Consider the following 121896-nt stretch of genomic DNA (forward strand, 5'->3'; position numbering starts at 1 on the left):
TCTCAGACCCATATCTTGCAAACAGTTCGGAATTTTGATTTACTCTCTGAGACAAACTTGTAATCTTTATCATAAAGAACAAAAATTGTGAACATATAAAATCAAAAAAACTTAATTTTCAAGATCAAAATCACAAAAAACTATAAAAAATTCGAAATAATTTTTTTAAGCTGCCTAAAATCATGCTTTAGTTTATAATAATTTAATAATTTATAGCCCAAAACACTTAATTCCTTTAGTTTACTTTACTAAACGATGTTAAGAATTATTCCTAGTAAGTTCATATGTTCTAGAAAGTTATTTATTGAGATCTTAGGCACATTTTTGTAGTTGATTGTTTCCTTGAATTTTCAACGGTTTGCTGTCTATGGACCTGAACAGGGGAAAAAAAGTAAAAAAATCGATTTTTTAAAGTTTTTTGCGTTGTTGTTCTTTATGACAAGGGCTACTACTTCAGAGAATAGTAGAGGGTAAATCAAAATTCCGAACTGTTTGCAAGATATGAGCCCGAGGCCCCAAATCTTTTGGGGGTAGAACAGGGAGATACGGGTCTTTTTTATTTTTATCACGTAGTGGTGTCCATATATGGCTATTTTTTCCGTTTTGTACTGTGTAAATAATTGAAAATAGGAAACTTTTGTTGAAATAACATGAACTAATCCTTATTACAAAAGTGACAGATATGTTGCATTACAAATGGCGCGTGCTAAATCATACTAAATCTCCACATTACAACTTTCAACAGAAATCCACATTATTCTATTTTAGTTTCTATATGCAGTTGAAAACGAGTTCTATCTTTTGCACTAAGTAAAATGCTATCGCTAAATGAAAACAAGAAAAAATATTAAGATTTCTTTATTTTTTTCAATTAAAAGGCTTAAGTCGAGTTATTAAGCATGGAAATATCGCATAGTAGATTTGGCATCAATAATTACGTTTCAAAAACATAATTGAAATAATTCAAAATGGCTTTCAATTTACTTCATGATATTCTTAATAAACACAAAATACAGCAAAATCTTATAATATTGCAATTATTTTTTTACTTCACTTTTAATATTTTCTTCCCCCAAATAATATTGCAAGAAACCACAAATATTATTCTTTTGTTTTCTTTTTTTTCACATTACAAAATGTTGCTTTAGCATTTTTTAATAAAACTCTTTGTTATGCCGCTAACGAATTGCCTTTTACCAAATTGTAATTTTTAATTAGTGTTCTTTTGTTTTTATATACAAACTAAGAAATCATTTTACTACGATGGAAATTTTTAAAAATTTCATGTATCTGTATCCATTTTCCAAGCATCATACGTTCTTATTACATACTACAAATTTAGTGTGTGGCTCCCTCACTAATTTTACTATATCTTGTATATTTGTCTGTTTATCTTTAATTATGCCTTAAACTTTTTACATTAATATCATTGACATAAATGTCAAAAAGTTGAGTTTTATATCAAATAAAAGATACGAGTAACTGTCTGCTAGTAATCCTAAGATTCGTGACATTATTATGAATTGCTGCGTTTTTTTCATAGAGCAAATTTTCTGGAGAATATAAATGAAATATTAAAAAAATAGGTTATGATATGAAGATGTAACATACCTACGTATGTAGTTCTAAATGGAATTTAACACAATAATTGGATATTTCTGCATAATAGTAATAAACTGTTTAAATATATGTATTAGAGTGACAGCCGATTTTTTTTTTTTAGATTTCAAAGAGTGCCGGGTGGAATATTGTGACACTAGGCCTAAATGTTAAGTGCTGAAAATTTGAGCCAAATCGGGCAACGATTTCTGGACGCGCATCGAGGTCAAAGTTCAGATATATGCAAAATTTTACTGTTAATATGGAATAAATAGGTGAAACTCGTTAACTTTCTGCATTGTTTTCTAGAAATATGTAGATTTATTTATATTAATGAATATTACATTAAAAAAAAGTTTTGGAAATTAACCCTGTATCTCCTTTGGTTCAAAATGACCCAAAAACTGTATTATCGCCAAAATTAGAGAAAAATGCAAATTTTTCAGTTTTTGAAAAAATTTTGCTACTAAATAAATATTTTTGCAATTGAATGCAAAAGAATCGAAATATGTACGTAATTATCGTTGTAATGAGATATAAATGACAAAATTTGATTAAAAAATTTTAAAGTTATTACAAATTCGCCAGACCATTAACGTGTTTCAGGCCACTTGAACAAAAAATTTAGAAAAAAATTAAGAAATTTCGAGAAAAATTAAAATAAAAGCTCATTTTTACTTAAAATATGTCCATATTTACTAGTATACGTGTTTTTGTTTTCGTGGGATACCGTTAACCTATTCGCAGGTATGGCCAAAAAAAATTATTTTTTTAACGCTGTTTCAAAACTCCATTTTCAAATTTTTAAAAATTTTGTTAAACAAATTTCAGATTTTTTCGATCATCACATTGGAGTTTATTGAGATCAAAATAGGGAATAAAAATATGAAAAAATTATGTCAATACCTCTTACAGTTTTTCCGTACCTGCGGTTTAAATTTTGCGTTTTTCAAGAAAAAATAATTTGTTGTCCATATTTAGGCGAATGAGTCCAATTTCCTTACTGTTATAAATTTTAAGTAAAACCTATTCATAATATTATAGTCCTTGTAATTTTAAATATGTTCTGAAAGTTTTACTAAAATCGGAAAACGATAACCTTTGAATCGCGAGGTCAAAGGTCAAATTTTTCAATATTTGGAATTTCTAATGAAAAGATAGCGAAATGTTATATATTTTTGGGTCGATTTTCATGAAACTTGAGGAAAATATATATTGGGGTCTAGCATTTACAACAACAGTGCAAAAATGAATTTTAACCTTTAAGAGGACTTGGGGTCAAAATGGTTGTGTTTTTCGTGATTTTAAAAGTTGAGGGTAATTTGGACCCCAAGTGCTGCTAAGGGTTAATTTCCATTTTTGTGCTGTTATTTTAAATTCTGGACTTTATGTTATATTTTCCTTAAGTTGCGTTAAAATATATAACATTTCGCTATCTTTTCATTAGAAATTCCAAATATTGAAAAATTTGACCTTTGACCTTCACGATTTAAAGGTTAACATTTTCCGATTTTAGTAAAACTTTCAGAACATATTTAGAATTACAAGGACTATAATATTATGAATAGGTTTTACTTAAAATTTGTAACAGTAAGGAAATTGGACTCATTCGCCTAAATATGGACAAAAAATTATTTTTTCTTGAAAAACGCAAAATTTAAACCGCTGGTACGGAAAAACTGTAAGAGGTATTGACATAGTTTTTTCATATTTTTATTCCCTATTTTGATCTCAATAAACCCCAATGTGATGATCGAAAAAATATGAAATTTGTGTAACAAAATTTTTAAAAATTTGAAAATGGAGTTTTGAAACAGCGGTTAAAAAAAATTATTTTTTTGGCCATACCTGCGAATAGGTTTACGGTATCCTACGAAGACAAAAACTCATATACAAGTAAATATGGACATATTTTAAGTAAAAATGAGCTTCTATTTTAATTTTTCTCGAAATTTATTAATTTTTTTTCTAAATTTTTTGTTCAAGTGGCCTGAAACCGTTAATGGTCTGGCGAATTTGTAATAACTTTAAAATTTTTTAATCAAATTTTGTCATTTATATCTTATTACAACGATAATTACGTACATATCTCGATTCTTTTGCATTCAATTGCAAAAATATTTATTTGGTAGCAAAATTTTTTCAAAAACTGAAAAATTTGCATTTTTCTCTAATTTTGGCGATAATACAGTTTTTGGGTCATTTTGAACCAAAGGAGATACAGGGTTAATTTCCAAAACTTTTTTTTAATGTAATATTCATTAATATAAATAAATCTACATATTTCTAGAAAACAATGCAGAAAGTTAACGAGTTTCACCTATTTATTCCATATTAACAGTAAAATTTTGCATATATCTGAACTTTGACCTCGATGCGCGTCCAGAAATCGTTGCCCGATTTGGCTCAAATTTTCAGCACTTAACATTTAGGCCTAGTGTCACAATATTCCACCCGGCACTCTTCAAAATTTTAACAAAATTTTTTTTCCATACAACTGATTGTCACTCTAATATGTATGTATGACATTAAATTTATATTTATATGAAAATATATGTTATTAATCAATATTATTAGACAGCATCATTATCAAAAATACATAACTATTATGCAAATCAACATAAGGCTTCTTCAAATCAAAAAACAAAAAAAGCAATTCATGAATAAAATTTAATAAAAAATAAAAAACTTAGTCGGGTCAACAAAATGTTTGTTAAAACTGTAGTAACTCATCTTAACACACAAACCCCCATTTTCTCAATCTCTGGTTATTTTTTATCGTGACGATAAACTGACAGTTCTCATACAAAAAAAATGTTAATTGGAGGTTTATCGTTACGAAAAACGATAACCAGATATTGAGAAAATGGGGAAAAAGTTATTACAATAAGAACACCTAAAAGTAGTTAAATTGAGAAATATTTTAATTAAATTTATACATTTTCTTAAATTAACTCCTCGAAATGAGAAAGGATGAAAGGAGAAAGGAGAAGGTACAAGAAGTATGCAATAAGTTCTATAATATGTTGAATTGAAGAAAATTTCGTTCGGCTGTGCCGAATCTTATTTACCCTTTACCAAGTTATACTCAAAAAAATTCAGCTTCAAGATCAAAATCTCTAAAAACTTTAAAAAAATCTAAATAAATTTAGATATAATTTTTTATTAAGCTGCCTAAAAGTATGCTTTAGTTTATAATAATTTAATAGTTTATGGCCCAAAACACTTAATTCTATATCAGCGAAATGCAATGAGCTCTCAAATGAGCTCTCTTGATTTTGTTTTTACATGTACGCAAGCACACACATTGTATAAAAACAGTCAGTCTCGCATGAGCATTGATAGAAGCAGGTTGTGTTACGCTTTTATGCATGTTTATTTCATTATTTCAGCTATTTGTTTTTGTTTTTGCCAGAGAATAATTCTCAACTCATACAACTACAATATCTAAAAACTGTAGTGGTGTGAGTTTGCATTTCGCTGTTCTATATTGACCTACCTAAAAGGTATTAAGAATCATTCCTAGAAAGTTCATATGTTATGAAAAGTTGTTTATTGAGATATTAGGTACATTTTTGTAGTTGATCGTTTCCCTGAATTTTGAACGGTTTGCTACCTATAGACCTGAACAGGGAAAAAATGTAAAAAAAAAATAGAATTTTTTAAAGTTTTTTGCGATTTTGATCTTCAAGATGAAGTTTTTTGATTCTATGTATTCACAATTTTTGTTTATTGAGATCTTAGGTATATTTTTGTAGTTGATTGTTTCCTAGAATTTTGAACGGTTTGCTACTTATGGACCTGAACAGGGGAAAAAAGGTAAAAAAAAATCGGTTTTGATCTTGAAGATGAAGTTTTTTTAATCTATATATTCACAATTTTTGTTCTTTATGACAAGGGCTACAACTTTGGCTCAGAGAGTAAATAAAAATTCCAAACTGTTTGCAAGATAAGAGCCTGAGAATATTATCACCTTTTTGCAAAACTGACACCGGGGCCCCAAACCTTTGGGCCCATACAAAAAGTGTATGACTTTGGGCTAAATTGGTCTTTTATCACGTAGTGGTTATATTTCCATGACTCAAAAAATTACACACAGAGTATTTTAAAGTAAAAAAATTAAAAAAAATTAATTTAAGGACTGAGATCGAACAAACTACTAATCTTACAGTTTTGCAAAAAATTTTATTTTTATAGATCTAATGAATAGAGATAAATTTATGAACCTTTTCCGGAAACCCTTCCATTACGGTTTTTATGGTGCTGTCACTTTGTTCGAACACTTTTGAACATCTCTTTTGTGCTCTTCAATTCTCTTTTAACAAGATCCCAATATCTCTCCACTGGCTTTAGCTCCAGGCAGTTTGGAGGATTTGCCTATCTTGATACAAATACCACATTATTGTTCTTGTACCACTCAATACCTTGCTTACCATAGTGATAGGTTGCCAAATCAGGCCAGGTCTTATAAATGGAAGCAACTACTTTTGTAAACATTTCTTGATCTAAAAATTTCTTTATTTATACAGCCCTTTGTAACAAATGTTTAAATTCTTTTTTGGCCGCAACTGCATATTGCTTGCCATACCAAGAACTTTTTGGGAAAATTTTCTGCTTTTGAGTCCTATACTTCCCTCGAGCATCAACAACATAAAAATATTGACTCGGAAGCTGCGAAAAATTTTCCATACTTACGTTTCGTCATCCATTATGCAGCAGGTATATTTTTTGTATAAAATTTGACTTCAATTTTTGTGCTCTGTCTTTGGCCTCTAAATTTTCAGCAGAGTCCCTTTGTCCCGGTCCACACTGTGAAACATTTGCTGCAAAACATTTGAGTTTGTTGATGAAAGGGGAAAGAGGAATGAAAAAGGGAACTTTGTTTCATGTACATGAAGTTTTTGTTGAGTATGTCATCCACATTTATTCGTTCGTATTCGTACTGTACAGAAATGTCAGAAACTGAAAAGCAAAAACTTCACTGTGTGGACACGAATGCAGTTTCAAAAGAGAATTCAAAAATGTTTTGCAGCTAAAGTTTCACAGTGTGGACCGGGACTATCAGGAACTTTTTGAGCCTTGTGAGTTTTTAAACCTGCATTGGCATTAACTTTTCGTACCAAATAGTCCGATTACTGAGCTAACCGGACTGATTTCCTACCGGAGGTGTTGGGAGCTCTTTTGAAAATGCTTTCTATTTTCTTCTACATAAACAAATATCTCCCGATACTGTTTAATTACATTGGAATCAGTTTAACGACTGACCTTTGACTGTTTGGCACCAAGTTGGGTCTTGTTGAAAATATTTTAATAATTTTAGTACGCACTTTTTTCTCATCACTGATTTTAATAAGATTAACCACAAGTAAACATAATTGACATTAAACATAATAACTGACATACTTTTCAAAGATAACTAGATAAAATAGAAAATCAAATAATACTTGGCTTAAAAGTTTTAATGAAAAACGTGTGTAAGGGTTTTTTCGATCTCAGATTTCTTGAAAGCTATGCGTTATTTTCTTTAAGCAAGTCATTCACTTGATGATACGTTATTTTGAATTTTGGTTATAACTAAGTTACTTCGGATGTAGTAAAACGCAATCAATAAAATAAGATCAATTTCGAATTTTTTGATGATTTTAGCTGACAATATATGGTTGTAAGTTTAACGTGGAATGTCATTTAGAAAAATTAGGAATAAAATAGGAAATAGGAACGAAGCCATTGCGGTAGCCCTGAATTAATCTTGATCTCGTTTGATGATATCCAACTCTCTGAAAAATTTGGATATAAATCGCGAGATGTTATTATCTATAAAAGTATTTCTAATGAACGGCAACCACGTTAAAATGAATATAATTTCATGTAACAGTTAAAGTGATTAATAATTCTACAATAACACAAAAAAAGTATCCACTACATGATAAAGGACCAAAAAAAAGACCCGTGTCTACCAGTTTTGCCCAAAGTCATGCACTTTTGTTATGGGCCCCCAAAGATTTGGGGCCTCGGTGTAATTTTTGCAAAAAAGTGATCATTTTCACAGGCTCATATCTTGCAAACAGTTCGGAATTTTGATTTACTCTCTGAGGCAAAGTTGTAGCCCTTGTCATAAAGAACAAAAAATGTGAACATATAAAATCAAAAGAAAAACTTCATCTTCATGATCTTTGGTCTTTTATTACGTACTGGTGTCCGTATATGGTTATATTTCCATGAATCAAAAAATTACACACATAGTTTAATTTACTAAAAGTTTCCAATTTGATTAGCTGTATACTAACCTACTTTTTTTAATGTTACCCTCCATTTTACAATTTGTAACTTCAGTTTAGGTTCATTGTGATAAAACCTATAATTTAATGTCAAACAATTTAATAAATTTCCCACACATTTTCAATTCAATTCAAAATTAATAAGGAACTAAATATTCGTTGACGACATTAACAACGCATTTTCTCATTTTTCATAATTTTTAGTCTTTAGATTAAAAAAAAAAAAAACAAAAACAGACTTTATGTCTGTTTATAAATCATACAATTTCAATGTGGGTGGTGGCAATAAAAAATTCTATTCGTCTTAATGCATGTTTAACGGGTGATATTTTTAAAGATATGCATTAATAAACAAGCTTTAAAACAGAGACAGCCAAAAAACCAACCCGGTACTTCATGAGTCCTTTTATTGTCCTTTATTTGGCTTGTTCCAATTTATAAATTTTTAGTTAATTTGTCATGTATGTGTAATTTGTAATACAAAGAGAATTCAATTGGTTACTTTGCACATTCCAGCTAATCTAGCGAGAAGTTGTCTCTTTAGTGACTCTAAGTAATCTAGAATGTAGGCACTTTTTTTTTTGAGAGTAGTTATTTCACACACTAGAAGAAATCTATGAGAGAGTAAAATGTCACTAAGTGTTCTTTTTTAATCCGGAGTTCTGTCTTTGAAATTTGTAATACTGACATATGTATTATTGACATTATTTTTTTTAACATTTTTGCATTTGGCTACACAAAAAAGTTAATCCTGATAATATTTTTAAAATGAATCCTCCTAAGAATACACCCTATATGTAGAAAAATGTAAAATATCTGTAGACATGCTCGTGCATATTCAAATAAATAAGTTAGTTTGTACATCCGTATATACTAAGTTAAGTTGGTGCCACAATTTCTTGCTACAAGTACCTACTGCCAGTAGTTAACAGCACTTGAATAGACATGACAAAAACGAAAATGAAAAAGAAAAAATAATTCTGTTACAAAAATATTTACAACATGACATTAATAGAATTCTTTAGCTCAACTATAGAATACGCTTTAGATTATGTTTTCTTTAGCAGGACAAACAAAATGATTCTTCTCTTAAAACATACAAAAACAAACAAAAATTCTAAAAAAAAAACTAAAAAAAGTTTATACACATTGATTGAGTAGTTTTTAAGTGTTTTTTAAGGGTTTACCAAGGGATGCCTTTCAATCTACTCATAGTTTTAAAAGTGTTTGAGTGAGGGAAAATAAATCTAAATACTAATCATACTATCTCTATTTATTTTTGCCCTTGTTGTTTCCTTTTATGTGGTATTTGATTTAAAAAAAACTCATGTAAAATAGTTTAGTTACTTAAACTTTGAATTGTCGCCAAAAACAAAAGTTTATTTTTGCTTTAGAAACCACAAAATATTGGTTTATAAATTATAATGAGATAGAAAATAAATAAATTAATTAGTTTTATTGATATTGTAGATACAGTTGTTAAAAGTAATGAATTCATTTCAAAACTATTAAAAATTGTAATTTTAAAAATGTTTTCCCTCTATTCCAAAGCTAAAGCAGCAGTTCTGTTGGTAAGCGAAAGAAAACTCCACTGAAAGAAAAGTTTAGTGAACTAAATAAAAGATGTCAGTATTTATCAGACTTTATTTGTTAATAATAATGAATCTTAATTAAACTATCTGCGACATATTATCATAGCTCATTAATTGAGAGTTCGTTATTAATAATTTTTGACAAATTCGCACCATTGCTTTATTTTCTCTATTAGTTTAAGCATGGATGAGTTAACTGCACTGAGAGAAACAAATAATCAATGCTGAAACTCTCCGTTTTCATTACACATTTCTTTCAGTGCAATGCAGACAAAAAGCCTCAAGCGAGACTTAGGAGAACACGTTGACTTTGTCAATGTATTTGTATGTTTAAATTGAAAAAAAAAAGTTTTGAAATACCACTGCAATTCTGTCCTGCACTGGAACTATCTTTTACCTGTCATTTAGAACTAGCTACGAGGTCGGGTCAAAAAGTCCGTGCCTTTTGAATGAAACACAGGGTTTTGGATAAAAAATATTTTTTTTGTTTCAACATAGTCCCTTTTGAGCTCTATATACTTTGTTCAACGTTTCTCCAATTTGTTTATCCTTTCCAAAAAATAAGATTTGTGGAGGTCATCCAAATAGATATTTTTTGTGAGATGATTTCATCGTTGGAGTCAAATCTTTTTCCGCCTAGACCTTCAATTCAGGTTTAGAAACAAGAAATAGTCACTCGGTACTAAATCCGGAGAATGAGGCGGAAGAGAGAGAGCATTTCATAACCCAATTTATGGATTTTTACCATGGAAACTTCACATATAGGTAACCTTTTGTGCACCCGCGTCAGCCATACAGATTTAATCATTCAAAATTGACACTACTGAGCAATGTGAGATGCCTATGGCTTCCGCCATCTCTCTCACTTTCAATCTCCGATCGGCCAACACCATATCGTGATTGTTTTCAATTGTTTCGGGTGTAGAGACCTGAACGTTCGGCATCTTCCGTGCTTGCACGGCCACAACCAAATTCAGTAAATCATTTGTTTACCATTGAAATTAATGGTGAAAATTCCCATGGTATTTATCAAGCTTATCTTTTAGTTGAGTGATGATTTTTTTCCACAAAAAATAATGCTACAAATGAGCAGACGAAATTCACTTTTTTCGAAATTTCTTCTCAAGTCAAGAGGTAGTCTGCTATCAATGGCTGTCAAACAGAAACCTGCGTCATAACTAACATTAAAAACTTTCTAATGTGCTTTCTAAATATGTTTAAAGTGTATACATCCTAAATTACATAGAGATACTAAAGTAACAATTGACTTAACGATAGTATACCAGGGATGTATAAAGTAATCAGTTGAATAAATAAATTGTAATAAGCCAATTAGTGGAAATTACTGTCTTAAACAGATACATTGACTACTTTTACAACTACTGGGGTTATTGTTGTGCCCTATTCTTTATTAATTTGAAACATTTTTTTAAATAGCCATCGTTTTTATTTATCATTTGGTTGTCTTTATGAGTTTCATTGACACTTGTGTTGCGTTTATATAAATAGACGATTACGTTCGGCCCCTGGTAGCATTGTCTACCATTTACACCATTCCGTTGCCGAATTGACACCATCCGTTGTCAATTTGACAACGTTCGTCTACGATTTTATAAGAGACCGTTGAGAATTTGTGACCGTTCGTGTACGATTTGACAACAGACCGTTTTGAATTTGACACCATAAGTTGTCGACTTGATACCGTTCGTGTACGATTTGACACCTGACAATTTTTTTGGTAATTAATATTAATATGTAACAATTTCTTTATTTTTAAAATTTTTTTAATACAATACTTATAAATACTTAAATATAAAATAAATATAAGAACTATAAGTTTCCATTTGGAGTTGTATGTCGTCACTGGATTCGGTGGTCTTCTCTGTCTGGATCTTCACTGACTTCACTGCCTGGATCTTCATCTGCATCAACACTAATTCGCAATCAGACATAATTACTCTTTCTTTTATATTTTGGTTTTTTTAACCATTTATTTGCATCACTATTACCCTTTATTATTTATTAAAATATTTAAAATTTGTTATGTATTATGTATTTTAACACTAACCCCCATTAACACGAAGTCTTGTTATGTGTTAACTAATAGTTAAACTGACAGTTTTTATACAAAAATAATTTTAACCGACAATATAACTATTAGTTAAAGCTTAACTAGACTTCGTGTTAATGGGGGTAAGAAATGTAATCTATGATCTATCATATTTTTCACATTTCGCCCTATTGAAATTAATAAATATCTCCACACTATTGTGATTTAATAAAGAAAATCAGCAGGATAATATTTCATAAGTTCAACCTATAAAACATTTGAGAACCATACAAAGAGCAAGAAAGTACAATAAAAAACCAACAATTCCTCCTAAGAAAAATATTCAATAAATAAATATTAGATTTTTCATTTCAGTAAGAATATTATTAATAAATAAAATTGTAAAACACAGTGTGATACTTGATATTACATTTCTGCAATATAATACAAATAATAAATATTGAAAAGCAAAGAAATGTAATTTTCACGATTTCAATGACTTTGGAAATTCGATTCCAACTGTGTGACGGATATTGCTATATTGGCACCACTATCTATGAGGTAAAAAAACTAAATTTTTGGAAATTATAACTGTCTGAAATAACATAAATGATAACAAAAAATTGTTCTATATTTCTATGTAGATAGATTCAAGGTTTCAATGTTCGTTTGATTTTATAATTTTTAAGCAAATAACATATGACCTACTTAATACCGATTACAAATATCAGTTAAAATTAACCTTCGTTTTGAATTTAAATAAGGACCAAATTATAGAGAGAAAATCTGTACAGGGTAAAACAAAGGGCTCAAAGACAAACTATTGAGGAGCCGCAGAACAAAAGGTACTTTTTCGCATCTTTTAAAAAATTGGTTTTTTGGTATTTTTCAGCAAAATTTTTTTAATTTTTTTACTAAATAAATGGGTTCTAAGAAAATTTGTGCTTAACAAAACGTACAACACTAGTATAAAACGAAAAAAAAATATATTAGATCAGGATTAAAAAATTATCGTTTTAAAAAACGCATAAAAAACATACTTTTTAATTTAGTTTTTAACAAAACGTACTTTTTTTTCTTTATTTTTTAACAAGGTTCTTTTTCCGATATTAAAATGGTTTTATATCAAATATTAAAATGATTATCAATTTTCGTTTTGTGATAAATATCGATAGTTCTCGATCATTCGCATCATCTCATAAAATACCATCGCTGTATAATGTACCGTTATGATTTTACAGCAAAAACAATTTAGACGTAAGTACAATTTTTTTTTCTACATATTTTGTGAATAAGAAGTGGAAGAAGTTTGTGAATTATTAGTTTTAACAAATTAATTAATATTAGTCTTTTAAGGTTAAAAACGTTAATTTGAATTTGTATAAATGAATATAATTTGAACAATATAAAAAAATTTAAACATTAAGTTGTGTTTTTAATAAAATTGGAAGGGTGTAACTGCCAGCGAAAAAGACGTAAGCGACATAAATACCCGTTATATTGGAAATATATGAAATAAAATAAATGCAATATATAGTTAAGAAGTAACTGTGCATACATACTCAATTTCACGGTAATACTTAGACTTCAACCAAGGATATTTAAAAAACCTTCCCTTGTAAAATTTGGTTTATAGCGCTTACGTCTTTTTTGCTGTTATGACTCGATATAATGTGGTGACTTATCGCAGTTAGATGTATCCATTGATATGTAAGAAACTTGTTACCATTTCCAGGTTCATGCAGTTTTTAAGGGGCGAAATAAATAAAAATCATTTTCCCAAAAATTTTAAATGTGCAAAAAAGTACCTTTTGTTCTGCGGTTCCTCATTTATAGACACTTCTGAAGATTCAACTCAACATTTCTGGATTTAAAATTGGACTGTGTATAAAATGTTTTAAAAGCTATATACGCCAACTTAAATCAAATTTTGTCCTAATAAATTTCAAAATTAAAAAATTTTTCAGATTCATTTTATAAGAACATTAAACTCAGATCTGTTTCACCCCAACGAGGTTATAATAAGTCTATGTTAATCTACTCGTTGCAGATTTTCAGTAGGTATTGGCCAGTACACAGAAAAAACTATTTCTTAAACCGTTTCAATTCAAATATTTGTCACATATTGAACTGGTTTCAATTATATCGTAATTAAATCAAGTATTCATTTGCTCAAAAACTAAATTTCTTGATATTTTCTATTGAATTTTGAGTTTTGAATTTGATTATTTTGACAATTGAATATACAATTTTCGTTATTGGTTGAATTTCAAATATAAAAATTATTGAATAGATAATTTTTGTAATTGAAAACACATTTTTGTTATTTTTTGTGTTTCAATTACGAAAATTATCTATTCAATAATTTTTGAATTTTAAATTCAACCAATAACGAAAATTGTATATTCAATTGACAAAATAATCAAATTCAAAACTCAAAATTCAATAGAAAATATCAAGGCACACTTAGAAAGGTGACTGCGTTGAAACAGCTGATTATTTTTTTTATTCAGTTTGAATTGTCAATTCACTTGTGGTTGTTGTGGCGAAAAATACAACAAACCCAAAAGCAAAAACAACAACAGGCAACTTTGACAGTTCACCTACTTTTTAACAAAAACAAAGTACCTGTTGTTTTTGTATTGTTGTAGTGATGCAGTCACCTTTCTATGCATGCCCTGAGAAAATATCAAAAAATTTTGTTTTTGAGCAAATGAATACTAGATTTAATTATGAAATAATTGAAACCAGTTCAATATGGGATAAATGTTTGAATTGAAATATAATTTTTTCTGTGTAATAGAGGAAATGTTGCAGAAGATTAAAAATGTGTCACCTATATACAAATTAGTATTTTACAATTCATAAAATGCCACGCCCATATTTAGTGGGTGTTAGAAAGAGGAGATATTTAATCCGAAACTTCTTATTACAATGAACAACAATCTAAGCTAAATTTATTTATAGTAGTTTCCTAGTTTGGATGTCAGCATGTTTAAAAAACAAACAAACAGGACCTGGTACTTAGGGGGTTTGTTTCTTTTTCCCGAAATACCAAATTTTTCACAGAAATCGTATAAATTCAATTATAATGCTATTTATTTATTCACAATAATTTTGTATTATTTAACATTAGCGGTATTCACTTGGCCTAGTAAAAAAGCAGAAAAGCTATTTATTGACAAACATTTCAATTTCTAATGTATTTTGTTTTTAGTTTTTTGATATTGTGCTCTTTTACTACATTACCAGGCACTCTACATTTTGAATACCGCTATTAAGTTTTTTTTCCTATTTTTATTACAATTTTCAAAGTTTTATTTACATGTAGCCTAAAAACTGCTTTTTCATTAACATAATTAATTAAGCAATTGTTAATAAATTTATTTTTTTCAAGTACTTTTCCGCTTCGGAAACATTAAAAAAAGCTTTGAATACAAAATAAAATTATTATGAAATTTAATTAAAACTTGTAATTTATCAAAACAAATTTGCATTTACTGTCTAATTTAGAAATAAAATAAATAGTGTAAAAAAAATAGGTTTTGCATTATTCACAAAAAAAAATAACTCATTGCGCTGTAAAAATCTGGATTTTAATAAACTAGAAGCACACAAGAAAAAAAATGTAAGTATGCAAATAAATTTATAAATCCACAGCTCCTAATAGTAGGCAATGAATAGCTGTACAAAAATGGAATACAGTGAAATTAACAAAAGGCAAAAACCCAACTAAGTGGACATAAAGGAAAATGTAAAACGCAACCAAACAAAGTGTAATAATAAAAAATAAAAAAAATAATTCTCAAAGGGATGATGAGAGTGAAAATAATTTAATAAAGCATTATTTAAGATAAAAAAATACTATTAGTTAAGGGATAAAGTAAAAATCCAAAAATATTAAGAGCTCATTAGAAGAATATTGTATGTTTGGCAAATTTTGTTTAGTTTTTCCAAGGTTTTGTCACATGTTATCCAAAAATAAGTTTTTTTTTATTTTTCCTTAAGGATGTTGTTAAAACTCTTACACAATTATGGCCAGTAAACAAGATGGTTTTTTCTTAATCAAGTTATGAATAGAAATATGCTAAATAGGCAACTATTTCTTCTTGAGGCTTGTTGTTTGCTTATGAAATATTTTAAAATTATAGAATAGAAAAAGAAAATAAAATAAAATTGTTGAATACTCACTTTGAATTGTATAGAGTCTGCTGGTTGCTTTCTTATTTATATTTTTCGTTCATTATTTGGCGCTATATTGTCCACTTGGGTAGCATTATACGAAGTACAACTAAAAATCAAGGACGTTGAAGTTGCTATTATTGGTGCGGCTGCTGGATGTGTCGTATTACAACTCTGGTGTTTGATGGTGTTAGTCAAATAAGTATCTTCTTTGGCTTTTCTTAATGTTTTATTTTATTTTTATTTTTTTTTTCCAAGTTTTTCACTTTATTTTTGTTGTTTCACTCTTTCTTCTGCTTTTTGCATTTTATTTATTTTTATAGAAATATTTTTGGGCAACTGCCATTTTTATTGAAACGCACACACACACACACTATGAGAAAAATACACAACTAAATGTTGACTGGAAAAATCCCCAAACAAGCAAGAATATAAAATATTAACTATAAATCATGGCACGACTAAAGTTAAGTCATTATGTTTTGTAACGATAATGCGTTAAGAATATAATTCACACTTTAAAATGCTTTACAGCAGAATAAAACCGTAGTAGACAAAATTTAAAGCTAAATCTTTGGCATGCACAGTGGGTGGAAATGAAATATTTATAAAGAAGAAGTGGGAAGGGAAATGGAACACCACATCGATCATTATATATTATTTATTTTATTGTTAGCTAGAATGCAAAATGAGCTATGTCTAATTTATTTAAATTTCCAGAGTCCAGAACGCGACATTCGAACTGCTTTGAAATTAAAAAAAAAATACAAAAATCTTTTTAGTATCACTATGTTTAGTGCAAAAGGGTAAGTTTTGTCGTTTTGCTGCTTCCTATATATTAGCAGTGAACAAGCAATCGTGAACGCTACAAAAAATATAACTCATTTTCGAATGTACTACGTAGAAATGCAAAAATCTGCGAATTGGAACATAATTTTTTAAAACGTTGTTGTCACGTTGAAATATTTGCATTTGACCTTTAATAACAACATTATTTAGCACGCGACATACTAAAGAGAAAATGTCAATAAAAGTAAATAAGAGCAACTTTCTCATAATAACAATTAAGATTAGCTGAAAATACATTGCATTATATTATACAAACTTAGACATTTCTATACGTGGGTATGATTTTGTTATTCCGTTTGCAGCTTATTGAAATATTCATCGCAGACCCACAAAAGGATTTTTTTAAATGTTTAGCTATTATTTTGAAACATTTGTACAATACAAATTTATTCAAAGTATTGGCCATTGTTAGCTCTGACCTTTTCCCATTTTTCTGGCAACATATGGATTCCCAGCCAAAAGAACTGCTCATCTTTTTAGGTCAAGTACGAATCAAGCCAATATCGGATACTCTGTTCCAAAGTGAAGCGTATCAGGCATAATTATCTTTCAAACGCCTCTTAAATCAATATAATACGAGTACAGCTCAAGTGATTTTTTTTGATTTCTAAAAAAAAGAAAAAAAATCTTTTTTTTCGAAGTTGCCACCGCTAGGGGTTACTCGTAATTTTGTGTATCGTGAAGTTAATTTGTTTGGATAATTGATTGTCCTAGATCTGGTACTAGGTACTAAGGTATTCATTCGACTAATGATCGTTCGATTAATCGAATAATTTCTTACGAACAATTTAAAAATGGCCATTTTCGAATAACGAATAATTCGAACAATTTTGTGTAGAATAATCGAATAAAACGAATAAATGTTCATATACATACATTTAAATTTATTAAATTGCTTAAAATTCTTCATAATTTCAAATTTAAATAAGTAATAATGACTCACAAAAATTGCATTGTTTCTGAATTTCGACAAATAACTAAAGACAAAAGCTGTAGCTGAGTGTTCCGATAGCTCCTTTTATAAATATATACATAAATATTACTGCAAGAAGTTACAATTCTAAAAACAAACCATTGAAAATAAAAGGTACGGAATAAAATATTTGTTATTTAGCTGGCGAAATATTAGAAGAATCGCAATTAATAAACAAAATTTTAATTTAGATTAAAGTGGAGTTAAATGTGATGGAGAATGTGATTTTGAAACGGTCGTCGAAAGTAATATTGAGGATGACATTTAAAATGATTACATTGAAATAGATGAAGGCCATGATCTTAAAATAAGTGATGTTATTAATCGAATGATAAACACAAATATTGCAAACTAACGTTTTGTTGCAAGAAAATCATGGAGTTTGTCTTATACATGATTTTGAATATCGTTGAACATCTCTGTCTAACATGGTAATAAACTTTTTGCGTATTTTTAAATGCGTCAATCATGCACTGCCTGACTTCAAATTAGCCACGTTCACTGACAATGATATCAAACTTTGAACAGATTCCCGTAATTGTTTAATTCCCCAAGACCACTTTATTAAGCAAAAATTCGGCAACGTTGATAGAGCTTGATGTATAATACAATTTGTTATAAATAATTTAGATAAAGTGAATAATTAATTTACTAAAGAATTAGTTACTCAATTTAAAACCCGAATTAATGAATATTGTATATGAATTCAGGATCATGTCCAACTAGCTCACATTTTTTAAAGCACATTTTTTAAAGCTTGTTTTGTAGATTGTTCGGGAGTTAATCTGATCAGAATATTTCTGTTAAAAATTTAATGATGGACTTTGTTTTCGATTGTTTTTTTAACATTATCAATACTTGAATTGTTAACTTTAACGTTATTTTTTGTTTTTCTTTAACAATAAAATATTAAACAAGTAAGAGAGCTATATTCGGCTGTGCCGAATCTTATATACCCTTCACCAAATTATACTTCAAAATAAATTTTTTTAAACATTTTTAGGTAAACAAAATTTAATTGTTTTTCAATTTTTTTTTTAAATTGTTTTTTAATTTTTTTTAAAAAAATTGTTTTCCAAATTTTTTTAAAATTTTTTTTTTTTAGTTTTTAAATTTTTTTTTTTTAGTTTTTAAATTTTTTTTTTTTTTGGAAAAAAATGTATGACAAAAAACATTGCAAAATAAAATAAAACTCCATGAACAAAGCCAATTGGCCTATTAGACGGTGTTTAATTAAAGAAAATTAAATTAATGTATAAATCCTTAACGGTGAAGTTTATAATATATTTAATGATATTAAAGACAAACGTGTTTATTATACTCGTTGTAAAAACGTGTTTAAATTTAATGAAATGTCTCTGAATCTTTCGAGGCATAATTGCTACAAAAATTTAAATCTACGAAAATGTTCCAGTGGAACAAATGCAACTGCCCAACGATTTGAAGAAAAAGTGTAGGGCATTTCTTGCGTAACTTCACAGAATTTTTTTTCCTATTTTTTGTTTTCAAATAAAATCTAGGAGGCTTGAACAAAATTATTTAAATTTTCTAGTATATTTTTATGTTATTCAAAAATGTTTGAAATTTTTCTTGGAAAATATTTTATTTTTTTATGATTTTCAGCTATACAATGAGAAAATATGGGCTAAATTTACTTCATTTTTGAAATTTAATTATATTATTTACGTTTCAGCCTTTTCGATACATTTAGAAATATTGGACAATATTGGGATATTATACAAAAATATTTGAAATACATAATGCAATTTATTATAAAATAGCAACAAATTTGTGTAAAAAAAAGCAAAAATTTCCTTCATGTACAATTTTGTAATATTTATGAAGATGTTCTTATTCTGAATGAAAAATGTTTGGAAAAAATTCATATTCGATTAATAATATTTATAAAAAAAAATTCATTCCAATTATGAATTTCTTTTTCCTGTGTTACACTTTATTATTTACATATATTTTTTTAAAAATCCTTATATTATTTGCTCTAAATATTTAAAAAAAAATATATAATGCTAAATAATAATAGTTCTCAAATTTTCACAGTTCAGGAGTTGTGTACAGTTTCATTCTGCTATGCAATTTTATTCTGCCTAACAATGCGACACTTGTTAACATCAATTCAACTCAAGCTACCACACATAACAACAGCATCATCAATAGCTATAGACATGACATGGCACAACACGGTTTTCGCGGCGCGAAGACATGGTACAACATGGTTTTTGCGGCGCGATGACATTGAACAACATGATGTGCGCGTCGACACAACAAAACAAAGCATCAAATTTTGAAGTAAGGCATTTTTCTACAAAATGTTGTCTTGTGCAGGCCTTTAATACATACATCATGTAAAGTGCCAAAAATGGTAATTTTTTGAAATGTTTTCAAAATTTTACCTTTGGGTCAAAATAAGGAACATCAGAATTCATTTTAGAGGTATGGTTCCTAAGTCAAAGTTTTTTCATTTTGATCCCTAGAGTACAATTTTCCTTGCACTTGGGCGATTTTTAATTCGACCTGCTCCACAGTGCGGCCAAAGGCACCTTTTTCCGGCCAAAAGTCGAAAAAACAAGTTTTTAGTTGGGCGTTTATTGTCATTGGGTTTGTTAAAGAAATGCTCTAGGAGATAAAAAATTATAATAGTAAGGTCCCTTGCCTCAAATGCCCTTCATAATTTCAGTTTGAATGAGGCCTTAACACGAATGGCACACTACCGTAGGAAAGATCGACTAGTAGGAGTTTCCGTTAAACACGTGTCAAAGTTTTTGTAATCAAGCAAATCAAACGAAACAAAATAGATTCTACAGCTGAAGGAATGTAAATTTCTAAATAATAATTTGTGATATGTAAGGACTACTCTTTATTATTAATTTGTTAAACAAAATTGATGTGCTATTGGAGGTAAGCTAAGCTATTGGAGGTAATAATTCAAAGTATTATTTAACAAATAAAATAAAATTCAACTGCACGTATTTGCAAGTTATTTTTTTTTTCGGCAAAAAAAAATAAAATTTTTTCATTTTTTAATGTACATGAAATAACATAAAATACAACACCACATTTATATATAGAAATATACAGTAAATTCTCGAAAACGTGAACTAAAGTAGAGCTACACAAATACGTATGCATGTATTTGTTGAATGCACTATAACATCGCCATATTGCATTTCACCATTGTAAATTTGTTAATTTTTAATAAATTTTCAATTATATACCCTAATAATATCAAAACAAAAACAATTTAATTTTTTTCGTATGAAATGACGCCATATTAGGTCGGCCATTTTGAATTTGCTAATTCTGATAACGGATTCGTAATCAGCGATCCCAAAATCCCCCATATACAAATTTGGGGATCATTTTTCTACTTTTGACCGGACAAAGGTGCCTTTGGCCGCACTGTGCGCCCTAAGGTACATACTGGGGTCTTAGATGAATATTACTGCAACTTAGAAAATAAATTTATATAATTGCTGTCTATTTTTACTTCATATAATAAGATTTTAAACAAATTCAAATTGTAGCTTATAAAATTTCAGAAAACATTTAAAACTTAAAATGATTAATACCACTGTGCATAACATTTTCGCAATATTTTGTCTCACCATAATGACTTAAACCCCTCAATAGACTAAAAGGATATATCTACTTACACTCTTGCTCAATATACAAGTTTTTTTTTATATGATTCTTTTAGGAATTTTTTTAAACTGCCAGTTAGTTGTATTTTTTTTCTTCTTTTTTTTGTAGTATTTTTTTATTATAGAATATTTGATGAAATTGATTTTTTACTGCTGCTGCGTTGCTATACAATGTTTGCTTGGTTGTTTGTTGTTTGCTTGGTTATAATATGTGTTAAACAATTGTGGCTTTATTATGCATACTTTAGTGGTTTTTGATTAAACGAGCTGTTTTGTTGTTGTTGTTGCTTCTTTTCAATTTTGATTTAAGCTCTTTTGTTTAATTTGCATGTTTTCTATGGAAATTGAATTTGATTTTGTTAAACATTTCAGGGGATTTAATGATTTATTAAAATGTAACTAATAATTAATTGCTCTTCAACTAAACAAAACACTTTCATTTACTACTGACACAATTTGTAGCCATTATTATTAAACTCTTTCTTTTTCACTCTTTTACACAAACACTCACTAACACAATGAACACTTCAGGATTTTTATCCCGTTATAACCTGTATTGAACGTGTTTTTGTTTTGTTTTACTTGTTTTGTTGTTCATTTCATATTTGTTGTAGTAGTTTTAATAAATAGAAAATGGTGTTAAACTCAAAGGAAGACCAAGAGACAGATGATGAGAGAGCGCGAGAGTTTGATATTAAAAACAATGACGATGATGAGGATGATGATGATTAAACGGTATGTATTTGTTGTTATTATTGTTGTTAACTGTTAATGTTTTGATATTATTACATATTTTTGTTAGTGCTGGTTATTATTATTGTTGTTGCTACTGCTTCTCTTGTTTGCTATTGTAGCAATGAAATTGTTTATGATGCTGTAAAATAAACAAGACAAGTCAGTAGATGTAGGAGGAGTTTTAATAATAAAAAACAAGCGATATTAAAATTTAAAACAAACTGTCTGTTATATTACAATTTCAAAACGTTAAAAGCAGCATAGGTATGTTCATACAAATGCTGCTCTTTGTGTTTTAAAATATGCAAATTTCCTAATGAATTTTTAAAATGTTTTATTTTGGGGTTAAAATGAAAAGGTTTTTAATTAAACTGTTTCGTTTTGTTTCTGTGCCTTGGTTTTGCTTTAAGTAGTTAATTAGTAAAACAGCAACACACATTATTTCAACAGTGTTTAGGGTTTAAATGAGCCGTAAAGACATTGTAGTTGATGGATGATTGTGAGGCAAATTAAAGAGTTGGAAGGATTCTGTGTGGTAAAGATTTGTAATTGTTATTTTTACCTTTTTAAATATACTACATACATATACAGGGACATACATACATATATTTTGGTTAGTAATTACATATTTTTTTAAAACCATTATAAAATATAAAAGTAAAAAACAGTTTATTTAAATACATTTACAAACAGTTCTATGAAATTGTTTAAAACTTTGACAATTTAAATCTCATGATATTTATTTAAAGTTTTAACCATAGAGAATTATACATAGAGACGAGACACTCCGATTTGTCAAACAAATATACAACAAATCATATGTCTGATACAACAACAAAATACATTGACTAGCATGTATTTTGTGGTTGCAAGAGCTAGGTTTTTGACAACTGACTTAGGTTTTTGACAATTACGTCTCGTCTCTATGTTACCCTATGGTTTTAAAATCAATGACATGGCACAGTAAAGTCGATTACACAATAAATTGAATGCTTCTCGGTTGTGAACAAAAATTCGTAATCCGTTCGGCTCAGCTGCGAACAAGATAACTTCAAAACATATGTATTGGAGTCGATGAAGATTTCCCAGACAACTTAATTTAAATGAGGGGATAATATGTGCCATTGAAAGTTGCATCAGATGATGATTCGATTTTGGCTGTTACCTTTTCTTATATCTTTAAGGACTTCAATAGTGGACTACCATTTAACTGAATTTTATGAATTAAAAAAAACCTTTTTGTAAGTTGTCTGTTTGAACTAGGCACATACAAAAAAAATCTTTAAAATGCGAATGTGTTTGTAAATCAATTTATAAAGAGAGTTTTGTGTAAAACGACGATTAATGTTCGTTGTCTTGGGCTACATTTGACGATTTAAAGATTGGTTTGATAAACACTGGTAGGCAAATAGAGGCATTAAATTTGTGTGCATGTATGGGTAAATAATAAAGTATCCTCAAAAACATCAAGCAACTGAATGAAATATTTGTATTTTTACGCTCTATTACGCTCTATTGTTTACATTCGTTCGTGTAAATTGACGAAAATCGTTGTAACCTTAACAATATGAATGCCTACCAACTACACTACTATGATTCGTGCACGAATTATTGTTCATAAATTAACTGGGGAACTATGAGTCCAAAATAATTAATTGTCTAGTCAAATAAAGGTTTTGAACAAATGTTATTATTGAAAGTAAAGAACAAAATTCTACTTGATGTTCTAAACAGGGTTTAATATTCAGCACCAAAATAGCCTCATGTAACGACTGAACTGAAAAAAGTTTAAGTCTTCAATTTCAACAATTTGCTTACTGAAAACAGTTGACTGTGCACACACATTACAACAGCAAGCAGCAATCGATTTTGTTTTTTTCCAGCAGCCAAACGAATCAGCAGCCGCCATGTTTCAGTTTTCAACTCTACCGAACTGATTACACGACTTCAGCAGCAAAAACATTTCTGTGTGTGCTGCTTACGCATGGTCAGTTTCGAGTTTTGTTTTTCGTACTACGCAGCGTAACAAAAACTGCTAGCTCGACTGAATAGTACGACTGGCTAGTTTGGCTGGTTGGTTAGAATTTGTTTTTGTATACACTTTGTGAAGCTAAGTTGTATCGTATGGTTTTTGTGTTTACATTTCACAGAGAAAATTTAAGTATTGTTATTGTTAATAGAGATAAATGCAAAATTCTTGTTTTTTCAGAAAAAAATTTAATATACATTCGATTAACATTAAATTTGATTTCATTACATTTATAAATTTCATAATTTTTCATTATTAAAAATTAAATTAATAAATAAAATTACTACATATCGATGGCTTAATATAAAAAAGGCGTGACTCGATTTTTTGTTAATTTACTGGAGAAGGAAAAAACTTAATAAAATCCATAAAATTTTAGACACAAGAAAAGTTTTAATGCAATTTTGAATAAGAAGACACTTCACATTTTATTGCTCATTTAAAATATATTTATTTTTATTTCAATGAAGTTATTTAATATACCCTTTTTACATTGATATTTTTGAAAAAAAAAATTAGTTACGCCTTTTTATATTAAGCCAACGATCTGTATATTTTCATGGTATGTTCCGTACTTTTCTTCTACTATTCAATATATACAACTTTGCTTCAGCCACAAAAGAGATATTCCGTACGGTATACGAGATATAACCGTGCTAAAATATAGAAAAAGTGATAAAAATCCACCTTGAGCAGCCAACTTGACAAAACTAATGATACAGAAGTCCTTATTTTTGGGGCTACTTTCACGTGCAATTGTCAGAATTGAGTCCCAAAGCAATGGACTGAAAAATGTTGTACTGTGTTAGTCAATATAAAATATAATAAAAAATATCAATAATTATACCCTACACCACCATAGTGGGGAGGGTATTATGCGTTTGTGCAGATGTTTGTAACGCCCAAAAATATTAGTCTAACACCCACCTTAAAGTATACCGATCGACTTAGAATCACTTTCTGAGTCGATTATACGATGTCCGTCCGTCCGTCTGGTTGGCTGGCTGGCTGGCTGTCCATGTAAACCTTGTGCGCAGAGTACAGGTCGCAATTTTGAAGATATTTCGATCAAATTTGGTACATATTACTTTTTCGGCCCAAGAACCAAGCCTATTGAAACTGGCTGAAATCGGTCCATTATTTCACCTAGCCCCCATACAAATGTCCCCTCGAAATTGGACTTTATCGGTCATAAATGTTTAATTTATCTATGTATCTACACAAATTTCGCTCCAAATAAGTTTTATATATACAAAATTCATGTCACCAAATTTTGTTACGATCGGTCCATAATTAGTCATAGCTCCCATATAGACCCGCTTCCGAAAATCACTTTAACGTGCATAAATCGCTTAAAAATGTTGGTATACACACAAAATTCAACATTGTTAACTTTAATATAGACATAAATCACACGACCTAATTTTATGGTGATATGTCCATAATTGGTCATAGCTCCCATATAAGGCCCACTTCCGAAAATCACTCGAAAATATAAATTATTGATATTTTAAAAGAAAAATATTTTTACTCATTTACTTGGTGTAGGGTATTATATGGTCGGGCTTGACCGACCATACTTTCTTACTTGTTTTTTATTCTAAATTTATTAATTAATAATTTTATTAAATTTATTTCTTAGTATTTTTAATTAAGATATAATAAATATAAGAATTTCCTATTTATTTCTATTAACAATAATAACATTTAAATTTCCTCTGTGATATGTATGTAAACACAAAAACCAAAAAATCATACGATTCAACCTAGCTTCATAAAGTGTGTGTTGTTGTACACACATTTTATACAACCAGCCAAACTAGCCAGTCGTACTATTCAGTCGAGCTAGCAGTTTTTGTTACGCTGCGTAGTACGAAAAACAAAACTCGAAACTGACAATGCGTAAGCAGCACACACAGAAATGTTTTTGCTGCTGAAGTCGTGTAATCAGTTCGGTAGAGTTGAAAACTGAAACATGGCGGCTGCTGATTCGTTTGGCTGCTGGAAAAAAACAAAATCGATTGCTGCTTGCTGTTGTAATGTGTGTGCACAGTCAACTGTTTTCAGTAACCATGTGATCAAAAACTGAAACTAGTTACTTTTTTTTAAGCATGAGACTGTAAAAAGTCAACTATTCAGTAAAATGCGACTGCTTTTAGTAGTTCTTCGAAACCCTGGTTCTAAATGAGATGCTAAAAATCATCACACTCTTTCAGAAGCCATTAAGGAAGACTTGAACATTGAGAGAAAACCAGGATCAGGAAGAAAAAATAATCTAACAGATAAGTCGAACAACTCTTTCGAAGAGCACCGAACATTTCTTTCAGAAAAGCAGTTCATAAAGTAAAATGCACTGATATTATTTTGTGCGCAGAGCCAAAGCTAATGCTGGATTAAAAACAAGTACGAGAGCTATATTTTTATTCACCAAATTATACTTCAAAATAAATATTTTTCGGTAAACAAATTTTTTTTTTCTTCTTTTGAAAAAAAATTTTCGAATTGTTTTTTTTTCAATTTAAATTTTTTTTTTTTTAAATTTAAAAATTTAGTTTTTGTTTTTTAATATTTAGCGAAAAAAATTTTGGTGAAAAAAATTCGGGTTAAACAGAGTAACAGTTTGGAGAAGGTAGTAAACACTGTCAAACATGGTGGAGGAGGTGTCATGTTGTGGGGTTGTATGGCTGCATCTAGTGTAGGAAACTTAGTTTTCATCAACGGTTCAATGGACAAAACAGTGTACCTTAATATTTTAAAAGAAAACCTACTACAATGCGCTCTAAAGTTAAAGATTGGGAACATTTCTATTTTCAACAGTTCAATGGCCCAAACACACAGCCCATGACGTCTGAATATGGATAGTACATCATGTTCCCCACATGCTTTCGACTCCTCCGCAATCACCTGACATGAATCCCATAGAACATCTGCGGGATAAATTGGGCGGACGTGAAGGAAAGCACCATATTATTAGTATGACTCAACTTAAAGAAGTCCTGTCACAAGGATGGCAAAATATTGGAGCTGACGTCACCAAAAATTGGTCTATTCAATGCCAAGACGATTAAAAGAAGTCATTAAAAAGATAGGCTACTCCACAAAATATTAAACTATTAAAAAAAAAACGATTTTCCTATTAAAAATTAGAAACTGTGTGAATATTTGTGTCCCCTTAAAATCATTTTTTTTTTTCTAAAATGTGCCAACTTATGTTTAGTTTTTCCATATATTTCAATAAGTTATATGTAAATAAATATTTTTTTGAAACCCGTACAAAAGTTGTGGCCTTCTTTTAAAAAATATGGAAGATTAAAGATAAATCTGTATGCTGTGTGAATATTTAAGTCCGGCACTGTAGATCAAAAATAGGTCAAAAATCGAGTTTGTACTGGTTTTTTCCTTATATCTCAGCCATTTGTTGACCGATTTTCTCGATTTAAATAGCAACCGAGCCGGAAGAATTGCGGAGATATTTGGGGGCTTCGTAAAGTTAATTTCAACAGACAGACAGACGGACATGGCTTAATCGACTCCGCTATATATAAGGATGCAGAATATATATACTTTATAGGGTCGGAAAATTATATTGTGGAAATTACAAACGGAATGACAAACTTATATATACTCTTCTCACGAAGGTGAAGGGAATAAAAAAGTACATCTGTTGTGTAATGGATAATGAAACTTATGTACTGGCAGACTTTTCACAACTTTCGGGTCAAGATTTTTATGTGGCTGATGGACGAGCAAACAAAATTCCCCAGGAAGTTTCTTGTGTGACAAGCTATTTGCAGTTCTGGCAAAAGAAGCCAATCATTTGTGACATCAGGCACGATTAACTCAGAAATACATATTGCGGAGTGTATTTTACCTTTCTTAAAACAACACAGAGTGCCTTCATACTTATGGCCCGATTTGGCATCATGCTAATATGGAAAAAAGGACCTTAAGTGGTATTCAAACAATAATGTCAATTTTGCACCACTGTCCAGAACTTCGGCCTGTGGAAAGTTATTGGGCTCTTGTAAACTAAACTTATTAAAGACCACAGGAAAGGTATTCCAGGACATGTCCGCTTTTCCAAAAAGGTAACGGAAGCAACTATAAATTCTTTAATGGGTGGATTTACAGAAAAAGTGGATAAGTTTATAATTGTATTACACATTTGTGGGATTCAAACGGTCTCCTATTAGGTCGTATTATCATAAAGTCCTAAAATATTTTTTTAGTTTAAACAAATTTTTGTTGGGTTTTAAACAAAAAAATTATAAACTAATAAGATTTTTTGAACTATGTTTATTGGTTTGTCATAAAATAACACTTTTTTTGTTTGCAGCACAACAAGAATTTGTTTAAACTAAAAAAATATTTAACGACATTATGACAATAAGACCTAATAGCAGACCGTTTGAATCCCTCAATTATTTCAATAGCATTTTCCAGTAAAATGGAAACATAAATTCAAGCCATATGTTTTTTGTTTGAAAAATATTTAAGTTTTTCAAATATTTTTGAAGTTTAAAACATAATTACATTTGCATTCAAGTCAAATTCCAACAAAATGTTCATGTGCTTATTTGGATGCCAATATTTTAATGTTTAATGATTTTGTACAATATTTGAATAAATTTACGTATTTTTGATCATTTTTATATTGAAAGGTTTAGGTTTTATTTAACTTAGCACAAGTATGTATGTATATGTTTTTTCTGGCTCACTCTACTAAATCAACTAAATAAATAAAAATTATATCAGACATCTTAAGCAAAACACTTTTAAGCTGCTTGCAGTGAGTATTTTAACAGACATTGCTACAAATCGAAATGACAAGTATTAGAAGCATGTTATTTGTTTAGATTAAACAAATTTAAAAAAAAAAATCTGACTTAATGCCAACATATTGTTGTTAAATAAAGAGCTTTTTGTTTACCACAACAATAAAATGCAAATAACAAATGCAAAGAAAATCTCCAAAAAATCACGTTTTAAATTAGAATTTTTGTTTATTTAAATTGAAAACCAATTTAGCTATGTTAACAAGAAATTAAATTAATGTGATAATATTTTAAATGTAATTTAATAAGGAAAATATGACAAGTAGATTTTTTTATGGAAAAAAAAACACAAAAGACTAAAATATGCTTATTTCATTAAAAATGCTGATATTCTTCCTGGGAATTTTTCTTTTATAATTGACATTTTGAAATGTCTCTGTGTCATGTAATTCAAACAAAATGCACAATTTGTATTTTTAAAGTCTTTAAAAATCATCATATTTCTAAAATATATCATAGCAAAGTATGAGTAAACAAACATACATCAGCAATTAAATGTCAAAAGATTTTCAACAAGTATAATTTTTTTTTTTTTTGTTAAAAATCCAGAATTCCTAGAATTTTGCAAAAATAAATCCCTTTTAGCAGCAGAAGCAACAACACACACACGCACACCTTAACTTAATGCTCAAAGTAAAAGTAACATAAAATTCACTATTTCAAATATTTTTTTAGTTAGAGTTGCAAAATTGCATTCATTACATTAACTAACTACATATATGAGCAACTATTTTAGCATCCCTTTTAGCATCCCTTTTGATGATGCATTCTTATTATTTCTAGACTTTGTTAATTTAACGAATATTTGATTATGATGATGAGTTAGTTGTTTTTCATCCACTGCACTTTGAAAATACCGTATATTTTCATAGTTTTCATTACTTTATTAATCCTCCGGTATGACTCGTCACTCACTATACACGGGCAAACACTTTACTTTGTATTTGTTGTTTTAACAGCAAACGTTCGCTGTCGTAGTCGAATGGTTACTACTACTGCTACTTGTTGGCAATATTTTGTTATGCTGTGTTTTTGTGTCAGTTTTCAGTTTCTGTTCTGTTTTTCTCGTAAATTCGCTTTCGTTTTGGGTTTCTGTTTTGTTCAACTCCTTTCGTTAACCAAACTAAACCAAACCAAAACATAACAGCACAGCACATGTCTGCAAACAACAGTTACTTGAAGTGGAAAATGTAGGACAGCAGAAAATTGTAATCCCTGCAGACAAATAACACAAAAAAAAATACAGAGAACAATAAGAGAACAACCAAGAGATTATTTCTATTCCTTTTTCGCATAAAATAACTGTTGTAAGCTTTTTTTGAAATGAATAAAGCTTAAAAGCTTCCATGCTTTCGGGTGTACTGTTATATTTATGCTTTCAAATTACTTATACGCATTGTTGTCTGATTGGGTTTGAAATAGAAATGGCTCATACGCTCCAGTGGCTGTTTTGTTTTCGAATTTTCCCTTAAGTGCACAATTAAGAAATGTTTTGTTTTGTTCCGTGTTGAATTGTGTTAAATAAATGAGGTTGGCATTTTATGTATCCAACACTTTATAAATTATTATAATAATTTAACACAGAATATAATATTTATTTTAACACAAACAATATACATACAGTGCCGGTCAAAATAATAGCACGACAGAACCTTAAAGCAATCAACATGGAAAATATTTTTATTTTCATAGTAATTTTAATTAAATATTTATAGTATATCGTTAAAGTAATAAGTTAATTCTTTAAGAAAAATTAACCTTTTCAATGTTTTCGATTTAAAAAATCGCCATAATATTGTAATTTGAATTAATTTATATCGAAATGAATAAAATTTAAAACAAATAAAATTAATTTTACTTTTCAAATTTTGTTAGTAACAAAAAAAGTGGTGTATGTGAGCTTTAGTTTCAAAAATTATGATTTCTGAACATACAATTAGCTTAATTCAGAAAAAAAACTATTTATAGATATTCAGAAATGGTTTTAAAAAACATTGCGTTCAAATAAAAATATAAATTTCAGGTTGCGAAACCGCTTATCGCTTTTAAACATAACACTCTTGGCCCACCGTTTCAAAAATCAGGCATTTATGTTCTGCACGGTGGTCAAAAGTGGCGACTAGTGTTGCAGTTATTCGCTGACCATTACAAGAACAAAATTTAAATTATTTAAATCCTAGAAAAGTTTTATCAATAACAATATAACATCCTCTATTAAAGGTAAAATTTCCAAAGTCACATTACCATTTTTCAACATTCAAGTACCAAAAAACTTCTTGGTCAAATAATTAAACAAATTATATTGTTTGATATCAGACTTCTATAGAATGTCCTCCGAATCCAATTTCAACTAAAATTTAAGATAATATATTCATCTTATCTTAAAAACACACAGATTTTAAAATTATAATTTGATCGTGGTTTTTCTACTATAACATTCGATAAATAATTCAATATTATATGATCAAATGCTTGATAAAATCATACTCAGATATAAATCAAAGAAATTATGACCCTAGGAATGATCTATGGAATGATAAATTGATATAAATTTGGGTTTCAATCTAAAAGGTCAATGTCGTGGCACAGGATGCAATATCCCCAAACATAATTTTATTTAAACTAGATGGCCAAGAGTCACAAAAAGGATAAAAGGAAACCAAAAATATTTAAGAATTTATTTTGGGGAATGAAAAAATATATTTGGCGTACAAGTTATATACAAAATTTAAAAAATTTTAGAATCTTTATGGGTGGGAGGTGGTCGGTCTCTTTTTTGCCAAAAAATAAGAAAACAAAAGGCAGCAATATTTTACTTTTAATAATAACGTGTTAAGAACGTTACAAACCATAACAATTGTTACTAAATTAAATTTTGTCCTGGTTAATTTTTGTTTATTTTAATCGATTTCTATCAACAAAAACGATTTTTTAAAGTCAAAATTTTCTCAAATTTGTATTATTTTTTTATAGCAAAATAGCGGATTTTTTCCCGTTACCACAAATTTGAAATATGGATTCGAGTCAGGTTGATATATTTTTAAAAAAAAAACTATATTTTAGATAAAAAAAAAAATAAAAAAATTATCTCCAAACTTTACCGAGTATTGTGGGTGAACTTTATTGACAATTTAAATAGCTTTCAGTGGTATATTCGACTATGCTAGGGCCATTATGATATTTGCAAACAGAAATGTAAAATAGTTATAGCCCTAATGTGCAAGTAAATTAAAATATGTTAAAGATTTTGTGGTAATACGGCATGCGAAATATGTGATTATCGTTAATAATTGAACACAACGGCGGTTAAATGTTAAAAATATATAATAATTAAACAGACAACTTCTGTTTAAGTACAAATAAAAAGTAAAGGTTGGGCCACACATGGGAAATATTGGACGAAAAAGACGTAACCGCTAAATAAAATATATTTTAATTCATTTATTTATTTCAAGAACTCTTTTTACTTAGGATAATTCAAGACAAGTATTTAGTTTTATTTTATTTGATGCTATTTGATCTTACAAATCACTTGTAAGATCAAACAACGTTTTACAAATTTGTGCTAAAAAAAAAGTGGTTACGCTTTTTTGAGTAAATATTTGCCATATGTGACCATACCTTAACACCAATAAATATCAATCGTTAGAATTTTTAAATTAAGTTTAATTCGTATTGAACTACACAAATAACAAAACAACTGGATATATCGAATTAGATTTTCCAAAAAACCAAACAATTTCAAAACAGACAAATTCTTTTGATTTTTCAATACAACTACACCATTTCCAATTGTATTTCAGAAATTTCCAATTATATTTCATACAAATTCTTTTGATTTTTCAACACAACTACACCATTTCCAATTGTATTTCAGAAGTTTCTAATTTTATTTCAGAAACTTCCATTTTTATTTCACAATTTTCTAATTGAATTTTAGAAAATTCTCATAGCAATACCAATGGACATTTCTGAAATACAAAAAATTCTCATCTTTTCAGGCCAAGGACGAATCAAGCGAATTTCGGATACTCCGTTCTAAGGTGAAACGTATCCCAGAGAGAGCGTTCTGCTTCGATCGAAACAAATAGTAGTTGGACGGGGCACGGTCCACAAAGCGGGAGAGGCAAAACTTCCCAAACACTTCATAATAAATACTTTTTAACAGGTATTGCAACATTTGGCCTAGAGTTGTACGCTTCTGGTTATCATAATAGATCCATTTTTCATCGCAAGTAATTAGGTGCATAATTGATTTTCTTTTATAGCGTTCAAGCATCATTTCGGACATGCAAAATCGTCTCTAAAGATCTCCCGGCTTCAATTCGTATGCTACACAATTTCCCTGCTTTTTAATGAATCTTTCTACTCGTAAACGCTTTGAAATTACTGCTTGAGTAGCTCCCAATGATTACAAACTCTTGTTGAGTTTTATAACTATCTTCAAGGAATAATGCCTGCAATTCTTAGTCTTCAAAAATTTTTAGCTGTTCGGGCGGTGTATGTCTTCCGTGTCAAAATCACCATTTCATTTCTCGCTCGTTGAAATCGATGGAACATATTCACCATAAGCTTTGGTGAACAATCGATGTGTTTCAGCGGCACTTTTATTAAATTAAATAAGTAAAGCAAAACTTTCCGCATATGACGATTCGTTGGTAAAAAATTCGACATTTTCGAAGCAAGAAAAAAGAACTGAAATGTGTCTTTAAATATTACAATAAATTATTTACAGAAAATCAGAAGTACAACCTCTTGCTTCGTATGCTTTGACGCTCCTTAATAAGTCCATTAACCGTATAGGAGATCATGAGAACAGCCTAATGTGTGGCATTATTGATTCTCAAAGTGGATTTGATTGGTCGAATAGTTTATATTTTTCCCCGGGAGGAAATGGACATGGACTCCTTACTGAACTTGAACAAATACACTCTACCAGAGTTTTACTCTCACAAGATTCCGGGCACCAATAGCGGCTAGATTTAGTTATTTGATCAGGCATGTGATGGGAATCTGGACATTTTTTGTCCAGTAAAAAATATCAACATAAAAATATGTTTAAAACATATGGTTGCAAATATAAACAAAACTAAAATGTTGAAAATTAATACAATTTACAAGTTTGCAAAGAAAAGATGTAAAATAACACAAAACAAATGTTTTGAATTGATTTATAATAAAATACAACTTATTTTTACAAATTGCATGAAATTTTATTCACCTCATATCTATCAAAAATTTACTTTGCCTCATACTTTGCTACCGTTTCACACATTCTCATATTTATGTATTTGTAAAACAAATTTATTGAAAACAAAATTTAATTTTAAAAAAAATATTTTTTTAAATCAAATGCTAAAGTTCCACATTAAATTATGACCACATAAAAATAAGATTTAAGCATGATATGACAACAAAATTTGGTCAATTCACAAGGTCTCTTATCAGTCATATTGTCATAACGTCCTAATATATCACGACTCGGCAGCACGGCTTAACCGAGTCTTAGGCATTCGGCACAGGTCTCTGCTGGTTGGTTACGATAACACAATAAACATAGGGCATTTTTTGCTTGAAAAACAATAAAAACCATTGTGAAATATTAGGACATTATGACAATATGACATGATAAGAGACCTTGTGAATTGACCAAATGTTTTTTTAATCTTTACTTTAAGTGTAAATAAGGCTTATTCATAATAATATTATGTATAAATTTAAATTTGTATTATGAATATGGGTGCTGCACCCATTCAAATTTATTTAGATGCCCAACAAATCTTCAGTATATTCATTCTCTTTACTAAATTTAAAATTAGATTTTGAAATTTTCTTCCAAACTTCTTTATACATACCTCTATGTATTTAATATAGGAACTTAAAAAAATTACCTTCCATTCTAATCTTCACTCTCATGTAGCAATAAGGGCCTGAGATCAACTAAATCTTGATATAACTGCGTTTTGTAAAAATACAAGTCTTTTAAAGTCTGTATTTGAGCATCACCAAAATTGTTTACATCCGACCGCAGAATCAACAAACCATTTACCTCACGCGAAGTACTCCTGCCATCAGCACTTCTGCGCAGCTTTGTTGCAATCGATTCTAAATATGTCAATAAGCTAACTGTGCAAAGTGTTACTTTTTGCATAAGAGAAGCTGTAGTAAGACAAGTTACCGTTTGTTCACTTAATAATTTATGCAAATCGACAACAACCAAGGATGGCAATAGGGCCCAACTGTGCAGAAACAATAATTTACGACAAATATCATCAATTGTTTTGTAGGACCTAGAAAATTATTAATTTCTATACATTTGCAATTTTAAAATGAAAAGGTACAACATTTACATACATTATTATGACATTTTTCAAATATTCCATGTCAATTTCTACTTCGGCCAGTAAATTGGAAAAATCATCGATTTCTGAGGTGAGGATTACAACCGTACAACCAGTTTTTAAATGTTCCAGGCATAACTAAAAATATATAAAGATTATTAATCTTTAATTTAATTCACGTGAAATAACTTATTATTACCTTGAAAAGTTTTTCTAAATAATCTGCTGAATTTGTAACGATTAAATAGTTTTTTACAAACTCCGATAAAGAATTCATTGCGAATAAAATTTTGCAGTGCAATTGTACATAATTGCGAAATACAATTAGAAATGAAATACCATGTCTCTCCTTTTAACGATAACAGCGTATTACGTTTGCTTTTCAAGGATTCTTTATTAAAAAATCCTTTCGCAAAATTATAAAAATAAACTAACTTTTGCCTTCTTTCTCCCGCTTTTTTGTTTTTGTTGATTTAAATTCGTGTCAATAATAGAAAATAATAAAAAAGAAAATTTTTCTATTTTAATCAATCTGGCAACTTTATACTTCTGCTCCGGCTGACATCAGCCGCTCACATGTGTGTTTCTAATGGGATTTTTTGGCTCATGTACTCTCCAAATCTAAATCGAAAAAACTTCATATAAAAAAAATGGTTTGGCTGACGTCAGCTAGCAAAACTCATGTCAGCCGCGGTGTTGCCACCTGTGTTGTTAGAAAAACAACGAAAAGATGATCATGGTGAATTTAAACAGCTGATTCAGCAGGGATGGTAAAGTTTGTTAAATTCTAAAATTCTGATTCAGGGGTAGCAAAGTTTGTACAATTCTACTTTTAAAGGCTATTATGGCTCTTTTTGTATTACATACTTGAATTTAAATAAGGCCCCTTTCACACTAGGCAATTTAGTTGCGCAAGTCTCTTACCCAACAACAAAACAGCATGTAAAATTTTCTTCTCCTTAACCCGACATTACCTCTGGCATCTACAAACACAAGAGACTTGCGCAACTAAATTGCCTAGTGTGAAAGGGGTCTAAATAAACAAAATTTAAATTTTGGTCGTACGGCTTTAAAAAATTATTTGTATGGTGACAGGGAAAGGGTTAAGAGTTTATTTTCTTCTTTTCAGATCATTTAAATAAAAGCTTGTTTTAAAAATGTTTATTTTTTATTATCAATTTATTTTCTTCTTTGAAGAGCACCTTGAATATTTAAAAACGTTATACCTATTATTGTGAATACTTTAAAAATCGTCTTAATAAATACTAGCAGCACCCGGTCTGTCTTGTATGTCCCAATTTATTATTTTATATTCGCTTTCAAGTTCACTCTGTACCAGAGATCGAAAATAACTCGTCCAAATACCAAAAAACCCAAATTGTGATTTATATTTTTGTGATAAAAATAAATCACTGAAAATAACAGTTATAAAATGATTTTTATTTAAATGGTTTGGTATGACCTTAATTCGTTTTTGTTGTTTTTAATGGTTTGGTGTGAGATAAACAATTCATTTGTTCTTGTTCCTAATAACTGTTACTTTTCTTTTATTTACATACAATAATATATTGTTAGTAATTTTTAACAAATTATGGAAAGAATATGATAAATATGAAGTAATGCAGTCTGAGTAACAGAAATGAGAATTTTTTTTAATTTGTTATTAATCTTTTGATAAATTTTATATATGTATTTAAGCGTTGATTTGAATCAAATGCATTTTTGCGATTTATTTTTCATGTTCGCAAATAAAAGTCAAAAGCTGACCTTTACGAAAAAAATAAATTATAAATCACTCATCCAGATCATTTGTGTTTGTTTCTTTTCTGTTTCTCTCAACCCCAAAGCTAAAATGTTCTCGAATAAATCACTCTCTCAGTGATATATCACAAAACATTACTTTTAAATGGCTGCGAATGAGAATCTACCATTAAAATGAAAGTGAACCCGTTATTTTCGGTCTCTGCTCTGTACCGCTTTTGGGTCATTCATTTAAAGGAAATATATACATACTTTGTGTATTCTTACCGGCTTGTTTAGAAGTTGCCAAGTGTCCCTCAACGTGATATTTTGAATACCGACTGAACGAAGGAAGAGAAAGCTAGGAGCAGAACCCGAAAATCTCTAGCTTATCTGACGAAAGATGGAGAAGAGAGATCCGGCTACATTTACACCAAAGGAGAAGTATCTTCTCAAAAAGTATAGGCAGGAAGTGGGGCTTGAATACAGTAACGAAATCGGAATAGAAAAATGTGTCTTATTATACTGCACTTAGACGCGGTATGTGGAAAAAGTGATTTTCATACTATTTATTCTCCTAAAAGAATGACGAAGGCCTTTAAAAACTAAAATTAATATTAGAATCTTTTAACCCAAATTTTTATTAAAATTATTTATTGTGTGTTTTCATGTGCGATCTTAGGGATACTCTTTGTACAAATCGTTTGCCGCACTCCGTGCAGGCATGCGGTTTCTCACCAGTGTGTATCAATTCATGATTTTTCAAATTGTCACCTTTGCCAAATGTTTGATCGCAAAACCGACAGGCAAAACGCCGTATGCCTTGGTGTACAACGTCAATATGAATGCGGCGATTGCTAGATCTGTAAAATATCATGGGACAATTGGGGCAGGGATATTGGCGTTCTTTAGTGTGACTATTCATATGAGATCTTAACTCCTTTTTCGTTGTTTTCTTGGCTCCACAGTGGGGGCATTCGAAATTTTTAATGCCAGCATGTCTTAGCATATGTTCATGCAATGTTCTTTGCCCAACAAAAGCCTTGTCACATTCGTTGCATTGAAATGGATAGAGTTCTTTGGGTCCATGTCTGTATTGGTGTTCTTTTAAAGTATGTAATTTTGCAAAAATCTTGCCACATTCTTCACATACATGTCGATAAGGAGTTTTAGCCGTAGATTTGTCTTGTTTTTCTCTTGACTGTTGTAGTATGTGATTCTGTCGATAGTGATCCTTGTAGCTCCTGCTACTTGTAAATTGCTGGCCACATTCCTCATGTTCGCAAATGATTATTAATTCTTTTTCCCCGTGTATTTCGTTGAGATGTTTAAGCAAAAAGGTAGATTTGTCAAAAGCATCCTCACACTTTGGACACTGGTATGGTTTCAAACCGTAATGTGTACGAATATGGATATCCAAAGTCTGTTGGCTAACACAACGATACTTGCATTGATCGCAACGAAAGGAATATGTGTACTTTTTTCTTTTCGATTTAGAAAAGTTACTCTTAATTTTGGTTGCCAGTTTATTGTTTTTTGGTATGTCAGTTTCAAAATCTGAGTGTATTTCCTCACTTTCGACTGGGTCGTCATCAGAACTATTATGTTTTTTCAGTTCTTCAATATCACTATCATCATCATCTGCACTATTATCACTTTTTGTTTCTGTCCCATTTAAACTGGCACTGGATTTTAGTGGCTAAAAAGCAAAAAATTTTACCAAATTAATGGAAACAAAATATTTTCCGTACCTCTTCTGGGTCGATGATACAATGTTCTGTATCTACAATACTACAACTGTGCTCAGCCAATGCAGAATTTTCTTCATGTGATGCCAAAATATCATATGCTAACATGTTTTCCTCCAGTTCAGGGTCTTCAATATTGTTTATTTGATTCACCTGTAATTTAGTTACTTCCTCATTTGGCAACATTTTTTGAATAGTTTTTCTAGATTCTTTGCACATTTCATGAAATTCGGAAAATTCTTTTAGTTTATTTCTACAAGAGTGGCAAATACTATTTGGATATATATCACTAGCCAATGGGTTGTCTAAGGTGGCATCTTCCAACCAGTGCCGTATTTGCAAATTCAAGCTGATTATTTTACATTTTTGCCGATTTTTTAATTCTTTAAGACATGCTCGACAGAAACTCTGCACTGTCTCATATGAAAGATTTTTCATGTCTGGAATATGTTGTCGTTCCAGACCAAATTCTATTTTGTTTAATTGTTTACAATTTGCTTGAAATTAATGAAATATTTAGTTCAAGGTGTATTTAATAAGATATACTCGCTAGCCCATCTGATCATCAGCTGTTTTACCCCAACTGTCAAAATTTGTGTTTATGTTTGATAACATTGGAAAGTGACAAATTAAAAAAAGTTTCAAAAAGAAAAAAAATAATGCAAATATTTAACATTTGACGAAATACACAGTTTTTCTTGTATTATAGCAAAGGATTTATTATCTTAGAAAACGCCTTTATTTATTGACAATTGGGGTTTTCAACAAAAACAAAATCTGTATTGTTTTTGTATAGTTGTTTTGTTGTAGGGACGAGTACACCTTATGAATACGCATTGTTCAGTGGTGATGAATTTATAGCGATTACTAAAGTATTCGGTTAATACTCAGTATTGCCGTCTATAAATACCTTTATCAAACACCATATTTGAATTCAAGTACAATTTCGTAACAATTTATATAAAAATGAAATGGTCCATGTATGTAATGTCATCACGTGAGAACGGCTGGAGCGATTCGGCTGATTTTTTTTATTCGATTCGAAATTTTCAGGAGATGGTAAAGAAAAAAAATTAAAAAATTCCGGGTAAAACTTGGAAATTCTTTTTTTGTGAGTCCAGTCAACTGTAATAAAAAAGCTCCCTAAAGTATGCAGTACAAATTTAAATATTTTATTTGCAAATAAATAAGAACAGGCTCTGGTGTGAGTGGGTTGGAGAAACTTGAAGAACTAACATTAGTAAATGCTACAGGGCGATCAACTAGTCGTATATATAAATAGGCCACACGTTTTTTTGTGGTACTCTTTTAATTATGTTATTGTCTACCAATATTGATGAAACATATTTTTTAAAAGGTTATTTTCTCTAGACATGCACAATATAAAAAATTGTTTCAAAATTCTTTCCATAAATGTGGTAAAAATCGTTTTAAAAATGGTCGAATTTCGGCCACCGTGCGATCCTAGTACTGACTTAAAGTAGCAATTTCTATGGCGTTATATAAGACGTTCGAAAGGTCTTTGTAATGTGTATCATTAAATATTCATGTTGTCTACTTTTAGTAATCCAGATATAGATAAAAAACAATTTTTGTGGGCCGGATTTTTCAAAATTTAAAAGCAACCGAACCGAACTATAACGGATATGTTGATGCATGATAAAAATATAGAAGGTAGTTTCAATCACAATTTTTTTTTTCAAATAAGGTTTTTTGAAGTTTCCTTATTTTGTGAGCATTATAAAAGCGTTCCCACATTCCTAAAAATGATTTTTATTTTAGAGAAATTTTTTACAAAAAATGTGTAATTTATAATTTAGTATTTAAATAAAAATGTATTAAGTATGTTGTATTGGAAGTTAATGTATTAACTGAAATATTGCTTTTAAGGAAATGGTCGGAGCACACCATTGGCAAATCTTCTTCGCAAGTTTTACATACATCCAGCCACTGTTGTCGTTTGTTAGGTAATGTAGGGACTTTAAAAAAATTTACATTTGAATTTTTGCAAAAATATTTGGTATTTTCGCAGTTGGGGAAAATGCAACTCATGTTTGTTAAATCTTAAAATAATGTTCACAAATTACCTTTGAAATATTTGAAAATGAAAATCTTACCTTTGATCCCAATTTGATAGTAAATATTTTTTATATTTTTTTTTAATATTTTTCAAATTAATGAAAATTATGTATTAATTTTTTCACAAACTTCAAAGAATATATGGGAAAATTTTTAATTAATATGGTATTACTATTTTAACGAAAACGTCAAAATCCTTAAGCATGTCAGACGTACAATTTTAAAAAATAAAGAGAGAATGAAACTACCTTCTATTTTTCTACTATGTGTTGATGTATCAATCATGAATAAAAATATTTAATTATATTTATTTTCTAATGTGTATCTTTAAATATCCATGTCGTCTACGTTAAGTAATCCAGATATAGATAAAAAATCAAGGTTGTCGTGATTTTTGTGGGCCGATTTTTTCCTAATTTAAAAGCAACTAAACCGGGACTATAACGGATATATTGATGTTTCAATCATGAATGAAAATATTTAATTTTATTTATTTTCAAAAAAGTGACGTAAGCTCTTTTATGTACATATAATTACATTCAATACTGTATTTATCAAATTAATTCGAAATATTTTCAAAACTCCGAACTGTACTTTGCGAACAAGGAAAATCAGTCAGACTAACGGACAGACGGATTGTTTTCCAAATACATATGTATATGAGAAATGTACTGTTATATGTATTGACTTTAAATTACTATAACTCTTACACTGCAGCCACACGATCAAGTTTTTCTTGATAGTCTTTTACATATACTGTTTGTCAAAATTTATAAAAATTGAAAGCGGTGACGTAGGCAGCACGCAACTTGAAAACAATTTTAGTACAAATTGGACATAAAAATGTAATCAGCTGTTTTCTTGAATGAAAAATTGAACACCAACTTGAATGTGAAATTGAATGCAAGTTCGTTTCAATTCTTAAAAGTGTGAGTGTATTAGTAAAAAAGTGTGAGTGTATTAAAACTTGAAAGGCAAAACTTGATCGTGTAACCCCCAAGTTAAACTAAGAGAAAGCAGTCAAAAATATTAACGTTTTTGTGCTTCTAATTATGAGAGATATCAACACCAATAAAATTATAAAAATGCAAGCTGTTTCGCTGATCTTGATTTATACCAACCGCAAATTTGTTTTCTTTTTCTATCGAAACAATTACAAAAAATGCTGATTTTAGTGTTTTTGAACTGTCAAATTTGACACCTCTGTATACTTTGTGGCCGCGGTGTTGCTAGCAAAACTCATGTCAGTCGCGGTGTTGCCACCTGTATAACAACTCTTCATTATTCAGTTATCTTGGAAAATACTACTCTGTAACTGCAACCCTGCTTAGTGAAGTGTTGTATTTATGCTGTGTAGCAACGCCTCAAAATGGCGTCAAGTAGTTGCTGTATTCACCACGGTACATGAAAGACAGATAAAAGAAAACAAGCAAAGAAAAAAATTTTTCATCAAGTGTAGAGGCGACAGCAAAAATATATTCTAATTTTAATTCTTAAATTTTACTCGAATTTTTAACCATTTAAAATTTGTAATTATTTCCTTATATTAAACGCAAATTCTTTATTATTGTCTGTCGCATTATTTGCTAGCAATTTTGAAGCCCCACTACATAAGAAAATAAATAAAATCTTTGAATATATTTTTTTTCTCTGTCTTTGACATCAAAATCAATTGACGTGAAAATCAGTTCACAGCGCTTTAAGAGTAGAGGAGAAAACACGTTCCAGTATTCCACAGCCGTCTAAAGTTAATACTTTTTCTCGGCTGAGGAATGACAAGAAAAGAAGGTGTAGCTATTAACCTTCGTTGAAAAGAAGAAGAATATAATTAAATTCAGAAATATATTCGAAGATTAATAAAAAACAAAGTTTGCAGAAAGAAATTTTCCGTGGGCCTCAAGGAAACGTAAACGGGAAAAAGGGCGGCATTCGGCCACCCTAATTACAATAATCAATCGTACTCATATACACCAAGCACCAGGGCCTATCAAGAAATTTTGCCAATCATTAAAAGGAAACACTGAATAAAATTAAAAACTTATCTGAAATATTGGATATTCAATTGGAAAGAGCACTATCGAATACATCAACGTACAAGGGAAAGGAAATTGTGGCGTAAACTTTGCATTGATGGTAATGCATGCTAGAAAACCGCAACGCATGAACGATGGGTAAATAAATTTTATAATTTTAAGTTTTTTTTTACATCTTAAGTTTATATATACGGCATTTTTCTCTTTTTTTAACTTTAACTATCATTTTTTACAGTTTTGCTTTGTTTTTATTATTTCACCTCAAACTAGCGCTGTCAATTTCATTTCTTTTTATACACACCACCTATAAGCAGCTCTGCAGCAGAGCTGTCAGCTAGGTGGAAAACACCAAAAAGAAAAAACTTAATAAGAAACAGTAAAAAATTGTATGTAGTGTAGCAAAAATATTTATAAGAAATGTTAAAAGTTTAACAAGAAAATCCGCATTTCAAACAAATATTGGTGAATTTAAAGTGTTTATAAGGATAAAATGCAAAACATTTACGATTTCTTGCTGGAACTTTTTCAATTTAATGAAATTCGTATGCATAATCATTATTAACTTCCTCTGCTGCCGACTTGTATCTGCTGTGAGGTTTCCCCATCTATTTTCGTGTTTTTTTTTTTCTGTTTGAAATATTATTTTTCATTTTCCTGTGTCTTCTCCACTTGTGTATGTGGAGTCTGTGTATATCTATACATACAAATTTGTATTTGATTACTTCTGCCTTTGTGCCGCCGCACCGTTTCGTATACTAATTCTGTTTTATGTTTTTATAAATATTGCTGCCACCTTCGTCGTCATCATCATTTGAATGTAGAAAAATATCTTCAACTTCCATACACCAGAGCTGTTGTTAGCTCTTGTCGGCATAAATAAAGCAAAAAATCTTCTGCAGTCCCCATCCATCGACGGACGACTATTCTTAATGAAAAATTTCTGAATTGTTTATATTTTCTGCTGGTTGGTGCTGCTCGGTCTCATTTCCTTTTGAAATGCGGTAAATAATTATTTTTTCTTTTACATATTCTCTATTTTATCAATTAAATCTTATGAATATTGTTGTAAACAGTTCCAGTAAGGAACTATTGAATTTATTTCTAGTTAATTTTTAGTAGAGAAGATAAGAAAAACTGTGTATTTTGTGTTAAGATCTTAAATGTATTTATACAAATTGGAAAATCAGGGAAAATCTTGCATTTTGGAATTGCTTCGGACAAATTGTAACTAAAATATATATTTTTAGCTTTTTCCTATTCATTTAGTGATAAAGAGGGGACTAATAGTATTATAAGTTCGAAATGAAAATTTCATATTTTTCATTTTATCTATCTAAAAACGAACTCCTACTGTCCATAAGTTATATCTGCAATTAAACCTCAGAATTGTGTACTTTATTCGTTCTTAATATAGGCCAAATTAATTAGATTTTAGCTTTTTCCTATTCCTTTAGTGATAAAGAGAGGACGATTTGAGGCTTCGAATAGTATTATAAGTTCGAAATGAGAATTTCGTATTTTTTATTTTAACTATCTAAAAACGAACACCTAATACTGTCCATAAGTTATAACTGCAGTTGAACCTGTGAATTGTGAATATAGGCCAAATTAATTATACAGTTTTATTCATTAGTAATGTTTTTTTCATTTATTAAAATGTTTTAATTACTCCATTTACTTTACTCTTCTTTTTTGTGTAATTGCTATTGCAAGTCATTGCGATCGAAAATGTATTCTGCATAATTTGTTCATCAGTTGTCATTTTTAATAATTCACGTTTACAAACTTCATTAATTGTCTTCAAATAGCCAATAAAAATATGTACATAAGCAATATGTTATCCAAATATGAAACAATTACGTAACAAATTTAGCTTGTAGGAAAATAAATGGTTAATATTAGAAAAATAACTAATGAAAGGTATCTAAAGGGCACTTAAATTTACATATATAAGATTAATAAACTAAAATCATAATAGATTTGAGACATTTACAAACTGTTTAAAATATTAAAGTCACTATTCTTGACATTAACAAAAACATTTTCATCGACAATTGGCCCTTCACTCTGAAACGACACAAGTTCCAATAGGAACTTAGAATACTCAACTAAAAGGGAACTGTTTCAATAACAAGAAAACAATCATAATTATCAAGTGTATTACGAACTAGCATAAATATCCTAAGATAACCCTATAAAAGCAATGCAAGAATACGCAGGACATAAAATCCAGAAAATCATGATGAAACCTGTTTGCTTGCCGAAACACTTACAATAAATAAACCGAACTCTGCGGCAGACCGAATACTTCTCAATATCATACCTACAGTGCCTAAAAATTCCTCAAAGCCGTAATTAATTATATACAATATGTGTGGATATATTTTAACATGGAACAAATAAAACAAATTCGAGGCAGACAGGTTTAGTATCAAGAATAACTCCAAGACTCTTCTACTCATGCCTTCCATTCTACCCGACAATCAAACAAACAAATATCAATATCAAAAATCTCATGTAATAAATTCCAAATAACTAAGTTTACAATTGTTGACTTTTAATCCAAGCTTCTACACAATGAAACACCAATAAAAGCTTGTGAGAACTAAAAACTAAATAAATAAATCAGAAAAAAGTCAGTATGTATTAACAACGCCAGTAAAGTCATTCACACTCTGGAGGAGTGTTGTCAAGTCCGAAATAGACCAGAGAAAAGACCTTGGACGACAGGAAGATTAATAAATCTCATAAAATAAACTAGGATGCTTTTCAATAGAGCTCACCTGAAGAAACTGTCAGAATACAGGGATGAATGTAACACGAAACTCAATTTAGCGGGAATGAAGCGAGCGGCTGCTGCAGTGACGGTTTCGTGAAACTTTATCTCTGCTTTGTGTACGTTGGGGGAATCGGTAGGCACACCACCGAAAGCAGACGCCGAAGAGACGGTCTTGCACAATTAAGGTCAGGATGGAGAAACAGGTGTAATGCCTTTTGGTCCCGCATAGTTCGAGCCGTCCTCGGCAAGTCTATCACGGGTCCTCATAACACCCTTCACATTTTCAACTGTCCAGCCTTCACTACGACCAGTGGATTTATGGACTCATCCTGTCGAAGTAGCACAATTCCTTGGACGTGAACTACATGCAGAACCCCTGATTAAATATTGTAAAATTGTTTATGATGCTTCAACAACAACTCGAAACTCAGAGCCTACAACAAAGCAATTCGAACCGCCAAACGAAAATCCTGAACGATTTCCTGCGAACATGTTTATAGCGTAAACGACGTTTCGAAAATTAAGAAATTCTTATCAAAAACCCACATCCAACCAGAAACTCAGATAGATTAGAATGGCAAAATGTCGAAAACCATGAGATGTTTGAAATATTAGTGAAAGTACAAAACCAATATCCTATGGCTCAATGTAAAGATTCATCAGATAATAACTTTATCTGTTAATTATCTGTTAATTTTTAACGTTTTTTTAGGCTTGATTATTCAAAAATCGAATTTTTATGTTTACAAACCATCAACGAGTATGGCTCGTTTTCAATATGGGTATTCATTTCAAAATTTGGTTGGAAAAATGAAAAATTACATTGTGATTTTCTTACACTTGGTTATAGTTTGTTAAAAATTCAACTTTTGGTGGAATTTTCTTCTTGTGTTTGTTGCAACAAAAATTAAATTTTTCCACTTTTCCAAAATAGAATTTTGGCAATTTCTGGCATTTAGTTTTTAAAGATAATTTCATTCATATGTTGACCACGACTACGCGATAGGTAGTCGTGAATTACAACATTTGACCTCTCATAATCCCCAAGAAAAATCCGAAGGTGTGATATCAGACGATCTGGACTCTACTCACGAAAATGATTTCTCAATAAAGCTATTGTTGTTCGAAGTTCACGAACAAAAATTCTCACAAAATGCTTTTGTGAGGTTGATGAATTCCCAATTCAAACTGAATAAAAAAGGATTGATCTGGGAACAAAACCAAATTAAAAAAAAATCTAACTGATTCAGCCTATATTCAAGTATGTGATCAAAATCAATCGATTTAAAAATATGTAATAAATTTCGATCGATTTTAAAAATAATTTTTAAACCAATGGCTTATTTTTTTCAATTAAAACGAAAATTAACTCAAACGTATCAAATGTACCCGTATTTGTTTAAGTATTAATTTAGTAATGTAAGTTTATTGGCCTAAGAAAGCTTATTATGCTAATTTTTATCAAATAAAATGAAATTACATAAATGAAAGTTTGAACAATCTCTTCGTTTACGAAATACTCTTTCGTTTACGAAATCGATTAGTCATTTAAAAATGGACAACGTATTTGTTATTCGTGAATGAAAGACAATGAATTGAACTCGCATGAACAAATTTTCTAAACACACCATTTTCATTTCATTTATTATCACAATTCAGTAATATAAAGCCATTTTCCACAAAAATATATTTTAATAGCTCAGTGAGACCTCGATTATCCGTAATATTCGGGACCGGGAACATTCTGGATAATCAATTTTCCCGGTTAATTGAGTACCAATTTTGAGTAGGTTTTTAATACATAGTTTTTCGATAATGACATTTAAAGCTCCATATTGCACCCTGATCCATCGGTTGGATCAAAGTTGTCCAATTTGGTGGAAACAATTTCACAATAACGTTTTCAGCATTGTAATCCTGCACGTCTGGATGTGCTGGGTTATTGTCCAATAGCAGAATGATGTTACTATCATCTTTTAGACCGATTTTCTTAAAATGATCTCTCACTTCTGGAACAAAATTATTGTTAAACTATTAAAATATAAAATATTTGCTGTGTTACCCAAACTTTTGTATTGACATTACGGAAATCTCATGGACATTTTTTAAAGCCCTTGCACTAGCACGTTTTCCAATAACTAATGCCTTGCACTTGTTTGTACCAGCAGTATTAACGCAAACTAATGGGGTTAGTCTCTCCATTGAGACCTTGTGCCATTCTATGAAATTTCCATTATGGCAAGCCAAAAAATGCCTGTTTGTGGTTGATTGTTCAAAAATAATCGAAAAAAATTATGCTTATAATCCCGGATAATAAGGTAATTACGGTTAATCGATGCAAAAAATTTAAATCGATCCAAAAATATTTTGTTTTTCTTTCCCGGATAATTGATGTTGCCGGTTAATCGAATCATGGATAATCGAGGCCTCACTGTATTTAAAAACCCTATTGTATGATTTCGAAGATGATACCTTTTTGTTATAGTTATATTAACATTGACTTTAGGTAAAATGTATTTTAAAAATTACTAATGGCATATGGGCATTTCCTACGATTAGTCAAACAGGATCGAAAAATAAAGTGTTGATAATCATCGTGTTTTATTGAAGATATTTCGATATAATTTGGTACATATAATTTTTTCGGCCCAAGGGCGAAGTTTATTGAAAATGGCTGAAATCGGTCCATTATTTCACCTAGCCCCCATACAAATGTCCACCCGAAATAGGACTTTATCGATTATGTATGTTTAATTTATGTAGGTATCTACACAAATTTCGCTCCAAATAAGTTTTATACCGAACATACCGAATTCATGTCACCAAATTTTGTTATGATCGGTCCATAATTAGTCATAGCTCCCATATAAGACCAGCTTCCGTAAATTACTTTAACGTTCATAAATCTCATAAAAATGTTGGTATACACATAAAATTCATAGATCCCATATAAGGCCCACATCGAAAATCACCCACTAATATAAATTATTGAATTTTTAAAAGAAAAATGTTACTTAGTGTAGGGTATTGTATGGTTGGGCTTGCACCGGATAGAGACCTACATTACTACACTTTCAAAATAAATTAATCACTTTTAAATATTCCAAAGCTGCCAAAGTTGACTTATATTTTGCGTACGTTCGTTACCACATGTTTATAACTATCATTATGAAAACTTAAATTTGATGAAATCCATCTTTTGCACTGAACATAAGGCTACTAAAATGCTATCGAATCGCAAAAAAATACTAGGAAAAGTTTTGTTTTCTATATTTTTTGGACATCAAAGCGTGGGAACGTTCGTGACCCCAGGAAATGCCCATATATAATAAAATGATCTATATTTTATAATTTTCGTATAAAAGAAAAGCTTAGTTGTTGTAATATATCCTCGACTATTTGTGATTTTACTTATTACTGTATTATAAATATATGTTTAAATTTTCAATGAAATTCACTTATGTTTTCTTTTAACTTTTGTTTATTTTAGCTACTTTGAGAAGCATCAATCTCATTCGTATCAGGTGAGTTGTATTTGAAATTAAAAAAAAAAAACTTTTTTGGTTTCTAGTATGTGTTTGAATGAAAAGCATTTCTGTTTTAATTTTATTACAAAATCATCATTTCCTTAGAGCAATTAAAATCATTACATTTACTAAATTAAGCCTAGAAGTTAAAGTATTTTTAATAAGAAAACATAAAAACAGGCCAGTAGAATGAAATGGCCCACAAATTACGTACATACATAAATTTCTTATTAAAAATACTTCAACATAATATTTTACTAATTAACAATTTTTATCTTAATTTAAATTCATTTTCTATTTGTGTTTTTTTTTTTGAATTTTTTTTTGTATAACTGTGCAAATAATTATTACTTATGTTGAATGTATAGTTTCATTTCTATATGCAATAATAAGATGAGAAAAAACTGGTTAAAAAATTTAAAATCTTAAATCCAATCAAAAGACAAACAGGCTGAATTAGGATAAAACCAAAAGCATACTGCAACTGCTCCTACTCCTAGCTCCTAATAGCTATCACTTCATTTGTTGTTGTTGTTTGTTTGTAGTCATCAAAACTTTTGTTGTTTATTGTATTGTTGTAAAAAGTCATCATTTCATCAAAGCTATAACAAAATAAACACTACTCGAACTAACCAAATTAACCAAAGATAACAAATACGAAGCGCCCCATCAACTGAATAGCTAACAAACAAACAAACAATTAAAAACAGAAAGAACGCAAGAAAAGACACAAATTCATAAACGAGAGGGTGCCTCCAAAACCCACTCCCATACAGTTTATGTCTGCCACAAATAGTATTGCACTTGATATCACAACAACACTGGCAGCTGAGTGTAATAAAAATGCTGCTGCTGTCGGACTGTGTCGCATCGTAGATGTAAGTAGTGGTCATTAGAGGATCAAATAAGATATAAAAAAAAAATTAAAAATTAAAAAAAAAAATAAAACGATACCTTTTACACTGCTTACAAAATTAATTTTTATTATTAATGTTCTGTTGTTTTGTTTTATGTTTGCCTCCAAACTCAAATTGAAATAAAAAAAATTACGATAATGTTTATATTTTCTTTTAATTTTTTTTCCAAATTCTTCAGGTCGCAAACATGTTGTTTGTTGTTAAATTTATTTAAAAAAAAAATCCGACAAATATTAAAATATTTGCATCTCTTTGGCACTATCATAATTTCATATGTTTGTCTCCCGTTTCTTAACCGAACAAAAAAAATTGATTTATTTAGTTTTTAATCATTACTAGACCTTATTGGTTAAAATTCATTTAATTAACATAAACACATTGGCTCTAAATCAAAAATAATGCTTCTTTTTCTATAATACACTCAAACCTCATTTTATGCGATTAATTCGTTTCGCAAAAAGTCGCATAATTCAAATTCGCATAAAAAAAAACACTAGCTCCATACAAAAACCACTAATTGGTTTTTCATTTAAAAAAAATCGCATAAATCCAAATTAAAGAAATAAAACTCATACAAAAACGCATATAAAAAATCAACAAAAATTTTATTAATTCACTAAAGTAATAAAAAAATAAAGCAAAAGAAAGAAAACAATGAATAAATAACACGAATTTCAAATAATGATTAAAATATATACATTTCTAAAAAATAAAAATTATATTACAAAGCAATTGAACTAGGATTTATAAATCAGAATCAGAATTGCTAAAAAATTCTAAAACGCTTGCATCACTAGATGTAAATGATATATTATTATCATCTGGAATATCATCATCTCCATCAATAGAAATATGTTCAATATGTTCAGGCGAAGAATTTTCAGGAGCTGTATTTTTTTCTTTAATTTGGAAATATTTTGTCACTAATGTTTGTGATTTCTTTTTTAATAGTTGTTTATACAACTCTTGGTATCCTGAAAAAAGATCGCCAAGTCCGCGTTGGAGCTTTATTGCTCTCTCCGTATCGGGGTCAATATTAAGAATTTCGTTTTCTAGAATAGCCACTTTGTTAAGAATTTGAAAAATTTTTTGGGAAGTAAGAGGTTCTACAGTTTCCTCAACATTATTTTCGCACGGATTTTCTTCAATATTGGTTGTTAAATTAATAATGTCTTCATCAGACAATGGTTCTTCTACAAGTAGTTCTTCTAAGTCCTGATTGTTAAGTGAATCAAATCCTTCACCTCCAATTTGATGAGCTAGGCTTAAAATTTCATTTGTTAAAGCAGATATTTCATTTTCATGACCGTTTCCAACGCAATTTGGCCATACTGCTTTCCAGCATGCATTAAGTGTTTTCGGCTTTATTTCTGATATGGCGGAAGCAACCTGAAGTATACAATCAAAAATAGAAAATTTCTTCCAAGCTTCGTTTAAAGTTAAGTCTTCCTTTTCAATTTTATTCAAAATGACTTTGTATGTGTTTTTAATGTAATGTTTTTTAAATGTAGAGATAATTCCCTGGTCCTGAGGCTGAAGAATGCTGGTAGTATTGGGGGGCAAAAATTCAATTCGAATGTTCGGATGTTCCAAATGAGGATGTCCAGGTGCGTTGTCTACAAGAAGCAAAATTTTGAATTCAATGTCCTTTTTTTTTGCATAAGATTCAACTTCAGGTACAAAACATTTGTAGAACCATTCAGAAAATATGGCGGATGTTACCCAAGCCTTATGGTTTGCCATCCAGTGAACAGGCAAACATTTTAAATCTTTGCCAATAAGAGCTCGTGGTTTTAAAAATTTATTTATAGCTAGCGGTTTTAACATTTTGTCTCCCGAAGCGTTGCTACATAGTAAAAGGGTTAATCTTTCTTTACTTGCTTTAAAACCTCTTGCTTGTTTTTCTAATTTTGCAATATACGTCCTACTTGGCATTTTTTTCCAAAAAAGGCCTGTCTCGTCAGCATTGAAAACTTGCTCTGGACTGTACCCTCCACTTTCAATAATGTTTTTAAATTGCTCGGGATAATTTGCGCAGGCCTCCTCATCGGCTGATGCTGATTCACCTCTAATCTGCACATTGTGTAGATTTGTTCTTTTTAAGAATAGTGTCAGCCAACCATTGCTTGCACCAAATTTGGAAGTAGAAGCCTCTGTCAGTTTTATTTTTTCATAAAATACTAAAGCCTTTTCTTTTATCATGTACCCACTGATTGGTACTCTTTTCCTTGTTAAATCATCAATCCAAAGGGCGATGCAAGATTCCATTTTTTCAATTGTCGTATCTCTGGAATAAAATGTATTTTTGGATGATAACTTTGTTCCACAAATGACCGACTTTCTGATGCTCTCTTCATTTTTTTTAATCGATCTTATTGTTGACTCCCCCAATTTGTATTCCTTCCCCAGCGCAGTGCATTTCGCTCCTTTTGATAAACGATCCAAAATTTCGATTTTTTTCTCTAATGAGATCGTTTGCCTCTTTTTATTTTTCTCCATAACTATAAATATCTAAAAAAAGGTTGCAATTTTTACCATAAAAACGCTCTTTGTATTTTTTTTATAAACTTACATTGCTCAAATAATAAATAAAATCCAATTTGTTTTATTAATTTTCAGTTATATAAAAATATCACTTCTTTAAATATATGTATAATATTTTTCGTATTAAAAACGGTATTTCCCCACAAATATATATAAAAAACAGAGTTCTAAGTTCAAAATAGTTTTTCTAGCGCCGGCGCGTAATTTTTTCAGTGTTGCCATTTCACATAGAAATTGTAATGACTAAAATAAAAAAAAAATAATTGTGAATTTAAAAACCGCATAAATTCAAATTCGCATAAAAAAAAATCGCATAAAACGAGGTTTGAGTGTACATGATTAACAATGATTGCTTTGATTGAGATACTAAGAATGAACGGCAATCACTTTTAATCGTGTATTTTTCTGTTTTTTATTTCATGTAATCTTTTACAATTTGTTTTTTGCAAGAGTTGTTTTTATATATAGACATTTAAAATGTTTGTTATCATTTTTGTTTCAATTTTAGAGTTCCAAGTACAGTTCAAAACGAGATTATGAACGTGATCGCTCATCGAATTATCGCGAACGCGACCTTTCACCGGCTGGCGGTGGTGGACCATTAAATAATGGTAATAGTTCATCGTATCGTTCACAGTCACCTGAAATAGACTCACCATCATCCAGAGGTCACGGTGGTTCACACGATATTAGAGATCGTGGTGATCATCGAGGTGGTGGCGATCGTTTCAGTTACATACAAAAAATGAGGGATCGAGAACGCGATATTTATAAAAAGGATAAATATTCAGGTTAGTTTTTAACGAGTTCTTAAATTATTAGAGGTGATATTATAATGGTTTTAATTTATTGCCAACAGATAAACGCGATCGTCGTGGCGGTGATCGTGATTCTGAATCCCATCGCACCAATCATGACAGGATTGATAGACGTGGCGGTGCCGGTGGTGGCAGCGGCAGCGGAGCCAAGCTCTGCTCTTCCGGCAGTAGTGGCGATAAGCGTTCTGGCTCTGATGATCGCGACCGTGAACGGGAACGTGATCGCGACAGAGATCGCGATTTAAGAGACAGCAAACGTGAAAGGGATTCTATAAGAGAGCGTGATCGTGAACGCGATCGTGAAAGGGATCGTGATAGAGATCGCAGCAATCGTGGGGGTGATGATCGTGAAAGAGATCGTGGTGGTGGCGGTGGAGGAGGAGGCGGAGGCAGTGGCGAACGTAATGATCGTGGTGAACGTATTGCCAGATGTGGAGATTGGAGTGAACATGTTAGTTCATCGGGTATGTTTAAATTCAATTTATTTACTTTACAGCATCCAGTAACAATAAATTGTGTGTTAATTGTTTTAGGAAAAATGTATTATTATAATTGTAAAACAGAAGTCTCACAATGGGAGAAACCAAAGGAATGGGTTGAACGTGAGCGGTAAGTTGATGAAATCATTTTAAAATATGTTAGAGACAAAAAGGAAGCCAATTTTTTGGCTCCAAATTGCAAAAAGTTGTAGTACAGTTCGAATAAAGTGGAAATAATTGTCTATATAATTTGCAGACTATTTGTTTACATTGAAAATCAGCAAAATCGGTTCAATAATAAATGAAGTATGACTGAAAAATCATGACTTTCGTCTTTTTGCTAACCAACATATCTTTATAAGAAGACTAATTATGACCATTTAGATAAGTGATACAGGTCTGGCAAATATACTTAAATATTCACTATCAAAAATCCGCTAAATCTGTATGTATTGTATGCACTTACCACACTTACACACGGGTGCATTATGAATGAAAAAATTTATAATGAATATGTCCCACCATACAAACATCGAAAGAATAATCCTCCATAAGTACCATATCTACCATTAAACCAATTTATTGCATAACGAAGCAGAAGATATCTTCTGAGCTACAACAAGCAATATCTTCTAGTCAATCGTTACCACAACAATTGTATCTTCTCTCCGAACGACCCGATACATATTTGGCGAATATTGTCAACTCAGCGACATCTGTATCAACCGAAAATGTTTTCCTCATGAAAGAACACTCGGAAACAGTGGAACCATTTAGATCTAGTAACACACATATTTGTTCACTAGTAATATTCAATTATTTCCGTAGAAGTAGCATTGCACTATTCTTTAACAGTCTCTAGTTTTACAAAATAAATATATATTTCTTATATACAACATAATTAAAATATATCATTTTATTTTCTAGTAATCTGGCACGTGATCAACACCGTGAAAAGGATTATCGTGACAAAGAACGCGATAGAGATCGCGAAGAACGCTTTTCCAGATCAAGTAAGGGTTTCTACAGAACACATTTGCCATAAAATGACTAAACAATATTTGAATTTCTTTACGCTTCAAGCATATAAACATTCCAGTTCTCGTGGCAACTCTCGACTGAGGTGGAACTATGATAATGATAGCGGACCACCAAATCACAGAAGGCGTATAGATGGTAAGTAACGCAAAACTATTTTCTCTGCAGAACAATTTTTATTAAAAATTACTTTCATTGTAAAAATTTCAGCTCGCTTAGCTGATAATGCCGACATGGACATTAGTCCAGGCGATTCAACGCCCACATCTGAGGCCAGCTATTCACTGACTGGCACACCGACAACCCACGGCGGTGGCAATCAACACAACGACCAAGCATTGCCGTCAACAACAGTGGGTTTGCCTAATGCGTTGCCACGCTTAGCTTCACATCCCAATGCCTCTAGTAATATGACCTCTTCCTCTGTCAATGCCACAACACCAAGTGTAGCGTCATCATCTATGCACTATGCCGTGACGTGTGCTAATCCCGCCGCTAGTGCCGTAGGTGGTTCAGGAGTAGTTGCCGGAGGCGCAACAATGTTGCCCACAACTGGTCTTGCTTCGTCGAATATGCCAGCGGTATCATCACAGGGTGTATTGCCCAACAGTGGTAGCAGTAATCATAGAAAATTGGATGCGGTAACGTCGTTACATCATCAATCACATATGATAGGATCACCCAATGTAAGTTTCCAGCAGTGTTGATAATTTTGCAGTCTTATTGTTAGTTCTAGCACTTTTTAAATTCATTTAGCCACGAGCACTTAGCACACTTTTAATTTATTTTGGAATTCAAAAAACTTCTGTGTTTTTATACATAATTTAAAAAAATATCGTTTACTTGCTAGTTCGTACTATTTTTGCTATAATAGCTAGTAATAGCCCACAAAATGTACAAAATATAACGTTTGCTTTTTTTTTTCTAGTCCACTATAGCATCGTCATCGAATCAAGTGGATCATCATCTCAATTCAAATGCACCTGGTCAGCCGAAAATGGGTTCTAAAGATCCCACACATTTAATGCGCCAACAACAGCACCATCATCATTTAAACACACAAGATGGTCATCACATTTCCTCGTCAGCAGGAGATAATCATACTGCCTCCGGACAGGTTATGAATTTAAGGTAAGATTTAAATTTCCCCCTGATCATGTATCCAAAAATGTTAAATATTTTTATCTTGTAAACAGGGAAAACGCCTTAAATTCACCTTTATACAATTTAACGCATTCTCACGGCATGTCTCCCATGGGTTATAGTAAAAGTCCCATAACATCTGTTGCCTCTGGCAGTGGTGGCCATTCATCATCCGGCGTTGCTGTTTCTATGACTATGACACATGCAAATAATGTAGGCGGTGGTGGTGTCAATATATCCACCTCATATTCCTGCTCTAATCCCTATGGACTTAAGACTGTCGATGGTGGCGTTAATAGCAATGTTGGCATGAATTCTCTCAATGCTGCTGGGGGAGTTGTTAGTGCTGGTGGCAACAATGCTTTATGTTCCTCATCGAGTTTATCTGTTACTCCCAATGTTAATATAAGCGGTGCAATTGGTAGCGGTAGTAGCGGTGGCGGCAACAGCTTGGGAGTAATACCCGGTGAGGGCCCACCGACTCCTACACAGGAATTAGATTTAAGTGGTAATTCATCAATAGATCAACAACAACAACAAAGAAAATGTAAGTACATTTTAATTAAATATTTAAGCACTTTATGTTATTTTGTTATTTATTTCTTCGTTTTCTTTAGTGGATGGTACATCGTCAGCTTCGTTAAGTACGTTACAGAGTTGTGTTTCCAATTCAATACAAGCTGGTCGCTCGCAAGGCCCCGAAATCTCTACAAAACTTAGCAAGTATTTTAGAGCCGATTTAATAACACATGTTACCAATTGGGCAGCAGATCAATTAGAAAAACAGGTGAGTTTGATGGTATTTTTTCTGTGAACTATTTGACTTATACGAAATCAAGGAGTCCCTGGAAAAATTCAGACAAAAAATGTAGTCAATATATTTAACAGAGATAAGGTTCCTCTGCCAATGTTTACGAGTTGAGTTGGAGCCTGATGATGTGAAATTAATGAGATGGAAAATTAAAAAAATTAAAATTAAATATAGAGGAACCTGTTAAGCGTAGTTGTTCGTTGCAATGTAGAATTGTCAGCAATTTGGACATACAAGGAATGATTGTACACTACGCACAGTATGTGTTGCATGCACTCTTCCTTACAATGTGATATAGTTAATAATGGTCTCATTACGAAATGTCGTAATTTTGGTGAAGACTATTCTGCTGATTACCGCGGATTCCCAGTATTCAATAAGTTATTAAAGCTGTTAAGAGGTGAAATAGTTGAATCAACACCTACAAATTCGGATTATAAATCTAGACCACTAAGCTTTGGAGTAGTGGGAGGGTTTGAAACCTTTTGTACCAGCACTTACTGAGAATATTTCCACTCTTAATCATAATAGGAACTTATGTCATCCATGCAAAACACAGTACAAAAGCTTCTGTGAGCACTGAACCAAATGATTTAAATCCTCTAAACGAGAAAATTAGTTTTTAAAGACATGTTTCTGGAATTCAAATAGTTTGAACAGGCACATAACGGCCGATGTAATGTTAATTTCAGAGATATATACGTCGTACCAATAGATAAACGATAAATAACTTTTAAATATCGGGTATATCATAATAAGAAAAATATTGAGTCGTGTCTCAAATTCGTTTTCTAAGGATTATATCAAGCAATATATATTCGCCTTTAATACCCTGCGGGATAATTAACTCTGGTGCCTTTATATTGTCTACCATGGTTTTCCATGACCAAGGAGAAATTTTAAGTGACTACAACGCCAAAAATATATATCGGGGTTCTCGATAGATGGATCACAGAGGTAGACAGATGTACTAAGTTCTAGTTCATCGCAAAAATTGCTCGAAATTCAGTATTCACAGAATTATGTTATGGTTTATCTCATTTACATTCTCCAGTAATAGTTAATTATTGCGAGACACCTAACATGCCAAGATTTCCTAAGGACACTTTACACTTTAAGGAAGTGACTTCACATAATTGATAATATCGGCTGTTCTGAAACACTCTATTTATCAAATCCCTCCAAAACCTAATACTGTTACTTAAAATTCGGATATTGAAACACTTCTGTTCGATACGAGAATACTCTGAAGAAACTGGCAACAAAATAGATGGCCTGCAAATTCGGTCAAAATATGGCCGAATGCCGAAACTTGTATAAAAGAAAAACACAGATTATGGAACTTTAAAGGAGAAATTAGTTATGAATATAATTAAAGGAATACAAAAATTTATTTTTTATTGTAAAATATAAAAGCATTGTGTAAAATTTTATCAGTTCTAGATGAAAAAACAAGACTATTGGAATCCACGATGTAAAGTAGGTGTAAAGTATAGAATTATACATGTAGACGAGACACTCCGATTTGTCAAATAAAAATACAACAAATCATATGTCTGCTACAACAACAAAATACATTGACTAGCATTTTGTTGTTGCAAGAGTTAGGTTTTTGACAATTACGTCTCTTCTCTATGTTACCCTCTAATGCCAATTTCTAAAAAAATGACTAATAACGTTGGTAATATTTTGTTTGTGGTAAATTTGGGCATCTGATTTCAAAAACAACATTTAAAAGTTTGTACAATCAATGGTTTACCTGCCAGGTGGGAAAAACTAAATGAGTGCCTTAAGGCACCTTTGGGGCTTTAGAGATTGAAACATAGTCGGGGTTTAGTTAGTATAGTTTCTCAATGTTTATTGAAAACAACTTTTCTAATTGTTCATCACTCAAATCAGATAATATGAAACGTAAAAAATTACAAATCAAAGATAACAAAACAACATTTTGCTATATTAGGGATTAACTGAGCCAACAAAACTAGTCTACAATGCCCAAGAGTGCCTGAAGGCACTCTTCAATAAATCACGTCTCTATAGAATAGCTTACCTTTTTATACATAAATCTTGACTCCAATATATAAAATATAAGTACATTTTATAAGAAAAAAAAAATACGATTGCAATCGGGAATCTTTAAATCACTTTTTTTTTGGTTGTTAATGTACTTTGTTTGTAGAAAGTGCAGTAAATAAGAAAGAACAGAGCTTTTAAGAAAATTCAAGGCTTATTAAAATATTTAAGTACGTATTTTAGAAACTGTTACAAGAGTTTTTGAAATGAAAAATCAGTTATATTTGCATTTATTGACATTTTTGCGATGAGTGCCTTGAGGCATGCTTAAGCATTGGGGGATTAAATTAAAATAATTATTTTTTTTTAAGGAAATTAATAGTACATTTGTTAGTTAAAAGTTTTTAATACTTATTGTTATGACTGTGAAAACAGCAGATTTTATTTATTTATTTCAATTGAAAGATTCAAGCGTTAAAAAATCTATAATGATCTCGACGTCATTGTCTATTAAGATTTGTAAATAATATTTTGAAAATTAAATAAATAATCATCATATTGAAGAGTATACAAATCAGCTGACATCTAAAATGATAAAAATGTAAAATGTATTTTTACATTTTCTTTCTTATTATTCTAATCTGTTGATTTAAATTTTTTTTTATATATTTCAGGCGCAAAAATGTTCAGAAGAAGCACATTTATATGGAGATTTACAGTGTACAAAAGTGTCGGCTGAGCTAAAATGTGCGAGAAGTTTAGTTAGAATTACTGAAATTACAGCCACACTACAAGAACAAAAGTAAGTTTTTCCAACAACCAACCCACACAAAAAAAAGAACTCAATTAATTTGTTGTTATCTTTATTTATTTTTTAGGATCATGTATTTGCGCCAACAAATACGTCGAATAGAAGAATCAAAATCACAAAATTCATTCATGTCCGATGATCTTTAGCCAACTACTTTTAGAGCAATCTAAGCTAAGGCGTAATAGAGAGATTCTTTTTAAAAAAAATACATAATGATACAAACAAAAAAAAAGAAATGCTAAATGCAATGTGCCCCACATAATGTTTTGAGGTAATAAAATAAATACAATTCAATACAATACAATAGATAAAAGAAAAAGAACCATTTACATACATTAAAATGCATTCAATTCAGCAACATTTTTTTTTAACAAAAAAAAAAAGGAAATAGAAATGGAAAAACACAAATAAGAATAACTGCAAAAAAAAGGAAAATACGCAAAAAAAAAAATAAGTAAATAAATACAATTGAATAATAAGATAGTACTATTATAATTCGTAATTATAACAACAAAAAGTAAAATAAAACAAAAATTATAATAAAATAAAAACACAAAACAAATTATTTAAATAAATACTAAAAGAAAACTAAATTCAACCACGCCATTTCCTTTACACGCATAAACCAAATTATTGTCTAGAATCTTCTTTCCCACATGCACTAAAAAAATACATTATAGTTGAGCATTTTCTTTAAAATGAAACAAAATAAATGTTTACCTACTTTTTGTTAAATACCTGCTGGCATTGAAGATGTAAAATATATATGATTTTAAACTACTTTTATTTTTATCTCAAATCGGGAAAACTAATGTTACATTTACACAACATTTTAGGCAGTTACCTAAAACAGTTTTTTGTTTCTTTTGTGGATTATTTTCCTTTTTTTTCGTTTGCCTTTTCAAAACAGTTTATGTTAATTTTATTTCTTTTACAAAAACAAATATTTAAAAAAAGATATATAATAATATTTTATTTCTCTATATAGTTAGTTTTTATTTTTATTATATTATTATCTTACAAATATATATATATATATAAATATAAATATATATTAATATAATATTAGTTTTTTACACCTTGTAGATAAAAAACAGAAAAACAACAAAAAAAAAATACGCAAAAAGGAAAAAAAACATACAACATTAATAAATAAAACATAATAATTTAATAGCATTGTAAGTAAGCACATTATTACATTATACATTATACTAATTTTATTATTATTACCATACAAAATTAATAATATAAATAATAAGAAGTGAGTGTTATAATTATTATATATTATATTATTCTATATATATATATATATAAAAGAAACTACAAAATCTATCGTAAAAGAAACCAACCAACAAAAAATAATCAAAAATCCAATTCAATAGAAACCTTTAAATTCAGTTTTTCTTTTTCTTGTTTTCGTTTTCCTTTGTTTGTTTTAATTCTAAAATACAGATTCCTACAGTTTAGTTTTCAGTTCATTATTCGAGAAACTTTTCTTTTTTTGTTGCTTTATTACATATTACATACATATACATTTTTTTAATATCTTGTTTTATTTTTCTTGAGAAAATATTAAACAAGTTGCAATTTTTATTATTCTGTTAACAATTCATGTAAAAATCAAAATTCCTCCTTTATTTTGATGTGGTGCATTTAAGTAATAGATATAAATAGCTTAAAACATTAGTTTTTGTTTTCAATAAATATTAACATTAATTGTAAAAACACATGTTTTTATTTGTAATAAATAAATAAATAATAGCCTTAATTAAGTTTAGTTAAATTAATGGGAATTGTGAATTGAATAAATATTCATAGAACAAAAAGAGAGGAGAGATAGCAAATATACATCATGAATAAAAAATTATATTCAAATTCAGTGTTAAAAATGGGAAAAGGGAAAAAATTCCCACGGATTTTTTATTCATGAGTTTTCCCATTTGCGGCTGCTGTACGGAATCTTGAGCAGCTAAAACAAGATCGATCGGAATAGTAACTATGCGATGGATAAGAAAATTACGATCAATTTTACTCGATATCAAATACGGTAATTCAGACGACCCTGCATTCCTGATCGAGTAAAATTTATCAAATATATAATTGTAAAATTGATGTTCTGCAAAACGCTCGATGTTGTACATTGAAACTGGGCTGTTTACTCGAGAGTAGAGATGCCAAACGGGGAATCCCGTTCCCGAAAATCCCGGGGTTTTCGGGATTTCTTAAGCCCCGAAGACCGGGATTTTTAAATTTTAAATCCCGGGATTTTCCAAATCCCGTTTTTCATAAATAAATAGGGGAAATTGTAATTTTTGTGTGCCTTTTTTATGCATTTTGACATTCTACATGCCCAAATATCGCAAAGTGATGTTCAGCAAAGTTGTTAAGCTCAACTCCTGCTACAACATAGTTAATAAAGGAAAGCGGTATTTTTGGTTTTCCTAGAGTGGGGCTCTGGAAAATCAATTCTTCACATTTTTTTGTAAGTTATCTAACAAAACTCAATTTAAATCCTCTTCAAACGAAATTGATTTTATCTCAGACACAAAGTATACAGAGGCGTCAAATTTGACAGTTCAAAAACACTAAAATCTGCTTTTTTTGAAATTGTTTCGATAGAAAGAGAAAACAAATTTGCGATTTAATACAGATAGTGCGTTAAAACAAACAACTATATAAATAAGCACAAAACCAAACCAGTTGAAATTGTTTCGAGCGAAAGAGACAAATATATTTTTTTTTGCCGTGTCGCCTCTGTATACTTTGTGTCTCAGATGAGGAGCTCGAACAAAAAAAATATTTCGATTGCTCAAAGGCTAAAAGATATTATTAATAAATGTAAAAACCCCAAATAACAATAACGAAACCAAGTTATAATGTAGATTTGTAGCTTGCAAAAGAAATAGATCTCTTTATTTCAGAAAGAACAAGAGGAAAATACTTGCAGATTTGTTATAAGTATTTGCAAACGGTTTTGCCAATATCAAAGATGTTTTTCGGCAGCAGCATATGTCGGAAACAAAATTCGTTCCAGAAAGGCAGACGAAACCATAGATGCTATAGTATGCTTTTTATTGTCTAATAAAAATTAATTGCTAAATAAAAAATTTACTTTCAATTGTAAAGACATAATTATTTACGTTTCTTTCTTATAATTTTCGGGATTTTAGATTTCCCGAAAATCCCGAAACCCCGGGTCGGGATTTCGGGATTCTTTAACAAATCCCGATCCCCGGGATTTTCAGAAATCAGTCCCGATTAGCATCTCTACTCGACAGTTAACGAGTAAATCATATTTGAACACCAAAATATGTGAACTTTACTCGGATTCGATTATGACATTATTACAATACATTTTACTCTATCAGGAATGCGGTAGTTCGTCCCGGAATTCGATTTGAAGTGTAAAACGAAACGGCAAACGTTAAAACTAATTTTTATGGAAACAATTCAATTTCAAATAACTTCACAATATGCTTCATACAATTTTATTTGATGTGATGAAAAACGATTTCGACAACTAAAAATAATGTGAGGCTAAACGACCTAGGACACTCTAAAATATTAGACTACTATATGGATATTCTTAGCAATGTCGATTACTGCATCGCGAAACCGATTAGGAATATCTGTGTGGACACTACCTCCTGTTGGTGTAATAGGGACGTTTGTGGATTCTTTATCGAGAAGTATCATGCTAGGAGAATAAGCCGACGATTTAATTCCAGCATTTTGGCATTTTGACACTTTAATTAAATTGTATTCTCCAGTCAAAAGGATATATTCCTAATAAGCATTTTTACTGGTATTCAAGTTCAAAGCAAGTGCAATTCAAGCCTTCAGTCTAGTGTCAGGCAATTGTATTAGCAGGCCTGTCACACATTTTGTTGGGAATGGTTTCAATTCCGTAGTTTTTATCCGATTGATTTCGTTTTAGGTTCTTCAGATTCCGTGTAATTTCCAAAAATATTTAATAATTCTGTATTTCAGATTTTAATTTGACAGCGTTTTTGAAATTAATTAAAATTTTTTAGAAAAACAAATAATTTCAAACAAATATCAATTCCACTTTGAGAACTGAAAGTGATTTCATTTCGGAAGAAATTTTCGTTTTACTTTTTCCGAAGAAGCGAAATACGGAATTAATTCAACTTTCGATCGGAATGGAATTCTCTGATTCTGAAGTCCTAAAAAAAAATAAAATAAAAATTTATTCCAACAAAATGTTCAAGTGCTTGAATTTTTGCGGCTTTGGTACTTATTGGTTAGTTTTGAAGTCTATTGATTTTCATCACATACTTGATAATTATATTCTGCCTTATTTTGTAAGGCGTTTTAAAAATACAAAATATGAATCTGGGGGATAATTTTTTAAAAATAAATTTCTTTTGGAAATTAATCTTTCATACAATTATATTAAAACTGTTGACGTTACAAAATATGGTCATCGTAAATCGATATGAATAAAAATTACGGTTTTTGAATCCAATATTTTTTCTTCGAATCGAGTAGTAAATATTGTCATTATAAATGAAACAAGCGTGGAATTTTGAAATAAAACCAAAATATCCCCAACTTAAAGCAAAGATGAGACCCCTAAAATTAATGATTAATTAAATACGAATTCTGAAATTTAAATCACATGAAATATTTTCCTTTTTTCGTTCATCAATTTTGTTCACGTGAAAAAATTCCCCATGTTTTGAAATTTTTAGAAGGAATTTTGTAAACAATCGGGAATATCACGATGAACTTTACATTTACAATAGTTGATTTTGTTCGTAGCAGCTGTTTATTGTTTACAAAATTCCATCTAAAAATTTCACAACAAGGGGAATTTTTTCACGTGAACAAAGTTGATGAACGAAAAAAGGAAAAGGGAAAATATTTCATGTGAAATATTGATTCGCGATAGGGGAGATTATCTTACAATAAAAATTGGAAAAATAGGAATGAAATTAAAAAAGAAATGTAGATGAAATAAACTTTAATAAATATTTAATTCTGGATTTTAGTTCTTAAAAATTAATCGAAACTAAATAGTAATTGTGGACGAGATATTTGCCACTGTTTTGTAAATCGAGTGATTTTAAAAACGGGCGATTTTCAAAAACAAATAATTGTAAAATTTATGTTCTGCAAATCGCACGATTTTGTGCATTAAAACCGAAAATTACAATAAATTAATCGGCCTCAGGTTTGTTTGTTCGAACGTTTTAAAAACAAAAACGTTACTAGGTTGTGGTTTACTGAAAAAGGAAAAATTAGTACGTAACTTAATAGTTTCAGCCACTTTGTTTAAAAAACTAGCCAATTTATCCAATATTAAAAATAAATAGAAAATAATTGCAATTCCCTGTTCAGTAAACAGAATCCGAGCAACGTTTTCGTTTTTAGTCGACTTAACAAATTTTGGTGTTTTGAAAATCGAATCCACTTTATTAAATAGCTTTACTTTCGAGTTGGTTTACTCCCTAATTCGATTCCAAAGGAAATCTTTTCGAATTACAATCACCCCTATCGTGAAAAACATGTGAAATTTATGTTCCCATGAAATATCCATTTCCCTGGAAGGAAAAATGGCTATCGTGATATTCCCCTAAACTTTTCATTCACAATAGTTAATTTTGTTCGTAACAGCTGTTTATTGTTTACAAAATTCCATTTAAAAATTTCACAACATGGGGAATTTTTTCATGTGAACAAAGTTTATGAACGAAAAATGGGAAAAGGGAACATATTTCATGTGAAATATTGTTTCGCGATAAGGGTGAATGTATTTAGAACACAATTTCGAACCTTTTCGTTTTCCGAATGAGTTTTAATGTACAACATCGAGCGAGTTTCAGAACTTGAATTTGTTAATTATTTTTTTTTAATCTATCGTTTTTGAAATCACTCGATTTACAGAACATGAGCGATTATTTTATGGAACTAAATCACCCCTATCGCGAATCAATATTTCATTTGAAATATGTTCCCATTTCCCATTTTTCGTTCATAAACTTTGTTCATGTGAAAAAATTCCCCATGTTGTGAAATTTTTAAAAGGAATTTTGTAAACAATAAACAGCTGCTACAAACAAAATCAACTATTGTGAATGAAAAGTTAGAGGAATATCACGATAGCAATTTTTCCTTCGAGGGAAATGGATATTTCATGGGATTATAAATTTCACATGTTTTTCACGATAGGGGTGAATATAAATAAATTCATTTTCTAAACCAAAGTAAAGTATTCAGTCTGTTCGTTTAGGTTTTTACTATTATTACAACAAGTGGAAATTTTGTAATAAAATAAATATAGGAAAAGCTTTAAAAAATAGTTTAATAGTACAATGTCCATGTCTGGTATAAATAGTAAAAAAGAAAAATGACCACATAAACAAGCAGACGGTTCGTAATGATATTTGCGAAAAATCCATTTACTGCTGGAAAACTTTCATATATAATCCAACATTCCGGTTATTATTTGAAATGAATCCTTGGCCGTCGACTCTATAGAAGCACTAGGCAGCAAATAACCATGAACCCCATTATCTGCCAACTGTAGAGTGTAACTGAATGGTATGCCCACTTCGTAGGCGGCAAAAGCATCGGAACAACCTTAATTTTAAAAATTAAATAGAATTTGGAGCATTAACGAAATGGGATCATGTTGTTATTTGATTTTGAAAACTTACCAGATCTATTCTCTATCAAATCATTAGAAGAATCAATTTTATATCTCGATTTGCTGCCCTTTTTACGCAAACCATCTGTGCCCACCATTGCTACATCCAATAGGTCATCTAAACGTTCGGTGTCGTAGGTGGTATTGGCTTTGTAGGGATAACTAATAATTTGTCCATAAGCCTGCATGGATACGAAAAGCTGGGAAGATATAAGGAAATTATTACATATTTTTTTAGATTTAAACTAAATTTGGGAAATACATATCGATATAGGATATAGGTTGAAATCTCGCAATTAACAATCAGCCCAATTATAGGAGTTTTTTTTTATTTTCTTATTTTTAACATTGAATTTGAATAGGAAAAATGGGAAAAGCAAAAAACTCCCCGGGAATTATGAATAAAAATTTGTTTCCATAATGTGAGAATGATGCCAAACAATATCTGTATGAGGAATCGTTTGTCATCATGATCTCATATTGTTCATAGCGTCAACCTAATGTTTGTTGTAAGAAATTTATGAATATCATAAAAATTTAAAAAGAATTTAAAGACATTTCAATTTATAATTCCAGTAGTTATATTTTGTTAAATTAAGTCCTTTTTATTTTTAAAACTCACCTTAATTTGTGTTCGATAATCCATTAAAAATTCGGAAACAGCTTTTGTTTCCGGCTCTGAAAATGGCGTCGGTCCAGCATAGAATTCATTGCAAGGCGTCTTGGAGCTGCCACGTCTACCCCACTGATAATGCCAATTGCGATCCAAATCAACGCCAAAACAAACCTTCTCCTTGGCCCGTTTCTTTTGCAACCAAGTCATGGCTGAATTCAAAATACCCGAAGGACGAGAAATATGACGAGATCTAGATTTCTTCCAAAACCGATCAAATTCATGACTATAAACGTAACCGTCCGGATTCAGCACGGGCAGAATATACCAAGTGGTGTTGCGTATGAAACTCTGGTCGTCGGTAACGTTTTCTGAGAAAGAAAATTTGAAACAAAATGTTATAGAAATTTGAAATTTTAAAAAAGCAGAAAAGTCAATAATTAAAAATTCCAAAATTTTAGTTAATATTTCTTTCTAATATGCAAAATCCTTGTGTTTTCCCAGCCACTCGCAAACGTCTAGTATGTGAGTTTCCACCTTGTAATTGCCAAAAATGCACAAAGCTTAGATCTGAAGGAAAACCTGATCAGCACGAAATAAGCAAATGTTTCAGAAGCTCTAGCGATACAACTCTTAAAGAAGCTGATGAATATACGGATACCTCAATCAATGAAACTACTAATGGCTCTAAAAAACTAGCTAAAGCTAAACTTTTGGGAATTCAAAATCTTCATTTGCCGTCAATAAATTTTACACCCTCTAATCTGCAATCTGTTCTATTTGATATTGTGGGAATTATTTCGTAAGTTTTGGTACAATTATTTAATGTTTCTGAATTGTTTTTAATTTTCTTAATTCCTCTAAATTATTATAGCTTTTTCATTATGGCCACAATCATGTTTTGGCTTTCAATTAGCCAATATTTGTGGAAATTTGTAAAAATGATCTTTCAATGGGGAAGGTAATTTTGTCATACCCCTTTGTTCTGTAAACCGAATTCGAGTTATTCACATTTTTGGCGTTTTGTAAATCGAATACCCATGATTCGAAAAAAATCGTGCTATCAATTTATTGATTATTCGTATTTGAAAATCGTTCGTTTTTTGAAATTACTGCCCAATCCGAAAACGAAAATGTGTGTTTAATACATTGTAATTCGGATTTACAGAAAAGGGGTATAATTTTTTATTAAATGGGAGCTACAAATTAACTTTTATTTTTATTTTTTTTTGTCTAGGAGAGGTCAATTAACCACTTTGATTTTATTGCTCTTACTTTGTATGAGCATAACTTTTCATGCCATTAAGGGAGCACATCGCCATCGACACAAAAGTCCGCCTTTAGTAAAAAAACCCACCGTCCCAGCTTTATCTCATAACAGCACTAGCGATAGCCATTCTCTAAAATGTCCTCATTATAAATCTTGCCAACGTAAAAGATGTTCCCATATGAATTTACAAAATTCTAGTAAAAATTCCAGAAATTGTGGGCTGGGATCTAGTGAAAATCTTTTAGCTCCAAATAAAGGCAATAAATTCGACAATAATATAAAAACTAATAACAAACAATGTGATAAATGTAATGGAAATAAGCTTGAATGCTCATCATCTTCTAACTCGAACTTAGGAAAGAAACAAAATCCTTCCTTGTGTGATTTATGCGCTCAACATATGAAGCATGAAGTTCGGCCTATATTGAGTGATGATGAAGCCCGTGAGATGTACAAAAGATTCAAATTATATGCCATTCCAAGTGAAATGAAAACGCCGCCATCTATAGGTATTCTGATTGAATTCTTATCTGGCCTATACAATACAATATCAGGTTCTATGGCTAATACACCTCCTTAGGTAAAATCTAAAATTTAAGTATGAATATAGACAATAATACATAAGCAATTCCAAAATTAAAAAAAAAAAATTAAGATCATTCTTTAAATGCAACAGAATAAATCGTTTGAAAATTGAAGATAATAAAATTTGTAATATATAAAATTCTAATGGGAGTATGAGTAAAAAATGCGAAATTTTTTGAAACATTTGTACAATATAAATTTATTCAAAGTATTGGCCATATTAGTTAGCCATATTTCTGGCACCATATGGATTCCCCGCCAAAAGAACTGCTTATCTTTTGAGGCAAAGAACGAATCAAGCCAATTTCGGATACTATGTTCTGAAGTCAAGCGTATCCTAGAGAGAGCGTTCTGCATCGATCGAAACAAATAGTAGTCAACCACTTATTTCTAAATACTTTTTAACAGGTATTTACCGAGAGTTCTCCTGATAGAATATTTTGCTTTCATGTCTGGCCGCATATTACGGGCGTTTTTCTGCCAATGCTCGCTTCAATCGAATCAGTTGCGTTCTGTACAGGTTCCTGTGATAGTCTGGATTTCAGCAGCTCATAATATATAGGACCCTTATGGTCCATCCAACATCACTTTAGCGCCTTGGATATTTGTCTTAGTTGTCGATTCGGCTGGTTGGTCGGGTCGGTCGGATCAATTTTTTATCGCAAGTAATGATTCGGTGCAAAATTTAATTTCTTTCTGATGATTTTGCAAGCTCTTGTTGAGTTTGAGAACAATCGTCATGCCTCCAATTCTTGGTCTTCTAACTTGTTTGGCTGGCTTGGCGATCTTTGTCTTCCGTGTCAAAATCACCACTTCTAAACCTTATAAACCATCTCTCGCAAGCTGAAACCAATGGAACACATTCACCTTAAGCATCGGCTAGCAATCGGTCATCACTTGAATATGTTTTTGGAACGCTAACGGCATTCGCCAACATAAAAACGAACTCGAGTATTTTCTAAAAAGTCATGAAGTTGATATAATGTCTGACCGCATATTACGGGCGTTTTTCGGCCAAACGAATTGCATTCTGTACAGGTTCCCTATGATGGTCTGGCCAGATTTGAGCAGGTCATAATATATAGGACCCTTTTGGTCCCTCCAAATACAGAACATTACCTTAGCGTCATGGATATTCGGTCGGATCAATTTTTTATCGCATGTAATGATTCGGTGCAAAAATTTATTTCTTTCTGATGATTTTACAAGCTCTTGTTGAGTTTAAGAACAATCTTCGTGCCTCCAATTCTTGGTCTTCTAACTTTGTTGGATGGCTCGGCGATCTTTGTCTTCCGTGTCAAAATCACCATTTCGAACACATTCATTCACCTTAAGCATCGGCTAGCAATCGGTCATCACTTGAATCCCTGCCTAAACTACTTCTTTGTTATGTAATTTTTTGCAAAAGTATGCTAGATTGTTTTACCCCCTGTCAATGCCTGATAAATTTGTATCATGATAAACGTCAAAATGGTTGTCAAGATAAAAGTTTATCAGGTCTCCATAATCTCCATTAATTAGTATTATTGCTTCGTTATGTCAAAATTGTTAAGACAACTTTGTCTTGACAAAAAACGTCATTAATTGTTATGATAAATATTTGTCAAGTATAGACACGGGGTTAAGCATAGAGAATAGACATAGAGCGAAAACTCTCTTGCCAAAGACCTAACTCAGTTGTCAGAAACCTAAGTGGTAAGAATGTATTAGTAGGAAAAACTATGTGAAAACAAAAACAACACTCGTATGTGTCATTATTTACAGTATTTTCTTTGTTTCAGTTTTTTTTCTAGTTTCCGCTCTATGTTCCTCTATGATTTTATGTGTTTGGAAGTCTAGCTGCTTACACACTGCTCAATGTACGAGTTATTTCATCTGCAGTTAACAATAGTTTTGACATAAACATATAAATTAATATTACTAAGTAAGCAGTGCTAAATGCAAACGTTCATTACCAACCTGTATATATAATGAGCTGAATAATGACCACTCATTACAAAGTACTTTAAAATTTGTTGCTGTTTGTTTTGTTGTATTTTTGCAATATTAAAATGTGGCTCCTTTTTGGAAAATACACCACATAAACAAAATCTACTTACTCTTCATAATTCTCAGCAACTCATTTATAATCCATGTAGCCGTTGCCGGACCAATCCATTCCATGCCATGTGTACCGGCCTCAATGAAAACCGCATTTGCCAAACCTATTCGCTTCTTGTGACGCAATTTATTGCGCTCATGCGCTGGATAATGGGCCGAATTCACTGCAGCCGCTTCCTTGCTTTCAATTTTCATTATAATCAAGGGTCGGCCCTCATAGGAACGACCAATATGTATCAGTTCCACCAAATGGGGAAAACGCATGCGCATTGTTTCCAAAAACTTAATAATGTCATCGTATTCGTAATATTTGCGCCAGGTCATGCCCGTTGCCATTGGTGTAGGACTTTTGCTGTGATGTTTCTTAGGCTTTTGAGTGGTAGTAAAGAAATAATCTTCTTTGGTCTTTTCATAGGCTATAGCTTTGCCCACATCAAATATCAAAACCTCATGATCAACGAGTTCAAAAGTTAAGGAGGCTTGAAAATCCACCAACATTTTGGGTGGCACCAAGACATCAGTTAAACCTCTAGAATGAAAGTAACAGATTTTGTGAATAAAATCGAGTTATATGTATATCGAAAACTCAAGCAATATTCTTACCTTAAACTGGGGCCCTTTAACCACTGCAGCTTAATGCCATCCTCACTTTTCTTATATTCCTCCAAAGCTTTAACCTGGCTGTCATCTTGTGGCTTGAGTCGCCATATCTGATATTTATCGTAGGAAATCTTTCTGGCTATTTCAGGATTTTCTGTGGTCGTACTGGTCACCTGATTCCACATATCCTTTAAAGGATTTGCTGTAGAGCTGGAGGTATGATTGATAATATGATGTGCCAATATGCCAATCCAATTTTGTGGATTTTTCATGGGATCCACAATAGTCAGTATGGGCACATGTGGTATTTGTGTGGTCGTCGAAGTCGTGGTAGTAGTTCTCTTTCTGGCCTTTGGTTTCGTGTCACCAAACCAACTGGCAAACCATTCTAAATAGTTCAATAAATGGAAAATCAAATACAAAATATGTATGTAAACAATTATAATTATAATCTCAGCTCTACAAAGTTATATGTATTAAAGTAGACAAGAAAAATACTAAACGATTAGTATAACAAAGAAAGCGTAACCTTTTTCTTAACCTCCATCCACAGAATGTGTAGCACTCATCCGTTATAGGTTTCTGTTTTATTCCATCATTCTGTTTTATTATGTGCAAAAATAAACTAATGTTCTATGAACTGGTTGGTTTGCTTTATGGTTTAATGTGTCGCAGAAAAAGTGACGGACAGACAAAGCAACGCAAAGCTTCAAGTCAGTATGAAAGTGGTAAATAGTTTAAATTAATTTACTTAAATATCTAACGGATTTACACTTTATTTTCTTTGGAAGACAATTGTTTGTTGTTGATAATAATGAAAAGTACACACTGTGATCACTCAGTGTTCCACCAAAAATAGCTGAAATAGATTATAAGTCGTCAAATAAATCGTAAACTAAATAAATAAAATCTATGATCACTCATATTTTTATGATGAAAATTCCAAAATATCTAAAATTGCTTATAATTCGTAAACTAAAGGTCCTATAGCGAAAATAAAGAAAATGTGTGCTCACTCCTACTTCCCACCAAAACTTGATGATTTTTATAACGAAAATTCGAAAATATCTAAAATTGCTTATAATTTCGTAAACTAAAGGTCCTAGAGCGAAAATAAAGAAAATCTGTGATCACTCCTATTTCCCACCAAAACTTGATTTTAATAACGAAAATTCCAAAATATCTAAAATTGCTTATAATTCGTAAACTAAAGGTCCTAGAGCGTAAATAAAGAAAATCTGTGATCACTCCTATTTCCCACCAAAACTTGATTTTTATAACGAAAATTACAAAATATCTAAAATTGCTAGAGCGAAAATAAAGAAAATCTGTGATCACCCTATTTCCCACCAAAACTTGATTTTTATAACGAAAATTCCAAAATATCTAAAATTGCTTATAATTCGTAAACTAAAGGTCCTAGAGCGAAAATAAAGAAAATCTGTGATCACTCCTATTTTCCACCAAAACTTGATTTTTATGATGAAAATTCCAAAATATCTAAAATTGCTTATAATTCGTAAACTAAAGGTCCTAGAGCGATAATAAAGAAAATCTGTGATCACTCCTATTTCCCACCAAAACTTGATTTTTATAAAGAAAATTCCAAAATATCTAAAATTGCTTATAATTCGTTAAATAAAGGCCCTAGAGCGAAAATAAAGAAAGTCTGTGATCACTCCTATTTCCCACCAATTCGTAAACTAAAGGTCCTAGACCGAAAATAAAGAAAATCTGTGATCACTCTTATTTCCCACCAAAACTTGATTTTTATAACGAAAATTTTAAAATATCTAAAATTGCTTATAATTCGTAAACTAAAGGTCCTAGAGCGAAAATAAAGAAAATCTGTGATCACTCCTATTTCCCACCAAAACTTGATCTATATAACGAAAATTACAAAATATCTAAAATTGCTTATAATTCGTAAACTAAAGGTCCTAGAGAGAAAATAAAGAAAATCTGTGATCACTCCTATTTCCCACCAAAATTTGATTTTTATGATGAAAATTCCAAAATATCTAAAATTGCTTATAATTCGTAAACTAAAGGTCCTAGAGCGAAAATAAAGAAAATCTGTGATCACTCCTATTTCCCATCAAAACTTGATTTTTATGATGAAAATTCCAAAATATCTAAAATTGCTTATAATTCGTAAACTAAAGGTCCTAGAGCGAAAATAAAGAAAATCTGTGATCACTCCTATTTCCCACCAAAACTTGATTTTTATGATGAAAATTCCAAAATATCTAAAATTGCTTATAATTCGTAAACTAAAGGTCCTAGAGCGAAAATAAAGAAAATCTGTGATCACTCCTATTTCCCACCAAAATTTGATTTTTATGATGAAAATTCCAAAATATCTAAAATTGCTTATAATTCGTAAACTAAAGGTCCTAGAGCGAAAATAAAGAAAATCTGTGATCACTCCTATTTCCCACCAAAACTTTATTTTTATGATGAAAATTCCAAAATATCTAAAATTGCTTATAATTCGTAAACTAAAGGTCCTAGAGCGAAAATAAAGAAAATCTGTGATCACTCCTATTTCCCACCAAAACTTGATTTTTATGATGAAAATTCCAAAATATCTAAAATTGCTAATAATTCGTAAACTAAAGATCCTAGAGCGAAAATAAAGAAAATCTGTGATCACTCCTATTTCCCACCAAAACTTGATTTTTATGATGAAAATTCCAAAATATCTAAAATTGCTTATAATTCGTAAACTAAAGGTCCTAGAGCGAAAATAAAGAAAATCTGTGATCACTCCTATTTCCCACCAAAACTTGATCTATATAACGAAAATTACAAAATATCTAAAATTGCTTATAATTCGTAAACTAAAGGTCCTAGAGCGAAAATAAAGAAAATCTGTGATCACTCCCATTTCCCACCAAAACTTGATTTTAATAACGAAAATTACAAAATATATAAAATTGCTTATAATTCGTAAACTAAAGGTCCTAGAGCGAAAATAAAGAAAATCTGTGATCACTCCTATTTCCCACCAAAATTTGATTTTTATGATGAAAATTCCAAAATATCTAAAATTGCTTATAATTCGTAAACTAAAGGTCCTAGAGCGAAAATAAAGAAAATCTGTGATCAATCCTACTTCCTACCAAAACTTGATTTTTATGATGAAAATTCCAAAATATCTAAAATTGCTTATAATTCGTAAACTAAAGGTCCTAGAGCGAAAGAATAAAATCTGTGATCACTCCTATTTCCCACCAAAACTTGATTTATATGATGAAAATTCCAAAATATCTAAAATTGCTTATAATTCGTAAACTAAAGGTCCTAGAGCGAAAATAAAGAAAATCTGTGATCACTCCTATTTCCCACCAAAACTTGATTTTTATAACGAAAATTTTAAAATATCTAAAATTGCTTATAATTCGTAAACTAAAGGTCCTAGAGCGAAAATAAAGAAAATCTGTGATCACTCCTATTTCCCACCAAACTTGATTTTTATAACGAAAATTTTAAAATATCTAAAATTGCTTATAATTCGTAAACTAAAGGTCCTAGAGCGAAAATAAAGAAAATCTGTGATCAATCCTATTTCCTACCAAAACTTGATTTTTATGATGAAAATTCCAAAATATCTAAAATTGCTTATATGTATATAATTCGTAAACTAAAGGTCCTAGAGCGAAAATAAAGAAAATCTGTGATCACTCCTATTTCCTACCAAAACTTGCTTTTTATGATGAAAATTCCAAAATATCTAAAATTGCTTATAATTCGTAAACTAAAGGTCCTAGAGCGAAAATAAAGAAAATCTGTGATCACTCATATTTCCCACCAAAACTTGATTTTTATGATGAAAATTCCAAAATATCGAACGAAAATTTTAAAATATCTAAAATTGCTTATAATTCGTAAACTAAAGGTCCTAGAGCGAAAATAAAGAAAATCTGTGATCACTCCTATTTCCCACCAAAACTTTATTTTTATGATGAAAATTCCAAAATATCTAAAATTGCTTATAATTCGTAAACTAAAGGTCCTAGAGCGAAAATAAAGAAAATCTGTGATCACTCCTATTTCCCACCAAAACTTGATTTTTATGATGAAAATTCCAAAATATCTAAAATTGCTTATAATTCGTAAACTAAAGGTCCTAGAGCGAAAATAAAGAAAATCTGTGATCACTCCTATTTCCCACCAAAATTTGATTTTGATGATGAAAATTCCAAAATATCTAAAATTGCTTATAATTCGTAAACTAAAGGTCCTAGAGCGAAAATAAAGAAAATCTGTGATCACTCCAATTTCCCACCAAAACTTTATTTTTATGATGAAAATTCCAAAATATCTAAAATTGCTTATAATTCGTAAACTAAAGGTTCTAGAGCGAAAATAAAGAAAATCTGTGATCACTCCTATTTCCCACCAAAATTTGATTTAGATGATGAAAATTCCAAAATATCTAAAATTGCTTATAATTCGTAAACTAAAGGTCCTAGAGCGAAAATAAAGAAAATCTGTGATCACTCCAATTTCCCACCAAAACTTTATTTTTATGATGAAAATTCCAAAATATCTAAAATTGCTTATAATTCGTGAACTAAAGGTCCTAGAGCGAAAATAAAGAAAATCTGTGATCACTCATTGATTTTCATGAAGGAAATTTCAAAATATCTTATATCGAACATTTTTTTGTTGTTGCAACAATTGTTTGCTTTATTAAATTATAATTGCGTGTATCTAAATATGAAAGAGTAGTTATGTTTTAGTATTCAATTAACACACAAGAACGACTTAATACCAGATAAAAGCCAAAGTAGCAACAACATAAAACGTGACCCATTTCATCAAATCGCTTCAATAAGACTAGATGATTTAAGTCATGATGACATGATTATAAGCAAATCACGACCTAATTTAATGACATGATTGTGATATTCACTGAGATGTATGCTAATTCTAACTTATTATTAGAATCATATTGAAAGTACAAGTCTTTATTTCTTAGTGTGATTCTTTAGTTTTGCTCCAATTGGTTTTGTTAGAGTTTTGGCTTTTTGGCTTTAACTGTAAAGTGTACTTCTTATTCGTTGACACTCTCTCTCTCTATTTATAGCTCTTTTGTCAACCAGTTTCTTAACATAACAATTAAATATACAATTATTTCAATTCTGTCTGTGTTGTTAATTCGTGAACTAAAGGTCCTAGAGCGAAAATAAAGAAAATCTGTGATCACTCATTGATTTTCATGAAGGAAATTTCAAAATATCTTATATCGAACATTTTTTTGTTGTTGCAACAATTGTTTGCTTTATTAAATTATAATTGCGTGTATCTAAATATGAAAGAGTAGTTATGTTTTAGTATTCAATTAACACACAAGAACGACTTAATACCAGATAAAAGCCAAAGTAGCAACAACATAAAACGTGACCCATTTCATCAAATCGCTTCAATAAGACTAGATGATTTAAGTCATGATGACATGATTATAAGCAAATCACGACCTAATTTAATGACATGATTGTGATATTCACTGAGATGTATGCTAATTCTAACTTATTATTAGAATCATATTGAAAGTACAAGTCTTTATTTCTTAGTGTGATTCTTTAGTTTTGCTCCAATTGGTTTTGTTAGAGTTTTGGCTTTTTGGCTTTAACTGTAAAGTGTACTTCTTATTCGTTGACACTCTCTCTCTCTATTTATAGCTCTTTTGTCAACCAGTTTCTTAACATAACAATTAAATATACAATTATTTCAATTCTGTCTGTGTTGTTAAAGATCACTAACGATTTCATTTAAATTTAATTATATGAACTTCCTTTCTTTTGGTCTATTTATATACATACAGGCAACATAAATAAAGAAATTGAAAAACAAACTTACTATCATATTCATCATATTCTTCGGTAGATGAAGTTTCCGTGGAAATTCTATCGTTTGCACCAAAACCCAACCATGATGGCAGCCAACTTGTAGATGACTTGGTGGGCTTCATTTGAACGGGTGCAACTGTGGTACTGCCAATTTTCTTATTGCGACGATTTAAACCAAACCATGAACTCAACCAGCTGCTAATGGAAGAACCACTAGATTCATTGGAATCATAGTCTTCATCATATTCAGCGCTAGTATGTTGTTTCAGGGTATTGTGGTAGGAAGTGTATTGTGTATAAGGATTAAAGGCGGGATCATCTTCTTCGTCGTCTGATGCTTTGCCGCCAATCGAATCCATGACACTATTCATTACCACTTGTATGGGATAGAATATCATGCGAAAAAATCCTCCCAGATTAGAACTCATACTGCTGTCCTCCTCGTCTTCCTCATAATCATCGTCATCGATTTTTAGTTGTGGCGGTCGACGGCGTATGCGTTTCTTGATGTAAGTGGATTTGGTTTTTAAACCTATGTTGCCAACATTATCATAATCTAGTATGGGATTTTTAAAATCAACACGCTCTATTTCTAAGGCACCTATATCGGCATCTTCCTCGGGGGAACTGCTGGTTTCCTGTGTGGGTTTTTCACTTAAATCTTCCAAGGATAGACTGGTCTCACTTGTGTGAGTTTGGGGAACATCATTATCATCATAGGCTAGTATTTCATTATGTTCATTGTCGTCTTCTTCATCCTCTTCCTCATCATCATCCTCATAGTCCTCTCCCTCATCTTCATCGTCCTCTTCCTCATCATAGTTTTCACCCATATCAAAAAAATAATATTCTGTATCCTGTTGTCTTTCAGATTTTTTCTCCATTTTTTTGTTTTTGTTGGCCAGTTTTTTTCCTCCCTGCTTTACAGTCCTTGGTGTAGTGTTCAAATTGGACTTGGTATTTGTTTTGTTAAATGTAGAGGTTGGATTTGCCTGTAAATTTCGGTTTATTTTCATTTTTGATAATCTTTGTTTGCTCCTGTTTAAATGTTTTGTACGTTTTAAAGATCTTTTTCCATTTGGATTTCGTGTGGCTAAAAGTCGTTGAGTTTTATTGATTTGTGTGGAATTTTCTGAATGTTTAATATCTGTTTTCAAACTTCTTTGTTGTTCTGAATTTTGGTTATTAGTTTTCAATGTAGTTTCAATGGTATTGTTTTGTGATCTTTCATTTATGCCGGTATTCAAAGTCATATTAGATTTTTTAATAAACTTTGGAGAAGTGTAATTATTTGTTGTTAAATTCGTAATAGATCTTTTATTTATATGATGTTCGATATCCAAAGAAGTAATTTCATAGTTTTCTCTAGTTAATTTTTTTAAAAAATTTGTTGTTCTTAAATCACTTGCAGTTTTGGACTGAGTTTGGTTTGTAAAAGTTTGAAAATCACTTGTTATATTCTGCGAGGTTTGATTGGATTTTAATTTCGAAATTTTTGAATTTTGTGTTAAAATTTGTTTTGTTTTAGGAGAGTCACTTTTAGTTCTTAATAGATTTCCATAAGTGGAGTTGTTTTCATAGAAGTTTTTTAATTTAATATTCGTTACTGGAAGATTAGCGTCACTTTCTAGTTTATTAGACTTTTTAAAATCTCTATTAGTTTTGGATAAATTTTCGTTTAATTTCAGTAGGATATTTTCACTTTTATTATTTAAAAACTCTTGCACAGTTTCTGTCAATTTAGACAAATTATTTCTCTCCTGTTCAAATGAGTCCATTTTGGTTAAATTGTTATTGATCAAGAGATCATCAGTTGAGGTTTTTAATAAATATTTTGTAGGTTTGTTCATAATTTTCTTGAAAAATGTTGGAGGTCTTAATTGTGTGGCGTGAGTAAATGTAGCATCCGTATTCGTATTGATATCTTGTATCAAAATAGTTTCATTATCCGAACTTGTATTAACACTTGTCAGTCCCTTTTCCAGTGAACGCTTATTAATCCTATGATTATTGATAAATAGATTTGGATTCAGTGTTCCTGTCTGAGGACTCGATATTTGTGGCTGCATTGCACTAGAAAATATATTATCAAAATTTGGTTTTTCCAGTTGTGTGGATAGTTTTTCATTGTTTGTTAAAGGTTTTCGGGTAGTTGTTCTAGAACCTATTATAATGGCAGGACCTTGTGGCTGATTGGCCAAAACAGGTCTTATTGTGGTGCCCAAAGGTTTACGACCGGGAGGATTTGGTTTCTTAATTTTACGCTTTAGTTTTGTCTTCTTTTTCTTTTTCCTTAAAGGTCTTGCAGTTGAGGACTTCTTGTCCTTAACGGTCAGCTCTGTTTTAACCACCACCGGAGAGGGTTTCTTAAGTGGGCTGGCTGCAGCATTGGGTGGGGCAAATTTTGATGATGTTATTGCTAGAGCCGGAGAGGGTGGTTTTTGTAACCTTATGATTTGAGGTCTTGATGTGGTACTTGAGCGAAAGTTTTGGCATTTTTGTTCATATTCATGTTTCAGCTGGAAAATATCTCGTTCGTATTGTTCCTTGGTTATGAAAATGGGTATGCTGCCGTTAGTTTTGGTTATATTTTCTGTGGATTTGCCCATTTCTGTTATGGCATAGACTATGCCGGTGGCTGGATTAGTAAAATATATGGGAAAATGTCCTTGACTATTATTTCTATACAGATTATTTAAAGAATATTTGTTGGAATTCAAAAAATCCGGTTTGGCTATAGGTTTCAAATTGATTTCTGGCAAGGGCGGGGTAAACGGTTTAGTAGCCGTTGCAGTAGTAGCCTCTGTGGGTTGTCTTACTAGTGTATGTTGTATATGCTGGGGCGTATTGAATGAAGGTTTTGGCAATTCATCACTAAAATAGTTAAAATCCAGAGATGAACCAATATTCTGCAAAGGCACTGGCTGTTTGTGCGATGAAGCCAGCTGTAAATCATAATGATGTTTGTTGGTCAAAGAAGGAATTTGTGTAAATTGTTGAAATTTTTTTGGTTCATTGTCATATTGAAATTTCGGCACAAAATATCTGTCTTCCGATTTTGCACGATTCTCTACATTATCATCATAACGACGCTGGACAGTACTCTTTAAGAGACGATCTCTGTCGGCTTTAAGAAAAGAGTGTGTCCAGGTACGTCGCGTTTCGCGTAAAATGTTATCAAACTCCTCGGCACTGGGATGATAACCGTAATCGTAACGTGAAGCCGTAATAAGACCCGTTAAACCGGCTAGTAATATTTTTAACATTAACAATTTTATAACAATAAAAAACCAACACATTTTCACACATTCACTCTACAATTTTAATTTATTATTCAGAAATTTTTGTTTAAACAATTTCTAGTTTTCCTGTTTTCTTATTTTTTCTTATTTTTATTTTCCCATTTAATCCTTGTTTTATTTGTTAAATTTCTCTAAATAGAATTTAAACTGTTTCTTGCTTTACACACAACCGTTTAGTTCAACTAGTTCTCGTCAAGTGATTTTGAAAAATTCAAGTGAAACTTAAGTTTAGTTTGTAGTTGGTAGGTTTTTCCGTTAAATGTAAAATACCGCCTTAATTCTTTAGGTCACAAAGTAAAAAAATTTAATGGTTCAGTGACAAAATGTCACAAACATATGATTTAAACACATGCCACACTCAGACATTAGTAATGTACTGTATGTATGTATGTTTGTAATGTCTCGAATATACCACAAAAATTTCGATATTTATCGAAGCATTACAAATTGTTAATAATCTAATCATATATCTTGAAAATAAAACAAACATACATTGGTACTTCTTTTCTTTTCATTTATTTTTTTTTTAAAAAAATTTCAAAACTTTTACTTTTCTTCTCATCCCATTTTATTTTATTATTAATTTTTCAGTATTTAAATTTTTCCATTGAAATTTCTTTTATTTTTTTCATATTTAAAATAGTTTTTATTAAAACACACAAAATCGTTTAATCTCCTTGTATTGTTTTATATATTTTTTTGTTTTTCTTTTTTTAAGCGTTTTGAATTTAATTGTTGTTAAGTTTGTTTATTTTTCATGTGTTGTTCACTTTAATACATCTAATGTTGGACTGACTGACTTTGTAGCCATTAGCCAAAGACTTGATTTGATGTTGGTTTTCATAGTCTTTACAGCTTCCTTTCCACAATATATTACTTGTTTTTATTGTGGCATACTTGCACACTGCTGATAAATTAATTATGATCACCATCTATCTACAAGATGCTACTACAAATCTAATAATCCGTTTAAACCCATTTTTACACCCTTAACCCTTTCGGGACGGAGTTTTATTTTGAGAACCAAAATATATATGGTAACAATTTTTGCATATTCTGAGGAAAAAATATTATGTTCTGCATACTCAGAAATCCTGAAATCGTCCTTTTGTCCTGGGACATATAATCCCAATCAGTGTTCTTGATGGGTGATTCGAAATTAAAAAAGGAATAAAACATCAGAATTAGAGTGTCCAAAAAACCGGTTTCCGGTTTAACCGAAAAGGTGAGTTTTTAAAAAAACCGGTTTTGATTTTTATCTTTAAAAAAAAACGATTATCCGGTTTCGGTTTTTGTCTTCCAAAAAGCCGGTTAACCGGTTTATATTAAATTTTTATTCAATATGAAAAATACGCTAATTTAAAAATTTTGAATTCTTAAGACAATTATTTTATATATTTTACGAAATATTGCCAAATGCTACAATTTTCTATAAAATTAATCTATGTTTTTAAAAATGGTATCAAAGTTTTCCAAAAATATGTTTAAATGAGCTTTTGAAAATATACTTCATTAAAACCGTCTTACAAAAACCGTTTTTTCAAAAAACCGAAATGTTAAAGAAACCCGAAACCGGTCAAGTTTACAAAGATGAAACTGAAAGTTTTCGGTTTCGGTTTCGGTTTTGGATACTGAGTATCCGATACTCTAATCAGAATATTATTAAATTTAGCTGAAAGTACACATTTATTTGCTTATTCATAGCATTTTATAAATATAATTAGGGATTTAATTTGTGGGATGGTCCAAAACACTTGTAACACAAAGCGTTGTTGCAGCCTGAGCATATCATCTTTGTACACTTTTCGATACCAAGTGAACACCAGTATGATCTACTGGCATACCGGACTTATAAAAAAAATGGAGAAATTCGTGAAATATTTGGACTCTCTGATGTCAAAAAACTGGAGCAAGGTGGGTAAAAATGTTTAAAATTTAATTTTCAAATACGAATATCTCCTAAACTATAAAAGATACTTGATAGATATGATAAGGTTTTTTTATTATGCTTTCATAATTCATTATTTGTAATTTTTTTTAAATAGGAATCCAAACGAAGACATTCCAAAGTGACCTACTTTAGGTGTTATTTAGATTAGAAATTGCATTTGAAAATTGCTGGGACGTATCATCCCAGTAGTCCCGAAAAAGTTAAAATTAGATTTTCCAAAAGTTCCTTCTTAGTGGATGTACACATCGGGAGAGGTGGCTACATAAAAAATTTTCAAAAGTTGAAAATTGGAAAACAATTTTGTACGGAAAAATTCGAAATTCGGCTTCAAGAATGGACCTAATGAAGAGTTTTAGGTGTATAAAACCATCTTCACAAAATTGACGTTTTAATGAAACCGGTATGTAGCTCATTGGTTAGATGGTTTGATAGTCTATAACGGTCATAGGTAGAAACATTGTTTGTTTTTAATATATATAGATGGAGCGCATTACGAAAGAACAACGAGTTATAATTGTGAAAATTAATTACAAAAATTTGGAAAGTTATGCTGAAACCGCTCGCAAACTTCGATGAATTTTCAATCGAGAAAAAGCACCTAATGTGTCAACCATAGGAAGAGTGATCAAAAAATTTTAACAAACTGGATCAGTTATGGACAGACTCCTGTGCGCCAAGGTACTGTTCGTTTACTTAAAAACATTGCAGCTGTAAACGAGAGTGTCGCCGAAATTCCGTTCGTTCTCAACAATTTAAAATTTCACGAAGCTCTACGCAGCGAATTTTGACAAAAGACCTCCTTCCCACCTTCATGCGTACAAAATTCAGCTTACTCAGGAGCTCAAACCAGTAGACCATGGAATGCTCCGGCAATTCGTTCAATTGGCAATGGGGCAAAGTGAAATCAATGCCAATATTTCGAAAAAAGCCATCTTCGATGAAGCGCATTTCCATCTGAATTGAAATTCGTGAATACACAAAATTGTCGAATTTGGGACTCAGAAAATCCTCATGCAATCCATGAGAAATAAATGCAACCACAACGAGCAACTGTCTGTGTGGATTTTGGTCAGGCGGCGTGATTGGATCATACTCTTTTGAAGAAGAGACCGAAATTGCAGTGACTGTGAACGGCATTCGTTACAGGAATATGATAAAGGAGTTCTTGTGTTCTCAACTGGACGGCATAGATCTGTAAGATATGTGGTTTCAGCAAGACAGCTCCACCTACCACTCCGCACATGCAACAATCGATTTATTGCAGCAAAGATTTGGTGACAAAGATCATGCGATTTAACGCCGTAGGTTTTTCATGGGGTTTTGTGAAATCTCGGGTTATGAGAATAAACAAGAAATAATTCCTGAGTTCAAATCCGAGATCCAACTCGTCATAGATGAGATACAGCCACATCTCTGTGAATAAGTCATGGAAAATTTCATGAAAATGGTCTGTCTCAGAGCCCTGTGGGCTATTTGACGTATATTTAATTCCATACTTAATCGGAACATGTCTTCTTTACAATGAAATAAAAAAAAAAACACAACTATCTCAAAAAATACATGTTTTTATTTAAAAACTAAAAAGAGCATTCTAACTGAGACATCCTTTACATAGAGATAGAGATGCCAAACGGGGAATCCCGTTCCGGAAAATCCCGGGGTTTTCGGGATTTCTTAAGCCCCGAAGCCCGGGATTTTTTAATTTTAAATCCCGGGATTTTCCTAATCCCGTTTTTCATAAATAAATAGGGGAAATTGTAATTTTTTTGTGCCTTTTTTATGCATTTTGACATTCTACATGCCCGAATATCGCAATGTGATGTTCAGCAAAGTTGTTAAGCTCAACTCCTGCTACAACATAGTTAATAAAGGAAAGCGGTATTTTTGGTTATTTTTGGGGCTCTGGAAAATCAAATCCCGATCCCCGGGATTTTCAAAACTCAGTCCCGATTAGCATCTCTATATAGAGACGAGACACTCCGAAATTTGAGTACACCCAGTAGAAAATAAATTCTCAATTATACAATTCTTGTAACGTCAAACAAAAGAAAATATGAAAAAAAATCGAAATCAAAGTTTGACGTTATAGAGCTAAATATTGAAAACTCTCTCTAGTGATTCTACCTTCTACAAATATTGTATCATGGTTTTATTGGAAAGTTTGAACTTTGTCATTTAAGAATGGAACACAATTTCCCAAATTTTTTTCTAAATAAATATCAAAGGAAGTTAGCTCAGTTTCATAATTTGACAGTCAATTGTACTTCCTAACCTCCCTATCATGCTACAGCAAAATATTCAAAATAGATTTTATTCGTTTATAAAACGCCATCGTAGTAAATAGTAGATGCCTTTAAACGATTCTCCCCTAGTATTAAGTTTTTATTAAAAAAAAGTGTCTTTACTTGTTTAAACTTTGAAGAGGCCAATGGTCATACAAACAAACTAACTCACTAGTAAGTTAGAAAAATTCTAAATTGTTCTCAGACAATATATAGAAAATACGAGGGTCGTGATTAAAAATTAAATTTTAGTGACGGATAATTGTGCCAATTGATGTTAAATTTGCATAAAGTTTAACCAATTCGTATATTTCTAAAGCCTGTACATTTGAGGTCAAAGTTTAAATTTTGAAAAATTCTATACATTCAACAATAATTTTCTTAAAACATTGGTATTACAAAATATTACTTTTAGATAAATTGGTTAACTTATATTGCAAGCCTCGTATTTACAACGTTTAGGATCATAATGCAAAAAGAGAAATTAATACGAATTAAACAATTTACAACAAAAGTGTTCAATAAAATTCAAATACATACATATTCTTGAAAGTTTTATTAAATTACTTTGTATTTTTAGGTCAAATTGTAAATTTAAATTAATCCTTTTAGATTAAATTTATATGCAAAGTTTTAAAATAAAACAAACATTATACGACAAAAAATTCCAACATTTTAGTCGATATTTATTTGAATAATTTGGCGTTATATTTGTACAAGTTACGAGCTATACAAACCTTTGCAAACTAAATGTGGTCGTCAATTTTGACATCCTGTATCTCACATTGTATTCTAATAAAGTGATCACTAATTTCATTTTCTGAAAGCTTGTGTTCTCTTGTACGATTTGTTTGTAGACCATTTTACAATCGGACTAGTAGTTTTGATTATACAGAATTATTGTTCAACAAGTTTTGAGTTTATAAAAGAGAGAGGAAAATCATTACCATCTGAACCTGCAGTAAGGACAATCAGTATAATAACTGTCTTCTACTGAGATCTTTAATTAAATAATGAAAATTTGAAAATCTTTATGTTAGTGCGCACACTTAATTCAAGAAATATCTGAACCATGTGAACATAACTTTAAAGTGTGCCTTTTTCAGAAAAATTTGTTTATTTTAAACATGAATTCCTAGAATTTTTACTTGACCCATATACGACTTTTTCATATTTGTTTGTGGCTTTAAATGACATTGTCTGCAATTAAAAGCTTTTTTTCACCACAATCACAATCATGTCTTAATACTCTTTTAAAATGTTTTTTGTTAAAATCTTTTTGGCCTTCTCAAATGGAAATGATCATAATAACTAAATTGTAGTCGTTTGTGGCCGGCCATTCATCCTCCTGGTTGCGCTTTAAGTTGCATGAAAACAAGCTTGTTTTGCTGAATGAAGATGTGCTCGTAGAAGTGGAATCAATGAAAATAAAAGTGGCTGGTGCTGGCTGAAACTTGTTTCTTCTGCTGTGGTTTTTCTTTTTCTAGAAATCTACATCATCGTTTTAACGGTTTGTTGATGTATATAATTGTTTTAAGCCATAATTTCATGTACATATTTTTTGTTGTTGTTTTGTTTAAATAATATTTTGTTGCTTTAGTTTTCTGGCAAGAAAAGATCATTAAACTTTTTGCTTAATACATAATGTTACCATCTGATAATCATGTATTTAATACTTTCTTTATATGTAAATATTCAGATATACTTACTTTTAGCTAGTATCTTTATTTAGATTTTTATTATTGCATGATATAAGGTAGGTTTTTTGAATTCAATACCTTGAAATTGAGAAAGTCATAATAGTTGTCGTCATAACGCTAAATAACAATCTCAGTGTTGCACCTTGAAGCTTGAAGCAATTATTAATTGTTTTTTTTAAAGAAATTTTATAAATTTCTAATTGTTCCCATAATTAAGATCCTAATTGTAGGCGAAGTATCAGTTCATCAAAGGACGATCGTTATAGCGACATCTCTCATATAAGGATCATTAATAAATGTGGTAGAAATCAAATACCTGTTTCAAATTTTTTAAAACTTAATACACAAGTTCTTTATGGTCATACAATATTATTAAGTTTCTCAAACATTTTCAATTAGCTTTGTTTTGTTTCTTATCGAAGTTCAAATTTTATTTAAGAATGATGTAAAATCGCTCAATTTCAATTATATATAACTTTTTAAACGCTTATCCTATTTTTACAATATTGGTCTCATAGTAATGAGAGAAAACAAATTCGTAGTAGGAACCGAAATTGTTGCCAATCGAATGATTCTGCCGTGGTGAATTTTGTAGTTGTGGTAACAAAAGTTTGGTTGTTTCAACCGAAATTCTTCCCTATTAATTGATTTTCTCATCTGAACCGCATCATTAGATTTGCAACAAATTCGGTTGCCATTACGAATCTGTTTTCTCTGTGAATATATTTTCCTAAAAATCATTTTCTGTAGAACATAGGCTATTGACTCAAAAAATTGCGTTGAACAAATGATATCGCAGAAAAAGAGAATCTAAAGAATGTTCTATAAGCACTTGCATGGATAATAACACATACAAAATTTAGAGTGGGACCATATATGAATCTCGAAATAATGAACATTTCCTTATTCAAAAAAATATATTTTTGGGCATATCTACATATTGTCACGTTTTAACCTTTTCAAAACGTTAGTTTATTTCCTTTAAATAAACCGGATACTTTTGATTGCAAATAAAAGCCGTTTAGCAGTTTAAAAATTGTAACAACTCTTTATTTATTTAAAATGTACAACAACAGAATTAAATAGTCACTCAATGTTTCTAATAAAAGTGCTAAAATTAAGCAGAAATTTTTCCACACAACAACAAAGCTTAATTTGTTTATCAAACAAAACACAGCTCACTTTAAGGCACTCAGTTTATGTTTCTTCCAATAGCGTTTCTGATATACTGACTCACGACTGCAACCTCTGCCACTATTTATAACACTGAATTACCATCTAGAAAGCTCTATTTCTACAATGTTCTTTAACTGAATATTCGAATTCGAATATACGGTCGCAGCAAACAGCGTTACCAACATACGATCAATGATCAACTGAAAGCTTTTATTTAATAATGCCCACAGATATGTTACAGTTTGCTATTACAGCACTGTTATTTGAAAGCATTATGCTACTTTTAAATCAGCCCTTAAAATCGTTATATTTGAATTCAAGTACAATATGTAATTAGTTGTCCGATTTTTATAAACTTAGTCTTCTATAAACAGGTAGGGACATCGATAAGCTCTCACATATTTAACACGGCTTGATTTAAATGTCTATATAGATTTTTACTAATTTTTTATATCAAAATGGAAGTATCCTTCGACTTAATTATCATTTCACTTAAGCGAATTGTTTGTTGAAATCAGTCAATATATCCGCTATAGACCCGGTTTCGGTCCACAATTGCTGAGAAAATAAGACTACCTCGATTTTCATCTATATCTGCATTACTAAGTCATTAATATAGACAATATGATAGATATTTCAAAGATCTCTCCAACGATTCATAGTAGGGCAGAATTAAAATCTTTTAGAAATAAATCTGGCATTTCTAAACGGCTGGTCCGATCTGGATGTGACTAGTCAGAACCATTGACTTGTTGTTGAATTAAGAAAATTTATAAAAAAAGTACAATATTACAACGGAGTTTTAAAGTATCATATTTTTGATTCTAATTGAGTTATTGACTAGATTTTTTTTTGTAAGACCAAAAATTAACTTATCTAAACTAAAAAAATTAGTTCGGAATAAATGTGAATCAAATTGTTCCTAATATATGCAATTCTATTAAAATTTTTATACAAATTTAAGTTTTAGAAACTCAATAAATAAGTAATAAAATATTTATTAACAAAATTCTATGAAATTTCCAACGTTTTTTAAATTTGTCATTCTAAATAAGAAAGTGTAAAATAAACTTGTCCAAAAGAAATTCCATTCCAAAAATGGTATTTTTTACAATTTTGCCCATTGGATCAACATTTCCTTCGGGGCTTGGAAAATACTTTGGGGATAAATAGGGAACACATCAAGGTTTCCAAAGTTGCTTTCCGTTGTTTGATCCCAGCTTTGGGATCATGTGGCACAAAGTTTAAAATTTGATAAAAAATAGGTCAAATACCAAAATATTCTTCGTAAGATACCTTACAGAAAAACATAAAATTGTTATACTATGTTCTTAATGAAAGTTTTTTTTTCCTTTTCGCACAAAAAACAGCAAAAATCGACTATTTTTTTGAATTTTTTAATTTAAAATCGTTTATTTTTGGATCCATAATTGATATTGCTGTAAATTTTTTATAATATTATTATTAATATAGTTGTTTAACAGTCCATTCGAGTTCATTCTGTCCAAAAGTATTTATTTTAAAAAGAGCAGACCATGTTATGGCAACATTTTATAATTTTAATTTTGAAATGCCAATAACTCGGAAATTATAAGAGATAAATAGCTCACGCCGCCGAGAGTTTTCCAAAAATATAAAAATCTTTGAAAAAATGGCACGTGTTTAAACATTTTACATGTCGGAGTACCTTCGACTTTGAGTCCACATAGCGCAGCTCCTGGAGCATTTGTAGGGCCCATTTTATTCCAATCGGATCAGTCGTTTAGAAATGCCAGATTTATATCCAATAAATTTTGATTTTTTTAATACAAATTTCTTTTCACCAAAAAATATTTTCAATCTTTATATTAAAGTATACTTTTGGTGAAGGTTAGGATCATAGACAACAACTAGATAGGTAACTGAGAGCCAAAAACCTAAGTCTGTTGTCAAAAACCTAATTCATGAGAATGTATTGCATGTATTTTGTTATTGTATCACCCGTATGTGTGAAAAGAGAGTAATTTTTCCATATATATTACTCTCTCCTTCCGTTCTATGTGTTTATTCTATGGGTAGGATCTTTTTTACTACAATAAAACCCAATCGAATATATAGCTTTGTAATAGAAAAAAATTTAAATCGAAGATTCATTAGCTTTAATATGAAATCTAAAATAATAAAATCGGGGGCGTTACTCTCTATTGCTATGAAAGAAAAATGGTACCTAATTGAACAATTGGTACCCTTTCCTTTATTGCGTTTTCGCATCGCACCAAAACTTTGTTTAAAATGCTTTTATTTACAAGTTTTGACATTTCATTTTGCTATAGCGTATTTAGTGGGCCAGTGTTGCTTATTTGTCAACTTATTTTGCGAAAGCGTTTGCGGAGACGATACAGAGTACTAAATTGTATTCTTATTAGGGTTCTATAAGTCGATTGTTCGATTGTTCGAACAATCGACTTTTTGCTGAAAAAAGTCGAAATCGACTTTTTGGTCGGAAAAAAGTCGAACAATCGATTATGTTATCTCAAAGGTCGAAAAAAGTCGAATAGTCGATAAAAGTCGAAAATAGTCGATAAAAGTCGAAAAAAGTCGAATAGTCGGTAAAAGTCGAAAATAGTCGATAAAAGTCGAAAAATGTCGAATAGTTATTATACTAAAACTATTACAATTTGGTACACTTGCATTTTTTGTAGTGTATGCTAATATAAATAATAAATAAATGTTTATAAATTAAAGCTTTTTTCTACACAACGTTCTTCTAACTATTATCGCCTTGATAAATTTAATTTTTATTGCTAAACATTACAAAAGACGCATTGTTACAAGAAATGGTAAAAAGTTGAAAATAGTCGGAAAGTCGGAAATAGTCTAAAAAAGTCGAAAATAATCTAAAAAAGTCGATTTAAATAAAAAGTCGAAAGTTCGAAAAGTCGACTTTTTAAAAAACGGAAAAAGTCGAAAGGTCGAACCCTAATTCTTATCGTATTTAGCTTTCGCATCGAACTTGCTTTCGCGTCGCAACTGACTAACTGTTCTAAAAGCACGCATCTATTAAAAAATATGAACTTGGAAGCTACATATATAAAAACCAAAATAAAGTGAACTTTTTTTGTATGGCCATGAAAAATATCTATACCAAATATATTCGAATTCAGAAGAGTAAAGGTTTTTTATTGAAATTTTTCGTTTCATTTCAAAAGGTAGCAAATTTATATTGTAGAAATTATAAACGGAAATAGATTGTGTACTTGGCTAAAATGTTACATGCGTTTTTAATGACTACCCAAGATGAAGCATGTTTAATTTCATAACAAAGTTACTTGAATTTCAACCAATTTTATTAAAAATCGTTAACCAAACAAATCATAAATTAACCTTCAATCCCAATCTTGCTGAAATTATGTATCGATTTGTGTCTAGTATTTTTCTTATAACATATAACAATAAAATTTGTTTATTAAAATGTTGGAATTCAAGATCATTATAACATAACTACACTATTATAGTAGTTTTCCTTAGAAGCTGAAATCATCAAATAACTAACAAACATAAGAAATATTTTTGTCAAAAATATTGTATTTTTTACGAAAATACAATCTTAATAAAAAGCTTTTATGAAATGACTCTACCATTTTAAATAATAAATTAAGATTTTAAAAGTTGAAAACAAAAAACTAATCTTTAGTTTATTATTTATATGCTCCATGTATTCATACATATAAGAATACAAGTAAAATTATTTTGTTCCTTATTACTCAACTGATAAAATAATTCATGTTAAATTATGATTTCTTTTTATTATTTTCAATTATGATTTATTAACGAAGATAATTTCACCAAGAATGTATACAAATGCATGTAAATGTACTACATAGTATAAAATGAGTAATTTTTAATGTAAAATTACAGAAAATGCGTAACTTTAGTCACAATGTGTTTATCAAAATTAATTACATATTACATATTTTATCTGCAAAAATGCATACAAAATTTAGGTTTTTGAATGTTGTGCGTAGAATACATTTTATAGACATAAATTGAATATTCGTATCTACTTTAAGCTAGAGTTTTCAAATAACCGAAATATTTCAAAACCATGGTTTCGCTTTTAAAAATCTAAAAAAATTGTCACTTCGATTTACCCTTGAAAATACATTCAATTCGAAAGAATTTTCGTTTCGTAATGCCTAATAGGGGGGTCAGACGGCATGTATTGCTTGTGTATTGGGACATGTATTCGATACATATGGAATTCCATGTGTATGTCAAAATTCACGTTATACATATGATTCATAATTTCCACGTTCAAACGTACATATGTAATTGCATGTGACATAACCTCTATTAGTTTATATGTTTGTTGTTTTTAACAATATATTTATTTAAAACATTTTTAAATCATAATATATATATTTAATGCAATGAAATTAATTTTGTTATGATTTTTCTTTACTCTTTTTTGTTTTGTTTTTTTTATTTTGCACTCACACAGTGTTGTATTTCAAAATACAACTCTGTTATACACACGAAAATAGAACATGCTCTAATTGCCAAAAATGTCACGAGTAATACACATGTATTTTACATACATAAAGTTTCATATGGATCACACGGTATGTATATGTTTACATATGGAAAAATGTCCCAATACATGGCACAAAACACAAGCAATACATGCCGTCTGACCCCCCTTTAATTGATGTATAAATTTTCCCAAAATGGGTTCAATAGTTTTAACGCCTTTATGCGAAAATATGCTTATTAATAAGCATTTTGAAGGCAAATATAACAAAATATGCATTATTAAAATATGCAAAAATATGCCCTAACAAATCGAAATGTGTGATTCGGATAGTCTACATGGTATTTGGACGTATAAATCCGCCCATACTGATTATGATGCCCTCAGACAGGTTTTTTTTGAGATTGGAGATTAAATTAAGTTTAATCTACGGATGCTGTTTTTGGGTTGTCGATTATTTTGTTTTATTTGACAGTTTAAGCGTCCAATATTGGCGGATTAATATCTTGAATTGTGTGTGAAATGGATCATTCCAGTGCTAAAGAAGTTTTAAGTGACTGGAAAATATATTAAACAGCTTTTTTGTTTAATTAGTTTTTTGCATTTTTTCTTCACATTTTTCTTCTTTTTCTTATTAATATTTTACTTTTTCTTTTCATATTTTACTCACTGTTTTGACAAAAAATGTGACATTTTCTGACGTTAAGCATGTTAATATTGCGAAGTTTAAACCAGAACATTAAAGTGGATTAAAGTTAGTTTATTTTTGTTTTTAGATTAACTAATCTGATTATAACTTGAAATTTTATCTTCAAGTCAAACCCCGGCCCTCAATGTGCCAATAATATGAAACTAATGCTGCTCAAACTGTATCTGTTCGGATTGATAAATTAGATTTTCAATATTGTACTTAGGTTAATAAAAATTGTATTTTAACCCCAATTAACAATAAGTCTGGTTAAACTGACAGTTTTCATACAAAAATAATTTAAACCGACAGTATAACAATTAGTTAAAACATAACCAGACTTCGTGTTAATGGGTGTCAAATTTTATTGTTTCATAGCCTTTTATTGAGTTATAGTTTAACTGAGAATAAATTGAACTTAAGATTGCTTTGAAATTGAATTTCTATTAAATAACTACACGAAATAAAAAATTGAAATATTCTTAATTATTTCTACATTATTTTATTTATGAAAATTTACCATTTTAGCAGAATTTCACTCAAATCTTCATAAAATGAATTAGGAACTAACCCCCATTTTCTCAATATCTGGTTATCGTTTTTCGTAACGATAAACCTCCAATTAAAATTTTTTTGTTATGAGAACTGTCAAATTATCGTCACGATAAAAAAATAACCAGAGCTTGAGAAAATGGGGTTAAATCTGATACAATTTGGATCTACGGCCTACAAATCACATAACTGGTAAGTAGTACTATATTTCCTATCGACCATTTAACCACCGGCATTTATGCAAATTCTCAAAAAATTATTTTACTCTTGAATATTATAAATTTGATGCAATTGCAATTTGCTCTTACTTTGTGGTGCTTTTTAAACAACTCTCTCTTTCACAAACTACTCTTTGCGAAAAATAAACAAACCAGTTGGAATTTTTTACATTTAATTCTGACACATGGTTTTAATTACAATAAACAAACGTGAATGAAAGCACAAATAATAAAATTGAACGCTGTCAATTAAACAAAAAAAAAAAACGATAATAAAGTAATAATAAATAAAACAGAATCATGTATACAAATACACTTAAAAATTCGCTACATTTTACAGAAACTTGAGGTGAAAACAAGAGATAAAAAAATAATTAACAAAAAAAATTTCAGTTTTTTTTAAAAAAAAACAATTGTAGAAAAAAGTGGCAAAAAATAAAACAATACTTTTTTATAGTATACTTTAAATAAAAAAGCAACAATAATAAAGAAAGAAATAAAATAATTGTGTGGCAATAGAACTAAATTTGTATGACACTGGTTTGGAGCGGCGTCTACATACGACAACAATAAACAGCAACAGTGTGCACACTCTACATATGTATGGCAAAATTCTGGCTGACTGGCTGGCAGTTTAGTTGTCTGTTTGGATGGCTGGTTGGTTGGTTGGTTCGTTCGTTAGCTGCTGGCTGGTGGTTTATGGTTGACGCTGGTTGTATGGCTGGCTGGTGGGGCAGCTAGCCAGAAATACATTCATACTGTATATTTATTTACTTACTTTAGCGTCTACTTTTCATGAGACAATCAGTCTTAAAGATTTCGTTAAACGATTAACACAGCATTGACAGCAAAAATCGCAAAATAAAAAACTTATAATAATATCAAGATAAAAAATATATAAAAAAAAATATCTAAAAAATAAAAACTAAAATAGAAAGTGTTTATTTTAAATAATAAAAAAAAGAATTCAAAATAAAAGAACAATATTACGCCAATCTACATATTACCCATACATATTCATAGGAGTATATGTGAACCATTTATATTATAACAAATAAAATTCCTACATATATTTTTTGGAAGAATTTTAATTAAAAAAATATTATATAAATTTTGAAATTGTTGCAAAAAGGCTGAAAGAAAAAAAAGCTGAATTAAAATGGCTCATATTGCAGAGGTGTGTTGTTTTTTCTTCTTCTGAATTAATAATATAAATAATTAATACTTGTTTTATTTTGTATTTTTTTGTTTGTTTAACGTGTTTTATAAACATTTTAATTAATACTGTATTAATCATTAACGGGTTTCTTGTGTTTTAAAGTGTTCATTGACCTACTAATTTTGGGTATTAATAATATTTATAAACATTTTATTTTGTTAATTTTGGTTTTGCACATATTTCGCTATATTATTTTTTTGTTTTTGTTGTTTTTGAAAACCAAACATTTTGAATTGTGTGCTACCAAATTGTTTGAAATTTTACAGTATCGAGTGGAAAATTCCCACATCTATAAATACTGGCTGCCTACAAATGCATGCATACGCATAAAATACAACAGCAACAACACCAAACAAACAAACTACACACAACAACAACAACAGCAACTACAACAAAAACAAACAACACTTGTTGAGTGCATACAAGAGAACCAGCAACAACAACAAATCGCTAACTCTACTCACAGTGGGGTGTCCATAAGAAATTTATTAGATCGTGGTACCTTTGCTGGTGTGCGACTGACTGTATGTGTGTGTGTGCAAGTGTGTCCCAGTTGGCCACGTCTTCAAGACACATACATATCCTCAATGATAGGTGCACTACAATGTGCCAGACGTCTAGAACAAATTGGGAAAATCGTAGACGATAAAATAGTTCGGCTAAAAGTTGACAGAATACCACATCCAAGACATTGTCGCTCATCTTGCCATCAATTGTGTTTGATATAAGACATGTCTTACATTGTCATTGTCAAAGACAATCAATCAGCACAATTATGAATAAAAAATCCGTGGGAGTTTCCCATTTTTCCTATTCAAATACTATCTTGAAAATGGGCTGAATGACGTCTACTACGATTTGGTCAACTGGGGTGTTGTGATAAAACCACATGTGTATGCAACGCCGATAAAATAGTTGGTACCAAACTTAATAGTATTCTGTTGGTACTATTTTGAGTCTCTCAGATCATTTTGGTTTTGGCGCAATTCAAAAATGTCTAATAAACTATTTATACTTAATCCTGCTGTTAGGTTAAGCCCATTTGGTCCAATTTTTTAATTGTTTCCTTTGAAATTTATGAACGGTGATATATACCGACTTAGTTTTTTAGCAATGCTATATACAATGCTGTATACAATAATACAAGGTTCTGACTTAAAACTGGACCGAGAAAAATAAAAAATTATGAATCTTAGGTTAAGGGGCCATTTGGTCCATAGAATATTTTCTTTGACTTTTTTACATTTATTTAACAAAATTAAGTATTTATTAGTTTGTTTTATATGTTTTCTGAAATATAATTAACTTCCGAATCTGAAATATCAGAGTTACTTTCTGCATTAAGCAGTTCTCGTATTTCATCTTCTTTGTGTTTGCCAGTAAAACACGTCTTTTCTATTAAAAACTGCACACAAAATGAACCAAGCATTTGCAAATATTCAAAAAAGGATCTCACAATTATATTTTACATATTTAATCTATGCTGATTAAAAAAATAAAAGTGGAATCCCACACTTGTTTTTTACATTAACTGTTTATATGGTCCATTAACCTACCATTCGTATGTTTTTTTTCTAAACTATCATACAAAGAACTATTTTCTTTGTATGGGAAGTGCCACTCCCACTTGAAATTTCAAAATGAAAAGTTGCCTAATATTCTTTCCAAAATATACAGTAACAATGTCAAGAGGATCGGTGCAGTGGTTTAGGCTCCTATAAGTCAGAAATAATCAAACAAATATAAATTTATTTTTATATATACAGTGGTTGACTTTTCCAAATATTCCATATGTAGCCCAAAATTTAAAATATTTTTTTAAAATACATTTTTTTTTTTAGTATTTTACTCGTATAGTTTTATTTATATAAATTAACTGAAAAACAAACAACATAATTAATTATATTCTGAAAAAAGGGAACAAAATTCAAAATATTCACTATTTCGCTACTGACAAAACAATGGAAACTTTTAAACTTCTGCAAGAAAGAAGTGTAAAACGAAAATAATATTTAAAAGAACGATGTAAAAAGCATCCTGTTTACAGTTATTTTATTTTTAAATTCTGGTAATTTTTCACAATTTATTTTTCTAAGTTTTTTTTTTAGAATCCTCATTATTTTTGAGCTAATTTTAAAAGCTTTAAAAAATTTTCGAACTAAATCGAATTATTGTACATTATATTAAATTGTCAACATAATATTGCATTGTTAAATTTACCTAAACAAACAAGTTAATTAAAAGTTTTTTTTATAAAAATAGGACTAAACTAAAAAATTTGATTGAAAACAATGCAAACTTAGGATTGATACAAACAATTTCTGGTCGTTTTAGTGACTCAGTATTCAGTCGCCGGAATCCCATAAAAAACCCATGGTAAATCGTAAATCGCATAATATGGACTCAAAAAATACATCGAATCAATGGCAAAAAATAGCATAATAAAAAATAGGATAATGCGGAAAGAAATTGGAAATATTTTAAAAAAAATTTTAAGCCTCACTTAAAGGTAATTTTATTACGGAATTTCGGTTTTTTCAGTTTATCCAATAAACTAAACCGTTTTTGACTTACGCGAATATATATATGTTGTGCAACCTTGTGAGCCGGGTGTCCCTCTTGACAGAAAAATAGTGTCAATTTTGTGCACGGTGTAATTATTTTCATTGAATTTGGATTAGATTTGAATTGACCAAGAATTTAATTAGTTTCTTCCGAATTCTGATTTTAATAATAATGTTTACAATTTATTAAATAAATTAAGAAAAATGTATTTAAAAGTAGTGATTTTTTTTCATTTTGGATTATTATTTTATTTTTACTTACTTATATCTGATAGGCTATTGGTCCCTATTTTTTATATTAATTAAATATTAAGTGTAATAGGCTACATTTTCTGATTTGGGTCTAAATAAAGATGCATATCCTCATAACCAAATTTTGTTATAATTTTAACATTTTAGATATACATACGTTCTTAATGTAGTAATAAATGTTGGTACAATCCACACAGCAAAAGTACAATTTTGCAGTTTGGTTGGAACAGTTTGTAATTTTATTTTCACGTCCCTGGTATGCAAGTACTGATCCATCCATATGTACGTACATACATATGTTTGTATGAATTTGTTTGTTCTTATTTTTTACTCACAACCACAAGTTCTGATGAGGTTCTATAAAAGTTTTATCATTCCTAAAAGCTATTTAGCAAAGTCTGTTTAACTGATTAGCCTTGTTATTCATACGAGTACATCCATATAACAGTTATAAAATTTCAGGTGTTTTTTTAAATTTTTGAATAATTTTAAAGTCTTTTGTTTTGCCAGCCAGCCCCTTACTCAACAAACCCCTTAACCTTCACAGATTCATATAATACTTTTACTGCAAGTGACATTTAGATACGCAATGGTGGAAAAAAACCTAAACTAACCATAATGAAAGTATTAGTACCAGATTGAGTCTTTAATTCTACTTATTATTGCTAGAGAAGTCGTAATATGTGATCGTTTCCTGTTTAGTTGGAAGGTTTTTTTTTGTTTTCATTTCTAATTTATGGTGAATTTATATTTGCATCACTTTATAAAAGTTAATTAAGTTAATCTTCTCTTAAAAAAGTTATAAGCAATTTTTGCCGCTTTATTTAAGTAGTTATTTAAGTTAATCTTCTCTTAAAAAAAATTATTAGCCATGTATTTCAGCATTTATTACTGTTGTTTCATTTAATCTTCTCTTAAAAAATTATTACCAATTTTATGGTGGCACTTTATAGTATTTGTTCAGAAAATGACACGATTTTAGCACTTGCTAAAACAAATTTTCGTTATCTATCTACGATGTATGTATGTAGTATGTAGACATAGATTTATTTTTTTTTTAAATTTTTATTGCCGGTATTACTGGTTTGTTGAAATATTCAAAAGACAAAACATGAACCCTTTGTAGTCGTATATAAATTTAAATTGTTTTAAATGCTGAGCTGATTCTAAGATCTACAGTATGTTGTGATTTAGATCGTTTGAATTAAGAATTATAAGAATTTATAAAAGAAGGCAAAATGATCGAGAAGTATGTCCATATTTTCATTACTTTATTACATTTATACCTATTAAACGACGATCGATCAATGGAAACTTTTTCCAAATATTTCAAAATCGAAAAAAAAAATCGTATGAAATTTATATTTCTTTAGTATTATTTTAGTCTTTTATTTACTTATATTGAAAAAATAAGAACATAATTAAATTCTGAAAATAGAAAACAAACTATAAGGTAGTCATTGTTATGGTCTTGACAAAAACAATGGAAACTTAGTTTTAATTTTTAGAAAAATTGTCTGGCCCTCTTAGTAACTCCGTATTATATTAGATCTCCCTGGTTTTTATTACTGATTCACAGCGACGAAGCATTACAACAATTAAATAATCAATCGTCTCCTTTAAAATATTTAGCCATTCCTTTATAACCTCATCTGATAAAGCTTCCTTCGCGATATAATTTTGAGTCCGTATTGGTAACTACTCTCGGGGTCACAATTCGATGAGAAGTTTGGGGTCATTGTCTTCAAATTATAAGCATATTTTATGTTTAAAATGGATCTGTCTCCAATTCCTGAAAAACAGCTGAACACATTTCTATTGCCACCACCAATCTTGACTGTCTTATTTGTGTCCAGTCTCCAGAAATATTTTCCTATCACAGCATCATAAATTGTATTTGGATTCTGTCTCGACCAGTTTAAATATTATTATGCAAATTATATACGAGCAGTACGATTTTTTTAGAAATAAGAGGATTTTTCTCAAGGCAATAGCAACTAGCTAGTTTTCTAGGGCTTCACTTAGTAGACCTTTTAAAGACCTGTTTATACATTCTATTCGATACTCATTCCACTCTGCATTCACTCGGAAGATGTTCTAGAAGGGTTTTGCTTCTCCTTCAAAAAACTTTCATACCGATTTAAAATTGCATTGCAGAATCAGCTGTAACAAACATTTATTTCAAATTCAAACATGCTTGTTTTTGCAACCGTTACATGAAACCAGTAAAAGCTACAAAATCTTTATTAAGAATATTTTCCATATTTATTCCCATTAAAGGCTTGCTTCAGCAGTTTCTTCAATTAGACTCCTATAAGGCATTACGAGGAAGGTATCCTTACAGACCTTCAACGGGAGAATTTCTAATAAGTAGATCTTCTAACAGAAGCGAGTACGAATGGCCTTGGCTCCCAATGACAGCCGTGTAAAATTGAATATATTTATTTATCTCGCTGGGTTACTTTTTTGCTTCAATTCAGTGTTAAAATCGTTTATAATTTTGTTTTTTAAATTTCCGCAAATCTTGCTATTTAAAAAACTTATTGTGCGAAAAAAATTACAAAAAGAAATTATCAAATTAAAATGAAGATAATGGTTTACATTATGCTTTTCAACATCGTTTACTTACATATTATTTTTCTTTTTTCTTTTAGAAGTTTCCATTGTTTTGCCAATTCTTAGAAGTTTAACCACATTCTATAAATACTAAATGAAAAATAATGATAATTATGATACTTAAATAAACTCAAAATTAACTAAATAAATTTTAAAAAATAACAACTACTTTCAGTTTGAAACAATTAAAGTAATTAAATAATTAATTAGCGAATAAAAATTGTATGAATTTAAATCCAGTTAATAGATAGATCTCTCCATACGAGACTAAGCAACCCGTTAACCTTGTAATATTTCAACTCTATACTACAATTTTTAAACAACACTGCACTTTACCGTAAAAATATTCAAACAGTTCTCGTATGAGTTTGTATATATGTATGTATGTACGTATATACAAGTTGTTTGTTTACGAATGAAACTTAAAATGAAAATACCAAAATAGAATGGAAACAATTTATTGAGAAATAAATATGAAAAACTTAAACAAACTTGCTGTTTTTTTTTGTAATATTTTTATAGCGATATAAAGAAGAAACAAACAAAATATTGTTATGCTTATGTTTTTGCAAATTTATTATTATTTCTTTTATATCAACCAGCTGCTCAATGGCTGTCAAACAAATGAAACAAACTGTCAAAAAGATAAAAGTGAATGGTATAGATTTGCAAATAGAGATTATGTACGTGTACCTATGTATGAATGTATATAATTATCAAATCTTGTTTACGTTCGGATTGAAATATTTCAACAATTCTAATCAAAACTCTTTATTTCTTGTCTCTTACAATTATGTTAAATACAAGTGCCAAAATAATCTTTATTAAAAAAACACTTAATCTTATGAAATGTAAATAAAACAAATTATTTTTATTGTTAATTACTTTTACCGCTTAATACAGGTTTTTTTATCATATTTTATGCATGAGTTTTATATTTCTTTTAGCAGCACAGCTCTATGCAAATCATACAAATGTACTTAGTCATTGATTTTATATCTAAAATAATTTTTCAAGTTCATTTTTATTATTATGTATTATTATTGTTATATTTCTTTTGAAAAGAATTGCTTTTGTGTACATAGTTTGCCATAAATCAGTCTATTGTTATTCCATTCTTTTTTATTACTTTTCAGATACATAAATTGCAAACAAAAAATTTAATCTTTATTTATCAAACAAACTCACAAGTCAGAATTAATTTTTTTTTAAATTAATGGTTTAATTAATTTTAACTGGTAATTAAAATTGTTAAAGATAAATTTCGATAAAAAAAACAGTAAAAGTTTGAGTTTCCAATAAACCAAACGTTATCTAGGTGATATTAACTATCATATATGTTTGTATTATATCGTTCTAGTATTGTAAACGATAATACTTACGGACTAGAGTCTACCTTTCCATATACATAATATCGTTTTTCCAGGAAAATATGATACCGTTTTCGCTATTATAATTTGCAATAAAAGCGATAGTAATATCGCCATGCAACATATTATATTCTGAATGCTAATTAATACCAACAATTATAGTTTTTATCTGAAAGAAAAGGAAAAAAATTGTCTGGTGCTTTTAGTTATTCAGTATTTTGTTCGATATCCCTTGTTTTTGATTACAGCGTCACAGCAACGATGCATTAGAGTCTAATGATTAGACCAATTACTATATTTGGAAATAGTTTGCCATTTCCTTATAACCGTAAAGCTCCCTTCGTGGTATAATTTAGAGTCCGTATTTTGCGATCTACAATTTCCCATAGATTTAGGGATTGATATCTGGCGATTGTAACCACTCGATAACAACCCTACATATGTGTTTGGAATTTCCAAATTAGGGGCATATTTTTTTATGATATTCATTAGACCCATACCTTGCCCTGAAAAACAGCCCTCACCTTAATATTGCCACCCCAAACTTGACTGTCTTATTTGTGTACTTGGATTTCAGTCTCTTTCCCTTCGACCGACTTACAAATATTCTCCCATCATTCTCCCTCATTCCATCACTGGATTAATTCGAAAAGAGAATAGTCATGTGTCTGTCATGTTTAAATGATCTTTGGCAAATTCTAAGGAGTTCAAGATCTATTCAGGGGAATCGCGAGGCTCCTTCCTTTCTCCTACTCTATATCTTATCTTTCTAAACGACCTTCTACGTCAATCTGAAGATCTTGATGTTATAGGCATGAGTATTAACCCAGTATGCAAAATGATTCGAAGTTATATCGAAAATGAATCATTTTTTCGTAAAATTTTATCGATATCGACTTCGATATAATGTCGAGAATGTGCGTGTTTTCCTAAGTAGAGTGCAGAGCGATAAAGAGTCGAAAATCGTTTATTATTCTGATTCTAATTTTTATCGATATACTATACCTTTTTCGGTATTAAAAATGTTCTAAAATGATTCGATTTCGATTAAATATATGAACAATTTCGTATACTTTATACCATCGAGCAATTTCTTCTTGAAATAATGCATATTAATTACCTTTATTATTATCCAATAATGTTGCGTTAGATGTGTTTTCATTTTCAAATGCAATAAACTCAGCACATATTTCTGATGTTTGCTGATTTTGAAGATTCGAATTGTCTAAAACAACATCAATAATTGGCTGCGCTTCTCTTTTAAGACGTCTTCGATCCATTTTTCGTGTTAAACTATATTTTTATGAATATGTTATTGATAGGATAAGAAATAAAATTTTATTTTATCACAAATTGACAAAAAAATAATATGTATGTATATGAATTTGTCAATTTGTGAAAAAATAAAATTTGACATTAAAAAAAAATCGAATATTATTCGCCATTTCTATAAAATATTAAAATACGATATTCTAAAAAATGTAGATTGGATAGAGCATCGTAATAAATTCATATTTTCGATTTCAATTCGAAATAAGTTCGATAAAAAGAACTGACTCGAAATGTTGCATACTGGGAAGTGTGATGTCCGCCTTGGTTTTCTAAAACGGTGTACGAAATACTTCACTCCATCTGAACTACAACTCCCATGTGTGGGCCGGTACTTCGTAGTCGGTTTTGAAGTTATCGGTGACAGTAGATTCACTGGAACATCGTCGCAATATGGGTTGTGTTTCACTGTTCTAACGATACTGCAATGGTATGTGCTCTGAGTACTGACAGTATGTGGAGTAAGCTTCATCCTGAAGTCTTTTCTGTCACTTTCAATATAGGGAAATTCATATAAAATGTCCACAAACATTACTCCCTCTATTTTCCCTTCCATAACCTATTTTCTTAGTTTCAACACAATCCCTTGAGTGCAGGTCCAAGAAAATAAAACAAATAACCACCCAGCAGTTAAGCAAGAAGTCAGTCATTGATCACTTAGCTGACCCCAATTCATATATTTTGGATCATTTGACACGTATGTTCTCTTTGTAGAGCAGAACGAATTTAATTGGTTTCTTTATACATCACATGTAATATAGTGTGAAGACAATTGCCACTTATGTGTCTCTAAGTAATCTAGAGTGTAGCCACTTTAAATATTTATTTTGTACTGCACTTGTTTGTGAGTAATTCGTACAAACTGATTTTATACAAATTGTATTGATATAATTAGCATACAAGTTTATTTTCTTTCTGTTAACATCCCTTGAAGTCAATTGTTACTTTAGTGTCCTTAAGTAACCTAGAGTGTAGTTACTTAAAACTTTTATTTTGTACTGTCCTTTAGAAAGTAGTTATTACTCTATTGGTTATCGGTTATTGGATTGTCTATAAGATGTTTTTTTTTACTGAATATTTAAGGTCAATTAGCACCAGTACATGTTAAAATAACTAGTTATGTAGCTGATGGAGTAACCAGTTAGGTAGCTAGTAATATAACCGTTAAGTGAATAAAATGCGGTGACTACTTTCGACCAGCTATCAGACAGTCTCATTTTAATCTAAAAGGTTCAAAAGGGTGCTTAGGATATGCACTAAAGTAACTAATCAAATAACTAGTAAGTCAGGCGCGGATCCAAGGGAAGAATTTAAGAAATTATTCCATTTTCCCCTCCAAACCATTGTGATAGAGCCGCGCCTGTAGTAAGTGATAGCTAAAATAACTAATTCGGGATTGTCACCAAGAATTACTGGGCAGTGTTGTAATTCGTATCACTGGGTTCCGTATTAAGACCAATTAACCACTTCCAGATATAAACTGAACCATTGTTTATACAGAAAAAACTCATCCTAATAAATAATATTGTTTATACAAATATAAACAATTTTACACGAATTTTTTTCCCGCGAAAATATCTGGAAATGCGACATTATCGACAAGAGACTTTATGCCTGGTCTAAATGAACATCATGTTTTAAACTTTATTCGAAAGTGAGGTGAAGATCTTTTTCATTAGACATGGATTACATTTATTTCGTTATCATTACCCTATGTCTACACCTGATAAATGTTTGTCATGATAAACGTTAAAATTGTTGTTAGGATAAACAATTAGCAGGTATAGTCTTCATTTATTAGTACTATTGCTGCTTTTACTCAGAAAACTTTTTCTTGAAAACAGACGTCATTAATTGTTATGATAAATATTTATCAAGTATAGACAGGGGTTAATAGACATTTAAAAATCTCTGTTTTCCATGCCTGGTATATGATAGTAGTTTCTTTTCTAACCAACACACCAAATGAATCTTCGATGAGCAATTCAAAACTGTTTGAAAAAAAAACTCTTATTAATGGAGGACGTGATAAATTTAAATTAGCAAAATTGGCAAAATATAAAAAAAAGTTCCATAAACATTATTGTTTTTCAACAAGCTAAGAAGTGTATTTTGTTGTTGGACTTTATCCCATTAAAATCATAATAATTTCTCACAAAATTTTCCATTCCTGTTGGCGTCAGTGGCCGTCAGGTTGCGAAAATGTTTTGGTTTTTTTTTGGCAGCTACATATATTAAGTTGTCAAAGGGTATAAAAAATTCGTCTCAACCGATTATGTATAACAGATATTTTAATTGTTATACTACTACAAAACATGCCAACATATAATATTTATTTAAACAAAACTACATACAAATTAATTTATTTACTTTTATTTTAGTATGTTGATTTCTATTATTCTTTTACTAATTTAAAGGTAATTGACCTTTGATTTGTTTAAGCCAAAATATTTCAATTCTAAATAAAAATAAAAACAAATAGAAATCGTTAAAGCTTGAATGATTTTGAAAATTTTAATTTATTAACACTTATTTTTTTCAATAACAATTGCTTGTTCTATTTGAAATAATTTTAAAATTAGCTTTAGATACATATAAATTTAATTGAAATTGTTTTATTTCATTTTAATAATATTAATATGACCTAGTTGATTGTCATTTGTTTCTAGGTTTTTATTTTTAGTTTTAGTTTTTTTTATTGTATATAGATAGATGTGTATAATTATGTATAATTTCAATTTTGTTTTTAGATTTTTTCTCTTTAATTTCTCTGTGTTTCAGTTTGTTTTGTGGGTGAATATTTTTATTTATTTATTTTATATTTGTTTTTATTTTCATTGTCAATGCTAAAGATTTGCTTTGGTTTGGTTCTTTACGTAGTTGCTATTTTTTTTTTTATTTTTTTATTTTTGTTGGCTTTAGGAATTTCATTCAAAAGTTTTTCAAATATAAATGATCTTGATTTATTTCAAAAATAATACAAAAGTTTCCTATTGTTTGTGCTAAATATCGTGTCTTCTTCAATAACAATTAAATTTCCTTTAAATTTAAAAATCTTTAAATATTTTATCTCAAAAATACATTTAATTTAAATGAATAAATAAATAAATAATTGTTTACTACAATTGAGCTTTTTTTTTAATACAATACAAGTAGTAATTTAAATACATTACAATTAAATTCTTAAAAGCGGGCAATTCAATTAAAGCCAATTAAGATTTCTTATGATTTATGTTGTAAAAACAGATATTTTGATTTTTTGCTAATTGGAAATGCTAATAATAACAATAATAAATTATAAGATTTAATTGTGATAAACTGTAGAATTTGTTTACTTGCAATGAGGAATTTCCGGTGTTAGCCAATACAGGTAGAAGGTTCCACAATTACTTAGTTTATTTGTAAGTGTTTCATTTAGATCCACGAGTTTAGATTTAACAGTGCAGCAGTTCTAGAAGACTGTCCTTAACTAGTGATTTTACCTATAATTTTGGGTGACAACTAGTTACATATCTAGCTACGTGACTAGTTATTTTAATACGTGCATGTCCTAAGCATGGGGTCAATTGACCCTTTTCGATTACAATGAGAGTGTCTGATAGCTGGTCCAAAGTAGTCCACGCATTGGATTCACATGCCGATTACATAGAGTCAGTTAACTAACTGGTTACTTGATCAGCTACATAACTAAAAAAAATACATCTTATAGACAGTCCAATATCCGGTTACTTGTAAACAAACTTTCCTCCGACAACTCTTCAATACTTTTGATGGATAAACTAACTACTTTCTAAAGTGCATTACGCTTAAGTGGCTACACTCTAGGTTACGTAGAGACACTAAAGTGACAATTGACTTCACACTCTAGGTTACAAGGGATGTCATTATAATTAAGCAAAAACAAAATTAACTGTATGAGAATTATATCAATACAATTTGTATAAAACCAGTTTTTACGAATTACTCACTAAAATGTACATAATAAAATAAACGTTTAAAGTGGCTACACTCTAGATTACTTAGAGACACTTAAGTGGTAATTGTCTTCACACTAGATTACATGGGATGTATAAAGTAACCAATTAAATTGTTTCTACTCTACAAAGAGCACATACAGTGGTGGCCAGGAATTTAAGACAAAAATTGTTTGCTAAATTCCACGTGATTGTCAATTATTTTTTCAAATATTTCCACAAATATGTATGCATGAGGACTGTTTTAACACACAAGTGTGTTTTGTTCGACTGTGTCAATTCATACATATTCACCCGAACACATACAATTTTTCTACAAATTGACCAAAAAATTTTTTTTTTAAATAAACATATTTTCTCACATTTATATCATATTATTTTTATTATTATAAAATATTCGGACCAAATTTCGTATTTTTAGTTCCATTAGTTCCGGTCATATCATGTTATTAACAGCGGATGTTCGCTGAGGTGGGTCAACGTATTTCCACATATCTGTGTCCATATATGTTTTACCGATTTTTCCAAACATTTTTCAGAAACTAGAAACATTAATTATAAATTTCATACCCTTAGAGGTCCTTTTATTTTGGATCTATCGCCCTTAAAATTCAGTTGATGAAAAAAATTCAAGTATTTGTCTTAAATTGGTGGCCACCACTGTACGTGTCAAATGATGCGAAATATATAAATTGGAGTCAGCCAAGTGATCAGACATTAGTGACATTCACTGTCTATACGGGATACCTTGAATATTTGCTTAACTGCTGGAATATGTTGGACCGAAAAAGATTTCGTACATGTAAATTACATAACTTTCTTATTGTTGTATCGATTTGGTTTATTTTCAATACTAATATAAACATTACTGACCATCAACGAATAGTTATCATTTCCACAAATCTTTTTACAAGCCTAAAAAAATGTTCACATTTGAGGTAACCAACATTGCCCCTCTTTAGCTCATTCTGAATGATGAACTCCAAGTTTCAAGGAAATCTGGCCATTAGTTTAAAAGTTCAGTCCCACTGTGCCCTGTGGATACTTAACGCGGCACATTTTTTAAATCAAAACAAAAATTTCACTGCCGCTGATATGTTAGTCCTATAGTGTTGATAATAAATACACGATTTCGTAGTTGTTTATTTTATTAAACTATTTTGATTTGATTATCATTTGTATTATTATCAAGTATTTAATGAATCTTGTTTTTCTACTTAAGGACTAACTATTTTATCAAATATGGGGCATCTAACTAGTTAAACTATCTACATTATGGGAAATATACCAGTAAAAATATAAAATATTCCACTTTAATTCAACACTGCCGTCATAGATCTAATAACAATTATGTATTTACATGGAAATTGATAAAAAAAAACCAGTTTAACTATTGACATTTCTGGTTTATTCAAGATTTCTCGATAATTTGCAGAGAGTACTTAAGGCGAGTACTTTTCAAAATTAATCTTTTAAGTTGAAATATATATTTGACATTAAATATTAAGCATAGATTAAACCAGAGACTCGAACTAATTAATTAATGGACTTAAGTTTAATTCATTAAATCTAAATTCGGAATTAAAAAATGCCAGCAAATTAAGAGATAATATTTTATTTTGAAAATTAATTAAAAACTAATTAATTTCAAACCTTTGTTTTAAACCAATAAAAATATTGAACTGTAATTCGATCTCGAAATAAAAGCAAAGCGAACGAAAGTTAATGTATATTTATATTGATAGAATATTTGACAATATTTCAAGAAATGTTTATTTGATCTTGGATGGCTGTTTAAACAAATATGAGCATTTTAAATAAATATTTGTTCTAAGGAAAGAAAAATATAAATTTGTTGGTCATAGAGAAAAACTCAAACAAAAAAATTACTCAAAATAATAACACATGCAAGTGTTGTTTTTGTTTTCACATAATTTTTTCTACTAATATTTTTTCTGACAACTGAGTTAGGTCTTTGAAAGAAGAGTTATCGCTCTATGTGTATTTCTCTATGTTTTTAGTGGTTACGCTTTTTGCGTCAAATATTTCAGCAATGTTAACGTACTTTCAGTCATTCGAAGTCGACTGTAATTGGATTCCTCTACATCGAAATCGTTTGTTCGACTGAATTTATATTTGTAGATTTTGTCATTTGTATGAAAATGTTTTCGTTCTAGTCATAGTTCGCACAGAAGTAAAATTAATGAAATCCAAACGGAATTACCGCACTCGTTATCAAGGAAAATTGAGTGTAATTTTCTTTTTTGAAATTATTCTATATCAAGTAAGAAATGTAGTACATTTAAGTTTTCTACTTGGGGATTCTCGAGTAGTAGTAACATAGAGAAAACACATAGAGCGGAAACTCTCCTGTCAAAGACCTAACTCAGTTGTCAAAAACCTAAGTGGTGAGAATGTATTAGTAAAAAAACTATATGAAAACAAAAACAACACACGTATGTGTGATTATTTTGAGTAATTTTTTTGTTTGAGTTTTTTTCGAGTTTCCGCTCTATGTTCTCTATGAAAGGTTACTTTATATAAAATAATCCCAAATAAAAAAGTCAAAAATTTTTTGGGATGTTTAGGGAATTCTTTTATAAGTTTTCTTCCTAAAGTTACAGTATTATTTCTGAAGAAACAAAACCGATTTGTTGCCATCAGAATGATTCGAAACGAATCAGTTGCCTTCGATACAGATCTGGCTAGATTTCAGCATCTTATAATAGATAGGACTCTTTTGTTACTATATAATTTACTTAGCGCCATGGATCTTTGGCTTCGGTGTCGATTCGGCTGGTTGGCCTGGTTTCACATACGATCGGGTTATCGTAATGGATCCATTTTATAGCGTTCAAGCATCATTTCGGACATGCAAATTGGTCTTTCAAAGTCTCTCGGCTTCAATTCGTATGGTACCCAGCTTTTGGATGAATCCTGCTGCTCGCAAACGTTTTGAAATTGCAGCTTGAGTAGCTCCAAAGTAATTAAAAACACAAGCATATATTGTAAATCCCTCATTTTTAAGTCATACAACCTTTAGTTGAACAAATTTTTATTGAGGAATGAATCAAGGAAGATTTCAATGAAATAAAAATATATTTGGGGGATTCAAACGGTCTGCTATTAGGTCGTATTGTCATAATGTCCTAAAATATTATTTTAGTTTAAACAAATTGTTGTTGTGCTGCTAACAAAAAAAGTGTTATTTTATGACAAAGCAATAAACATAGTTCAAAAAGTCTTATTAGTTTAGAACATTTTTGTTTAAAACACAAAAAAAATTTGTTTAAACTAAAATAATATTTTAGGACATTATGACAATACGACCTAATAGCAGACCCTTTGAATCACCCAATTATTTGATTGGTTAATCCAATTATTAATTATTTCAGCAATCCAAGAAAAAAATCAAAGTTGTATAAATTTATTGGGTTTTGATGAAGATTTTTTGAGCTTATATTAATTTTTTCTTAAGAAATTATTAATTTTTAAAACTTATTTTAAATTCAGAATTATGGAGTTGACATTCTAAAATTAAGAGCAAATATGTAGAGATTCTTTGTGATTATTTAGAAGGAGTTTCACATTCTTCTACAATTTGGAGATTTTCTTTTTAGTGAAGATAAACGTAGAAAGGTCGTTTTTTTATTCTAAGCGTATAGAAATTAGTAGTTATATTTAGCGGTATTTTTATCATTCGTGTATGGAAATGCCGATTATGCCGATATTTTTCATAATCTATGCCTATTTTAAATCCAAATTACCTGGCAGACCTGCTCACACGCGTTCCTTATTAAAAATTCTCTCTCATTCTCACTCCCCCTGCAAACCACAACCATGGTAAAATCTTGGTCTAACATCAAAATAACCATACTTTTTCTGACAGCTGTCATTAGCTGTTAATCTATGCTAATTTGTGGCATTAAGTATTTATAAGTTTCTTTCGATTTTATAGACAACATTGAATAAAATTTGCACCGGAAATAAAGTGTCTACCACCCACTTTAACATTGCATTACTAATGTATGTATATCTTATAACAAAATAAATATACCCTGCCTCTTGCAGTAGAGGTCAGGCATTTCAGCGTCATGGGAAAAAAATGCGTATTTTAGTTTGACATCAATAATACATTTTAAAAGTATCTACTTTTATATAGTACATATGAATTTACGTATGTACAGACATAGTACATACATATATATAAAAATGTATAATTGTACACACCTATAGATTTTTTTATATTTCTTTAACCTTGGTTAAATATTTTCCTGTTGCCAGAATTTTTTATTTTTATTTTTTTCAAATATTGTATAAAACATGTTTCGAATTTTGAAAGTATTTATGGTTTATTTTTTGGGTTAAAATATACATAGTATTTATTTATTAAGGATTGATTTGTTTTTTAAAAAAAAGTTTTGTTTTTTTATCTAAAAGTGTTTTTTTTTATATTCCTACGTATTTCTTTTGAAATAAAATGATAAATAAATCACAGCTGTTAAATCGTCATTTAGTATAAAATGTATTTATAAAAAGAAAACATATACAATTTGGGAGCTGTCCCCTCCAGCGGCGCTCGTCAACTTTTAATAGGATTAATGACAAATTCCATAGAAGAGACAAGAATTTATAACAATTTTAAATAGCAATATTTTTAATGAGTAATATACGACAGTTATTCGTTTTACTTAACATGGCAATTTAAATTGAAAAAATATCATGGATATATAATGCACATTAAGAGGTCTTTACTCCTATCATGTTGGTGTTACATTCTGCCACTGGCAATAATCTTTGTTAGATATTCTCTTAGTTGATTTTTCTTCCATCAAATCGCTAGATTATATAGGATAGCGAGAGTCAAGACTATAGCGCCAGATTCATTGATTACTTAAGGTTTACCCAGCAAAAACTTGGTAATTACTTGCAATTACTGAACAACTTACTTTTCTATGACTACTTCATACAGTCTGCATTACTTAGAAGTAGTTTGGTAATGACTAACGTTTAATCTAACATATAGTACCTACTTTTCTTTACCAAATTCTTAATTAAATCATTATAAAACTCTTTGAGTGACTACATTTTTGTTAATTCAAATTGATTTAAAATAATTTATTTTAAAATAATTATTAATATCTTTCAGTACCTATTTGAGTTATGTACCATCTGCTGATAATGTTATATGTCTTTAAATACCCAATATAGGGGTATTTAAAAGATAATAAAAAATAATTCCAAATTAATTTCATAACATCTGCACGAATTTATGCAAATAATAAAAAAATATCTACATATAAAAAATTGGTTTTTTAAAAAAAACCCACAATAATAATCTAATTATCTAACATATCCACACACGAGTACAAGATTTTGATTTAGAATTCCAAATTCTTAGAATTCTTAGTTATCAAAAACAAAAGAAAAAAAATTAAACTTCGTTTCAGCAATAATGTAAAGATGTGATTTTTTTAAAAAAATTCATTTTATTTGTATAAAATTAATTTCGTGTTTTTTTGTTGATTTCCTACAAAAAAAATTAACTGCGCAGTTTTGAATGATTGAAATGACCCAAAGGTTTTTTCTCTGTATTTTTTTTTTACAAAAATGTAATTAACTTAACTTGTGATAATATGTAAATTTATTTAAATTTTTAAAAATTCATTTAAATATCACGATTTCATATTAATTTAACAGATATTTTAATAATTTGTTTATACTTTTGATATACAAGTTATTAAACAAGTTGTCATTTTTATTTTGTACTTCAAATATGTGCTGTCTCAATTACGTTGTAAAAAAAAACTATTCATAGAAATTCTTACATAGAAATCTACAAACACAAATATACAGTGAGTAGTATTGCAAAGGAAGCTTTTTAAAAGACCCGTAAAATATTACTTAACACGAACATTACCCAACAATTCTAGGAGACAGTCCCGGACTAGTGATTTTACCCATCATTTAGGGTGGGAACTAGTTACTTCAATAGCAACGGGACTAGTTATTTTAACACGTGTATTAGAGTGTCCCAAAATTTTTTTGTTTTTGGAATTTTGAACGCATAACCCCTATTTTTTTATATACATATGTATACAAAACTATAGTTAAATAAGAAATTTTGTCTTTCTATCATGATTGCAACCCGTGCCGACTTGCGATTCAGTTTTGAGGTGCATTTACAAGGGGAAAAAATTAAATTTTTTCAGTTTTTGCAAAAATTTTGCCATTAAATAATTACTTTTGCAATTTAATTTAAAAGAATCGAAATGTGTACATAATTGTACATCGTTCTAATAAGATATAAAACACAAAAATTGGTTAAAAGATTTTAAAGTTATTAAAAAATTGCCAGGAAATATAGGAACAAAATTAACATACAGTGGTTGACAAAACAAAGGAAACTTTTCCAAATATTCCATATGTAGCCCAAAATTTAAAATATTTTTTTAAAATAAATTTTTTTTTTTTTAGTATTTTACTTGTATAGTTTTATTTATATAAATTAACTGAAAAACAAACAACATAATTAATTATATTCTGAAAAAAGGGATTAAAAATATATTGACTATTTCGCTACTGACAAAACAATGGAAACTTTTAAACTTCTGTAAAACGAAAATAATATTTAAAAGAACGATGTAAAAAGCATCCTGTGTACAGTTATTTTATTTTTAAATTCTGGTAATTTTTCACAATTTCTTTTTCTAAGTTTTTCACATAATTACTTTTTATCAAAGTTAACGAAAATAGCTAAAGTTAAGATTTGTGATGACTTAAAAAATAAAATAATTAACGATTTTAAAGCTGGTTTAAAACAAAAAAGGATCTATGACAAATATTCAATAAATAAATCAGCAGTTTCAAAAATTATAAAGAAATTTCGTGAGACCGGTTCTGTAAAAACTCAACCACAAAGTATACAGAGGCGTCAAATTTGACAGTTCAAAAACACTAAAATCAGCTTTTTTTGAAATTGTTGCGGTTTAATGCAGACAGTAAGTTAAAACAAACTACTATATAAATAAGCACAAAACCAAACCAGTTGAAATTGTTTCGAGCGAAAGAGACAAATATATATTTTTTGCCGTGTCGCCTCTGTATACTTTGTGACCCAACATTTAGGTGGAAGACCTCGTAAGACTACTCCTACACAAGATAATTTAATAGCGAGAGAGTTCAAGAAATTCCTCGAGAGGTTGTTAATAGCCTAAAATTAGAAATAGTCGCAGGGCAAATGTGGCTGGTCTTGGTTGCTGTCGTCCTGTGAAAAAATCACTCATTTCTAAAAATAACCGTTCTGCTCGTCTACAATTTGCCAGGGATCATTTAAACTGGTCGATACAGAAATGGAATACTGTCCTCTTTTCCGACGAATCCAAATACAATTTAAGAGGCAGTGATGGGAGAACATTTGTAAGACGACCAAAGAGAAAAATTAGATCCAAAGTACACAAATAAGACTGTAAAGTTTAGCGGTAGCAATATTATTGTATGGGGATGTTTTTCAGGGCAAGGTATGGGCCCAATTCATATTATAAAAGATACCATGACAGGTATAGGATACAGAACCATATTAAACGATGTTATGTATCCATACGCTGAGGAAAATATGCACCTAGTTTGGAGATTCCAACACGACAACGACCCGAAACACACCTCTAGGGTTGTAACCGAGTGGTTACAATCCAACGAGGTAGTGTTTTGAAGTGGCCTGCCCAATCGTCAGATCTCAATCCCATAGAAAATCTATGGGAAATTGTAGATCGTAAAATAAGGACCCAAAATTACACCAGGAAGAAAGATTTATCGGAGGCGGTTATAAGGGAATGGCAAAATATTTCAAAAGAGACCATTGACTCTTTAATTGGTTCAATGCAGTTATACAAAATAAGGGATACCCAACAAAATATTGAGTTATTGCAAAGTTTAGACCATATTTGTTAAAATAATACCTAAGTTTCCATTGTTTTGTCAATGCCGTAATAAAGAAATCTTTTAATTTTGTTTTCTCATTTTTAGAATTTAATTAATTATGTCCTTTGTTTTTTTTTAAAATAAGTTAATGAAAGTATACAAATAAAATACTACAAAAATGTTAAAATTTTTAAAAAAATTATTTCAGATTTTAGGCCACTAATGAAATATTTGGAAAAGTTTCCATTGTTTTGTCAACCACTGCATATACATATATATATATATATATATATATATATATATATATATATAAAAGTCAATGTGTGTTTGTTTGTACGATTTTTTGCATATTTGTAATGACACTCGACATACAGTAAGGAAATTAATGAACAATCTAATCGGGGGGACTTTTATAACTGGGAAGTATAAAGGGACTGATGTATTGCTGCACGTATTCCGATTATAACTTCGGAAAAGCCATTGATTTTAATCGATTGCAGTTTCCTATTTGCTTAGCATTTGCAATGTCAATTGATAAAGCTCAAGGTCAGTCTTTGCAAGTTTGCGGACTAAGTCTAGAAAATCCATGTTTTTCACATGAACAGTTTATAGTTGCATGTTCGGGAGTAGAAAAACCCAAAGACTTATAGGTTTATGAACCAGATGGAGAAACCAAAAATATTGTATATCCTAAGGCATTGGAACAATAAATAATTAATACAAAATTTTATATACTAAACATTAAATACAAATATTTTTGGTTCTAAACTTTTCTATATTATTACAAGGTTAGAAAATATGAAATAAATTGTAGATAGCCTAAATATATTGTAAATCATTACTATACGGATAGCGAAGCACACCGGGTTTTAGCTAGTTTGTATTTATATAATGGAAATAATAGGCTTTATGACAACTGTTATTAAGAAAGTCGATATCTTCAGAAAAAGTATGTGAAATATAATGCAATAGATAAGAACTTGTAAAGAGATATTTGAACGGTATTAATCACCCGGACAATAAATTATTGGTGCCATTTTTAGGATTGTGTGTATTAACTTTAAAGAAACTTGGTTTAAACGTATCATGTTAACGATTAAGAAAACAGTACTACCATTATTACAAATGTCTCCTAAAACAACATAAGTTTAGCTAACCAATGGTTTTTCAAGAGTTTAACTCACAAGATCAAGATAGATCGGTTAAACAGTAGTAGTAGTATACCCCTTTCACACTAGGCAATTTAGTTGCGCAAGTCTCTTGTGCTTGTGGATGTCAGAGGTAATGTCGGGTTAAGGAGAAGAAAACTTAGTATGCTGTTTTGTTGTTGGGCAAGAGACTTGCCTAGTGTGAAAGGGGTCTAATGAACGTTCGCAGTCGCATGGGTATGCAAATATGTAGTTCTCTTTAGTTTTTCCATTCTTAGTCACGATCGTTCTCTTTTGCTTGCCACTGTTTAGATATGATATTTAAAATCAGACGTTTGTATGAACATTTAGTTATAAGAGTATGATTCTAAAAGTATTGTACATTAACAGCAACAGGTTTTTTGTGTCGCTTTGTCGAGTGTAGAAAGAAATCACTGTCATTGTCTGTTGGTCGTGTAACACTTAGTTATGACGATAAATGGTAGTTAATACAACTTACCCTTTACCCCCCAGTAACTGCACAAATGGTGTAAGTCTGTCACATGTATACAAAAAAAAGAACGATATTTAATTCTCGTGCTAAGTTAATTTTCTTTGTAACGGAATTTCTTATTTACATATTCTTTTGTAATGGACCTGATTTATTTTTATCTGATAATGCTTTCTATATTTGCAGGATTTGTACCCTCCCCTCGTTTACTTATTTTTGGCTTTCTTTTAATTCATAAAGTGTGTAGGCGTGTGAATAAAATTATGAATACAATTTTTTTTAATAAAAATTACATTTAAAGATCATTGACATTTAACAAAAAGTAACAGAATGTTTGAAGAAAATATCGCTTAAAACATTATTTTTTATGATAAAACTTTGTCTAGTTACATTTTTTCATTTTATTTAAATGAAATTGAGCTTTTTTATGATTTCAATTCATTAATAAATAAAACGTGATAAGATAACACACTAAAGGCAATTTATACGACATTTATTATTTTATATAAAGATCTATTAATGTTCATTAAATTGTTTAAATACATCATATGTGTATTTTTATTTCAGTTGTTGTTGTCCCAAAATATTTTTTTTATTTAAACATATTTTCAAAACGCGTGACTACATTTTACTACGGTTTAACGTGTCATTTGCCCAGTCCAATTAAATTTCAGACAATGTTTTTTTTTTTTTTTTGTTCTCTCTTATAATTTTCCATTTGTCAAGTGTTTAATTTGTTTGTACATTCTATTTAAATAAATAGTAAATGTAAAATATTCTTTTGTAAAAAATTGTAGTTTTTTCGTGCTTAAATAAATTTTGATTTATTATTTGTGATCGTGTTGTAAAAAATATAAATATTTTATTTACAGTGGTTCATTTAAATTGCAAAGTGTTGGGAAGTTTATTTTTTTTATTTATTTTTAAATAATTGTAGCAATTTTTTATTTTAAACTACAAAGTCCATTATTGTAACGAACACTTCAATGAATCAATGTTATTAAAAATAGTTTAAGTTATTTATTGTTAGCGGCGTTACACACGATCCATGATTTCAATATATATATTGTATCATTTAAAATATTAGAATTTCTTGATGTAGTAATTTTTCGTGAGAAAAATTTATATTTCGAATTAATGTAAAATTCGAACGTATTACTAAGATATTGCACAATAATAAAATGTGTAACTTATATAGATCGAAAGGTCTTTTAATCAATGGGATCATAATTTATGTCATTTGCATTCTTCAAATACCCAAATTCTCGGCAAATATTTTAAAAAATTGAGTCTTCTCATATAAGACTGTGCTTTGCTGTTATGTATCTTGTGATATCTTAATAACTATTGGTGTTTTCAAATTACATATAGAGCCATCCTATATTTTATTTATGTTTTTTTCGATTTTATTAAGATTAAATGACACTTCAAAATAGGACTGTTACCTTAAAAGAGCGAATTTTATTGGTTGTATGATTTAAAAATGAGGGTTTTTCAAATGTTTAGCTTTTATTTTTATTTACATTTGTATATGATCTTTTCCCATCTTTCTGGCAACATATGGATTCCGAGCCAAAAGAAGCTCATCCTTTGTGGCCAAGAACGAATCAAGCCAATATCGGATACTCTGTTCCAAAGTGAAGCGTATCCCAAAAAGATTGTTCTGCTTCGATCGAAACAAATACTAGTCGGACGGGGCAAGGTCTGGACTATAAGGCGGGAGAGTAAAAACTTACCAACCACTTCATTTGCGTTCGGCACAGGTTGCAGATTTCAGCAGCTCATAATAGATAGGACCCTCTTGTTCCCACCAAATACAGAGAATTACGATTCAAATGGTTGGACGGGCTTCACATACGATATCTTACGCTTCGGGTTATTGCAATGTATCCAAATGTCACCGCAAGTAAAGATTCGGTGCAAAAATTATTTTCTTTTGTAGCGTTCAAGCATCCTTTCGGACATTTAAAATCGTCTTTCAAAGTCTCTCGGCTTCAATTCGAATGGTACTCAATGTGCCAGCTTTTGGATGAATCCTGCTGCTCGCAACCATTTTGAAATTGCTGCTTGAGTAGCTCCCAATGGTTTTACTCTCTTCAAACTATTTTCGCTGGCCTTAGCGATATTTGTCTTCCGTGTCAAAATTACCACTTCTAAACCGAACAAACCATCTCTCGCACTGTCCAAATTTCAGCTCATTCGGATTATAAATGGATTTTTTAAAAAATGTGAGCTTCAAGGTTCTTTACAACTTTGGTATCTTTGGAGACCTCCACTGAAATTTTCCGGCAAAAATTTTCGTGGAATATTTTAATCTATAAAAATGTTCTTTTTGAAAGGACTTTTTTTGATTTTCTCGAAAAAGGGGTCAAAATGGCCAATAAAGAGAGTAGCTGGAGGGTTAAGATCTTCCACAAAAATGATCTCCATAAAATTCCACAACTTTGACAATAAGAATTCCCTCAGACATTAACTTCCAATTTTTCTAATTTTTTTAGTATAAAGCTCCCTTCAATCAAAAAATTAAAACTTTGACCTACTTTTAACACTTTAATGCATATTGTTGCCAATTGTCTACATTCCAGTTCCACTTAATTTTAGACTAATATAAGCTTGATACTAATTCAGATTCTAATTCAGAAAAATCAAATGGAGTACGAAAAGTTTCAGCTAAAGAAATTCTAAATTAAACTAAAGCTAAAGGAAATATAATAAATAAAAATCAACTAAATATTTGATACTTTATTGAAAAATAAAAGTAAAAATCATGCATTTAAGGGTTAAAAAAATTAGACCTTAGAGATTAGTTTATTCTACAAAAATGATCTACTCAAGATGCCCTTTCAGAATTATAGGATCGCTATTCTGCTCCAGTTTTGTACCATTTAAAATGACATAAATTATTTAATATAAAAACCGCGTTCAAAAGATACGTCATCTGTGAATCATGTCAATCCCGCATTTTTAAGTTATACACCCAATATTAACTAAATTTGCAAAACCATTAATATGCTCTGAACTGGAACTATAACCTATTTAGTTACTAATTATAATAAATATTTCTCACACCACAATTTCTAATTTATCTTTTCAAACATTCTCTTCATTTTCAGAAAAAGAAAACCCCAGCCAATGATGTCGGTCTTACGGAAACACCCAACATTGATGATCACATTAGAAAGGAAATTCCCACCAGGTAAATATTGGAAAATTTTCTATCTCTAAACTGTGTGAATAAAATATATAAGTATAAAGCTACATCCATCCACAACATCTACAGTTATTTTCAGTCTATTATACATCTCTTTAAGGGCAACATTGGACCCGGGCTCTTTGCCATGGGTTTCGCCTTCAAGCATGGCGGTCTCGTGGTGGCACCCATACTGACGGTGGTCATAGCATTGATCAGCATACACTGTCAGCATATGCTGATCAATTGTTCGGTTAAAATGAAAAATCTAAAGAATTCCGAAAAATATCCGGATTTTGCCGAAACGGTGGAGCAGTGTTTCGAGACTGGGCCGCCGAGCATACAAGGCTGGTCGAAGGGCATGAAGACATTGGTGAATGTATTTATAGTTGTAACGCAATTGGGTTTCTGTTGTATATATTTTGTGTTTATAAGTACAAATATTAAGCAGGTGGGTTTTTTAAACAATAACATTTTATAAATTTTTATTTATTTTCATATAATTTTCAGCTTTTAATGGCCTATAATATCAATATTGATGTGCATTTGGTTATGCTGATAACACTCATACCCATCTGGCTGAGTTCCATGATCACCAATCTAAAATGGCTGACACCTGTCTCATTTATAGCGAATATTTGCATGATTTGTGGTCTGAGTATAACCATGTATTATGGCTTGAAAGATGGTTTGCCCGATGTAGCACAGCGTAATCTTTACACCGATCCCATGCAGTTGGCTTTATACTTTGGCACGGCCATATTTGCCTTTGAAGGTATTGCTCTGGTGTTGCCCTTGAAAAATGCCATGGAAAATCCCCATCATTTCGATCGTCCTCTGGGTGTATTGAATGTGGGCATGTTTTTCGTAAGTACAATGGAATGCAAAATTTCGATATGAATAACATTTTAAATTACAATATATGTATTTGAATTGTAGGTGACTTTAATGTTTATGATTGCTGGTTTTGTGGGCTACATGAAGTGGGGCGAAAATGTGGCCGGCAGTTTAACTTTGAATCTGGGTGATACCATGTAAGTTTAATTTTGAGTTTTAGCAACAAACAATACAATATTATTTAAATCTTTTTGCTGTTTTAATAGTGGCGCACAAGTTGTTAAAATTATGGTATCTATGGGTGTGCTGTTCGGTTATCCTTTACAATTCCACGTTGCCATACAAATTATGTTGCCCTCGGTGATACAAATATTCAAGTGTTATACTCATCCCTTTACCGGTAACTTGACATTCCGCACCATTTTAGTGGCGGTGACATGTAAGTTGTCATAATGATTTTCAAGGTTTAATTTTAAATAAACCAATTTATATTTCTCAACTTCTTAGTGGGTATTGCTGAATTGGTGCCCGCCCTTGGCTTATTTATCTCTCTCATTGGTTCATTGTGCTCCACTGCCTTGGCCTTGGTCTTCCCGCCCATTATTGAAATCATCATTAGACGTGATATTGCCAGCAAACCGATGAGATATTTTGTATATGCTAAAAATGTCGTGATCTTAATATTAGCTTTAATGGGATTCTCCACCGGCACCTACGAAAGTTTATCCGAAATTGTTAAACATTTCGGTGAGGAGGAGAATGTCATCAACTTAGATTCATAAGAATTAGCTATCATTTAAGTTAAGTAGTTTATTAATTATTAATTAATTATGTATCATTATTATTAGTGTAAGTTAAACGAAATTTAAATTGTAAATTTAAAATTACCTCAAATATTTAGTAAATAGCTTTAAAACTAAAAAAAAAACATAAATACATTAAACAATTATAATTTTTTTATTACTCGGTTCAAAACCGTTTAATTACTTAAATATAATGAAAAGAAAAAGTCAATTAAAATTACTTATTATTATACAATAAATATCACAATATACATGCATACAAATATACATAAATATATATTTCAAGTAGTTTCAATTTATAAAGTTTAAAAATAACCAAAAGACCACAATACATTTATACATACATATTTTCAATATTCAATTAGTTTGGGCATCACTTTGTTAATTTCAATTAAAATGAATCAATTCTTTTTACAATTTGCAATGCAAATCGTATGTATAAGTATTTATATCCATTGAAACGTGTCCATAGTATTTCAGCCACATCTATAGATATATTTTTAT

The 121896-nt window shown here is 30.1% G+C and overlaps 5 protein-coding genes across 7 annotated transcripts; 2 read left to right on the plus strand and 3 right to left on the minus strand.

The window, feature by feature from the left end:
* Positions 1 to 34497: 34497 nt before the first annotated feature.
* On the minus strand, positions 34498 to 35572 carry LOC135959169 (uncharacterized). Its single transcript, XM_065510240.1, has 3 exons — positions 35322 to 35572; positions 35136 to 35260; positions 34498 to 35071 (listed from the first exon to the last, which is right to left on the minus strand). The coding sequence occupies exons 1-3, from the start codon at positions 35397 to 35399 to the stop codon at positions 34681 to 34683; spliced, it is 594 nt and encodes a 197-aa protein (XP_065366312.1). The 5' UTR covers positions 35400 to 35572; the 3' UTR covers positions 34498 to 34680.
* A 1901-nt stretch (positions 35573 to 37473) lies between these two features.
* LOC135957149 (gastrula zinc finger protein XlCGF26.1-like) lies at positions 37474 to 39085 on the minus strand. The gene is made up of 2 exons (XM_065507835.1): positions 38614 to 39085; positions 37474 to 38561 (listed from the first exon to the last, which is right to left on the minus strand). Exons 1-2 carry the CDS (start codon positions 39046 to 39048, stop codon positions 37512 to 37514), a joined length of 1485 nt encoding a protein of 494 aa, XP_065363907.1. The 5' UTR covers positions 39049 to 39085; the 3' UTR covers positions 37474 to 37511.
* Positions 39086 to 42122: 3037 nt separating this feature from the next.
* Positions 42123 to 60195, plus strand: wcy (WW domain-containing adapter protein with coiled-coil wacky). 2 transcript variants are annotated; one of them, XM_065506704.1, is made up of 14 exons: positions 42123 to 42860; positions 48992 to 49025; positions 49471 to 49906; positions 52998 to 53280; positions 53349 to 53771; positions 53841 to 53916; positions 54714 to 54799; positions 54870 to 54962; positions 55035 to 55510; positions 55753 to 55955; positions 56021 to 56514; positions 56585 to 56754; positions 59466 to 59593; positions 59670 to 60195. In XM_065506704.1, exons 3-14 carry the CDS (start codon positions 49808 to 49810, stop codon positions 59746 to 59748), a joined length of 2610 nt encoding a protein of 869 aa, XP_065362776.1. In that variant the 5' UTR covers positions 42123 to 42860; positions 48992 to 49025; positions 49471 to 49807; the 3' UTR covers positions 59749 to 60195. The 2 variants fall into 2 exon arrangements, with proteins under 2 accessions (XP_065362776.1, XP_065362777.1); XM_065506705.1 differs by lacking the exon at positions 49471 to 49906.
* Positions 60196 to 66044: 5849 nt separating this feature from the next.
* LOC135956719 (uncharacterized) lies at positions 66045 to 83797 on the minus strand. Its single transcript, XM_065507288.1, has 9 exons — positions 83648 to 83797; positions 83388 to 83508; positions 77312 to 80548; positions 71447 to 71831; positions 70839 to 71372; positions 68144 to 68162; positions 66898 to 67239; positions 66286 to 66475; positions 66045 to 66208 (listed from the first exon to the last, which is right to left on the minus strand). The coding sequence occupies exons 1-9, from the start codon at positions 83795 to 83797 to the stop codon at positions 66045 to 66047; spliced, it is 5142 nt and encodes a 1713-aa protein (XP_065363360.1).
* Positions 83798 to 94701: 10904 nt separating this feature from the next.
* Positions 94702 to 121677, plus strand: LOC135957921 (proton-coupled amino acid transporter 1). 2 transcript variants are annotated; one of them, XM_065508764.1, is made up of 7 exons: positions 94702 to 94857; positions 119676 to 119758; positions 119843 to 120203; positions 120263 to 120619; positions 120692 to 120786; positions 120856 to 121028; positions 121097 to 121677. In XM_065508764.1, exons 1-7 carry the CDS (start codon positions 94840 to 94842, stop codon positions 121369 to 121371), a joined length of 1362 nt encoding a protein of 453 aa, XP_065364836.1. In that variant the 5' UTR covers positions 94702 to 94839; the 3' UTR covers positions 121372 to 121677. The 2 variants fall into 2 exon arrangements, with proteins under 2 accessions (XP_065364836.1, XP_065364837.1); XM_065508765.1 differs by having other exon boundaries at positions 94810 to 94857; positions 119853 to 120203.
* The last annotated feature ends 219 nt before the right edge of the window (positions 121678 to 121896 follow it).

This window comes from Calliphora vicina, chromosome 4, assembly GCF_958450345.1.
Source record: "Calliphora vicina chromosome 4, idCalVici1.1, whole genome shotgun sequence".
Lineage (NCBI taxonomy): Eukaryota > Metazoa > Arthropoda > Insecta > Diptera > Calliphoridae > Calliphora > Calliphora vicina.

What these genes read in the sequence shown, in the direction of transcription:
- LOC135957921 (XM_065508764.1), top strand. An exon ending in TAAGTACAAATATTAAGCAG is followed by an intron (nt 120,204 to 120,262) that starts GTGGGTTTTTTA and finishes TATAATTTTCAG; the next exon opens with CTTTTAATGGCCTATAATAT. An exon ending in CATTTTAGTGGCGGTGACAT is followed by an intron (nt 121,029 to 121,096) that starts GTAAGTTGTCAT and finishes TCAACTTCTTAG; the next exon opens with TGGGTATTGCTGAATTGGTG.
- LOC135956719 (XM_065507288.1), bottom strand. Translation starts at nt 83,797, where the DNA reads ATGTGCGGAGTGGTAGGTGGAGCTGTCTTGCTGAAACCACATATCTTA. An exon ending in ATTATCGAACACAAATTAAG is followed by an intron (nt 66,476 to 66,897) that starts GTGAGTTTTAAA and finishes ATATCTTCCCAG; the next exon opens with CTTTTCGTATCCATGCAGGC. An exon ending in TTTGATAGAGAATAGATCTG is followed by an intron (nt 66,209 to 66,285) that starts GTAAGTTTTCAA and finishes TTTAAAATTAAG; the next exon opens with GTTGTTCCGATGCTTTTGCC.
- wcy (XM_065506704.1), top strand. Translation starts at nt 49,808, where the DNA reads ATGTCTGCCACAAATAGTATTGCACTTGATATCACAACAACACTGGCA. An exon ending in TCACAGAAGGCGTATAGATG is followed by an intron (nt 54,963 to 55,034) that starts GTAAGTAACGCA and finishes TAAAAATTTCAG; the next exon opens with CTCGCTTAGCTGATAATGCC. An exon ending in GGACAGGTTATGAATTTAAG is followed by an intron (nt 55,956 to 56,020) that starts GTAAGATTTAAA and finishes TCTTGTAAACAG; the next exon opens with GGAAAACGCCTTAAATTCAC.
- LOC135959169 (XM_065510240.1), bottom strand. Translation starts at nt 35,399, where the DNA reads ATGAATTCTTTATCGGAGTTTGTAAAAAACTATTTAATCGTTACAAAT. An exon ending in ATTTAGAAAAACTTTTCAAG is followed by an intron (nt 35,261 to 35,321) that starts GTAATAATAAGT and finishes ATATATTTTTAG; the next exon opens with TTATGCCTGGAACATTTAAA. An exon ending in TTGAAAAATGTCATAATAAT is followed by an intron (nt 35,072 to 35,135) that starts GTATGTAAATGT and finishes ATAATTTTCTAG; the next exon opens with GTCCTACAAAACAATTGATG.
- LOC135957149 (XM_065507835.1), bottom strand. Translation starts at nt 39,048, where the DNA reads ATGAAAAATCTTTCATATGAGACAGTGCAGAGTTTCTGTCGAGCATGT. An exon ending in GTATCATCGACCCAGAAGAG is followed by an intron (nt 38,562 to 38,613) that starts GTACGGAAAATA and finishes TTTGCTTTTTAG; the next exon opens with CCACTAAAATCCAGTGCCAG.